Source organism: Juglans microcarpa x Juglans regia, chromosome 5D (genome assembly GCF_004785595.1).
Source record: "Juglans microcarpa x Juglans regia isolate MS1-56 chromosome 5D, Jm3101_v1.0, whole genome shotgun sequence".
NCBI lineage: Eukaryota > Viridiplantae > Streptophyta > Magnoliopsida > Fagales > Juglandaceae > Juglans > Juglans microcarpa x Juglans regia.
In genome coordinates this window covers 9,991,745-10,133,898 of record NC_054602.1, presented here as the reverse complement: position 1 = coordinate 10,133,898, position 142,154 = coordinate 9,991,745, and the positions used below count along the sequence as shown (strand labels likewise).

General features: G+C 36.8%; 13 protein-coding genes, 2 long non-coding RNA genes and 1 pseudogene across 26 annotated transcripts in view; 8 read left to right on the top strand and 8 right to left on the bottom strand.

Moving 5' to 3' along the window:
- Positions 1 to 10,050, top strand: part of LOC121264164 (nudix hydrolase 2-like) — a 12,187-nt gene extending 2,137 nt beyond the window's left edge. Inside the window, exons 2-8 of the mRNA XM_041167240.1 lie at positions 3,819 to 3,884; positions 4,081 to 4,218; positions 8,749 to 8,826; positions 8,926 to 8,976; positions 9,119 to 9,153; positions 9,330 to 9,438; positions 9,686 to 10,050. Coding sequence (XP_041023174.1) covers positions 3,819 to 3,884; positions 4,081 to 4,218; positions 8,749 to 8,826; positions 8,926 to 8,976; positions 9,119 to 9,153; positions 9,330 to 9,438; positions 9,686 to 9,868 — 660 coding nt within the window. The 3' untranslated portion in view covers positions 9,869 to 10,050. The remainder of the gene's footprint in view (positions 1 to 3,818; positions 3,885 to 4,080; positions 4,219 to 8,748; positions 8,827 to 8,925; positions 8,977 to 9,118; positions 9,154 to 9,329; positions 9,439 to 9,685) is intronic.
- A 9,382-nt stretch (positions 10,051 to 19,432) lies between these two features.
- LOC121265565 lies at positions 19,433 to 34,874 on the top strand. Its single transcript, XR_005940694.1, has 2 exons — positions 19,433 to 19,554; positions 34,684 to 34,874. It is a non-coding gene; the product is annotated as an uncharacterized LOC121265565 (long non-coding RNA).
- Positions 32,332 to 34,874, top strand: LOC121265563. Its single transcript, XM_041169230.1, has 2 exons — positions 32,332 to 32,650; positions 34,324 to 34,874. Exons 1-2 carry the CDS (start codon positions 32,410 to 32,412, stop codon positions 34,662 to 34,664), a joined length of 582 nt encoding a protein of 193 aa, XP_041025164.1. The 5' UTR covers positions 32,332 to 32,409; the 3' UTR covers positions 34,665 to 34,874.
- Positions 34,854 to 36,765, bottom strand: LOC121265564 (acyl carrier protein 3, mitochondrial). Of its 3 annotated transcripts, XM_041169231.1 has the most exons (4): positions 36,637 to 36,730; positions 36,146 to 36,436; positions 35,454 to 35,662; positions 34,854 to 35,221 (listed from the first exon to the last, which is right to left on the bottom strand). In XM_041169231.1, exons 2-4 carry the CDS (start codon positions 36,159 to 36,161, stop codon positions 35,030 to 35,032), a joined length of 417 nt encoding a protein of 138 aa, XP_041025165.1. In that variant the 5' UTR covers positions 36,162 to 36,436; positions 36,637 to 36,730; the 3' UTR covers positions 34,854 to 35,029. The 3 variants fall into 3 exon arrangements, with proteins under 3 accessions (XP_041025165.1, XP_041025166.1, XP_041025167.1); XM_041169232.1 differs by lacking the exon at positions 36,146 to 36,436 and having other exon boundaries at positions 36,637 to 36,765; XM_041169233.1 differs by having other exon boundaries at positions 36,206 to 36,724.
- A 6,857-nt stretch (positions 36,766 to 43,622) lies between these two features.
- On the top strand, positions 43,623 to 46,718 carry LOC121266169 (SNF1-related protein kinase regulatory subunit beta-2-like). 2 transcript variants are annotated; one of them, XM_041169918.1, is made up of 5 exons: positions 43,623 to 44,169; positions 44,247 to 44,422; positions 45,473 to 45,651; positions 45,754 to 45,916; positions 46,231 to 46,718. In XM_041169918.1, the coding sequence occupies exons 2-5, from the start codon at positions 44,360 to 44,362 to the stop codon at positions 46,585 to 46,587; spliced, it is 762 nt and encodes a 253-aa protein (XP_041025852.1). In that variant the 5' UTR covers positions 43,623 to 44,169; positions 44,247 to 44,359; the 3' UTR covers positions 46,588 to 46,718. The 2 variants fall into 2 exon arrangements, with proteins under 2 accessions (XP_041025852.1, XP_041025851.1); XM_041169917.1 differs by having other exon boundaries at positions 43,623 to 44,422.
- Positions 46,719 to 48,275: 1,557 nt separating this feature from the next.
- On the bottom strand, positions 48,276 to 52,812 carry LOC121264580 (oligopeptide transporter 3). Its single transcript, XM_041167843.1, has 6 exons — positions 52,097 to 52,812; positions 51,617 to 51,714; positions 50,325 to 50,894; positions 49,655 to 49,910; positions 49,321 to 49,503; positions 48,276 to 49,232 (listed from the first exon to the last, which is right to left on the bottom strand). Exons 1-6 carry the CDS (start codon positions 52,598 to 52,600, stop codon positions 48,615 to 48,617), a joined length of 2,229 nt encoding a protein of 742 aa, XP_041023777.1. The 5' UTR covers positions 52,601 to 52,812; the 3' UTR covers positions 48,276 to 48,614.
- A 15,865-nt stretch (positions 52,813 to 68,677) lies between these two features.
- On the bottom strand, positions 68,678 to 73,643 carry LOC121266113 (heavy metal-associated isoprenylated plant protein 7-like). Its single transcript, XM_041169841.1, has 5 exons — positions 73,422 to 73,643; positions 73,085 to 73,235; positions 72,552 to 72,745; positions 70,862 to 70,952; positions 68,678 to 69,234 (listed from the first exon to the last, which is right to left on the bottom strand). The coding sequence occupies exons 1-5, from the start codon at positions 73,428 to 73,430 to the stop codon at positions 68,897 to 68,899; spliced, it is 783 nt and encodes a 260-aa protein (XP_041025775.1). The 5' UTR covers positions 73,431 to 73,643; the 3' UTR covers positions 68,678 to 68,896.
- A 4,146-nt stretch (positions 73,644 to 77,789) lies between these two features.
- LOC121263998 lies at positions 77,790 to 81,884 on the bottom strand (annotated as a pseudogene).
- Positions 81,885 to 88,687: 6,803 nt separating this feature from the next.
- Positions 88,688 to 90,456, top strand: LOC121265260 (pollen-specific leucine-rich repeat extensin-like protein 2). 6 transcript variants are annotated; one of them, XM_041168825.1, is made up of 5 exons: positions 88,688 to 89,077; positions 89,343 to 89,427; positions 89,615 to 89,753; positions 89,829 to 89,857; positions 89,930 to 90,456. In XM_041168825.1, the coding sequence occupies exons 1-5, from the start codon at positions 89,066 to 89,068 to the stop codon at positions 90,295 to 90,297; spliced, it is 633 nt and encodes a 210-aa protein (XP_041024759.1). In that variant the 5' UTR covers positions 88,688 to 89,065; the 3' UTR covers positions 90,298 to 90,456. The 6 variants fall into 6 exon arrangements, with proteins under 6 accessions (XP_041024759.1, XP_041024757.1, XP_041024755.1 ...); XM_041168823.1 differs by having other exon boundaries at positions 89,829 to 90,456; XM_041168821.1 differs by having other exon boundaries at positions 89,615 to 89,857.
- Positions 90,457 to 94,008: 3,552 nt separating this feature from the next.
- On the bottom strand, positions 94,009 to 116,460 carry LOC121265257 (protein FAR1-RELATED SEQUENCE 9). Of its 4 annotated transcripts, XM_041168818.1 has the most exons (5): positions 103,127 to 103,254; positions 100,504 to 100,775; positions 99,064 to 99,447; positions 96,447 to 97,930; positions 94,009 to 94,504 (listed from the first exon to the last, which is right to left on the bottom strand). In XM_041168818.1, the coding sequence occupies exons 4-5, from the start codon at positions 97,926 to 97,928 to the stop codon at positions 94,337 to 94,339; spliced, it is 1,650 nt and encodes a 549-aa protein (XP_041024752.1). In that variant the 5' UTR covers positions 97,929 to 97,930; positions 99,064 to 99,447; positions 100,504 to 100,775; positions 103,127 to 103,254; the 3' UTR covers positions 94,009 to 94,336. The 4 variants fall into 4 exon arrangements, with proteins under 4 accessions (XP_041024752.1, XP_041024751.1, XP_041024753.1 ...); XM_041168817.1 differs by lacking the exons at positions 99,064 to 99,447; positions 100,504 to 100,775 and adding an exon at positions 116,445 to 116,460 and having other exon boundaries at positions 103,127 to 103,234; XM_041168819.1 differs by lacking the exon at positions 99,064 to 99,447.
- LOC121265261 lies at positions 98,480 to 122,962 on the top strand. The gene is made up of 3 exons (XR_005940642.1): positions 98,480 to 98,604; positions 102,259 to 102,261; positions 122,911 to 122,962. It is a non-coding gene; the product is annotated as an uncharacterized LOC121265261 (long non-coding RNA).
- Positions 110,899 to 113,302, top strand: LOC121265255 (pentatricopeptide repeat-containing protein At4g16390, chloroplastic). Its single transcript, XM_041168814.1, has one exon. The coding sequence runs from the start codon at positions 110,978 to 110,980 to the stop codon at positions 113,093 to 113,095; it is 2,118 nt and encodes a 705-aa protein (XP_041024748.1). The 5' UTR covers positions 110,899 to 110,977; the 3' UTR covers positions 113,096 to 113,302.
- On the bottom strand, positions 115,830 to 120,348 carry LOC121265256 (microtubule-associated protein 70-5-like). Its single transcript, XM_041168815.1, has 11 exons — positions 119,944 to 120,348; positions 119,603 to 119,688; positions 119,370 to 119,435; positions 119,099 to 119,269; positions 118,824 to 118,994; positions 118,584 to 118,739; positions 118,358 to 118,504; positions 117,171 to 117,242; positions 116,480 to 117,076; positions 116,260 to 116,408; positions 115,830 to 116,107 (listed from the first exon to the last, which is right to left on the bottom strand). Exons 1-11 carry the CDS (start codon positions 120,041 to 120,043, stop codon positions 116,092 to 116,094), a joined length of 1,731 nt encoding a protein of 576 aa, XP_041024749.1. The 5' UTR covers positions 120,044 to 120,348; the 3' UTR covers positions 115,830 to 116,091.
- A 3,126-nt stretch (positions 122,963 to 126,088) lies between the features above and the next one.
- LOC121265259 (two-pore potassium channel 1-like) lies at positions 126,089 to 127,682 on the bottom strand. Its single transcript, XM_041168820.1, has 2 exons — positions 126,746 to 127,682; positions 126,089 to 126,611 (listed from the first exon to the last, which is right to left on the bottom strand). The coding sequence occupies exons 1-2, from the start codon at positions 127,639 to 127,641 to the stop codon at positions 126,461 to 126,463; spliced, it is 1,047 nt and encodes a 348-aa protein (XP_041024754.1). The 5' UTR covers positions 127,642 to 127,682; the 3' UTR covers positions 126,089 to 126,460.
- A 2,774-nt stretch (positions 127,683 to 130,456) lies between these two features.
- Positions 130,457 to 133,604, top strand: LOC121266039 (putative protein FAR1-RELATED SEQUENCE 10). Its single transcript, XM_041169732.1, has 4 exons — positions 130,457 to 130,614; positions 130,871 to 131,952; positions 132,039 to 132,482; positions 132,582 to 133,604. The coding sequence occupies exons 2-4, from the start codon at positions 130,933 to 130,935 to the stop codon at positions 133,191 to 133,193; spliced, it is 2,076 nt and encodes a 691-aa protein (XP_041025666.1). The 5' UTR covers positions 130,457 to 130,614; positions 130,871 to 130,932; the 3' UTR covers positions 133,194 to 133,604.
- Positions 133,605 to 135,901: 2,297 nt separating this feature from the next.
- LOC121264045 lies at positions 135,902 to 137,030 on the bottom strand. The gene is made up of 2 exons (XM_041167086.1): positions 136,877 to 137,030; positions 135,902 to 136,832 (listed from the first exon to the last, which is right to left on the bottom strand). The coding sequence occupies exon 2, from the start codon at positions 136,826 to 136,828 to the stop codon at positions 136,127 to 136,129; it is 702 nt and encodes a 233-aa protein (XP_041023020.1). The 5' UTR covers positions 136,829 to 136,832; positions 136,877 to 137,030; the 3' UTR covers positions 135,902 to 136,126.
- Between the last annotated feature and the right edge of the window lie 5,124 nt (positions 137,031 to 142,154).

Sequence of the window (142,154 nt, the reverse complement as noted above, 5' to 3'; positions counted from 1 at the left end):
CGCCCTTTGAAACTCCCACGCCTCTACTGACTTCGTCTCCATCAATTGTTTTTGTGCCTTTTGACGCTCCCTTGGATCTTCCTCGATTGGAGGGGCGAAGAGGGTAGTGCTCAAGAGTTAGTTGTGGCACTTAGTTCCCCCTTACCTCAATGACTTCAGGTGGGGTTACTTCATATTTGCCATTTATTTTTCTAGCCCTCTCCCTCACCAGTGGCAGCAGGGTTTCAATTCTTTCGCCGTCTTTTAGTGTATCTCCTCGAGAAAGCGACGAAGCCTCTTTGAAAACTCCTGAGGAGGGTCTCGAGATCGATGAGGCTGTACCCCGCCAAGATGAAATTGGTGAGATAGGGAAGGCCAAAAACTACATGATTCCTCCTATTGAACCATCTGTTTGCCGCCCTTTGTTTGCCGTTACTGAAGCCACCTTTCCACAGGGGGACTTTGCTAATGTCTCCTCGCTAGCTGTCAACCCGAGAGGCTCTTCTAGCTCCCATCCTATGGCTTCCCCAGCCTCCCAACCTACTCGCCAAGAAGAGGTTATCAATGCCTTTGTTCAACAGTTTGGTAGTGTTTTTGTGCCCGTAATGTTACATTCTCCTTAATGCCTTGGTCAATAATTTCGAAGAATATATTTTTAATCCTTCTCTCTCTCTCTCTCTCTCTCTCTCTCTCTTTCTCTTTCTCTCTCTCTCGGGGGTTGATCAACTTGCTGCTGACTTGGTGGATGATTGGATGCATTTGGAGGGCGAGAAGAATCAATTGGCTAACGAGTTGGCTCTTATTGAGGCTCACTCCCATTATTTTGATGATGACTTGGCTGCTCTTCACGCCCAAGTTGCTTCACTCCAGAAAGAGCTGGCAACTTCCTTTACAGATGCAGACCACTACTGTTAGGAGGTGGTATCAATTGGGAAGGAACGTGATCACCTTGCTACTTGCCTGAATGAAGCAGAGGGAGTTATTCGAGAGAGGGACAACTTAGTTGCCCCAGTAGAAGCCTTTAAGAAAGAACGCGATGGGTTGGTTGCTCAGGTGGAGCGTGTTTTGAAGGAACGTGATAGCTTCACGGCTAGCCTTGATCGTGCGAACTCAGAAATCGAATGATTGGCTAAGTCCAAATCCGAATATGCTTCTCGCTTGGCCTCTCTTGGTGAAGAAAAAAGGGAGTTGCTTATAAAGCTGGGGGTGGCTGAAGGGATGAAAGCTGAAGCCGAGAAGCACTTGGCCGAGGTGAAGGGCCTTTTCAAAGATAGCGACCGTCAATACCTCTAGCTTGACTAAGTTGTTAAATCTGCCAAGAAAACTATTTTTATCTTGGAGCGCAAGTTGGCTGAGATGGGATCCGCTTTCGAGAGCTCTCAGAATGACCCTAATCGAGTCTTCCCTCAGTTGGCTGCTGCCCCCAAGATTCGAACACGAGCCTAGGGTATAGGCTTCAAGTTGGGGGTAAAACAACTTTGTGAGCTTCTTCTTTGGGAACTCGCCACAAACCTGCATACTTTGGGCTAGGAGTCTATTTGGGCTAGTGAGGTTGCCCTTCATTTCTGTGACTCCATTGGTCGAGCTGAGATGTCTGACTCTTTCTGCCGCCTATCTTAATGCCTGCTCAATTTGAAGTTTTCTCATTCCCCTCGGGATTTGCTTTTGATTTTTGTTTTTTTATCATTGTAAATGACTGAACTTTTAAAGTCGTTTTTTAGGCCTTTGAACTCTGTTCGTTTGACTGTGAAGTTCATTATGATATCAACTCATGCTATTCATACCTTGTGTATTATCCTTTATGTTGTTCTTGTTTATGAGTGGTGTGTCACCCACCAAGAGGAGTTTCTCTTGACCACATCGCTTGTGGGCGAGAAGGTGCTAATGGCAGAGTCATTCGACCATTTTAACCTTTTAAGTTTTTATGCTTTTGGGAGAGTTCATCAACCATGTCGCCTCTTGGCACGAAGGTATTTAAAGGGAGAGTTCCTCGACCGTTTCATCCTTTTAAGTTTGTAGGCTCGTGGGAGAGTTCCTCGACCGCGTCGCCTTTTGGCGCGAAGGTATTTAACAGGAGAGTTTCTCGACTATTTTATCCTTTTAAGTTTTTAGGTTCATGGGAGAGTTCCTCAACCACAACGCCTTTTGGTGTGAAGGTGTTTAACTGGAGAGTTCTTCAACCGTTTTTACCTTTTCAGTTTTTAGACTCGTGGGAGAGTTTCTTGACCACAGATGACGCCAACTATTTTGGACGTGTTTCATCGCCACCACCTCACGATTACCTACAACTAAAGTGTAGAAGTACGTGGGTCCAAGGGAATGCATCCGATGCCTAAATCAGTCATTTGTGGATAATAATGATAATAACAATAATTCCATCCTCTTGCTTACCTGAGATTTTCCTTTATATAAAGTTTCGTGATCTCTCTTTGTTCCCGCGTAGACAATAATTATCCTTTATTCAAATTCAAATTTAGAGATGAAGATCTATTTCTTAGCAAATTCGAATAATAACCTCTTTTATATTTTACCATTGACTGGATAGCTATCACATCGGTAGCTAGCTTATCCAATCGTTATTGGTCTTGGGCTGGTTTCATAGGTACTGGGCTGGGCTCCTCATTTATGATTTGGGCTTTAGACATTACTAAGGGCCCAGCTCATCTTAAGGCTAATTGGTTGAGATATCCTCTCCAATTGTTATAACTCATGCTGATGGGTTTTCAGCTGTTTTCGGAAGGTGAATACATACTTATATATATATATGTGTGTATATATGTATATAGAATATATAGAATAATGCTTAGTCCACTAATGGATTTTTTTTATATTATTATTTTTTATTTAATAATTAAAGAAGTATTTTTTAATAAAATTATTATTTTTTAAATGTTAAAGGATATAAAAAAATGTATAAAAAAAAAAGAAAAAGAAAAAGAGAGAGCATTTGGCCTTATCGATAGCATAGGGATGGATTCATGTAGCATCACTCTGATAAATATATATATATATATATATATATATTTATTTATTTTACTTCCTTTTACGTGCGTGCGCACATGGTTAGAAATCTTCTTAATCAGTGTAGTAGTAATGATGCTTGCTTAGGATATTTAATATAAATTAATGAAATGAAATATTATAGAATTAATCACCCTACGTGCGTTTATCTTCAAAACTAAAAAAGAGATAAACTTAATTATTAATTGATTTATAATATGTTGGGTTTTGCTCCTTTGTGTGAATCTCACATCGGTGAGAGAAAAATAAGGAAGAGGTCTCATGGCCTATAAAAAAGAGGCTTAGCCTTTTAGTTAATTATACCAAGTCATAAGCTTAATTAGTAACTTGTGACTCTAAGAAAATTTTTCTATTAGTCTTTTTTTGTAAAAAGAAAAGAGGTGAGAGTTAAAGTTTTACTAGTATGGAAGCTTTGTGAATGTCATTTGAGGTGAGAAGAAAAATTGTATGATTGTAATAATTTTTTATATAGTGTATTTTCTTCTCTAAATTTAGTGATTTTTTTCTTTTTTTGAAATTTTCACGTAAATTCTTGTGTTGTTATTATTTTTCTATTTTTCTTCATATTTAACCAAAAAATAAATCCTGAAAATAAATTTAGGAGGTTTAAATTCCTAGCATAATATTATTGTATATCATGACATTCTATTTCTTGGTGTCTGTATTTTTTTTTTCCCCAGCCGGTGCTTTCTGATTATCTCCTCGTCTTCATATTTGGGTTATTTGCAAAGCCAACTTCATCACGCGCGTGTATTAAGAAACATTCCTCATTCTTGTTGTGTAAATTAATTTATTGTTTTTTTTTTTGTTAAATGTAGGGGAAGAAGGGAGTTTGGTTGAAATTACCCATTGAGCTAGTCAATCTAGTCGAACCTGCTGTTAAGGTGATTTCCAAACCCCCGCTCGCCGGGTGAAAAGTTTTTTTTTTTTTTTCATTAAAGTTTGGAGTACTTTTGATACCTCAGAGCTGACCGCCGGGAAGAAAGGGTTGAGGTGTACGTGACCGATTATTCATGCTGATATTTTGTCCATTGATTACCTTAATTACATCGGTCATTATACTCTTGTACGTACGTGCAGGTAGGATTCTGGTACCACCACGCGGAGCCGACATACTTGATGCTCGCATATTGGATTCCAGGTGGAGTACATACTCTTCCTGCGAATGCCAGCCACCGAGTGAGTATTGGTGCATTTATTATGAACGACAAAAAAGAGGTATATAATTCGGAATATGATAAGGTTATTATTTTTTTACTATTTTTTTTATTATTTTTTTTGTATTTGATTAATTTTTTATTTTATTTAATATTTAAAAAAAGTGAATATTAATAAAATTATATATTTTTTTAAATTTTTTCTTAATATTTAAAGATGTTAAAAAAATATTTAAAAATAATAATAAAAATAAATATATTATAAATAATAAATAATAAAAAAATAATAATCCTACCACTACCCATATAATTCACCATAAATTTTACATCGCCATCGATATTTAATGCTTTATAGCTATCGTACTGTTGATGCGTTACTAATATCGAATTCCAAACCACCTGCATGAATGCATTGTAGATCTTTGCATGTTCAGGACGTAAGTGTCCTCACGATAGGAGAAAGAATCAAATCATTTTCGAGTGTACGGAGATGGTCAAGTCTCGATAACATAGCTTGAAGCCCACCGAGATGGTACGGAATGGCGGTATTCATACGTTTATCTATAACAAAGAATAAAAAATAAATATAAAACATATAAATAAAGATAAAGATAAATATTTACATAATTTGGCACAAGACTTAGTTTATAGGTTATTTGGAGGCAAATTTATTATAATTGGAGTATTTTACAGTCATTCATTATCTCTTGTAACTCACAATACAAATAGAGTCTGAACTTCTTTAACCCAGAGAAGTTACAGATAAGGTTTCTCGTCTGGAGGACGAAGTAGCTCTCTCTCTCTCTCTTAGTGGGGTCGCCATTCTTTTAGTCGACTTGATCGAGACCTTGTCAGTGGTAGGTAAAGAATCGACTTTATGTCACTTCAAGTCACTTGTCCCTATTTTCTGTTGAGCTTCCTTCATGGACTAGATCTGGAGTATTATATGGGGCTTGGGATATTTATCCCCTTTAGTGTGCTTGCAATTCTTAAGGTCGACTTGCTCAATAAGAAGACCTTGAGCATCTGCAAGTCAAGTCTTGATAGAGATAATCCTGCAGAATCCTGTAGAAAAATAAAATATGGGGGTTGGTCTTTGGCTTCCTATTTGTTTGCGCAAAGTAATGGAGATCTCCGAGTGCGGAGTTTTGGCTTGGAGAATTGAGCGGGAGACGACTTGACCGTGTAAGGTGCGAGTACGTAACTCAGCTTGGAGAACTAGGCAGGAGATAACTCAACTACATAAGGTGTGAGTGCAGAGCTTGACTTGAAAAATTAGGCGGGAGATGACTCGACCGCACAAGGTGCGAGCACAAAGCTCTGCTTAGGTGCCAACTTTTTTTCTAATAATCGAATGCTTAGATGGTTGCGCATGACCGTTTGTAAGCAAAGAGTGTGTATTCTAGAAAAGGTCGGAGCATCTGCGGGTGGTCAACAGTTGCTTCACCGGCCCATTGAATTGTACATGCATAGTAGGTAAAACCATATGTGCGCCGTGTGGCTCCGTGCATAGCCGCACACGTTGCATGTGTGGCTGGGCTACAAGGCCGGGCAATTGTGGCCATGTGAGGTTCATGGTGGGCAAAAGGATGCTCATCGTGAATCATGGCAGGCGTTGTGCTCGCCATGTGTGGTAGTTGAGTGGAAGGTGATGTGCATCCTTGGCCCTTCGCTTGCGCTGCCTAGGGCAAGGGAATTCATGTTGTTGAGGGATGCCCCTTGGTGGCTGAGGACTTGTGGTCAGGCAACTAGTGGTGAGGAATGAACTGTGGCTTGGTGACTCTTACAGATGAGCAGCTTGTGATTGAGGGGCTCTTTGGCGAGGAGGCACACTGGTAGCAAGCTCACATTGGCAAGGAAGCCTATGGTGGCAAGATTAAGAAACTTCTATGGTGAGGAGTTACACCGGCTGCGTGCATGGTGGGATAGCTGCCAACCTAGGTGTTGGTGAGATCCTTTAAGCGGGCAAGGTAGCTTGCCCGCCGAGCATGTGGTGGCGAGATGGTTGCCTGCCCTTGTGCATGGCGGTAAGATGGTCGAGTAGACCGCTGAGGTCGAGGAAATTGTTGTTGCCCGCCATAGGATTGGGTGAGGACTTGCTGTCAGTGGGGAGGACTCTGTGGGCAAAAAGCTGGTTACTAGGGAAGTTGTGGTTAAGAAGCTTGTGGCTAAGGAACTCACTATGCGAGCTTGGGTGACAGTGGTGGAGAGTGTGCCCAAGGGACACCTCGATGGTGCAAAAATCGCAAGCGGTCTTGGCGGGGGCTGGTGGTGGCCTTGCTAGCTCACATGCGCCATTAGAAGAGGCCCCCTTTGGACGCACGTTGACGTGCATTTGTTGCATGTACTGTGCATGGCCTTCATGATTAGGAACTACTTTAGTGGCGATAGAAGATGCCAGTGATCCGAGCTGCCGCTTGTACCTTACTAGGCTCACGGTGGTGGGAGTTGGTCTTTGTGGGCCTTAAGACACTGCACAATGTGTTTTTAGGCCAGATGGTCTACATAGGTATTGTCCGTCCTCTCGGAGTGGTGGCTGGACGACATATGGAGCCGTTAGTGATGATGGTGGTGAACTCTCATTGTCGTGGGGTTCCTGGGTGCACGATGACGTGCACCCATTGTGTGTTGTGCATGGCATTGTGCATGCCATGCACTGTCGGACTATGGTCTATCTGTACTGTGCTCTTTGAGTGCACAATGCACGTCTGGTGTTGGGTTCTCGCCTTTCTTGTTTTTCCAACAGCAATATTAATAAAAATAAGAGATGGAAAGTAGAGAACACTTACTTGAGAGGAATTTTATTTGCTCGTTTGGGGAAGATTTCGTATGTCGAAAAATCATCAGTCTCCCACTTCTAGTACAGAGAATAATTGAATCCTATAGACGTCGTCAACTGTTAAGGACTTAAATCTCCCCACAGGTGGGAATGGGAGAAAGAGTCATTCACAAGTGCACAGAGATGCTCTAGGTCTCGATAAAGTGGTCTAAAACCCAGGGAGGTGGTTCGGAAGGTAGTATGATGTCCGTACGTACATTTATAACAATGAATAGAAAATAAATGCAGGAAATGTAAATAGAAAGGGAAACACACATATTTATGTGGTTCGGCACATGACTTACATCCACAGGTCTTTTTGGGGCAAATCTACTATAATGGGAGTATTTACAGTCATCCACATTCTTTTGTAACTCATGGTGCAAATGGTGTTTGAACCCCTTTAATCCAAAGAAGTTAAATATGGAGTTTCTTGTCTAGAGGTTGAAAAAGCCCCCCCCCCCCCCCCCCCCCCCCCCCCCCCCCCCCCCCCCCTCTTCTCCTTTCGTTGGGTTGCCCCATTCTTTCAGTTGACCTGATCCCTTTTATTGATTCCTATCAGTGGTAGGTGAAGAATCGACTTCATGTCACTTCAAGTCGCCCATCCCCCTTTCTGTCTGGCTTCCCTGACTGATCTTTTTCCCTCTAACACTTTGCTTTTTCTTTCTTTACTTGTCTCATTCTTGTCTCTTCCTTGTCACTTTTTACTTCCAATGATGATCGCTCCCTCATGGACTGAGCCTAGAGTATTATATTGGGCTTGAGATATTTATCCCCTTCATTGCATTTAATACTTTCAATCCTAGTACACATCTTAATTTCTATGCTCTTTTCTCCCGAAGCTTCATCAATTCTTCCCATTCAATGCGTTTGATCAGTTGCTTCTCATTTTTCTAATCACCTTGTTTAGAGAATCGAATTCGATTTGATTATTCGGCCGACCTGCATCATAGTGCATCTAGCTTTGCCGAATGGATCTTCTCTAGTAAATATATTCAAGATCTCTATTGTACAATGATAAATGAAAGATTATGAGATACTGTAATAAGCATATTGTAATGGATTTCTCCTTCTCAAATGTCGTGGATGTAGGCATTATATCTCTATTTACTTTCTCTACGCTTATTTTCCTTTCACTGCTATAAATGTATGTACTGACACCGTACAGCCGTATCAGACCACTGTTAAGGGCACTAGACTACGCCGATCGATGTCTGAATCATTACAACGAATCGAAAATGACTCTTTCTCTCATTCCGACCAATTATGCGATTTTTCATATACATTAACAGATCTGATTATTCGGCCGGCCTGCATCACAGTCCATCTAGTTCCGGCTGTTAACTTTTGACTTTTCATTTCGATTAATGTTATGGCTATGCCACGAATGATCAAAGGCAACGCGCCTGGCCTCTCATCCATAAATTCTAACTTTTCAGATCTAGCAAGTCGTTTTTCCCACTTAAAAAATTGTTATCTTTGGTTCCAACTCCAATCATCTTTCATTGGATCTCATTATTTGAAGTCATAAACACTAGTTTCTATGTCTCTCTCTCTCTCTGGCACTTTCGCGCATTCTCGATCCTCGTTTCCGTCCATTCTTTAGTACAGTTTTCACTTTTCAGATTTTGGCAACCACCTATAGATGGCTTCTCAGCAGATTTGAGACCCCTGTATACTTTATACCTGCTTTACGTACTTCATTACAGAAAATTACATAGTTAGCGAGTCTGGTGTCTCAAATTTCTGGTTTTCAACTGGTACGGCCTGTAGGTGCTAGTGGTCCAAGAAAAGAATGGGGCTTTCCCGGGGACAGAAGTCTGGAAGTTCCCCAAAGGAGCTGTCGATGAGGTGAGTACTCAGGCATCAGGCTAAGCTCTCCCTCTTACATGTAAATTGTAAGCTATGCATTGTGTATAGTCTCCTTATTCAACTTTATCATTGCCGAAGGGGGAAGATATCTTTGCAACCGCAGTGAGAGAAGTTAAAGAAGAGACTGGAGTAAGTGATCATGAATTTGTTGTGGGCTTGTATATTTTGATTAAATTTGAGTTATTACCAATGCCTGTTGTTTTAGCCATTTATTTTATTGATGTGATTTTATTTCCAAAATTTGTGGGACTTCTACTCTCGACTTCATCAGGTCGACTCAGAATTTGTTGAAGTACTAGCATTCAGGTATCATATTTGCTTCAGATCAGATAATTTGAAAAAATTCGTGTTGCTACCATGTATATGATTTTTGTTCTTTTTTTTTTTTAATCTCTAAAGCTTAATTATAATTGTATGCTTCTAGTAGCTTTCTGGAATTAACTAGAATACTGAGTAGTACTTTTCCTTGAAAAAATTTACAGACAAAGCCACAAGTTCTTCTTTGAGAAGTCGGATTTATTCTTTATTTGCATGATGAGACCCCTTTCCTTTGACATCCAGAAACAGGAATCAGAGATACATGCAGCTGAGGTAATTATTTTTTTGAGCATCAGAAAGATATTGATCTATTTTTCAGTACTTGACCTGCATGTGGATGTATCTTTTCTTATACGTAAGGAAATGCTTCAGCTAATGTTGTTTAAACAGATTGTATCGTTGTGTATATTTAACAAATAAAAGAGTGAAAATATATAATGAGACCCATGCAGTTGCATCGTCTGCTGTAACCAACAAATTAAATTAATTTGCCTCACACATTAATCATAATTGCCTGCAGTGGATGCCATTCGAGGAATATGCAGCACAGCCATTCGTCCAAAGAGAAGAGCTTATGAAGTATATAAACAGTATATTTTTGGAAAAGATTGATAGCACGTATTCTGGGTTTTCTCCGGTGCCAATAACATCAAGTTTTTCTGATGAAAAGAGCTATTTGTATTTTAATACATCGAGGCCTTAATAGGGAGTACTAATGCATGTGTCCATCAGCCTGCCGCCCTTGGAATTACAGTACTTTTACTCGCGTATTGATTTTTACAATTTTATAGATATAAGCATTTTTTATCATAATTTTGAAGATTAATGCTACTGTAAAGAATACCACCAGCTAAACAAGTAGTAAACCTGCTGTTTATGATAGTCTTTCTTTCTGGAATAAGATCAGAAAGCTGAAATGTTTGTTGTTTTATACTAACGTATAAACGAAAAAAGATTTCTCAAACAGATTCTGTCCAATTCGAGAAGCTTTAATTCATGTTTTGTTAACTTCTTTATGTTCGATGAGTAAGCTAGCCATGAAATTTATGTACCATTTGGATCTCTTTAGATAGGCAAATGGGCTCGACACGAATGATCATGAGTGTGAGCAAACAAACAATGATAAGACTCTGATATCATAATATCAGAGCATCCAATTATCCAAAATGTATGCTAGGAGCTGTTGGTAGAGACCAGAAAATCATGCAAACATGCATGTTTCATCATGACCAAGCGTGCATATTGTATCCATCCATTTAAGCATGGCAGCCAATTTCGCATCATATCAATATATTTACAGTGAAAACTCCGCTGCATGCACATCATGTATAAGAGATAGATAAGCAGCTTGTCAATTGATAGTATATCCCGTGATTCACAACCACGTACAAGTCGTATCATGCTCGCTTCTACCGATAGGCCGAGAGTGGGAATTTCCCCCTTTTTCTCTCCTAACCCGATATTCGAAGGATTTTACAAAAATGGTCAAAGCTAATTAAGGTAGCCTTTTGGACCACTAATTAATGTTGTTCTTCTGTATTATTTAACTCGATTGTTCAAATTCCACAGCCACTGGAATATATACTGCTCGGCCGGCAGGAGAAAGCTAGCTCTTCTTACACACCGGCCTTACGGGTGCCTTGACGACTATGTGCATGCAGCAGTAAATGAATAGACATCATACGCTGAACATTAATTAACTATTAACTTGGGTTACGCCTTGATTCTTGGAGAAAAAGGCTACGACTCTATAGCCAACATAATTGGAGCATTGACAGCAATGCTCTTCTTTTCTGTATGTATTAATCATTATACTGATTACGAATTGACCTAAACATGATCAGGATGATTAGAAGATGAAGGTCATATATATATATATATATACATACATAATTAAGCTATTTCAGGCCTTTCGTCAGCCACTTAGAAACAGTTGATGACTAAAGAAATTTTGAAGGGGAAACACTAGGAACTGCTGAATTGGACGTGTTGAAAATGTTCAATTTACACCCTCCAATAAACACGTGACACGTCCAGTTTCTAGCAATTCTAGCAAATGATGAATAGAAATGCTTGTAGGCAATTCACTTGTATACCTCTTCTCCCTATCTATGTTTCTCCCCTCTCTCTCTCCCCCCATGTCGATCTCCCATTCTCTCTCTCTCCCTCTTTCTCTGGACTGTTCATCTGGGCCGAGTTTTTTCCCGGCCCTGTCCAGAACCCAGATAACTGGATTCCAGTTATGGGTTCTGGCCTGCATAAGAACATCCAAGTATATCGGATTCGGGTAACGAGTTTAAACTCAGGTTCCGGGTTTGTACCCGGGCTTTATAAGGAAAAACATTTTCCTACGTAGGTCGCGACCTCTCCTCTCCTTTTTGCTCTCTCTCTCTCTCTGCCGAACCAACAAAACCTTAAGTGACCTCTCTTCTGCTCTCTTTCTTTGCTGAACCAACAAAACCCTAGGTGACCTCTATTCTCCTCTTTACTCTCTCTCTTGTCGAACCAACAAAAACCTAGGTTCAAGTTCTCCAGCCGTCTCTCTCTCTCTCACCAGAGTCACCATCGACCTTTTGATCTATCTGCTATGCTCTCTCTCTCTCTCTCTCTCTTTCTCTTGTCTTGAAACCCTAGCCTCCCAGCCATTCTTCCTTTGCCGACGAAGCTTTGTTGGCTCTGTCTCCATGACTATGTCACTCCGCCAGTCGACGGCCTCTCCGTCATCGACATTAAGAAACCAAGGTTAGGTTCTCTCTCTCTCTCTCTCTTTCTCTGTTGATTTGGGTCTGTGTTCTTTTGCAGGTTTAGCCAAGCAAGGACTAGCTTCACCATTAGCCTAGTTATATACTTTCGATGACTCCAAGATGGTTCATTTTCCACTTGCTCTGTGTTATAAGATCTACAACTTTGAGATAATGAGAAAAGGCTTGCCTTTTGTCAATTTTATTTTGTGTTTGTGTGTATTTGTTTAAACTTAATATGAATGAAGTAGAGCTTCTGTCTAATATATGACATGAAAAAGGCTATGAGACCCAGATCCAGATTTTGCATTCCTTTGGTTTTACGAATGATGAATCATGATTCAGATCCAGATATGAGTTTACTCATATTTTGGGTTTGATTCTCAAATTTTTTAATGCATTTTTCTTGTGTTAGATTCATGTTTTGAAATATGGTTACCACAAATTAATTGATACATTTTTTCAGAAATGGAGAGTTGGGGAAAAGATACGAGAAAGAGATACTGTTGTGTTATAGACGCATAATAAAACAAATATTACATGTATAGAGAAGGATATAAAGCAACAATACAGCCTATGGATCTGATGGAGTCTACCATTTTACAAGTATTACTTGATGTATTCTATGACTAGTTTTAACTTGGTTGGAACTGAACCTATCAATGTGATTTCTTAGAGTTTTTCTCCATTGTTCTTGATTATTTGTGCTATATCTCGATTAATGGTACATTACAAAGTAATATTATTTTGCTACTTAGGTTGTCAAAAGAATGCTTAGAATTTGAGCTCTGAGTACTTTAGGTAGGTTTCTGATTCACACAGAAGTCATCCTTCAAGGAAGAACATCTTGTTTTGGGTTGTTCATGTGACATGTAGATATTCTTAGATATATAAGATAGAGAGATTTATTGCCAAATGAATGAAATTCATTCAATTCATTTTCAGTGACTGGAATATTTGTGGTTTGATGCACTATTTGATATTGCAGTTACACAATAAAATAGTTACATGTTTTCCACATCATGTCACTATTTGATATTGTAGTTTTATTTTAAGGGACATATTAGGAAGTTGATTACGCATCTTGTCTGGTATTAATCTTGAATGAAATACCTAAAGTAGTTTTATTTTTTGAGGCCATCTTGTCTGGTATTAATCTTGAATGAAATACCTAAAGTAGTTTTATTTTTTGAGGCCCTCTTATCTCGTTTTTTCTTCTTGTTAAACCCACTTATAAACTGCAAGTTTTAAAAACTGGTAAATACGTTTGGGTGGACTTTCAGTTTTTTAATTGCTTTCATATCTGGCAACTTGGTTCATGTTAGCTACATGCTTTTGGTAATTAGTCTTCTATATACTTGCCATATCTGCAATTATATTGGCATTCTTTATGGAATACTATATATTCATTCCCCTCTCTTTTAACTAGTTTGGATTTTAATAAATCTTTCCTGCATTTTCTTTTCATATTCACAATTGGAATCCTTTGGAGCATTGTTGAACATGGTGGCAACAAAAAATAGAGAGAGAGTGAACTTCAACAAGATTATAAAATTTTATCTCATCTTAACATTAATGTATGGCTGCATAAACAGTAGAGAGAGAACGAGTCTAGCTCGCCCCTCTCAACTACTCCTAATTCGAACATCAGCCTCGTCGATGTTCTGTTGAATAGTTGAGAATTATTTTTGCACCACAAGCAGTGTGAGTTTAATTTACACCAAATCAAGAAAATGAATAATATCAAAAATCATCAAGTAGATGTTGGGGTGTATGTGGAGACTGGTTTTAGAGTTGAAAAATGTGTTTGCTGAAAGTTGGCTCGACATACCGCTCGAGCGAACCTCAAGTCCAAGATTTTGCTCGAGTTCTGCTCGACACTCCGCTCAAGCTAGACGCAAACCCTAGTGTTCGCTCGAGTCCCGCTCGATACACTGCTAGAGCCAATGTTGATTTGATTGTTTGCTCGAGGCGCGCTCGACACGCCACTCAAGTGAAGTACACAATTTTGCCAAATTAGGGTTTCCATGCTGTGTGCCATATATGTGTCATACTTTGACATGTCTTGTACGTCAACATATTTTGAGAGAGAACAATTGTCTAGTGAGTGCATATTGTGTGAAAGAGTAAAAAACCCTAAAGAGTGTGAGTTGAGATTGAGTGATTGTAATCTCATTTGGTTAATAAGATTTCTGCAGCTCTGTGGACGTAGGCAATTTGTCGAACTACATATATTGTGCGTCGTGCTTGATTGTGTTGCTTTTACTTTATTTGTCATCGTTGGTGTGTCTGTTTTGCACAACATTTCACAACAATTGATATCAAGAGCCAAGGTCGGATTTGAAGGAGAATGATGGATGGAGATAAAGTGATTGCATCCGAGATCGAGAAGTTCGACGACATTAATTTTGGGTACTGGAAGATGTAGATCGAGGATTATCTCTATGGAAAGAGGCTCCATCTTCCATTGTTAGGAAAGAAGCTAGAAAGCATGGATGATACTGAGTGGACCCTGTTAAATTGACAAGTTCTAGGGTCTGTTTGGCTGATCTTGTCCAGAACAGTGGCACACAATGTTAGTAAGGAGAGAACCACGGTGGATCTCATGGCGACTTTATCAGGTATGTATGAAAAGTCGTCTGCAAATAATAAGGTGCACTTGATGAAAAAATTGTTCAATCTAAAGATGTCAGAAGGTATGTCTGTAGCCCAACACTTGAATGAATTTAATACGATCACAGATCAACTATCTTTTGTAGAGATTGAGTTTGATGATGAGATTAGAGCGTTGATTCTGTTGGCATCATTGCCAAATAGTTGAGAGGCCATAAGGATGGGTATGAGTAGTTCAGTTGGCAAGATGAAACCAAACTACGATGAAATACATGACATGGTCCCTGCTAAAGAGGTACGTATGAGAGACTCGGATGAGTCCTCGAGTTCAGGATTTGTCCTGAATGTTGACAATAGGGGCAGAGGACATGGCAGGTCAAACTCCAAGAGTAGGGGGAAGAGCAAGATGAGATCTGGGCAGCATATCACATGCTGGAGTTGTGGCAAGCCAGTCCACATCAAGAGAAATTACAGGAATTAAGAAAGTTCTGAGGATGATGCTGTGAACATAGTGGCAGAAAAAATTCATGATGCCTTACTTCTTGTAGTGCACAAATCGATTGATGATTGGGTGTTGGATTCAGGGTCTTTATTCCATAGTACCTCACATCGAGAAATCATGTAGAATTATGTTGCTGGTGATTTTGGGAAGATGTATACGGCTGATGGAGAGGCATTGGATGTAGTGAGAGTGGGTGATGTGCACATCACACTTCTAAACAGGAGCGTGTGGACTTTACAGCAAGTCTGACATGTTCCAAATATGAAGAAAAATCTTATCTTTGTGGGACAACATGATGACAACAGTTTTGCAGTAACATTCTCTGGAGGAGTTTGGAAGATCATTAAGGGTGCGTTAGTCTTAGCGCATGGTAAGAAATCTAACTCTTTGTATTTAATATCAAGGTCCAATGATGTGCAGGAAAATACAAGAGTGCAAAAAGGCAGGCTTGATTGCGCGAAACATGTGAGGAAGCCAAAGGGAATTAGCTTTGCTGTTCCTTATGAAAGCCTGAGAAAGTTGGTTAAGGTTGCCAAGATCGGTTCGAGACCGGATACTTCTAGTGCAATGGGAGTTGTAAATTACCCTGTGGATATGCTGACTAAGGGTGATATATGTGGAAAACTAAAGTCGGGCTTGACTTCAGTGTGTCTTTTGACTTGAAGACTGGAGCTATGAGCTGCAGAGATGATAGAGTTTGGTTGGAAATAGTGGCTGGCATGTAGTCTCCAAGTGAGAGATTGTTGGGGTGTATGTGGAGACTAGTTTTGGAGTTGAAAAAAGTGTTTGCTGAAAGTTAGGTCGAGCCAAAGTTTGCTCGACACACCACTTGAGTGAAGCTCAAGTCCGAGAGTTCAATTAAGTCCCGCTTGACACTCCGCTCGAGCGAGATGCAAACCTTAGTGTTTGCTCGAGTCCCGCTCGACACCCCGCTCGAAGCAATGCTGATTTGGTTGTTTGCTTGAGGCGCACTCGACAAGCCGCTAAAACGAAGTATGCAGTTTTGCCAGATTAGGGTTTCCACGCCTTATGCTATATATATGTCATACTTTGACATGTCTTGTACGGTCTCAAGCATATTTTGAGAGAGAAAAATTGTTTAGTGAGTGCATATTGTGTGAGAGAGCAAAACACTCTAGAAAATGTGAGTTGAGATTGAGTGATTGTAATCTCCTCTGGTTAATACGATTTCCATAGCTCTGTGGACATATGCAATTTGTCGAACCACGTATATTGTGAGTCGTGTTCTTGATTATGTTGCTTTTACTTTATTTGTCATCGTTGGTATGTGTGTTTTGCACAACATTTCACAACAACAGAAGGGTTACTATAAAACAAAATCAAAGGCACAGTTACCTCATCCTCGTCGGAGTTAATCACCTTACCTCCTTGGGGTTGGGTCTCCTTCGGTACACTCTTTGGAGGTACCACTAATACCGTTGTAGCACGACCTTTTTCTTCGGTACAGAATCTGCGAGACTGCATGTAATACCTCGTATTTTAGTGTATTTTTATTTTAGGATTATTTTTATTAATTCAAAAATTTATTCTCTTATTTTAAAATTGTCGGATTTTTAGTGGGTTTATTTTTATGATTTTTAAATTGTCAAAATTAAATTTGATATGTTTCCTTAATATTAATTATTGTTATGCATTTAAATTGTTCTTCATTTTAAATTAATTGATTGTTGGATTTAATTATTTTATTTTCATTGTATCATTACGTTTAAATTATTTTAATTGAGATGCTGTTTTGAAATTTTTTTCTTTGGATCATTTTTGTGACACAAGATGTGAGGATTGGACCTCATTTCTTTCCCTCCATTTTTCCTTTTTCCTTTTTCTTTTTTTTTTTCCTTCCATTTTTCTTTCCTCTTCTTTTTTCTTTTTTTTTTCTTCCCTCTCTCTCTCCTCTCTCCCGCCCACGTTGGCCGTTTCCCCCTATCTCCCCGTGCATTTCGTCGCCTCACCCAGCCCACCGCCACCGCACCGCCGTGATCGGCACCGCCCAGCCCATCTTCTTCCTCTCCCTCCGGTGACCACCTCCCTCCATTTTCAGCCTCCTTCGCACCGCCGTTAGCGTCCACGAGCTCCTCAAAACCGCGGTACCCTTTGAGCTCCAGCGCCGCTGTCGCGCCACCTCCGGCCACCATCTCTTCACCACTTCATCCTCGACCTCCTAGCAACCTAACCCACCCATCCCCAGCTCCGATCCGTCACCGGTGAAGCTCCACTATCCACATCTCCGTTTTGGGCATTTTTGACCTAAAACCGCCTCCTACGCCGCCGCCCATGGCAAACCACCACCACCACTAGTTTTATCGACTTCTCTAAGTCCTACCCTATCAATTTCGGATCTTGGTTTATCCCCGTTCAAAAGTGAGTTTTTGAGACCCATGGCCACTGCATTTTGCACTGTTCTGTTGATGTGCTGCCACTTCTAGCACCTCCATGATTTTTTAAAAATTATATTATAACATTGTAAGTATTTTCTCAAAAAACTTTTGAGATTTAAATGTATTTTGCGCTAACTCATATTTACTTTAAATTGGTTGGTTGTGCCGGACTGAGTCTGAGGAGTAAGGGGGTCGGTTGGATTGGATTATGCAGTTGTTTGTGTGATTGGTTTATGATGTGAGATTTATTGGCAGTTTCGGGTTTAAATATTGGTATTTTGAGTTTGACGTTGGTTACGGTGGATATTGATGAATTTAGAAAGTAGTATTATATTTTGGAATTATGAGGGTTTTAAGTTTTGAGGAATTAAAATAGGTTATTTTAGAAGTTTAGACTTAAATATCGAAATATGTGATTGATTGGAAACTTACGGAAATTACGTGATTATTTTTATAGGTGACGATTTATAGTCGACTCGATATTTTTGAGGAAAATTCTGGAAAAGCTAAGAATTACAGGTAAGCGGGGTTCCTATGCTAGGCTTTATACGAGTTATTTAGACTGAGGTTGACTTTCTGAAAATTTTGCATATTTTGTGATGAAATGTGAACTTGGGAAAACAAAACCAACCTCGGTCGTTTATTTGCATACTCATGAAATCTGTGTGGAAAATGAAAAATATTTTCTGACATGCATTATGTAGACATGAGTTAAATTTTGTCATGTTGCCTCTGAAATCTGAAAAAGAGCGATATTGAGAATCTGAAAAATTGTGTATTTATTTAAAAAGATGCTCCGACTTTTATTTTCAGTATGTGAGAATGATCTGATTATGTTTTGGTACTCTGTTTTATTTTGATATGGCATCTGAAAACCTTTGGCATGGTGTATTGATTTTGTATCTGACTCTGTCTTTGCTCTGCTCTGTTATGCTCTGCTCTGTTTGGGTTGGTACCAACTTCTCTGTCTCTGAGTGCACCCACTTTGGAAATAAAGTGGTTTTATTGTGGTCTTTTCTGTGTGCACACTCGGGGCTCCGAGAAGAATAAGAGAAATATTTCACCTTTATCTCTGCTCGGTTTGGCCACCGGGGATAGCACAACCCTACCACGGGGGTGAAATATGGTCTATGCTCTGTAAGATGCTCTGTTTCGATATGACGAAGATGCTCAGGTTATGTTATGCCAAAGTGTTTTTGAATATGAAATGGATCTTTAAATATGAACATTTGACTCTTTTGGAGTATGAAAAGATTGAAAAGTCGCTCTGATTTTCTGATAACATGATTCTGAGATCTGCATATAAAAATATAATGTTTTGTTTCTGCATACTGAACTTTCTGAAAAGGCTCATGCTTGCACGCTAGTATATGTTCTCTGCTTACTAAGTTGTTGATAACTCACCCCCTCTTATCTCCAATATTTTCAGATGATTTGAATATTCCAGTTGAGGATCAAGAATATGGAACATAGGTAAGAGGAGTTAAGAATAATGGTTTAAGTATAGGAGGTTTACATGAGTATTGAGGATTTTGTTATTCAGTAAGTTTGTTGCATTCTGATGATATGAATTGTTAGGAGGTTGATGTTTTTATTAAGACTTTGTATTGTCTTGGATTAATTATATTGGAGTATTTGATGTGAATTAATGAGTAGTTTGTGAGATAGAGAAAAATTTGATTATGTACTATGTGGATGGAAAATGATTTTTAGCGACATGAATTAACTCTCCGGACCCTCGGCGACAGGGCGTTACACTGCACCTCAAGAATTAGCAAAACCAAAATCGTTCAAAAGAGATTAGTTTTGAGATACCACCCTATTTTATCTTGCTGCTTGTGCATGAGCCAGTTTTTTGCGAGGCAAGAATATTGTTAGACGAGCAGGTGACACTACCACAAAGAGAGAGCTTGGAAAAAACATGTTTAAGTAAAGTATTTAAATTATCAAAGAACTCACCCTAAGATCAGCTTCTGTCAGGAAACAAAAAATAATAATGCTACCATCCATTAGGAACAACATCCGTTCCTACAGTGCAGGAAGCATTAGGTTCCTGCATTTGACTTCTAGACCACTGCAAGCATGCATGAAGGGGAGGGAGTGGTCACAAAGAGATGTTATGGTAGGCATTTAGTTGGTAAGTAGAGAAGTAAATAAGAGAATTATATAAGGATAGAGAGATTGACCTCACAAAAATTTGCACCCAACTAACGTCAAGAAACCACAGAAGACAAATCCTTGAGTAGAAAACTTGAAGGGACGATAAAATTGAAAACCAAATTAGGAATTCTCCATAGCTTTTTGCTCAACTTCAGAAACTATGTACTTTGCAACATTAGCACAACAAGTAAGCTTATATGCTTTCTCATCAAGGATCTCAATGGAGAATTCTTGCTCAAAAGCCATAGCAAGCTTTACCCTGTGAAGCTGTACAGGCTTAAAGTCTTTTTGAAAATCATTATGTATCAGTAACCTATTAAAGTATTTGAGTGGAAAAAACATTAATTTTCTTTGATCATGGGCTAAGTTTTGTGAAAACATTTGTCTCAAGATAGAACATTATCCAACAAGCAGGATTGTTCAATATACAAAAGACAATAGCATTACAGTAGAATTTGTGATTTGTTGTTTCCGCAAAAGTTTAGGAGGGAAACATAACACAGTCTACAATAACTTTGGAAGACAACTATCAATTACCTTAGAGGCATCGATTTTATCAAATTTCTTAACCAGTTCAAGCACTCGGTCCATTATTTGATCAGGGCTGGTTGTAGTTTATGAGCACATCTTGCGACTCAATTGCTTCAGCACAATACCAATTATCAGCTAATAACCAACTTTCAACAGATACCATCTGCCCTCACATGCCTCAAGATGGAATATCTTATACTTTGCATTTTCAGAAGAGCTGAGAAAGTAAGAAAATTAAATAATACAACTTTGTTCCAATATGAAGCACACATTATACGATAGAAAGGATATGGGTAACTGAACAACAACTAATTAATAACAAGATTGGAGTGAAGAAAGAAACTCATAAGTTTGGACCAGTTAAGAAGGTTCTCAACATCTAAAATGCTCATTTTATTATTTATAAGTACATCTACAATACTCATATTATGCTAGTAAATGATGTTTATAGTTGTGACAAACTTGACTTAGCTCGAACTTATACAAACTGCAACACTTTGGCCCAGAGATTCAACTTCACCTAAATATGTAGCCTACACTCATATGTGGCAAGTAAGGTTTAGCATGTGAAAACTACTTGTAACACCCCGTTCCCAAAAAGATATTTTAGAATTTTCGAGGAGCCAGTGTGCTACTACTAAACTTGAACTTAAAACTTTTTCTTTTTAACAATGCATCAGATGCAAAAAATTTCCATAAAATAACAAATTTCAATAAATACTGAAAATCCAAAATAAGGTCTGCGGAAGCACTTATGAAAAATAAGGAAGTCTCATGTGCTTATCAAAATAATTTATTTAAAACTTAGAACCATAAAAATAATCATAACATAATCTGTCTAGGCCTCTGTCTCGCCTCCCTGGGTCAAGTTCTGTCTTGCAGTCTCGTCTTCATAAATGTCATCACCTGGGGTGGTTTAAAAATATAAAAACCAACTAAAATGAGTCGAATACTCAATAAGCAACACATCATACAGTAAACATAATAAACATAAGGTTTCTTAAAAAGCGTGCATATTCATAAATACATTCATAAATAACATGACATAAACATTAACTTATCTTTCACTTGTCATAGGCCGTTACCCACTGTTGACCCCCGTGAGTTAGGGTTAGCGAATCTAAATAGATTCCGATTCCGCCCGTGGCCGCGGGTTGTGGAATCCATACATAAGGAAGACAATACTGGGTGCACTACCAGCATGCACGACCTGGCAATGCAATATGCCCATAACATAGGTACCGTTTTCATATCATAACATAGGCCGTTACATATTTTATCAAATCATACTTGCATACTTGACATTTCATAGATTTCAAAAGAAATCACATACATATCATATCATAGATTTCAAAAGAAATCACATACATACTTGTCATATCGTATCCTAGATTTCAAACGAAATCGCATTCTTTCATAAACGTCATGATACATGTTTCATCGCATAAAATCATGATTTTTCATAAATATTTTACGAAATAACTCTCTCATAAAATCATGTATTTCCTAAATAATTTTATGAATAATCTTTCACATAAAATCATGCATTTCATAAATAATTTCATGAATAGTCTTTCACATAACATCATGACTTCTTCATAATTTTATCATATTTTGGGTACGTAAAAAGGGGCTTCCAATAAAGGGCATACATGCATAATATCTTTTATAAAAAGACAAACAGCTCACTGTACATACGCGTAAGGATATGATCATGCTACTTACCTTGTAGCGCTAATCCAATATTTCCGGGCGCGACTGATTTCCTATAAGATAAACACGTAGCTTACGTAAATTTCTACTTAAAGACATACCTCTTAATTAAACTAGAAATTCCAACTTAATCTATATTTTTCATTAACTTTGGTCTTTCAAACTCTAAAATCACATTGACTCTATAATATTGACATCAATTCTGTATATCTAGAGTTTATATGTCCCACTTAAAATACAACTCTATTACCATGATACAAATCTAATTAACCTCAAGCCCAGCCCACAGCTAAGTCAAATCCAATTTAAAAATACAAGTCCATTTAAACATTATTATAATCTGCAATAGTTGCAAATTCTAGCCCATAAAGATATTACCACATGAGCCCAAACAAAAGAATAAGCCCATCCCACCCTTATACGGGCCTAAGGCCCACGGCCCAACAGGAACTAAGGTTCTTTCTAGAACCCGAAATCATGGCACATCCGAAAACAAGAAAAAAAAACAACAGCGTTTGAGAGAGAGAGAGAGAGATGGGTCTGCGATGGAGGAGCTCACTGAGGGAGGAGCTGCACGGCACGACGGCTGGAACCAAAGCGGCGCAACTGGGTTCCTTTGGGCTGGTTAGTGCGACGCCGAGAGAGAGGATGAGTGAGAGAGAACGGAGAGAGATTTTTCACACTGGGGGCTTCGGGTGGTGGCGTTGGGCGTCACTGGGAGGTGGAGGCTAGACCTCCGGCGATATCTGTTTCTGCTGACGGTGGCGTCGCGGCCCACCAGTGGCAGAACATGGCTCTCGGTTTGGGGAAGGATGCTCTGTTTCGATGGGCTAAAACAGAGGAGCTTCAGCTTCCGCTTTCCACGGAAGATGATGATGGTGGCTACTGAGTTTGGGCTGCTTTCGAGGGTGGAGAGGAAGAGCTATGGTTGCTGCGTGATTGTAGTTGTGCGGTGGTCTCGTTTTTGCTCTACAGTGAGTGTTGGTTGTGTTTGGAGGGTGAACGCTAAGTGGTGAACCGGGGGGTCGCCGTGCTGCGGGATTGAACGTGGGGTTGGTTTCGGTTCTGAAAACCCTAGGATATATCAAAGGCAGTGTGTGTAAGGCTGTGTGTGAGTGTATAAATAAACACAGTGTTGTGCAAGCGGAGGAAACAGATGGAGACGTGCATGCATTTTATTGATACGTGATTGGAAGACTCACGGTGGAGGGCATTGCGGCTTGCATTCTTTGGTGAGTGAAACGTGTATATGTATATATGTTTGAGAACCTAAAGAAAACCCTAGATAAAAATAAAGAAAGAGACGTGCATGTGCATGTGCATGTGCATGTGGGTGGATTAGGTTTGGTGCGTGTTTCAAATTCAAAGAAGAAAAAATCCGGTAGAGAGGAGTTGTATTATGAAGAGGATTCATGGGTTTGGAGGGAAAATAATGGAGATTTAACTCTAGGTTTATAAAAAAATCATCTGATAATTTGCTTTAACCCATAAAAAATTTTATCCGTAATTTTATTTCTAAATAAAAGATCAGGCCGTTACACTACTTGATTCATTACAAAATACAAAAGTCTTTACCAAAAGAGAAAAATACCAAGAACCTACAGAAGAATATTAACCTCTAGTAGTTTTTAAGCATTGCTTGCCTGTTAGTGATTGGGACCACAAGAAGTATCATATGACACCAAGGAACATAGGATCATGTCTTTTGTTTAGCACGTTGTTGCTGTCATTGTTGCCATTATGGGGACCAAAGTGGGTAAACAGGACATGATGGGTAAGATGCAGTTTAGATAATCAAATGACCAAGTTAAAGATAATGATTGTATGTTTGTAGATGAAAGCGGCATTAGATTAGGGTACCTTTGGGTCTAAAATGTTGTCTTTTATGTTCCTTGTTTATACTCTAATTTTGGTGAACTGCAAGTTTGCATGGCAAGTTTAATACCAAATAATGGTAAAACATGCCTGGGTTTTGCTTGCTGGTTACAGAATGTGCAGGCTAATTGCGGTGGCGGCTGCTGTGGACGGGATGGCTTCTATGGACATGATAGTATAGGTAGAAGTGTCAAATGCAGAATAGCTTGTGGCTAAATGAATCTCTAAGAATATCATTTCTTTCATACTGTAGATAATCAAGTGGGCTGGGCTAAATAAACCTCGGCAAAACTCTGCTTTTTATTATAAACCATTTTATCTGTAAAATAGTCTAAAGCCAAGCATGGAGCCCAGAACCTGTCACAAGACTATGTTGCCTAAAACAAATACCTCGTATAAGCACCACTTGAAGCAAATTAAGTGGCACGATTAGCATGAATCCAGAGGTCTATATATATTATCATCGTACGTACAGCTCTTTTGTATCAACCCCAACTTCGACCACACTCAAAAATAATGTTAGTGGCTAGAGATCATCATACACATAAATAATAAGTATGCTACTTCTCATCACAATAATATTTTATGGTAGGTTTGGATTGTGAATTAATATGCGATGAGTTAATATAAAAATTGCAAATTGAATAAAGACATGCTAAAGTCTTTATTAACAAAAAGGATTTCCCAACGTCTTTCAGTTGAATAACTTCATAATAGTAAGTACAGACATGAAAAAGTCCCACAAATAAAGAAGGGATACACTGAGTTGCACTCATGCATAAACTAATTTTAGATTCAATTTTAAAATATACAAATTTTACGTATTTTCTTTTAAAAAATAGTGAAAACTCATCTACATGTATCCACTTTTTTCAAGAAAAATATGGTGGACATATATGCCTTAAATATGTGCAAATTATCCTACCTGCAGAAGATAATGTCGGACTTATTTCGCTCCTCGTGGATTGTAAAAGCTAGCACTCCCTACAATTTAGTTGTTTGTCAAAAGCTACCGATTTTTATTTTTTATATTTATTTTTTTAACTTAATTATTAAGAAAATATTTTTAAATAAATTTATGATTTTAAAAAAATATGTTTAAAAATATTTAAAAAATATTTGAAAAATAAAACATAAAATAAAAAATTACATTTTACACTTCTCGATAGAAATTCTTACATTAGGAGGCACTCTTGGTGGCCCTAGCAAGACCTATACATTTTTATTTTTTTTAAATGGGAAACGCTAGGAGCTAGATGTGTTGAAAATGCTCGATTTACACCCTTTAATAAACGCGTGACACATCCATTTTCTAATAAATGATAAATAGAAGTGCTAGTAGGCAATTCATGTTTCTGCCCTCTCCCCACCTACCCAATCGATCTCTCCTTCTCCTCTCTGTCGCCCTCCCTCCCTAACTTTTTATCTTCTATCTATAACTTCTTATCTCTTTCTGCTTGTAGGTTCTAAGAAGGTGGTCTACTTAAATGCGCACAGCTCTGAGAATGCTTCATCATCCCCTGCTTTTAATGTCATAGTGAAGTTGGTATCCACACCCGCTAAAACCCTTTTAAGAGCCCCTAGAATACGATAAATAAATGTTTTGAAACTCCTCCAATCACCCAAAACTACTCATTTCTCCCCCACTCATCAATACCAACTCCATTCCATATCATTTCCGGTATACTCTTTCCAAAGATACAAATGAATTTTGGAATGCCAAGACCAAAAAGTACATTCAAATCCCAAAGTTACAGTCCAACCATCTAAGTACATTAAAACCCCAAGATTATAAAGTATTCATGGTTGGCTAAGTATACTATCTTTACTACCTACTCCAGCATGTATGCCTTTCATGTGCAGATCACAAAAAAAAAAAAAAAAATTGTTAGTGGAGTGTTAAAAGCTTGGATATGACAATGTATAAAATATTTGTAGTCGTACAATTTTACAATACTTCATCTATCTTGTTTCTTTTTTTTACTTTTTCTTTTGTGTTTTAGAATTGTCTCCACTGTAGAGACTCGCTATTTGGATAGAGGCCTACCTTTACTTTTAATACCAGCAGGACTGCGAACCCTGTGATTTTGTTGCTTTGTTTCACTTGGACCATCTTAACACATAACATACTCACTCTTTGTATTATTTTGACTCAACTCTTCATCCTTAAACTTGCGCATACGATTTTTTCACTTTATGTAGGTCCCATGATCCTTTGAAGCAAGTAAAGCTATTTTATAATGATCGTTACACAAATCATTAAACATTTGTGCAATTTGATTATCGCTGAGGTCATTATAATTACTTTGTATCATCACGTACTTTCTTTTCAAATCATTTCTCCAACGATCAAAAACATACTTGGATGGCAACTGCACAACTTTCTTCTACGTCATAAGGACAATGCGCATGTCTACATAAAATTCCTCTGAACTCGAATAGTCTACAGGTGCACATCACTTCACATTCATCGTCATTGAAATATACTCAGTATTTCACCTCTTTTACAATATCATCATAAATGTTCAAGTAGTCAACAACTTCATAAGTCAATATTGCACCTTCATTTTTTTAAGGAAAGACAAGTAATTCATAATCCCATTAAGCTTTATTTGTACCTTTTTTAACTTGGCATTAATGTATACCTCTTGTAATTGCTTCTCAATTGCATGGATCATAATTTGAGGGATCTTTCGTTGGAATGAACCAAAATCAATTATTTTTTCATTCTTGACCATCCTGGCCAAAGCATTATCATAGTCTCCAACAAACTTATTTAATGGTGTGGTAATATTTACATAGCCATCAAATTACCTCACTACTATTCACTCCTTTTTCACTATAGGACATAAAGCTTGAAGATAAGACATAAAGTAAAGGGAATAGACTTTGAGGTTAGTGAGGTGATATGAGATCATCTCAAACTACCTCACTATTTTTTTACTATTATTCATTACTTTTTAACTACTTTTTCATTACTCTTCACACATCATCTGAGATCAGCTCAACATCCAAACGTAACCTTAAAGAGGGAGAAGAGGCAATAGAGTATTAGAGAGTGGGATCTACTTCCTTTGAGGTTTGGAGGGATTGTTGGATAGAAAGGGAGAACTAGAGAATTTCAAGTTTACTTTTTGAGAGCTGAGTGATTGTAGATAGCTTAATGAAAATTGAGAGCTTGTATTCAATTATGTTTATAACTATTTTTACACCAAAATGTTGGGTAAAAAAAACACACACACCAACGATGGCAAACTAAAGTAATAGCAAGCACGACACATAATATATATGGTTCAGCAAATTGCTTACGTCCACAGAGCAGCAGAAATCTTATTAACTAGAGGATATTACAATCACACAATATGCACTCACTTAACAATTGTTCTTTTTCAAAATATACTAAAAGTTGTACAAAATAAGTCAAATATAACATATTTATAGTAAATGGAGCTAGAAACCCTAATTTGGTAAAAACTACGTTCTTAGCTCAAGTGGCGTGTCAAGCACGCCTCGAGTGAATAACTAATGAACATTGGCTTGAGCGGGGTGTCGAGCGTGGATTGAGTGAACACTAGGGTTTGTGTCTCGCTCGAGCCTACTGTCGAGCGCATGTCGAACGAACTCATGGGTTGAGCTTTGTTCGAGCCCATTGTCGAGCGCATGTCAGCGAACTCACTGTTCCTCAATTTTCTACTCATAGACCAATCTCCACATGCAACTCAACAATCTCCCACTTAGAGACTGGGTCTCCACATGCCAGCCACTGTTTCCAGCCAAGCCCTATCATCTCTACAGCTCACAACTCTTGTCTTCAAGCTAGAAGATGCACTAAAGTCAAGCCCGTTTTCGGTCTTCCACGTACATCACCTTTAGTTAGCACATCCACTAGGTAACTCACAACTCCCACTGCACTAGGAGTATCCGGTCTCGAACCAATCTTGGTATCCTCAACCAATTTTCCCAGGCTTACATGAGGAACAACAAAGTTGACTCCATTTGGCTTCCTCGTATGTTTCGCGCGATCAAGCCTACATTTTTGCACTCTTATATTCCCCTGCACATCACTAGACCCTGATGTTAAATACAAAGAGTTAGATCTCTTACAATGTGCTAAGACTAGCGCACCCTTAGTGATCTTCCAAGCTCCACCAGAGAACGCTATTGCATAACTGCTTTCATCAAAATATCCCACAGAGATTAGGTTTTTCTTTAGATCTGGAACGAGTCTGACTTGCTGTAAAGTTCACATGTGCCTGTTTGGAAGTGTGATGTGCACATCACCCACTCCGATTACATCCAGTGCCTCTCCATCAGCAGCATACATCTTTCCAAAATTACCAGCAATATAATTCTGCATGATCTCTCAATGTGAGGTGCCATGAAACGAAACTCTTGAATCCAACACTCAATCATCAATCAGACTGTGCACTACAAGAAGTAAAACATCATGAATTTCTCCTGCCACTACATTCACCGCATCATCCTCAACATTTTCTTGATTTCTGCAGTTTTTCTTAATGTGGCTCGGCTTGCCACAACTCCAGCACGTGATCTGCTGTCCAAATCTCATCTTGCTCTTCCCGTTGCTCTTGGAGCTTGACCTGTCATGTCCTTGGCCTCGATTGTCAATATTCAGGGCCAATCCTGAACCCGAGAACTCACCCAAGCCTCTTCTACATACCTCTTCAGCAAGGATGATGTCATGTACATCGTCGTAGTTCAGTTTCATCTTGTCGACTGAACTACTCACAAACATTCTCATGGCCTCCCAACTATTTGGCAGCGATGCCAACAGAATCAATGCTCTGATCTCATCATCAAACTCAATCTCTACAGAAGACAGTTGATTTGTGTTCGTATTGAATTCATTCAAGTGTTGGGCTATAGACATACCTTCTGACATCTTCAGATTGAATAATTTCTTCATCAAATGCACTTTATTATTCACCAACGGCTTTTCATACATACCTGGCAAAGTCGCCATGAGATCCGCTGTGGTTCTCTCCTTACTGATATTGTGTGCCACTGTTCTAGACAAGGTCAACCGAACAAGCCCCAAAATCTGTCGATCTAAGAGGGTCCACTCAACATCATCAATGCTCTTTGGCTTCTTTCCCAACAGTGGAAGGTGGAGCCTCTTCCCATAGAGATAATCCTCGATCTGCATCTTCCAGTACCCAAAATTAATGTTGTCGAACTTCTCGATCCTGGGTGCTTTCACTTTATCTCCAGCCATCATTCTCCTTCAGATCTAACATTGGCTCTTGATAGCAGTTGTTGGGCAAAAAACACACACACACCAACAATGACAAACTAAAGTAAAAGTAAGCATAATGAAGCACACGACACATAATATATATGTTAGACAAATTGTCTATGTCCACAGAGCTGAAGACATCTTATTAACTAGAGGAGATTATAATCACTCAATCTCAACTCACACTCTCTAAGGCCTTTTTGCTCTCTCACACAATATGCATTTACTTGACAATTGTTATCTCTCAAAATATGTTGAAAGTCGTACAAAACAAGTAAAATATAACATATTTATAGTAAATGGCACTAGAAACCCTAATCTGGCAAAAACTACGTTCTTAGCTTGAGCGGTGTGTCGAGCACACATCGAGCGAATAACGAATGAACATTGGCTTAAGAGAGGTGTTGAGCGTGACTCGAGCAAACACTAAGATTTGTGTCTCGCTCGAGCCCACTATCGAGCGCATCCCGAGCAAACTCATGGGTAGAGCTTCGCTTGAGCCCACAGTCGAGCACATGTTGAGCGAACTTATGGATTGATCTTCGCTCGAGCTCACTGTCGAGTGCATGTCAGCGAACTCACTATTCCTCAATTTTTTGCTTGCAAATCAGTCTCTGCATGCAACCCAACAAAAAAATCCTTGGACATAGGTCTTAGTACCAAACTTCATAAATATTCGTCTTCTTTATTTTCAATCATATATCATTAAACAAACTATGAGTGAACACTCCAAGTACACCACCATCAAGAACCACGATGTGAGATAAGAGTCATCCGACCATACTATTGAGGCCAAAAAATACATCAACAACTCTTAACCGGCCCCTAGTCTCAATCTTACCACCTCAATTTGATATTAGGATATTTGTACTGATACCTTTAAGCTACCATCCTTTCTGCCATGAGACATCCAAACCATCGGGTTGTAGTACTAACATTCAGTACATCTCATTTTAGTCTAATGGCATAAATAAGAAAAATGCCATATTTTATACCTTGAAATGATTGAAGCAAAATGATCTAATTAAGAAATGGCATGTGAGAGTCACCTTACCTACTAATTTTCATCTATGTTAGCGTCAAAATTTGACAACATGAAAGGATAGAATGGGAGTACTAAACATTTGAGTTGATATTTAAAATATATTATTGTGCAATTGACGATTGATTGGTAGGGAAATTAAGCGCAACTTTTTTCTATTCTTCCGCAAATTTTTCATACTCAAAAGATTAAGTACGATCCACTATAAGGTGGTTTCCATTCTTATATTACATTTAATGCTGATTCTTGCCTTAATGATGATGATCATGCCTGTAAGGTCCCATCAAAATTAAGGTGTGATTTAGGCATAAAACGACTAGGCACCATGTCCATGTCCAACCATTAGTGCTAAAATATAGCTATTAACTTCTTATAATCAAGCCATTATGGTGCCAGATACTATTCTGTCCAAATCCAAGTGTTTGTTTAACCATCCCAAGGCAATTTTGTACATTAATAATGCATGATCTGGTCCAGCTTACTTGTCACCATTTTAATTAGGTGTGTTGCTTGATCTCTGCAATTTTTTATCCCTAGAATGGTGAATAATCAGTTAATTCTAATGCTTTGATATTTCTTTAGAAACAAATTGATCTGGTTTTCGTTTCAGGAAATGAAGATGCCCCAGAAAAGCAATTTGATATGAAATTTCCGAAATTAATTTCGAGTTAATTCTTAGAAAAAGGACACCATTTTCAAGAATTTTAATATTGTTTTCTACCTTCACTATATATGCATTAAAAAGAACTTGAAATTGTTGAGCTCTTGAAATTGAAAATCTACATAATGAAATTTCGAAAACCATATTTCAAGTGGAATTTTAATTTCACTCTCAGCAGTCAGTTCCATTAAGACAAAGTTCATGAAATTCTTTATTTAGGTGCTACCTTGCATATTTGCATAATCTAAAAACCACTGAATTTTAAGGGAAAAAAGGCACAAGTGTTCTTGCATATTTTCATAAATTATTTTCACAACTTCATGATCTCTCTCTCTCTCTCTCTCTCTCTCTCTCTCTAAGATATAAAATAAAATTCTACATATTTTTATTAGATTAAATTTTTAAGACAAGTGATGATTTTACACGGTATCAGAGTAGAGATCCTGACGAATCATAACTCTACACTCTAGCTATTTAATTAAATATTTCACGTGTTGAGCCCACACGTGAGGAGGAGTCTGGCCCACACGTGAAGGAAAATGTTAATATATAAAAATAAAAATCTACATATTCTTTTTAGTTTAAGTTTTTAGTACAAGTGATAATTTCACATCTCTGCCATAGTTTAATCGACAAGATTTTATATCAACTTGCTTACTTACGACTCCTTTTAATAAGTTTTCCAATTGGTAGAGATGCCACTATATATGGTCACTGATAGGTAAAGGTTTCCAAACTCTGTTTTGCCCCCCTTACCAATTTTTGTCGAAAAAGAGAAAAAAAAAAGTACCAATGAGATTTTAAATGGATGTAACTTGCAAAGCTTAGCCACCCAAAGAAATTAGAAAGAAAAAAAAAAACCCCATGAATCAACCCAAGTTTGCAGAAGAGTTTTAGGAGGTAAAGGGAGTATGCAGATGGGGATAGTTGGGGCAGGCTTGAAAATGCAGATCGAGAGACAACAAACTTGTTCTTCTCCGCCAAGGCGGCTACAAGACGTGTCTGTGTGTTTAAAGCTTTGGTAAACGAATTGTAGTTGCCCATTAGAAGGACTTCCATCTATATAAAAAAAATAATAATAAATAAAAAAAAAAAAGAAAAAAAAAGAAAGATAGATAAAGAGTACGTACGTACGTAGGCAATTAAGAGTAGGCTACCAACCTTTACATTCTAACTTCCCTTTTGCCAACTTCCAAACTTAATTTGTCTTCCAAAATTCTGGACCAGGTGAATATAAAATAACAATTAGCCCCTGTTTCTCATTTTAATTTCGAAATTGCAAGCTATCATCATTTCATAACAAAACTACTCATGATGATCTTTCTGTGTGTGTTTTGAAATCGATAAAGACTGGAGTTCTGTAAAGGACAGATTACTTAACATCGAGCGTAATTACATGAAGTGGATTAAGAGAACAAGGTATATGATCCATTGCAAGTACCTTATAAGCCTAAATACAGAAAGGAATTTAAAAATGTCAACATTAATTCTAAAATGGGTTGTTCTTATAAACTGATTAAAGAGCTACTAGCTATATAGCGTAAATAATATTTGACCATCCATCTAAGTTATATATACGTAAAAGAGGGTTAAGGTTGTAATATATGGCCCTCACAAGGGCATGATAATAACAAAAAACCTTATAAATAGATAGGTAGGGAGGCTCGTCCATTGCTGATCCATATCCGGCCAACGTGCGTGAGAGAAAAGACAGAGAGTAGTCTTATAAGATTTCAAAAACAGAAAGAAGATCATGGGCAACTTTTGCGGCTTCCACAATCTGGGGATGTTCATTTTGTTCATCTTCTTCAGTACCCCTGCAAGGTCAGTAGCCACCCGAGAAAACCCATTATTCGAACTGTCCAGCCGAGAAGAGTTGGTGCAAATAGCTGGATATGGAGAGGAGAGGCTCTCCACCGTGCTAGTCACCGGCTCCATTCTCTGTGAGGCATGCGTGCATGGTGATCCTCATATTCGTGTTTGGCCAATATCAGGTAATTTGTAACTGCATATTGTTCATGATGATCGCTATTGCCTCGTACGTACTGTCTTTATCTAGCAAATTAAGACCATGTTGTAACCATGTCTGGGTTATGATATTAGGCTCGAACGCTCGACCACCATTTTTTTTTTCTTCTTACTCGTTTTCTTCTTATAATATTTTCCCTGTGAAATAATATGGTTAGTTGGGGGACTGGCCTGGGATTGTAAAGTCCTGTGTTTTGAATTCATCCTCTCAAGTTTCCTCCACTAGTTCATTAGATTCATGGCTGGCTGTGATTCTTATAAACTAAAGTATAATCCTCGATCTATCAGAATAAAAGAGTGTGATTGCTTTTGAGTTTTCTAATGATGAAAACATCTTGATCATGTCCAGTCTTTAGACTGCCTAGCTATGCGAGGGACTCCATTGAGAGAATAGTACATGATGAATGAATAAGGCATGCTTTAGTCCTCAACCACTATGCTAGGCCTAGGAGTACTCGTATTGGCGGGAAGTCGGAAAGTCATAAGTTGAAGCAGATCAATAGAACAGAAGTTACAGAACGCTAGCTCCTGGCCAGATAATTAATTGCTTATAAATTTCATGACTTTAAGGGGTTCTTAATAAGCTCACATGACTTAGCTTATCAGCAAACTAGTTTCTTATATTTTAAGGGTACTGCAGAAGTACTGAATAGGAAAAGTCTTCTCTACCTAAGTAAATTGCTTCGATCGCTTGGTTGATTTTGTGTTAACAAGTAGAAAATTATTCTTTAAAGCTACCCTTCTTCACTTATATATTTACACGACTATAATATGTTTGTTTCTTCTGATTTGGCAAAGTCTCCTTTTGATTCGTACGAAAAGATTAATGATCCATCCTCTTCATTTTCAAAAGATAAAAAACCTCTTTCCTTCCAAAAAAGGGAAAATTAAAAATGGAGATGCCAGATCACAGCATCTTCTCACAATATGTACTGACAAGTAAAGAATATTTATGATTCTTTTCCTTTTTTTTTCCAAAAAAAAAAAAAAGAAAAGAAAAATAAACTGTTTTGTAGTTGTATTTTTTGTAATGGAGGTAGTGATGCTGAAAAAATCATTATATAAAGAAGAAAATCCACTTAAATTCTTGTTTGAATCTCTCAAGTGGGAGAGAGAGAGAGAGAGAGAGTAATTAGAAACAACTGTGAATCAACATCATTTGCATTAAAAATTAATTATCTTGCCATGAGTATAATTATGCTGAAACATCCATTTAGTTTGTAAGAGTTGAAAAGGATATATTAACCTAAATGCAAATTAAGCAGAAACAAAGCAATTTTATAAAAATGATCATGAAAGAACCATTTAGTTTGCAAGAGTTGAAAAGGATGTGAATTTCAAGCAAGATAATCGTAGAATTGAAGTTGAAGATATATGCTAGGTCCCAATCGTGCCCATGAAAGAGATTTATATGCAAGAGTCCCAACATTTAATTTTGCCTCGGAGCTATGTTTGTATATATATACATGGGTGCATATTCAATTCTAGGCTTTGAATCATTTTCGTATTGGGTGGTACATCATGATCAGAGAATTTTCAATCATTTGAAAATTAAATGGTAAGACAATGGTTAAATTCCTATTATCATCATATGTCGTCATAATCACAACCACCATCTGGTTTATTTCAAAATCTGCAGGTGCTATGGTGGCCGTCAATTGCCATAAACACGGCCGGAAGTGCAGATCGGGATTGGCACAAGGTGTCACCGATGAATTTGGAGATTTCATTATTGATCTTCCTTCCCACCTTCATTCAATTCCCAACTTGGAAAAAACATGTTCAATTAAAGTACTTAGAATACCAAAGAACTCGCCCTGCAGACCAACTTCTGTCAGGAAACAAAAGGGAATAATACTATCATCAGTTGGGAACAGCATCCGTTCTTACAGTGCAGGAAGCATTAGGTTCCTGCATTTGACTTCTAGACCACTGCAAGCATGCGTGAAGGGGGGTGGTCACAAAGAGATGTTATGGTAGACATTTAGTTAGTATGCAGGTAAGTAAATATGGAGCGCCATGGCTCATTCGGATGATGCTTCAGTCACAGCATTGAACTATGGCTTCCAAACCTCTCCATCCATAAGTTGTGAGAGATGCATTTGTAAAAAGGAGAATGATGGCATACACAGTATGTATGTAAGTAATGGTGTGTTCAATAGTTATAAATACCTAAATGAGATTTCTTCCACAGAAGAAATTGGAATTATCGAATTGCAGTTTCAATATGAGAATTACAAAAAGAACAGAGAGATTGACGCCACAGAAATTTTGCACCCAACTAACTAATGTCAAGAAACCATAGAAGACGAATCCTTGAAGGGACGATAAAATTGAAAACCAAATCAGGAATTCTCCACAACTTTTTGCTCAACTCCAGAAACTATGTACTTTGCAACATCAGCACAGCAAGTAAGCTTGTCTGCATTCTCATCAGGGATCTCAATGGAGAATTCTTGCTCAAAAGCCATAACAAGCTCTACCCTGTCCAAGCTGTCCAGGCTCAAATCTTTTTGAAAATCAGCTGTATCGGTAACCTATTGAAGTGTTTTAAGTGGAAAAAAAAAAAACATTAATTTTCTTTGATCATGGGCTAAATTTTGTGAAAACATACATCTCAAGATAGAGCATTATCCAACAGGCAGGATTGTTCAACATGCAAAAGATAATAGCATATACAGTATAATCTGTGATTTGTTGTTTCCGTAAAAATTTAAGAGGGACACATAACACAGTCTATAATAACTTTGGAGGATAACTATCAATTACCTTAGAGGCATCGATTTTATCAAATTTCTTAACCAGTTCAAGCACTCGGTCCATTATTTGATCAGGGCTGGTTGCTGTTGATGAGCAAATCTTGCGGCTCAATTGCTTGAGCACATTCCAATTGTCAGCTAATAACCACCTTTCAGCTGATACCCCCACCCGCACATGCCTCAAGATGGAATCTCTTATACTTTGCATTTTCAGAAGAACTGAGAAAGCAGAAAAAAATTAATTATAGAAAGGATATGGGTATCTAAACAGCAACTAGTTAATAATAACAAGAGTAGAATGAAGAAAAGAACTCAGAAGTTTGAACCAGTTAGGAAGGTTCTCAACATCTAAAACGCTCATTTTACTCTTTTATAAGTACATCTACAATACTCATATTACGCAATTGATTCAACTCCACCTAAAGATGTAGCCTACACTCATATGTGGCAAATAAGGTCTAGCATGTGAAAACTACTTGATCCATCACAAAATACAAGAGGTTTTACCAGAAGTGAAAAATACCAAGAACCTACGGAAGAATATGAACTTCTAGTAGTTTTTAAGCATTGCATGCCTGTTGCTGTTGGTGATTCGGACCACAAAAAGTATCTTTTGATACCACGGAAACTTCCAGGAAGCTGCTTGGTAAAAAGTGAATGCAAAACAAGCAATTGAAATTTGCAAACTATAATAATACATACTGCTAATCAATAACATGCATGACGTGGAAAAACTATTTGGAATCAGTAACGGAAACTTCCCAGTTAATCATACAGCTTTTGTATGCTCTCTTCAATAGCAGATCCTGGAAGTTCGATCAAGTTGCTTTTCTATCCGGAACTTTCAGCTAAAGTGGCTTTGCTCCTCTTCTAATTATCACTAAAAAAATGAAGGGGACTGTGGGAACTATGAGACTTACAGGCCGGCGAGGCAGAGACGGACGATGTGTCGGACGGCAGCGGCAAAAGAATTTCTACGGAGAGAGGGAACGACTGAGAAATGGAGAGACCGAAGAGGGGGAGAGAGAGACGAACGGAACCGGAGTAATTACCGGCGTGGAGATCGGGGTCGGACGACGGTGGCGTGTCACGGAAACGAAAATAGAGACAAGTGAGAGTGAAGAGAGAGAGAGAGAGAGAAGCAGAGAGGAGGGAAACGAACAGAGAGAGAGAAACAGAAGGAGAGGACTTACTGTGGAAGTTGAGAACGGCGGCAGTGAGACGGCGACGAGAAAGACAACGGTGGGGGATGGACGCTGCGGTCGTTTTGAGGGGGGATGTTAGAGACGAGTAGAAAAAAACTGAAAAATAAAACAAAATAGGGTTTTGATGGACTTGGGCCTGGGCCCAATGGACCAAGTCATTATATTATGGTCTAGTTTGTATTCGCAAGTTATCTCAACTCATCTCATTACTATTTATTATTATTCATCAATTTTAACTCATAAATCTCATTATTATTCATAATTTATCTTATTATTATTCACAATTTATCTTAACTCATCTTCGAATCCAAAAGATACTTATGTGTCTTTTATTGCTTCAAAGAAGATATAGCTAACACAACTGGCTTCTCTTTGCACCGTCCAAGTCCATGGAGGTGAACACTGAACAACGCAGAACCAAGTGCGCCTACGGCCCATGTAGTAAACGAAAGTGTCCTGTCACCTCTAGTCTGCTTAATATCATTTTTTTTTTTTTTTTTTTTGGGAAGGTAATCTGCTTAATATCATTAATGTTATGATTGTCATTACTTCAAAAAAAAAATGTATTAATTGTCACATTAATTTTAAAACAATATTATCTGTCGATCATAAATAAAAATTATAACTGTAAATCCATATTTTCAAATACCAAAACACACTAATAACTTGAAAGATATAAAGCATATGCCACGTTGGTTAATAACTAATAAATAGATTTTTGACTTCTTTACAATTAAAAAATATCCCATAATATGAGATGTATCGGTACACCAAACTTACAATTAGCATAACACTTAACAAGCCTAAATTTATTTACTATGTTACAAGCGTTTTGTAAAATAGTACTAGATTTATTTTGCAAAGTTCAATTTCCATCAAAATTGGTGTTTATAAATTACAATCAGAAACGTGCACAATATTCATGAATCATGACATTTCTAATCTATTGATATCATATATCTAGCAAAATGGTAGTGGAATGATTTTCTTTTGAGAAAAATTGTGGTCAAGTTCTCGGCCGGTTAAAGCAGTCTTCCTCTACCTAGTTACTCGGGAAGTGGAGGACAATTCCACAAAAGAGTTTCGAAACAGCATTATTGAGGAACTCAAAACAAGGAATAATAGAGTAGATAGAAACAATCTATTAGGGACTAAATTGATTGGGTCCATCCCTCTTAAAGCCTATCACTAATAATAAAAAAATAGATAAAGTCAAGAGATAAGGTTGAGAAAAGATAAGGCAAATAAGAGATAAGATAAGGAAGTTGGCTCAAACTCTTATAAGGAAAAAGCTTCACAAGGCAAATTGAACTCTATAACTCCAAAGAAGAAAACAAATCTCTATAAAAAGAGGAGATCTCTACAGATGAAAATGAGGACTCTCGATAGATTGGCCACAGCTTCTCTACGCCTAAACTAAGTTCCTCCAATGTATTGAGTGACATATGAGGCCATGAGAAATTGTAAAATCACAAATCATAATAGATTTTACCTCCAAACAACCCGTGGATGTAGGCTTTTATATCATGTAAATCTTTGTGTCTCTCTTTAATTATTTTTATTTACTTATTTATTATTTATTATATGGATGAACGCAAACAACAGTGTATCGAAGCCCGAATCACCAACATTGGTCAAGAATCATTCTTTCCTCATTTCTCGTCTGTTGTGCAAATTAAGGCATTAATAGTTGGCGCCGTCTGTATGATCTACGATATCTTCTATATCGGAATTGGGAGAAGAATATTCTCCGACTTATGAGATTGTCTTCGAAAAACTAGATAAGATATCCTTAACTTTTCTATTTATTTCTTCTCTTAACATTTCAGGGAATTAAAAAAAAAAAATAGAAGAAGAACCACGAAGCAAATTGCATGACACCATGCACTATACATGTACAACACGCAATGCACATGTGTCGTGCACAACATATGTAAGGGGTGCACGGTGTGAACCCAGATGCTTCGTCGAGTAGAACCTGCAATCATCGGTGACTCACAAGTAATACAACAATGGTAGAGATACAACGACGACAAAGACTTCTGCCTCCAGCTTGCCGAATCGCTGCGCACAATGCGGGAATCAAGAAGCACTAGGAACCCACGTGGAAGCATACAGGAACCACCCAGCTGCCCAGGGACTATTACGATTATTACGATCGCTAATGGCCATGATTGGGTTTGCCGGCATTGTCTGTCACCAGGGAGGCGCTTCTCGCACAATGGCATGCCCAGATTCGATGAGTAGAGGCGAGCAACACACTGCAGGCAGCGTCACCCCACTCGCTAGTCAGCAACCACATGGCTCGCCGACGGGCTCTATCGCAAATATAGTGGTCCTCTACCACCAATAGCCACCACCTGCACCGTCAGAGCTCCTTGTCGCTAGCGAGGTGGTCCTCAACCACTGAAGTAGCTCACACTGGGCACAGTGCATGCGGAGGACAAACGCTGTTGAAGATTCATAAAAACTTGGTGTTTGTGGGCCTGAAAGACTGCAGCCAGCCACCGCCCGAGCTCCCAAAGATTCCTATTGCCAACAAGGAGGTCACCGCCCACATGATGCTGCTTGTCAAGGCCCCTTGTCGTTCTCATTAGTGCGCACCATGGCCAGCTTACTCAACTGTAGCTCACTACGAAGGTCCTGTCGCCAACCACCGTCTAACTCGTTGTGATCTTCTGTCACTGGAGTGGTGGTTCTTGACCACAACAATGTTCCTGGCCACCGTCCTTCGCCTCCATCGCCATTCACAAGCCATGCAGGTCACAATAATGGATGAGGTGCAACCCTTACGTCTCCACCACATGACCACCTCCCTTAGCCACGGTCAAGGACAAATTGCCATGATTACGCCGCCGTGAAGTTGCCATTGCGAGGCCACAACCCTCAGCACAGTTCCAAAGTGATCCACGACAATCCCTTGTTTTATGATACCAAAAGCAGAGCACTCCATAGCGACAACATGGCCTTCGCCACATCCAATCCTCCTAGGCTCTGCCGAGCAACTAACTCGGACTCCCATTCACGATTGTACCATTGCACTATATAAGTTGCTCCTTTGCGTTGCCCTGAACAAGTTAGTCACCCACTAAGTTTGCCTGACACGGAGTTTGCCAGTGTGTTTCCTCGCCAACAGTACTTGCCACCAAAACCCCACTGAAGCTCTTCGCTAATGGTTCTCGTCGCTACGAGCTGTTGCCAATCATATGGTTCCTTGCCACTTTGAGTTTCCTCGCCACAGTGACTTTAGTCCCAAATGGTTCGCTTGACCAACACGAGTTTTCAAAAGTAGTGCTCAGTAGTTTCTGTCCTATAAAGTGTTATCGTAAGACTGCTCACCACACGGAGTGTTCCTTGCTTACCACACGAAGTGCCCCTCGCCAGTTGCTCTCCCACAGGGTGTTGCTCACCAATTGCCTCCCACATGGTGTTGTTCGCTAGTCCCTCTCCCACAGGGTGCTGCTCACCAATTGTTCGCCCACCGAGTGTTGCTCGCCAGTTGCTCACCACACGAAGTATTCCTCGCTAGTTGCTCACCACGCAGAGCGTCCCTCACCATACATAGTATTTTCTGTAGCTGTACACATGAATTTTGCTCAGCGATACAGTTAGACAAATATATATATATATATATAAATAAATAAGATTCGAGCTACTTGACTCGTAATTGAACTTGCCTCGCCTCTAAGAGATCAGTGAATGGACAAAAATCATCCAAAGATAGAATAAATTTCATGAGCACTCAAGGATGAACAACTTCCCCATACAAAAATTATTCAGCAGCAAACGATCTCAGTAGGAGAGGAATTGAAAGCATCAACTAAATTACTCTGGGAATCACCTACGTGGCATGAAACACCGGCTGTGAAGCCTCTTTCCAGCATCACTTGCCATCTTAATTTGTTGTCATCATAATAGAATGTTCAATATTGCGGGCATCCCGTGTCCTCATCTTTGCCAAAGCATGGTTGCTAATGGGCATTGTTCATGTGTCACCAGCTTTCACCACACTCAAGCGAGATTGCCCAGGTTTGGAAACCTCAAACTTGTGATTTAGATTATTTAATCTAACTTGTTTGGTTTTTATTTTGGTACAAGGCGAGCTCTAGCTCTCGCCACAGAGTGCCGTTGCATTTTGTCTCCCACTACAACGAAGCAGTTGAGCTCAACTTCAAAGCCAGTGCGGTTGAGGCATCCTCTTGCCATGCTTTCATCTCCAGAGTTACGCAGTCGAGCAACTCTCCTACTACATTCCATTCGCCAAGGTTACGTGGCCGAGCAACTCTCCCGCTACACATTGTCACCAAGGCTAACAGTTGAGGAACCCTCTTGTTATGCTACTCGCCAGAGTTATGCGGTCGAACAACTCTCTCGCTACACTCCACTCGTCAAGACTATATGGTCGAACAACTCTCCTGCTACACCTTCTCGCCAAGGCCACACGGTCGAGAAACTCTCCCGTTACGCCACTCGCCAGAGTTACACGGTCGAGCAACTCTCCCACTATACTCCACTCGCCAAGGTTACGCGGTCAAACAACTCTTTCACTACATCTTCTTGCTATGGCTACACGGTTGATGAACCCTCCCAGTGCACTAGTTGCCAGAATTACATGGTCGAGGCATCCTTCCGCTACACCCATCGCTAGATTTACGCGGTCGAGTATCCTCCTACTACACTCCAATCGCCGAGGTTATGCGGTCGAGACATCCTTTCACTATACCCATCGCCAGAGTTACACAGTCGAGACATCCTCCCACTACACTCTTATTGCCAGCGTTACGCGGTCGAGGCACCCTCCCATCAAACGTAAGTTGAGTGTCTCCACTTGCCACAACCGCTACCAGCGGGTTGCCTTCGAGAACGAGCTTCTGAGCTCTACAACCACTTCATGCGGGTGTCATTCAGGAACTAGTTGACGGGCTTAGCAACCGTCTAAGATGGATCCAGGGGGTCGACAGGCTCCCTGACTACTTAAGAATCGCAGGCATCTGTTAGGGACTAAATTGATTGGGTCTAGCCCTTTAACCTATCACTAATAATAAGGGAAGAGATAAAACCAAGAGATAAGACTGAGAAGAAATAAGACAATGAAGGTAGTTCAAACTCTTAAAAGTAAAATGTTTCACAAGGCAAGTCAGACTTTATCACTCCAAGGAAGAAAACAAATCTCTAGAAAAGGAGGAGATCTCTACACATGAAGGGGGGACTCTTGACAGACTAGCCACAACTTCTCTATGCCTAAATTAAATTCCTCCATTATATTAAGCGATATGTGAGGTCATGAGATTATAAAATCATAAATTATAGTGAATTTTTGGCTCCAAATAACTACCGTAGATATAAGTTTTTATGCCGAATAACGTAAATATTTGTGTATCTTTTTATTGATTTTTATTAGCTTATTTATTCCTTATTATATAGATGAATGCGAAGAGTATCGTATCGAAACCCGAATCACTAACGTGTGTCGAGAATCATTATTTCCTCATTTTCGATCTCTTGTACAAATTAAGGCATTAACCCAATTCACGCGGCCATATTCGAAACAAAATTTAAAAGAAAGCAAACGAATCGACACTAGCAATATCGGAGTATCATTTGAGATATGGGTGCTAGACTCTGGAACAACAAAGAAACAAATACAAGGAAGCCAGCAGGGAGTCACGGAAAACTCACGAGATTGGCGCTGTGTTTGGCTCTTTGATTCGGTGGAATGGAATTGTCTGCTATGTTATTTATGTGTTTGTTTTATTGCCTCCAAGATGATATAAATAACACCTGGCATCTCTTTGCGCCGTCTAAGCCCGTGGAAGTGAACAATTGCACAACCAAGTGCGCATACGGCCTATGTAGCTAACGGAAGTGTCCTGCCACCGGTAGTCTGGTTAATATCATTAATGATGTAATTGTCACATTGTCATTAATTTAAAACTAATATTATCCGTCAATCTTAAGTGAACTTTAATGTGAAAGATATAAGGCATGACACGTCAATTTATAAATAAGTTTTAATTTTTTTAAAAAATTAAAAGAAGTCTCATAAGTAGTATATCAGCACACCAAACTTACAAGTAGTATGAGACTTTCAATTAGGTACAAAAAAATAATTTTCTTAAACTAAAATAAAAGATACCTTTACTAAAAATTAAAAAAAAAAAAAAAACTATATAAGTAGCCGTCAACATCAAAAGGATCTTAAAAATTTTGTAATGAACAAGTGTTTTGAAGGACAGAGGTTCTTGTTCTTTGTTAACAATGTCAACAAAATAAACAGTAGGAGTCTAGTTCCATGTCCTGTCTTCTATTAAATCCGTAAAAGTGGTGTCATGAAACGGGTGAAAGTTGTTTGAAAATGAATATGAGGATTGAAAATGTGGACGGCAGATAAAACTCCATTTTTTTTTTTTCACTCGAGATCTTTCCCATTTTACTACCACCGGACAGGTAAGAAAATTAATGAAAAGTAACAGTAATAATGACTCTAGTACATAGATTTGGATTCTCTGATGTTTTATGTCTAAATTCATCGGCCGAGGTAGGAGAGAAATGATCTGTAAAATCTCATGATATTTACTGTTGTCTATCAGTACGATTAAAATTTAATACTGAATATTATAATACGAGAAATGATTGTTGTAGTTTAATGTATAAATATTATATAATTATTTTTTAAAAAATAATAAATATAAAATTTATATAAAAAATTAATTTTTTAATTATAAATTATATTATTTTTTAAAATAATTGCATGACACTTGTTGTAACTTGTAACATTTATATAGTTTTTATGAATGTTAATTAATTGATAAGTTTTTTAATTAATTATTTTAAGTTCGCGGTTTTTATGGCGAATGTTTATGTCGTGATTGATGTGATATTACTGCATTGGCTGCCCTGTGAATTTGTAGAGTAATGAAGTAAAAGTTTTTAGACTTTGCCCACCATAGATTAAAAAAAAAAAAGAGGGTGGTGTCTCATCCCCTACAACCAGCAAAGAAAAAGTAAATGATTTCTTGGGTTTCTTGGGTTTTTTATGCTCGTCTGGGTGAACCAAAATACTGGTTCCGCTACACAGAAAAATTTGGAAAAAAAAATTACGAGAGAATAATCAAGACTTCGAGAAGAAAAGCAAGGAAAGAACTTTGTCAAAATGATGACGTGAATGTCCATCCCCACTACCTAAAACATCATATTCACTGGGCCACCATTGGAAATTTGGATCTTCCAAACTCGTCGGAGGTTATCTTAACTTAATATTTACTTAACCTTTCCTCTGCTTTTACTTTTCCTTTGTGCTTCCTAGTGCTTGTCAAAAGCCTTCTTATTCAATGTTTCTTACTATTATTTTTTGTTGTTGGTATTATTAAGTTTTTGTTTTGGGGGCAAAGTTCTCCAAAATGGGGCGTGTAGAAGGGATTCTCTTTGCTGGGATGCTCTTGGTTTTCCTTAATTCATAGTGGATGCAAGTATAATAGTGTTTTCAACTTATTGTGAGGACACTTGTATGAGGTTCTGCAGGTGGTTTTCTTTTCTTTTCTTTTGTTTTTGCTTTTTTGTTGGCGATAATTAAATGGGTAATGTGAATGCAAGAGAAGATGGGCGTAGTAGCCCATCTGGCGCTGAGGAAGGTGGTTGTAGTGATAGTTTGGAGCAAGGTATTTCAGCACCAGTAGAAGCTCATAGTGTCTCTGTTTCTCCTTCTGACTTGATGGGTCAGACCCCTCCTCATAGCCCAAGCGCCACCCAATCACCCCTGATGTTCACTCCTGAAGTGAGTTCGTTTTCTCTTTCTCTCGGTATCCGTATTGGTTTCCTGTTGCCTGTGCTAATTTGATGTAAAATTTGGGAAGGAGACTTGAGGTTTGATATCAGTTATTGACAACTGCAGTTTTTTTTTTATGAGCCAAGTTGAGTTTTTTACACATGGGGTTTTATGACTCGGTGATTAATGTTAGTGCTGAGCAAAAGGGTATTTGATCAATTGGTTAAAATGGTGCTGTAAAGGTTTCGTGGGTGGTGATAGATTATTATTTAGCATAATTGAAGTGAAAGTTGTTCGTTTGAGATCTTTGGAGTTACCTTCAATTAACTTTTGCCTCCTCAATATTGCCTCCCTTGCTTCCGTGGGCACACGTTACTTTAGGTCGATGAAAGTCCAACTAGAATACTGGTGTTTAAAAGGCCCTTAATTATATATTTTCCCCATGTTAGCTCCTCCATTTAACGGAAGAAAACTTAAGTGTTTTTACCTCTTGCAAAGTGCTTCTATGTTAGTTTCTGCATTTAGAGTATGGTTTATGTGATGCACCTGTACTTTAGATGTCTGAAAGCAGCAACGAATGTCAGTATATTATTACTTCTAAGGAGGCATACAGCCTTGGATGTAAAAAATAGCACCTGAGTGGTGAATTTCGATTTTTCTCTATGTAGGAATTGAAGCAAGATGACCTTATTTTTATTAGAACTTTGACAAAAGCATAGCATTCCATTTTCGTTTTGCTGGGTTTTGTTCTGGCCTCTGGGGAGCGTTGCCGTGGAGGCAGTGCTTGCAGGGACATCATAGCATAAAAACTTCTGAATTCTGTCATACTTTATTGGGCTTTTATACTTCAGTTTTATCTGAGGTCCCTTATTTATTGATAAAAGAAAATTATCTGAGGTCCTTAGAAGCATTTTAAATAGCATTGAATCAATATAAGTAAATTCATTCCTGTTGTATATCTAACATGCTTGAGCAGAAAATATGTTGCTATTAACTGCATATGCATGTGCCTCTTGTTCATCATGACTTCCCCTTTTTCTTTTTTTGTTCTGCTTCCAGGCCCCTGTGGTTCCATTACAAAGACCTGATGACATGTATGGTTCGAGCCATTCATGGATGCAAACTGCTTCAGGGTATGAAGACATGTGCAGTGAGCAAGGAATTCCAACAATGATTACATGGAGCTATGATGGCAAGGAAGTAGCTGTGGAGGGGTCATGGGATAATTGGAGGACAAGGTCCCAGAAACTCGATGCCTTCTTCTTTCTTTCTCTAAATCATGCACATGCTTCATAAACTTCTATGTAAACATCTAACATCCCTTTTACTTTGTTTATCAGAATACACCTGCAGAGATCAGGAAAAGACTTCATTATAATGAAAGTTCTACCATCTGGTGTTTACCAGTACAGGTTTGTTGTTGATGGACAGTGGAGGTATGCCCCTGACTTGCCCTGGGCCCAAGATGAAGCAGGCAATGCTTACAACGTTTTGGACTTGCAGGTTAATATCTTCTCCGTTTTTCTGGTTTATGCCTACATACGACATGAATGTAACAGTTGTTTAGGGAACATGCATTAGTGGTTTATCTACGGGGACTTTGTTTCAGCAACTAGGATTTGCATATGCTGACTATGTTTTGGGTCGTTTAAACATGCTGACTATGTCTTCATAGGAGTTGCATACGCTGACCATCTACGGGGACTTTGGAAATTAATGTTGGCTATACATGTACCTAAAGGCAGCGACTTTCTACTTTAGACTGAAGTGTATGTTTGTTAATGTAACTTATCTAGCTATTTTGATTTGATGTACAGGAGTATGTTCCTGAAAACATTGAAAGCATTTCCAGTTTTGAACCTCCTCAATCCCCAGAATCAAGTTATAACAGTTTGCCACTCGGATCTGAAGATTTTGCGAAGGAGCCGCCATTGGTGCCTCCACACGTACAGATGACTCTGCTCAACGTTCCTGCATCGAACATGGAGATTCCACCTCCTTTGTCAAGACCTCAACATGTTGTGCTTAATCATCTTTACATGCAAAAAGGTAAGAGTGGGCCGTCTGTTGTAGCACTTGGGACAACTAATAGGTTTCTAGCCAAATATGTGACTGTGGTTCTCTATAAGTCTTGCAGTGGTAAACATACATTACATCTATGTCAACATCTGTAATCCTAAACCCTTTTCACGTATTTAACGTATATTAAGAAGCTTCTTAGTTCTTAATATACGTTATGCCATCAGATAAAATCAAACTATTGCACTTCACTTAATATGCAATTGCTTGATGACCATTGATCCAATAATTTATTGCTTGTTCTTGTTCTCGTGATTCTCTCTCTTTCCCCTTATGGCAATGCCAACTGATATTTGTCTGTTACATCCTGTTTTAAATTTGAGTATTCTACTGAAAGATTTGAAACTTACCGCTCATATGGCTCTCGGCACCAACACGTAGTGCCACATGGTTTATTAAAAACATAAAAAAAAAAAAAAAAAATATTCAAACCAAATGGGCGTCTGAAAATACAAAAAGATGAAGACTGAAAATATAGATTCCTTTTATCCATTTTGTGTTTGTGTTTTTAATAGAGCCATTTAAGGGTAACTTTCAAATGACCAAGTGGCATTATTCTTTAAATTTAGAGAACTGTTACGGCTACACAAACTTTTTATAAAAGGTAAGTCACATGCTGACTTGACAACGGTAATATTAGTCTTGGCTTAGAGAGAGAGAAAAAAAAACTCAATTAAAAGGTAAGTCAATAGGTAACATAAGATGAGACAAGATAAATTGAATTGAGATGGTTTATCAATCCAAACGGGATAACTGTTTTGAGCTCCTCATCTCTTATGGTCAATGCCACAAAAAAAAAAAAAGGAAAAATTAGGAGTATTTGAACTAAACAATATTTAGGAATAACTAAACAATATCATCATCGACGATTGGACGGCGACTCTCATTGTCATCCTCGCAATCCAGCACAAGCTCCCGCCCTCCGTCCGAGATATCCACTCCTTGTTTCTTTAGTCAATCTCTCAAAGTCGTGTAGTGCCAATTTTGTCAGGACGAAATTGCGCAACGGGTCATTTCCGTCAACTTCATACCGAGTATTCTCACATACTTTTCTTCTTTATGAAAAAGAATTTCAAAGATTGTGCAAATGTAATATCTTTTATTTAGATAACAGCTACATCACACACAAATCAAGTAAATCTTCAGCTTTTCATTGATGAGAGAGACATGATCCTTACAAGTTGTTTGCATTTAAGGATTGAAATCATAGACATCAAGAGCATAACTCAAAGATCAAGACCCTTAATACTCAGAGTCAATGGTTAATCATTCCCACACGTTCCATACCATAAATCTGTTCGAACACCCATTTCCACCCATGAACATTGCGTGTGTAACAATTCCATTGGCTAAGATCATGTTAGGCCTATTCTTATCTTCTATATGCTCTTTCATGCACACCCATACGACTCCTGAACATACAAACATCAGTTTTTAAAGACGATGTTGAATTTAGATATATAAAAAATGAAAAAAAAAATGGATATGCTGGGATGAGTATTGGATTTTATTATATTTACTATCCCACTAGCTTTTGGTGTGAATACCATATATACTTTTCAAAGTAGCCTTTTTATTCATTTAATGCGTTAAATAATCATAAATTCAAACATTTAATTTAAAATCATTTGAAAGGCCATTCCAATATATATTATGAAATTTCAAGCTTTAGAAGTTTTAGGCTTCTCTTTCTAAATTTCTAATAAGAAACCCCAGCAAACAAAGCAGATACTAGATTCCAGCATAAAGAGTGATCAGAAGAGAAAGTAGAGAGATTACCCCATTTACTTTAATTGTTTTTAATTGCTTTTATTCTTATCGAAGATCGAACTTCTGATATTATCGAAATACAGCAAATGCACACATCTTACTTAATATTATCGAAGATCGAACTTCTATGCGAATATCAACTTCCTACTGTCAGGTGTAAAGAGGAAGACCCACTCCTTATTTGCTTTCAGGGAGAGTAGACAAGCATGTACAAAATGGCAAAGCAATTGGTTATTCAATTCTCTAAATCTTGCTCCAATATATGTAATATCTCTTCCTCTGAAACTGCACCTCTTCCACGTATGTCTTGTCTTGTAATCTTCAAACACCCTTTACTGCTTAGAATCTGTGACTATTTAAAAACTGGGCATCCTTCAACCACAATACCTGGTGCAGTTGGGCATGTCGCCAAAGGGCAGTGGTCCAAAGCAGTCCCCCACCACTTCAAATCTCGTTTCTCATTTTGCAAAGCAAAGAACAAGAGAACACCCATGAAAGCAGTTCCAGCATCCAGTGCCGCAGATAGAACATAGTTATATTTCTGCCACCAGCGTTTATGGTATCTGAACACAAAGTAGTTAAAGATGGTTCCAGTGATAAGCCAACTAGCAATATTGGTGGGAGTTGCCGGTGGCATTCCAGCAAAACCATATGATATAACTGGAATATTTATCAAGGGGATCCATTTCTTCTCAGGAAAAATTTTGCTCAATACCCAAACAGGAACAGGCAAGACAGCTCCAATGAGGAACAACCATACCAAATTCCGGTACAGCCCTCCAGGTCCAAACAGCCGCCTCGGTCCAATCAGGCCCCATATGACAGAAGCATCAAAGGTCACTCGGTATTTAGGGCAAGTCCAGGGGCTGTCAGGATGCTGTGCTTCAACATCGCAGATGTTCTCAATGTTCTCCAACATCCACCATGCAACTGCAAGGTTCACTGTACCCGCAACAAACGTTCCCACCAGCTGGAAAAATAAAAGAGCTAGTCAGCAACTTGCATTCTCAGAAAAAAATTCAGATTTCATCAAATGCGTAAGTTTCAGCTGTGGATACCTGAGCTGTGTACATACACCGTGGTGGAATTTTCATGTAGTGCCCAAGTTTGAGGTCAGATAAGAAAGAGAGAGCATGGACAGTGCTAATTCTTCCGTAAATCTTGAAAAGCAAGTTTGCAATGGGTTTTCCGGGTAGGACATAACCAATTATGAATTGTGCTATTATGTCATATCCAGGTTGCTGCATAGTAGTCACAAAAACATTGAGATGTTAAAATCATAAAATCTACAAGTTCTTCCACCTTCCTGCTCTATGTTGAAAATTGGTTTCTTGTCTTTTAAAAGGATAAAGGCAAGAAGAAACACAGTAGCTCAGAAAGTTGATTCATTACCTGGTTGGTAGTTGCTTGAATAACTCCAATTGGGAGGGTAACAATCCAAGCCAAGGCAAAGGCAAATAACATTCCCCACCAAGGGAGCTGAACATCTTTTTTCCACACAAAGGACATTACTAAGGACAGGATTATGCTCCCCGCTAACAAAATGAGGTACCACCATTGAGGCACTTGTTTGTAACTTTTCATCAATTTAGCATGGATGTCCAATTTGGCATTCTTCATTGCGGATCTGCTCTGCTTCCAAATATCACTAGGCAAAGGATCCCAATTAATCAAGGTAGTCATACCAAATATCACTTGGAATTAAGGCATATAATAAAGTATCAAAAGATAATCAAGGTAGTCATACCCAATTCTTTTCTACATAAACTACTACTTCATGCGAAATAATTACGAAGAAAAAGAAGTCATTTTCCAGAATTGTTAGAAAATGAGGAACCCAAAGCATCATTTATCCTGTGCTCCAAACATGACAGTGGTCATAGCATTGTGTCTATCTTTTAAATCTTTCATTCTTAGGAAGTAAATCAGAAATGAAAGATTGCAAGATGTGTTAATGTTGAAAATTACGGGTCACCATCTGATGTGATTTTCAATTGGGCATCAGTATACAAGGCATGAAACTGTAAGTACTTTACATGACTCAAAGTTAAAAGCAGCCCACCTGCCATGAAATAGTGCCACATGAGTCAGTGTTGCTGTAAATCTTGCAAATCCTGATCCAATAGATAGGGCAAACAGGGGACTAAGATAAAGCTTCCCATAATTATCATAAGCAGCAACATTAAGATCAAACTGTGGCGTCAAGATCTTAGTGGTATCATATTTGTGCCCAGTGCGAGTAAATAGCTGATTAGAAAATATGGGAAATTTCCGAGCATCAAAGGTGTCAAACTTCCAATAACACAATGGGACAATTATGTAGACAAACATGATAAATCCAATCCCAACATTGAGAATAGAAGACCAGGGTGTCACAAGTGGGCTGCCATGATAAGCACATATCCCTGCCCAATCAAGAGTGAAGGCACCAACCCCAAGTCCATGGTAACCAGACCCAACTTGTTGAGCTGTGATACTACGGGGCCATGCCCAGCAGACCCATGAGAAGAATGTCAAAATTGGAAACAGATAGCCAGGGAGTGCATAATAGGCGAAGCTCGCAACCATGGCAATGAGGAAAAATTGCATCCTGGTAAAGCCTTTTGTTTTCAACTCCCTTTCGTGTAGTGCTCTGTAACAACATAGTAATCGAGTGAATCAATATAAATTCTAATGGAAAATAGTAACAGTTGATCAAATAGATTCAGATCGTCTCCTTTCTCCTGATTTGAGTTATTTTAGCATCAATTACTTTTAACTTTATCCATATGCTAATTCTCCATTACTACAAAGTATAAATTAAGTAGTTCATAGTCAACTTTACCATATTTTTGAAAGTGGTATGCTGTATCTAATTGAAGAGAATATAACACCAACGGGGCAAGATAGCCCATCAAACAAATCCTCAACCAGTAAACACTTTCTGTATATGACGTGGGAACAGGAAATAGGAACAGGATAAACTTTCTGCCCAACGATCTAAAAAAGCAATAGTAAGATAGTTGCAACAAATCTATGTTGTATTCCATGTGAAATATGATGTAACTTATAAATTCAAAGCGCTATAATTACTCAAGCGGAGAGCACACGATATAACAAGCCAATTCTCGGCCAACAATGCAATTGTAGTGCTTCATTTGCTATTTTCTTATGTTACATTTTGCTTGAACTTACCAGTAATAGAAGTGGCGCCTCCAATAATTCAAGTTATAAAATTATGGCCAGTTTTAGTGGAGATCTCTGTTTCCATCAACCAAATTATTGACAGATATAATCCCCTATCAAAAAAAGCCCCCACCCCCACCCAAGAAAAGCCTGCATTTTCGGGATAAAATAGAGAAGAGGAAAACCGACCTAAACAGAGAGACCTGAGCAAGGTTTGAAGGCCACCACATCTCAACAGGATCGACAAGGTATCTCCTAAGCATTCCAGCCCATCCATACCCCAAAATCTGCAGGTCGAAAAATAAATTACTTAATCAGCCAAAAACATATAGAAAAAACCTAAAAGAGGGGTGGAAGTGATAAATTCAAGCTTTCTGAACTGAAAAATAGTTGAGAAGAATAAAAAAAGAATTATCTTCAGGAGTTTTGAGTCTTGACAAGTTGCCTCTACTAACCCGTCAGTTCTTTCAAAACCTTCCCCAAAGAAAAAATAACAATAATTTAAAAGGAGTAAGATGCACTGTATTACTTAAATTTTGCATCGATCTTCAACCCTTCATTGATGAGGATAGCAACAAAGAAATGACAGTATAATAATAGAAATGTAAACGGCTTTTAATCCCACTAGCACAAATTCACGAATCCCAGAAATTAATTTAAAAATGAAACCTGAGTAGTCAATACGATGAGGAGGGCACAAAGGAAACTCAAATTCTGCTTATAATAGCCTTTCATGACGGTGATAGCACCAATAGAGTAGGCATCACCCCCACCATAAGAAATACCACAATTGGCGAAGATGGTGATGATCACATGCTCCTTGATGTTGAAGGGCCCGGGGTTCAAGCTGAACCTCCACCCCAACAAGCTGTACTCCCTCCTGGGCAGCGTCGACGCCATAAACCTGCCAATGGGTAGGACCGCGATTTGCATTAGGATGGCCGAGATGATCAGAGGCTGCGTGCGGTACGTGAAGAAGGTGTTGAGGAAGATGAGGAGGGTGCATGTGGTCAGCCCAAGAAACCACGCCCGAAAAGTCATCACCGGGAGTGATGGGTCATCGGTCTCCGGCACCACGAGGGCCACCTCCTCCACCGAACATCTATCCTCTGAATGCTCATCAGCGCCGCCGTTTGCCTTCTCTGGAACGTCCGTGTGGTTCTTGGACGCCATTGATGGAGTTCAAAGCTAGCTCTGTAGAAAACAAAGAGACGCACACAGAGACCCAAAGACAGGCTTGGCAGGTCAATCAATGTCTCTTTCTGTCACTCTTATCTATGGCGAGGATTGTACATAGGAAACTGAGAATAATATCTGAAGAAAAATTCGGTATTCGCTTGAAAATGTGTCAAGGACAGGGGTTGGTTATATATAGAAGAAATGCTTGTTGCATTTGTATACTGTCTCCATGACAATAATGCCATTCACTATATATGGTTTTTACATGATGTGTAAGACTTCATAATTCATATTCTGCTGTCTAATCTAAAGACTCTTCAACGGAAGTCTTTGCCTTTTTCCTTTTTGCGCAGAATCTGTTTGCATACAAAATAATATCAATAATGTAATAATTATTGAACCCAATGACTTAAATACCCTCGTATACAAATCACCCGGGAGTATGGATTTAGGCCCGTTTGGCTACACTGTTGATCTCATCTTATCTAACATTCAAATATTATTTAAAGATAAATACTTTTCAATTTTTCTTTCATATTTTTTCATCTAATCATTATTATTTTTTTAAATTTATATATAAAACACAAAAAAAAAAAAAAAATCAAAAATTTTCAAATATCAAAATAAAAAATAATATTAAAATATTATATTTTAACAATATATTAATTTTATAATATTCTTATTCAATTTTTTTTTCTATTTTCTCAAAACCTAATAAAAATCTTAACTTAAACTATTTTATTACTATTCACAAAATTAGTCTAATAAAGATATTAAGTACTATTACACATTAATTCAAGTCATAATTAAGAGTAATATTAGATATAATTTAAATGTGTGTAAGCTCTCCCTACTTCATTGGAAGAAAAATAAAGTCCACCATTTAAAAGTGAGTTTTTTTATATAGATTTCGCATCTAGTCAATTTTTTAAAGAAATTGCGGAAACTTACCCACTTAATTAATAACTGTACAAATTATTTCGCTTAGTCTTTTACATGTGAGAAAGGAAAGTTCATCAACCATAACATGAGACGTGTGTATAGATTCCCTAGTACTGTGCATTATCTAATTATAAGAAGCATATGATTAGGGGTCGTTCTTAGTTTATCCTTAGAGTAGATTCATTTTTTCCTTTTTAACTTTGATGGAAATACGTGGAATGTAACTTAATCCAATATAACCTAACACACTGTTGATGTAAAAGTATTTCAGATCTCGTGCTCTGCCATGAGAGCTTGGAGTCCGTATCATGGCGCGGTAAAGCCAAAAGTAGGGCTGTGATTTTTGCTAAAAAAAAAAAACCAGACGGAACGCGTTTGATTTACGAATAATGTCAGTATATCTCCTTATTTTCTCTCTTCATTTTTATTGTTTATGTATTTAATTGTTTTTTCTTAATAATTAAGAAAGTAATTATTAATGAATCGGTATTTTCTTTTTATTTTTGTTAAATATTTAAATATGTTTAAAAAATATTTGAAATAAAAAGTGAAAGAAAAGAAATATACAATTTGTATTAGGGGCACACCAAGTGGGCAAATTGAGGGAGCATAGTAGTACTACCCTTGAGTTATTGGCTCGTTCAACCCAATTGCATTCAAGATATATTTTAAGAGTATTGATATCCACACAATACATTTTGACATATTTTAGAACACATATTATAAAATAAGGGTATTTTTATAAAATGATGTTAATTTTATAAGATAATTTATGAAAATACTTCTCATTTTAAAACATTATCGTATAAAGTGGTATCATTTTTCATATTTTTAGATAATGGGGAGAACTGCGAGTTTTTTCAGAAAAGACTTGCTACTCCACCATTCGAACCCCGCGAGTGGCTAAGTGAGAGACAAGCCAATGAATATAAAAAATATTAGTGTTCTAAATTTTTTATAATTGTATCGAGCCTCAAAATAATTAGTGTGCCTATACACCAGTTTTTAATTAAGTAAGCTCTTGTAAAAAAAGCTTACAATTGATATTTGGATTATTAAGTGTAAATTAAGTAAATATGTGATATATTAAATATGAGGTTTTGTGGATCATAAATTATTTTTCGGTGTTGATAAATTGGTAAATTAAATTTAGGCTTGCGAGAAAGAAAGTTGGAAAGAAGTGAGAAGGAGGAAGAGAACAAGAAGATGGAGAGTATGAGGAGTGTTTCAACCGGAGCTAAGGTAGGGTTTAGAGGAGAGAGAGAGAGAGAGAGAGAGAGAGAGAGGCAAAAAAGAAGAAGAAAGTTGAGCAATGAGAGCTAGAGTTGCGACGCAAGAGAGAATGAGTGGTGTGAGCTAGGGTTTAGATGAGAGAGAGAGTCAAATCGATTTTTGGAGGTTGTTTATCATGTTTTGCGTTTTTCTTTAAAATGGAAACCAAGTACCGACTTTAAACCCGGTACTTAGGTTTCATAACCATACCCGAACCAGGTAGGCACAATAGGTCGATCCGAGTTCAAAACTGAATTGAAAAAAAACTCAGTCGGAATAAACAGTCTTAATTAAATTACTTACAAAAATACTAGTCAAGCAATCTCAATAACATTCATGTATGTGCAAGAATAGGCAAGTCATTCAAATGGCATGCAAATGAGAGGAAACAAAATTCAATTGTACCTATATTCTTATGATCTACATATCAGGTAATAATATAACAATTGAAGTATTATCTTATTTGAGTTCTTAACGTATACGCACCTTATATATGGGGAATGTGAAGAATGGTTATTTTATTTATTTATTTAATATATATAAGACAAACATTGTCCATCTAATCATGGATTCACTATGATTCTGTCTGCAAGTATGAAACCTCCATCCTAAAACTTATTAAGCTAGCTTACGACAATATGACATGTCGATGACATAACAATATGATCATATTGCATGCTGCAGCCACGTGTGTGTATTAAAATGCATGTCCTGCTAATTAAGTACTAGGTTGTCTCTTACAAACCATATTAATTAAGACACGAACTTTTTCGTAATTTCATGGGTGATTAGTAAGTCCATTCGTTATTATCCACGAAAGTCCAGTGTGAAGAAAACCATAATTTAAGCCAATTTCCATGTGCATTTTGGTAATGGAGAAATTTATGGCCAAGTGATCATTAATGAGGTAATGAGCCATTGGACGCCCGTGAATCTCACGTGCTACGAGGCGTTTGCCACACTTTCGTCTCGTTGTGAGCAGAAGTTACGTCGTATTTACCTGTGGTTTCCCGTGCGGGACCCGCAAAAGTCTCCACGTCGGACTGGTTACCTTTACCGGGACTCACGGAGTAGGTCAACGCCGTCGTTGAAACACATGGACTTCGAGGTGACTTACGGTTTACTTACCTGCCGTTGCCGTTAAATTTCGGACACTTCGTACCCACGTAGGACGGGAACCTCGTGTGCTACTCGTGTTCACCGCATATAAAGACAAAGGTTATGCGATCCACGTGGCGCAGAATTTACGCTCGCTGGTCTTTGACCTGTAAAAGTAGTGATCTGTATATAATATAAAAATACCCAAAAATAAAGTGTTCCAGAATCCAGACAACCACCTATTACCGTTCAATGAACTATAACTTACGTATACATCTTAACTTTGGAACATGCTCAGAGCTTTGGAGTTTTGATGGATCTCATTCTCTCAAGTTGTACGTTTTAGACCACAGTGTTTGCACTCAACTATTATATATATGTCCATGACTTTACAGCTTTTTATATATGGACATTATCTAAAGTAGATTCAGACTTTATTGATCATCATGATCAACTAATATATGTGCAGATATAAATATATATATATATATGTATGTATGTATGTATAGTACTTATGCCCTATATATGGGTGGAATGAAGATATGAATATATATGATGTCAAACCAAAAAGAATAGAAAAAATCGAAACCTGCAGGGGCTTATACATATATATATATATATATGTATCCTAATTACATCACATTGAACCATATGCGTCGATGTTTTTTTTAAATTTTTATGTTGTAATATGTAAACCCTAGCAGAGCAAAAGTCGAGACTGAGAGAAGCTTATGGAGGAAAAAGAATAAAAGGTTTAAAAAATGAATTGTTTTACATCCATGTACAGTGACAGGTATTTATAGTGGTATATGAGGAAATAAAAATACATGTGACTAACATGTGATACAAAGATGAATAAAATAATTAAGAAATAACTTTAATTCGTAATACCCATTCAAGATTAAGAGTATATAGAATGGACTCCCATATTGAAAACTAAGTGATGAAATTGTAGAAAACCAAGAGGTTTGGTTAACACATCATCAAGTTGATGACTAGAAACTAAGTGAAAAGTCTTGATAACTCCAACTTGAATTTTTTGTTGAATAAATGACAATCTAACTCAATGTACTTTGTTCTTTCATAGAAGATTGGATTGACAGCAATGTGTAAGGCAACTTGACTATCACAAAAAATTTGAGCACTATGAGTATGAGAAATACCAAAATCAGATAAGAGTGTGAGAAACCAAATGATATCACAAGTGGTAGAAGTCATGTATCTATACTCAGCTTTAGCAAAAGATCTAGAAACAATGGTTTGTTTCTTTGTCTTCCAAAAAACCAAAGAATCCCTAAGAAAAACACAATAGCCACTTATAGATCTTCTACTATCAGGAAAAGAGGCCCCAATCAGAATCAGCAAAAGCTTTGAGAGATAATGTATTAGTAGCAGGGAAGAAAAGACCATGACCAGGAGCGCCTTTGATATATTATAAAATTATGTAGACTGCTTGTAAATGGGGCTGTCTAGGCTAAGCCATGTATTGGCCAAGCCTATTGATTGAATAACATAAATCTGGCCGAGTTAATGTGAGGTAAAGAAGTCGACCTACAAGTCTTCTATAAACGGTAGGGTCAGGCAACAAGTCTCTCAAATCCTTACTCAACTTAATATTTTGTTCCATAGGGAAAACAACAGGTTTAGAAGCAAGTAAACTAGCATCTTGAAGAATCTCCAAAAAAAATTTTCTTTGACACAGAGAAATACCAGCAGAAGACCAAGCCACTTCCAAACCAAGGAAATATTTAAGATCCTTAAGCTTAAACTTCTCATCAAGCAAGGACTTTGAAAGCTCAACAGATTTCATATCATTACTAGCAATGAGAATATCATCAACATAGACAAGAAGGGCAATAAAAAATGAACCCTCAATCTTAGTAAAGAGAGAATAATTAGCTTTAGACTGCTGAAAACTCATACTGAGTATAAAAGTTGAAAACTTGGAGAACCACTGCTGTGAGGGCTGTTTCAAACCATAGAGTGATTTATTCAACTTGCAAACTTGGGACCCCCTTTAACATGAAAGCCAGAAGGTAAAACTATGTACACTTCTTCATATAAGTCCCCATGTAAAAAAAATATTATTTACATCAAGCTGTGTAAGATGCCAGTCTTTCACAACAGCAATAGCAAAAAAAGTTCTAACAATAGCCATTTTAGCAATGGGTGAAAATGTTTCAGAATAATCCAATCATTCAGTTTGGGTATAACTCTTAGTAACCAACCTTGCTTTATATCTTTCAATTGAACCATCAGCACGATTCTTAATCTTATAACCCCATTTGCAGCCTATAGGCTTTTTACTAGGAGGTAAAGAAATAACAGTCCATGTATTATTAATTTCTAAGGCTAGCTGCAATCTCAGCTGATATGGCATCTCTCCAATGAGAGTGCTTGACAGTTTAATGATAGAATTCAAGTTCAATATCGATAGAAATGGACATGACAAAAGATTTATGTGAAGGAGAAATATTAGCGTAAGATAGAAAATTGAAAATATCGTACTTATGAGATGAAGACAAAAGGAAAAAGAATCTGATGAATCAGAAATTGTTGAAGGATCTGATGTGGAGTGCAGTGTTTTAAATTTCGTACCGTACCGGCCGGTACGGCCGAAATTTTTCGTTTCAGCCGTCTTGCCGGTACAGGTACTATATTTGTTCCGTACCGGCCAAAATACAGGCCGGTACCTCAATTTCGACCTGTACCGGCCTATATTTCGGCCGGTACCGGCCGATATTTCGGCTTGTGTGTTTTTTTTTTTTCGTTTTTTCAAACTACAAGCTTATTTTTTAACCCCCAATTCAGACTAGACTATTTATAATTTATATATATATATATGTATTTGTATATAATTTATTTATATATAGACTATTCTTTTGGAATATAATTTTTATATATATTTCTATATATAATTTATTTATAGATCGACTATTCCGAAACGTTATCCCGAAACGGTACCGGTACCGAAATATTTCGTTCCAGTGCCTTGACCGGTACGGCGTCCGGTACGGTATTCAAAACATTGGTGGAGTGTGCAAAAAAGGAATTGCAATGAAAATTCTACAAATAACCAAGTACCTTTCTGATTCTAGAAGATCTTCTAAGAAGATCAGAAGGTAATGATACAGTGACAGAAATTGGGAAAGACTAAGACTGAATAGAGGAATCATTTGAATAGGAAGGTGAAGAGGAGTTAAGAGATGACTCAGCATAAGGTGTTGTTGAAGGCACAGTTAAAGATTCTAAAATTGAACATTCAACGGGAAAAATAGAAGGTATAATAGAAGAAAAATCAGTAGTGTTTTGAAAAGTAAAAGAAAAAAATATGTTCATGAAAAACAACATTTCTTGAAATAAAAGATTGATTAGTTTTTAGATCAAGAAATTTGTAATCTTTTATGCCAAAAGAAAAATACAAGTTCGATCTTTAGGATCAAATTTGGTTCGAGATTTTTGTAAAGTTAAAGCAAAATAAAGACAACCAAAGATTCTTAAATGAGTATAAGAGGGCGAAGTTTTGAACAAAAGCTCAAAGAGAGATTTATGTTTTAAAAGAGGAGTAAGAAGCCTAGTAATGAGATAAGTTGTTGTTAAAACAGCATCACCCAAAAATGAATAGGCAGATCATGAGACTGAATCATCTTTGTTCTAGCTATATTAAGAACGTGCTGATGTGTTCTCTCTACAAAAACATGTTGTTGAAGATGTTCAACACAACTATGCTGATGTATGATGCCTTTAGAATGCAAACGAAGCGAGCAAATGAAAATTTAGTGCCATGATTAGTGCGAAGTGATTTTATTTTTAAATGAAACTGTGTTTTAACCATTATATAAAAAATTCTAAAAATATGTGAAACTTTAGATTTGTGCTTAAGAAGATAAAGCCATGTAGCACGAGTTAAATCATCAACAATAATAAAAAAATATTTATAACCTTCAACAGTAGATACATAATATGGACCTCAAACATCACAATGAATAAGATCAAAAGGAGCAGGAGACAAATGAATATTATTAGAAAAGTGTAATTTTCTTTGTTTAGTTAAAGGAGAAATCATGTGAGGATTGCATGGAATAGTCAATTTAGGAACAAAATTATTCACAAACAGCATCCTGGAATTAGAAGGAGAACCAAGTCTATTATGTCAAAGCTTATAATTAGAGCATTTGGATGAAATGGAGCAAACATGTGAGGATATTGTTTCAAGTAAACAAGCAGCACATGTACTAGAAAAACAAAATAGGTTTAGAAATAAAAAGGTCTAACTGTTGCAGTATATAAAGGCCGCTCTACAATCTATCCACTCCAATCAACTTACAACGAATCAGGTCCTGTATTAGACAAATGTCAGAAGAAAATAGAAAGTATCAAGTTAATGATTGTGTTAACTTGCTAATGGAAATCAGTTTGAATTTAAAAGTTGGAACATATAGAACATCATGTAAAACAAGATGTTCATAAATAGAAACATATCCAATATGTGTAACAAACACAAATTGACCATTAGGAAGTTTCACAAAAGTATTAACAGAACTGGTAATAGAAATAAAACAATCAATAGAAGGAATCATATGGTCAGTGACTCTAGTACCAAGAATCCAGGAAGTGGAATTGAATGTAGCAGATTGGGCAACAGAAAAACAAGTGAGTATTATTACGAGGAAAAATAATATCAGAAAAATTATTTGAAACGACTGCATTGACAACAAAATGAATGTCATCAACAGATTTAGAAGGATGAAGCAGATTTAGAAGCTGCTTATACTGAGCCTCAGTCAAAGAAAAAGGAGAAACAGTCGAGGAATTGCTATAACTGAGGACAACATTATTAGCCATAAACTATTGCCTCTATTTCGGTTTGTATCTGCGGGAAAGCCATGAAACTTGTAACATTTTTCAATCACATGACCAGTAATTCCACAGTATTTACATACTAGTCTATCCTTATTAGAAAATGATTTTAACTGATCTGTTTTCATCATTTTAAGAAATAAAAACGTGTGAATCAATAGGGACAGAGAAACAGAAGAGATTTCTCATTCCTATTCCTCTTGTAAACAAGAGAAAAAACTTTATTAAGAGGAGGCAGAGGCTCCATAATTAGAATTTATGCACGAGCAGGTGCAAATGATTTATTCAATCCCATAAAAAATTGTAAAACACGTTCCTATTGAACATAGGAGTTCAATGTTCATACAGCTCCACAAGAACAAGCAGGAACATGCTTGTAATTAGTAAGTTCATCCCAAAGGTCCTTAAGACGAGTAAAATAATTACTCATTGAAAGAGAATCCTGAGAAAGAGAGGAAATCGATTTCTGCAACTGAAAAATGTAAGGGCCATTTTTTTGAGAAAATCATTCCTTAAGATCTTACCAAATCTCATAAGCAGTTGTAATATACAAGATACTATAAAAAATTTCAGGAGAAACAGAGTTTAAAATCCAACATATCACCATATTATTGCATCAAAGCCATGGAGAAATGATAGAATTCGTTGGATTCGAAGGTATAGGAATAGATCTATCAACGAATCCAAGCTTGTTCTTTATCGAGAGGGCCATGGATATCAAATCGGACTAAGTATGGTAGTTCTCACCGAGAAGAGGCTGAGTGACTAAAAAGACACCAGGACTATGATCACTATGATGAAGAAAGTAAGGAGAAATGGCATCCTCGGAAATGGATTTGTGAGATGGCACCATGGAAGCAATAAAAAAAGAATGTTTGATACCATGTAAAATGTAAACCCTAGCAAAATAAAAAGGGGCAAAAAACACATCACAAGAAGGGGTGAAAGTAGAGCAAAAGTTGAAACTGAGAGAAGCTTTTTGAGGAAAAAGAATAAAACGTTTAAAAAATGAATTGTTTTACATCCGTGTACGGTGACCGGTATTTGTAGTGGTACATGAGGAAATAAAAATACATGTGACTAATATGTAATACAAAGATGAATAAAAGAATTAAAAAATAACTTTAATTCGAGATATATGTAGACGTGGCATTTTTCTTTAAAGAAAGGGATCTAGTACTTGTACCAAAGTCAAAGACTAGTACTGGTCGTGTTTCCGGTACGTACGTGTGACATTTTGAGAGATCAAACGCGTAATCATATAGCAAACTGAATTTGGATTTCGAATTGCATTTGCCGAACCCTCCTCGATCGACATTCGACGACAGTGAGTTCTCACATACTTTAAGAGCACACTTCAACTACTGCAATTAAAGTCATGCTTTTTTCCCTTGAAATAAAGATCAGAAAAGGCCGGATGCATGATTTGCTGAGTACGTCCATAGCTACATGGATCATATGCTATCATGCATCGAATGCAAGGAGTTGGAGACTGATATGTGTCTGTGTTTTGTTTTTTTCTCTTTTTCCACATTGTGTAGGGTCATGGAAAGACTTGTGCAGAGTCGCTGGTGGTGGAGGTGGGCGCGCAGCCGGCGATAAATTAGCGGATGGAGCCAGCCCTGGGTGGGGTACTTACTAGCTGTAGAAAGCCGATCATTTAATTCAATAGTGGAGCGAGGGTCCTATGAATGGACCCGAACATTCAGAGCAAGGGTTGACCCCAGTCATTTACACAGGAATACACACTGCAAAAAATCTGCATGTCTTCCAGTGCTTTCTGTGAGTTCAGTACCGTACGGTTTGGGTGCAAAGCGAGAGTCCTAGAGCCCCCACCAATATTGGACATCTTACGCTAGAAATAAGTTCTAATTTGCTATCCATGCATTGGGTTCCATGCGCTCATGAGGTGTCAACGAAGCAGGATGAGTACTATATATAGAGCATGAAGTTACTGCAGGCATCTCCATTTTTGGACACATATCTAGCCCCATCCCGCTTGGCCATGGAATGAGCGCATGCAATAGCATGACTTTAATTTGGTTTCCATGGACAGATATACGATCAACAGGAAATTAAAAAGCATTCAGAGGAGAGAGCTTGAAAAGGTTAGAATTAGAAAGACGCGGTACATGATGTGGAACATGCATGATATCGTCATCTCAAGGTCGAAGAAACAGATTTTTTTTTTTTTTTTTTTCCTTTCTCTGGTTAAATGTGCATGCGTTTAGGTTGAATTTAATGATTTTTGAAGTTTTTTGGGAGCCGAAGCCCCCAAGCCCTTACCTGGGCCTGCCCCTTCATGTCACCTTGTGCATAAGCAAAGCAGTCATGGTTATATTATATTTTTGGAGAAAAATGATGTTGAATGAGGAGTCCAGGCCAGTACTGTCCGGCCAATTACCTACGCTAATTATTAAATGACCCAGTTGATTAATTAATTAACTTAAGAATATTGGTGTGTGTTATTAAAATCCACAAGTACGGCAGCTGCTTAGGACACAGATCGAGAAAACGTGATTAATTAATTAGGTTATATATCCCTTCATTTTTAAAAGGCAGTATTAATTATATATAGAGCTCATGAGATAGCTAAATGAATCTAACTGACATAGACGCTGCCAATGGAAATTACATCAAATGATGACTGTCATCCAAGAGATCAGATCAGTTCATGCTTTCATGTGTTCTTTATTTGTAATTGAAATTGCATACGTGATCCGATCGATACATGCAATGTGTTCACAAAAGGAATGTCATGCGCTTGGTAGTCATATGGTGGCACCCTAGCTAGCTATATGTTTGCTCGCGTCCCACGAAATTAACAATATTAATATCTATTGTTAATTCCAAAAGTATCCTAGATTACTTAAACGTGCTTAATTACTTGCTTGACTTGCATAAACTAAATAAAAGAAAAGTACTCATAAAGAAAATTTCTACTCGGAGTATAAGGTCTCTTCGAGAACACAATTGTTTTAAGATATTCTCATACTACTCTACTACAATTTATAGATGATCTACAATAATCATATCATCCAAACGGAACTAAATGTAACACCGAACGCATTGTTGATGTGTTAAAAATGTAATTAAGATCACATTAATATCTTTTTAGAATTGATGTGATAGACATATCAATATCTACATGCAACTAATATTCTGCACGCTGATATTATAATTCAAGTACTCTTACGAGTAACAAGACTGTTACGAAAAAATATGTAATAGTACTTTTATTAAAACTCAATGTCCCACGTACTCTTATTTCATAATTCAGAAAGGTAGCAATGTTCCCTGTTCTCGTAATTCATCCGTAGTCCAACTTTATTGGGCGAACGAGTTCACACACAGGCAAATATCATGGCAATGAGGACAAAGAACCTTATTTACGTCGCAGCCCCACATGATGGGCGATCGATATTCGACATTGCATCTACCGCATCAAACAAATGAAAGAAGTGGGGCTCTCCGGTCGCTGCCTCACGGGTCGCCTTCTGACCCCTTTGCTTGGTGAGGATCGAATATCTTACGTCGACGATTACGTACATGATAATCGAGATATCCTTGCACGTATATATGTTGAGCCAAACAAATTTCCCATTGATATGAGCAACCACTTACATGCTGCAGGCATTGTCATCCAAACGATCGAAATAGTGGCAAGAGATCAAGTACTGGCCTATTTCCTACTTTTTTTTCCCGCCCCAGCAATGAGATCGATGCATGCTATTTTATTCTTTAGCTTTTTTTTTTTTTTTTGAATAAATATTTTATTCTTTAGCTAATGATTACTATATGTATAATGTATATGTTGCGTGATTGGACATATATATTTGTGTTAATTAACCCTTGCTGAAATACTTTAATAATTAGTTTTCTCTTAGCTCTAGTCATGTCAAACCACCTAATTTCCCAAATAATTACTAAAAGGCCAGTGAAGAGATAACAAAATTATTCAGGTCCCATAAATATATAAATATATATATATATATATATATATATATACTTTTTTAAACTATTCCTTTCTGTGGATGGTGGAGTGATTATAAAGTCAATGTCAATATCGAGCCCGTCAAGAACTTCAAAATTGAATCACATTTTTGTTTTGGTGTCTATCTTATATATATGTAAGCGAATCTAAACTAGTGGACCGAAAATGGTGGGTTTCTTTCTTAATTTTCTGTGACCCTAATGAGTAGTTTTTGATTGTCATCATATGCTGAGACAGAAATCTATTGGACAGAAGTAGTTAGGTTTCGCACTATGCGCAGCACTAAGCTTAGTACTTGTCCACATTATATATATGCTAGGAGGTGGGTACTGCACATAGCAGCGTTTTGAAAGCATTTTGCATGAGATTGAATTTAATCCTGAGCAGAAACGTACGTCAAGGTGTACTAAATTCGAAATGATCCAAAACTTAAATCATTTTTCACACCGTCCATTAATGTTGAGTTATTCACATTGTGATAAATAAGGCCATTCAACGACAATGTAGTATTAGCGTACTGTAGTACAATACTACAATGTTAAAGTTATGCAATCTCATGGGAGATCAGTTTGGTACTGAGACTTGACAGATATTACGTATATACGTACTGCACGTCCCTGTAACTTTGAATATATAGCATAATGTTTCATTGGAACGACTTCTAGGCTAGGGCTTAATTACTTTGTCATTATCATGCAGGAGATCAGGAGATAGATATGGCACTCAAATAAAAGGGCCAACTTAGCACGGACCATATCGATTTCATCGTCAATACTGCTCTTTAATGAGTAACCACTGAGCACATACACATGTTGCTTTAGTTCTGCAAATCTTGCAAAAACAATGATAACGCTGCTAGATCATCATCATGATCATGAGTTCCTAGTCATTTCTATGTTTGACTCAGGCCACTTGGCCGAGAGGCACCAATATTTCATTGACTCGTGCTATTTCGTTTGGCTGTGTGATCGATGTACCTGCGCGCACTCGTTTGAAAATCAAAAGGGAAATTAAGCAGTTCAAAAAGAAGATACCGAAGGGTCCAAATTCATTATTATGTGTGGCAGGGAAAAATGCACCTTTTCAGTTGATCTAGCTACCAAGACATCATTTTAAACGTTAGTTGCATCATGTTCTAAGTTTGTTCACACAACAAAATGTCAACTAAGCTCTGAATGTGATATCTTAAATTGAGCCGTATTATATATAGGAAAATACTATAGACAAAAAAAGAATCACGCACACTGATATGATACACTATTAGTGCCCCCATGATGGTTGAGGACCACCTCAAGGTGGGCAAAAGCAAGTGGCACCACCGACGGGGACATGGGAGCTCACGGCAATGCCGTAAGCTTGTCGTGCACGTTTTGTATACTATGTCGTAGTCCATTGTGTTGTGGCCGGGGTGGTCGCAGCTTGCGTGGCTGATGGCCGCCGTCCATTGGCTGAGGTGGTTGGGGGGTAGACATCGTTGGTGAGGGAAAGAGAAAGGGAAAGGGGAGTAAGAGACATGGAGAGAGGGGGAGCTAGGAAAAAAAAAAAAAGAGAGATGTGGCACACTGGTAGTGAGCCACATTAGTGTGTAGAATCCATTTGTAAAATTCATTTGTGTCTCTAACAGTCTTCTTATGTATATAGGCCAGTGAGAAGATTGACGGTTGTGCTGTCATTAGATAACTCCTAAGATCCCACAATTGTTATTTATAAGGTGAAATACTGAGTCTATTAATACTTTTTAAGATGCTCTAATCATAATTTTTGCTATTTATTTTGAAATATAGTTGTCAGACCATTAAAAATTAATAAGTATTAGTACTAAAGACACACTCAAATATTTTTATAATATTTGATATTCTTACATTTCTGTTTTTAAAACAATAGGAGGTAAAAGTATGGTAAAACTAAAAGTATTGTAAATGTAAATATATCTAATTAACATATATATATATATATATATATAACTACCACTGTCCTTAGTCATAAGTACACACCCATTTAAAACCACAAAGTCTAACCCAACTTGATTAAATTACAGGACGGCCTCCTTGATATTGAAAGGGGATAAGGAATCTTGGAAGGCTCTCCATTTCAAAGCATGCATGCCACTTCACTATATAGGAAAGAGAAATGACATGAGATATAAATGAAGCATATAAGTCTTACTCTCTCACTACTTTTAATCGCTTTTAGCCGTGGTACCACCCCACCAAGCTCGCAGTGGATGTGACCTAACCGATCTACTTCATCGATCTTTTGTCGTCTTGAGGTCTGAGCATAACCTATATACGTCTTTCGGCTAAAAAGTGTAGTCCATAAACCACCTTGTGGTCCAACGTAGTGATCTACTGCTTGCAGGCCGGACCCGTGAGGGAAAGCCATATATGAATTTGACCATCTGAAGTATCCTTCATGATCAACAGACCGGCCACATGCACGCTGCAGTTCGCTTTTGTTCTGCTTAATTTCTGCATATTCTTCAAACAGGACATGCATGCTATGCACACACGGTCCGCGTACTGGTCAAGTGTCGCTACTGGGGTGGTTGAGATCATTCAAGGAGTGTGTTCGAAACAATCGAGAGCATAAAAGACTCCAAAAAGGAAAGCCCAAAATCACTAGCAATATACGAGAGAATGATATTGGTATCTATATAGACTGACTAGATGGAACTGATCGAATTCTGTAGGTAGGCTCCAGTTTTATTTTATGGGTTCCCAACAGCCCCAGGAGTGATGCTAGCTAGAACGCAGAAAGCGAGAATGCTTGAGATCGATGACAGCATCATTTTCTTTTAGACGTTGCATTCTTTGAGTGGCGTTGGAATCTCATCAACATCGACCTACATCAACATCGACCATTTTTTTTTATTTTTTGGTGCTCATTTGATCTTGGCAACAGTGATATGGGTCAAAAGAATCTAGGATGAGTGGTTCATAGCTGAGGAGTGTCCCATTGTGGAATAGTAAAGGAATTCAGAATTCTTCCCTGAGCCATATCAACCACACGTGTTAAACCTAGCTTCCAAATTCTGTCAAATTTGTTTTGAGTGGCTGCAGTACTATGAGCACCATCGATCGTTGGAAATTATGCTGGCACAGAAATTATGCCCTCCTTTCCTATCAAATGTCCACAACTTCGGATTGATTTTAGTCTTTAGAATCACTGACTTGGGCTCATTTTGTCGAAGCCCATCTGGGTTTCATCCTGTTTCAAACTCTTGGCAGACATTATAACAAAAATCATAATATATATATATATATATATACACAAATTTATTTATTGATGCATTCAATTTATTGTTGACTTGACTCTATCACATCAATAAATTTTAAAAATTATTAAAAACTAACATTTTTTTATAACTATAATGAATCTCCTAGTAGGTGGTGAATGTTATACACCAATTACTTGTACATACTTTACATTGGTTACACTGTAACAAGTTGAAAAGACTTTTAGGCCGTGTCTGGAATTTGGAGTGAACTGAGATCAGCTCAGTTCGATCTAATTTTAAATTGAGTCTAGCATCTAAATACTAAATTTTTAAATCACTAAATTCATTTCAACTCAAAACCTCTTTACACGTAAGACTCACAACATTTTTCAACTCAAAACTTCTTTACACGCGGAACCTATAACTTTTTTCAACTTCGCATAAATACATCTAAACTCATATTAGGTGGATTCTTCAAAACTCACTACACCATTTCAATTCACTACCATTCATAAAGAACTTAACTTATCTCACCTTAACTCAACATCTCAACAACAAACCTTAGCATTATACGTACGTACATAGTGAATCGTCATGGGTTGGAGTTTTTTCTTTGTTTCTTGCCAAAAGTAATTTTGAATGCAATATCAGGCACAACTTTCTCTGCTAAATTAGTTGATACAAAAACTTAGGCCAAAGAAGAAGCTCATGATTACTGTCCAGATACATAGGTACATACTTGAAAGACGGGACATAATTTATATGGCGAGAGCCATTGCATGATTTTCCGTTCTGCAGGCTTATTATCGTATCCTTCAAAGCATGTAGAGAAGACTATTGCATAGGGCACAGCTGGGGTAAGGGTAACTACAAGTAGTAGTAGTAGTAGTAGTACTGCATGGGGTTTTCACATAACCGAACAAGCATTGGGGTTTTCATCGCTGAAAATCTGTGGTGGGTATGCATACTCCGAGAAGTACTTGGATGGCCAATATTCACTTTTCTTGATGTCACTCTTCTTGTCGTCCTCTGATCCCTTGCCTTCTTCCTCATCTTTCTTTTCTCCTTCTTTGTCTTCCTTCTTTTCTTCTACTTTCTTTTCTTCCTCTTTCTTTTCTTCATCTTTCACTATTGAAGCTTGCTTCTTTGTTCTCTTGTACACATAGTCAACCAGCATCGTTGGTTCGACAACTCCTTTTACTACTACTTGGTCATTGGCTAGGTCAGTTTCTACCGATTCAACGCCTGCGCGCATGCAATACAGTCCAACAGCAGTTAACATCTCATATTACATCCACAAGATAAAACTTCAAGGAGTATGATGAACAATATGACGTTTTTACAACTATTTTATAATTATTTTACAATTCTATATGGAATAGTGGTTAGTTTTATAAAATTAAAACTTATTTTTAATAAAGTGACATGTTTATATCGATTATAAGATAAGTTATATAAAATAATTATAAATGAATTTTGGGTACCATTATCCGGCTGGGATATTCAAATCCGGCCATTCAAATCGGGTTGTCTCAGGCCTAGGCTGCGCGCAGGAATTTTATTCAAATGATGATCATGACACCACTGATATTTGATTTGAGGTGCACGAATATTTACTGTACATAAGACTATTAAGGGTGGCCATTGATTCTACAAATTCCATGGCCAATGAAAACAAAAAATAAAAGTAAAAAGACTTGGATCGATTAGCGTTTGGATTCACATGAGTTGAGATGATTTGTGAATGATAGAATAAAATATTGTTAAAATATTATTTTTTAATATCATTATTATTTTGAGATTTGAAAATGTTGAATTGTTTATTATATTTTGTGTGAGAATTTAAAAAAATTGTAATGATGAGTTGTGGTAAGTTTCCGATCCAAACCGGGGCTAAGGCTAATTTAGATAATGAGCTGAGATGATATGATTTTAGATAAAAATTAAATAAAATATCGTTAGAATATTAGTTTTTATTATTATTATTATTGTTTTGAAATTTGAAAAAATAATTGATTTATTTATTATATTTTATGTAAAAATTTGAGAAAGTTATACTGATGAAATAAGATGATACAATACACTATCTTAATCCAAACGAGCCCTTAAGCCGACATGATTGGAATAAATTGATCAAGGAGTTTTCTTTCAGCGCACAAAAAAAGTAGTCAAAGTGACCCCAATACTCTGTTTAATTAGTCTAGTCAGGGATCTAATGGGCTATCATGATTATGGAATAATTAGTGGGATGAACACCTTTGCAGGTGATAAGCATGTGTTCCCCGTTTGGATGTTTGTGTCCAATTAGCAACTACAATTTGGCTCTTTCGCACTCGACCTAAACAATGACAAAAAGAAGTCATGTGTAGTAGCTCTTTCATGGGCTTCTACCACAAATTTCCCACGTTTAATTGACATTCACGTGTTACACATGAACTTCTTAGGTAGGTTTAAGGCCAGCAAATTCAACCCCCGGCCGTCTAATTAGCTACTTACAAGATCCTAAAATTGCAAAATATACTTTGGGTCAGATCGATGGATGCACTATATAAAACATTTTTATTGTGATCAACATGATAAACCCGATTTTTGTGCCCATGCATCTAACCTGATCTTTCATTGATTTTGTCTGTCTCTATTTTCGCATACGTACTGTACTGGACATATAATTAGGCATCTAAGCCATGCAAATGACATGATTCTTTGCTCAACTAGTAGTAATTCCATGCATATGACATTCACTCTTCTGTTAATACAATTGTTTTCCCCCCATTATTTTCAACTTTAATGATAAGACGTGACACTATATATATATATATATATGTAGCAACTCATATTATCAGCAAACGATAATGACAATTTACGTACGTACCTTGTATCTTTCGGATTCGCTTCTGTAAAACTTGAGCGCATGCTTCGCAATGCATTCGGACTTTCAGAACTACCGTTACAACAGCAGGAGGCTGGCAAGAGATCCACAATTATTTATCAGATACATTAAAACTATTAGTGCGGGTGTGTAAATGAATAGTGACGGATATAAAGCATTCATCTTAAAAAATAATGCCTGTTAGATATCAGATTCTTTATACTTGTTTGCTGATCAGAACTAGATGATCCTTTGAAGCTCTAGCTGTGTCTGTTTGATTAAAAAAAAAATTGAATGAGCAGATCTAGAATCTGATCACTCAATTCTCAATCAAAATGCGTTAACAACTTTAGTTACAGGAACAAGCTAGATACACTTTTTTCTTCTTCTTTTGGTACTTAGGTGGGTGAGTAGGTTAGGGTAGCTACGGTTAGACAAACAAAGTGAAAAATGTTGGTCCACCTCGGATTCCTGTCACGTTTATTTGCAGTTGGGTTCAGTTAAAGGGTTCACTGCAAGTGGGCTGACTCAAGATCCCAACAGACCCGGCACCCAAGAAGAGTGGACAGTAACAAAAGGCACAACGAGCAGCTTTGAAGATAGTTAGATAGATAAACACATGCAACGCATTGATGTTTTAAAAAATGGCTCTATACCTGAGGACCAGCAAGCATGTGAATGGCCCTTAAATTTCTCACTCCCTCAGTGTAGTTTTTCATTTTTCCATGTAGTACTAAACCGTAAACTAGGGCTAGCTAGAGACTGAACCCGTGACCGCATTTGTTGCAGAGCAGGACATCGACATTTGCCCTAGTGGGGGCAGCCGTGGGGTCAAAACCACTGGCTAGTCTTACAATCACTTCTCCTCTGCCTTGTAAAATGTGCCTCTACTTTCTTTGCCGACTTTGTTTGGTTACTTTCATGTCAGCATGAAAACAGCAGCTAACAGTCTTCCCTGTGCATGTAAGAGTGGGTGCGGGTGGAGATTCTAAACAAACAAGACTAGATTCAGTTCATTCAGGTTATAAGTAGTACTAGAGCTAACTTTCTGCCAAAACCAAATCTAATTCTTTTAACACATTACTGATGATATAAAATAATGTCTATGTTTTAATTAAGTTTTTAATGCTTTATTAGCAAGTCACAATTTAAGAGTACTGTTAGAGACTTGTGGGCAGGTACCAAGCCAATTGTTGGATCTTAAGAGCATTCATATTTGAATTTCCTCCTAAACATTAGGCATTCAGAGCACGGAAAATTTTTCACCTGATTATTTATTGTTTTCTGTATATCACAACCAAGCATTTATGAGAAAATTTGTCTGCAAAAGTTATGGTGCTTTCCTAATTTGAGGAAGTACTATAGCTTATATGCTGTTTGGGACATAGGAAAGTTGATATGGGGGGGATTTTTTTATACATTTTATCTAAACCTTAAAGAAATTATATAAGGATTAATGTGGGAGAAATCTAAAAAGAGAGTGGGGGAAAAGTGTTTCCCCTGCAACACTTATCCATTCAAAAAATAGTTAAAACAAATGTTTGTGGATCTTCTTTTACACTGATCAGCTTTAAAAACATCTTTACCTTCTCTCTCCATCTCTTTTTGCTTTTCATTCCTTAACCAAACATAATCTTAGTCAAGAGTAATTGATTGTGTGGTTAAAAAGTAGGTAAAATTTGTGGACTCTTACCTCTTCTTTTTTCTCTTCCTTGGGTTCTTTGTTTTCTTCTTTGTTTTCTTCGGCTGGTTTTGGCAAAGGAGAAATTATCTCTACCTTTCTGCCACTTTTCTTTTGTAGCCTTTCGCACACCTTTATGGGGTCTGCTGCCTTTCCTTTCACCACCACTTTGCTGGCCTTGCTATCTGTGGTTACATCCTCCACTCCTGAGGAAATCAGTTTTGTTTTTTTAAGAAAAAAACTGCAGTACTTATTTTATATTTCAGTTGAGAATATACAGGGCTCTCTCTTTTTTTTTTTTTTTTTTTTTCTTGTATTTGATTTATAATATGTGAATAAACTTTGGTTTCATGCATCATGTGTGAAGTGTTTTTCAAATATCTCTTGAAACTCATGAGAAAAATCCTAGATAGGGCTATTATTCTGAGAAAAATGAACCTCAGATTCAATGCTCTCGTTCTTCAATATAAGCACATTTCTAAAACTAGATATGTGAGAATTCAAGCAGAGACTTAGAACAGAACAAGTACAGAGAAAGTAATGACCTTCAAATCCTTTCAAGGCTCTTGCCACTTTCCTAGCACAGGCCTCGCAATGCATATCAACCTTGAGTACAATCTCTTGTGGTTCTTCTTCTTTTTTCTCTTCTGCGTTTTCTTCTTTCTTTTCCTCTTTCTTTCCCTGTTCCTTGTTTTCCTTAGCAAGATAAAGCATTGGGATATTTTGTCAGAAATGTGAGCTAAGAATCGAACTCTCGCTCCACCCAAAACCAAGTTGTAAAAACATATAACAGAGCACAAAGTAAACGGAATAACTAATGAGTATGGGAGAAAAAAAATATATTAAACTAATTTCGGTTAAAAACAAAAAATAAAAACTTACTTCACCCATTTCTGTGATGATGATTGCTTGGCAAAGTTTTCTACTTCAGATGATATATTGGCAAAGGCGAGTTGTTGTGCAAGCAATGGAGAGTCGAGACTTCTCTGGGTAGCGCTTCACCCTCTGTGTCTTTCACTCTGTATGTGAAAATGTGTGGGGAAGGGAGGAGGAAGGACATTTAAGGAACATGGGGATTCTGCACATCTGACGTGGAGTGTTTAATGCATGCTAGACAAAGGTTCTCTGCTGACTCATCATACTATAAAATGCCCCTCATTTCCTTTTAAGTGACTTGTATGCTGTACCAAAATACATTCTGTATTAAAAGAACGTGACAAAATGGTCAAATATTTCTATCAGCAACTCTTGACCCATGTCTTTACATCGAGTACTTTGGTCTTACCTTACATGATTATATTGGTTCTGATTTTTGTACAATTTTACATCACAAAAACTATTAATAATTAGCTAATGTTCTTGCATAATTATTCAAGTTATGTAGTGATTTTTGAATCTTCTACGCAGTGAACTTGGATTATTAAGGCCAGTCACCTTTAATTCATCTTTTTTGGTTCTCTCTCCAATAATTTCATTTGAAAGATTCTTTTTATTAATTACTATTCATTACTTTACACATCACATCTTATAAAAAATACTCACATATTTTATAAAAAATACCTTCGTACCTTATAAAAAAAACTATAAATATAAAGTGTAGAAATGAATAATAACTGATGTATAATATTCTTCATTTTAGTTTAAAACTTTTATATCATGTATTCATAGAATATTCTCTGTAAAAGGATGTAACCCCGAGATTAGGATGCCATGACTATAAATTCTAATTTGCAGCAAAAGGTAGGTGATTACATAGTTTTTCAATTTCAATCAAGATTAGTTTGCTCGGTTTTTAGCTTTAGGTGCATACTTTAGGAGCTGATTGAGGTGTTCACCTGCAAAGCTGAACAAAAGTCCAAAAAGATCTTGATAAGGATACCCCTTTTTCATGATTAGTGTTTAACAAAGACAAATGATGCAATCCTGCCCATTCCAAATGTAACGTGCTCTCTTTCTGCATAATATATATATATTTAAGATAAGAGTAATTTTGCATATAATTATAGTATGTAAATATTAAGTAATTATTTTAAAAAAATTAAGGGTTATTATTAAAAAAATTAAAATTTTCATATAAATTTTATATTTTATTTTATTTTTAAATGATTATGAGATAATTTTATAATTTATAATTATAAATATATTTTTTCTGACATATTATGTAGCCCAATGAGATTAATCAAATCATAAACAACAATAAATGCTTTTTTTTTTTTTTTTTTTGGGCTCCCAATTCAAGATGTACTATGTAGTACATGTCCCAAACCCATTGTATTTTTTTTATATTAAGAAGTGAAAGAAATAAAAATGTGGGAGTTATTTTATAAAAGAAAGATGTGGATGTCAGAATACCAAATGTAAAAGTTCAAAATTATGGAGGATGGAGCCCACAGTTTTGGATTCCAAGCCCAAAGTGATGGTGAAGCAGCCGGATACCCAACGAATGGTCTGCCTGGGAATGCTATCAGTATCAGTATCTGTGGAAAAAATAAAAATAAAAGGTCGAATCGGATTGGGACCCAGATAGGAAATTAAGCCCACTCTTTCAAAGCCACGTGTCATGATAAGCATTATCGTCCGTTGAGTCTCAAAGTGGTACACGAAAAAGAGAGGGAAAGCAAGAGCCAAGAGGTGACAATTGTTTCCTGTAGGATGTCTTTACGCAGGCAAGTTGAAGGCCACCTAACCCTAAAGATAATATATATATATATGAAAAATGCCATGCCTCCGGCTCCCTCCCAACTCCCGCTGGAGCTACCGCTTGCAATAGTATGTATATTTTTGTGTTTTTTTTTTTAATTTTTTTTTTATATAAACTTTTTTAACAATTTTAAGAAAGTATTTTTTAATAATTTTTTTTTTACTTTATGATTAAGGAAGTATTTTTTAATAATATTCTAAATTTATTTTCATTTTTTTAAATATTTAAAAGTATTAAAAAAATTTTCTATAAAAAATAATTGAAAAAAAAACACATAAAAAAACACATGCTAGAGCCAGTGGTAGCTTCCAGCAGGAGCCACCAGAGGTGGCTCTAGCAGTACTCTATATATATATGCTTCTACTGAATTATCTCTTAATTTGACTGATTATATATCTTATTTTATTTTTTAATATTTTTTATTAAATAATTAAAGAAGTCACTATTAGTGTATTGATTTTTTTTTTATAAATGTTTAAACATGTTTAAAAAATATTTGAAATAAAAAGCAAAAAAAAAAAAGTGCAATTTGCATAATTGGATTAGAAATAATCTAAAATCATCTTATCTTATCTTATCTTATAACTATCCAAACAAGAAATAAGAGAACAAACTTGGATGGCATAATAGCACTACAAAAGAAAGGCCAAATATTATATCCATTTTAATTTCTTCCACTCACTATTTCTATGGCTAATAAAGACAGTCCCTCCAATTGGAAAAAAAAAAAAAAAAAAATTATGATAATTTTTCACACAGAATTAAAGCCATAATTGTTTTTTTTTACTCTGATAAATACAATATAGGGTCCATTTAGAATCCTTTCATTTTGTGTACATTGCACAAAAAAAATAGTCCTTTTATTTGCAGTTATATTAGTTTTGTTTTTATTTTGTCTTTTAACTTTTTATTTGAATCACGATCGAAATATCATGTATATATACATCATGAGTACTACTTGAATTAATACATAGAGACTCGTATTTTTGAATAATAAATGAAAATTTCCTTCCATAACTTGTAAACGTGAATATTTTTTTAAAAAATTTTTTTTCTTATCAGTCACTATTCATTACTCTATATTTTATAAAAAAGTATTTTCACTCTCTATAAAAAAAATTATAGGTATAAAATGTAAGAATAGATAATAATTTTTTTAGGATACGTAGGAAGAATACAGAAAAAGAGGCTGTTTTTGTAAGATATAAAGGGGGCTTGTATAATTGCATAAAAAGAAACGAAGATGAATAAAAGACACTGAACTTTCTTTGAGATAAAGAAAAGCTGATGCCGATATCGTGAAAGCTAGCTAGCAAGTTCAGCCATATATATTCACAAACTGAAGATTCCATTATCTCAATTATGATATTGGTTGCCCGAAGGAGGGGATCATTGATCATTCTTCTAAGAAGGTGATATATATATATATATATATATACACGACTACTACAAGCAGCATGCAACACCAGCTAGGCCATCTCAATATTATTCATGTTCAGACGGTTTGTTGCATGGTTGCTTGCTTTTCGAGTTAGGATGTTGGATTTGTCTAAGAAATTATTTATATTTTATACGATGATATATACACTATAAGAAACTTGTTTATTTGGTATGAGTTAATTTTTTGTTAAAATGACTTTTCATTGATTATAAATCTAAATGGAGAGAGAGAAGATTCCAGAAGGGGAAAAAATGTAGAAAAAGAAGTAAAATAAAATGGATGTTTGGTTGGTTGGTTGGTTGGTGTGGGCCGTCCAGTACCGTACCCAAGCCTACCTGGGCTCAGTCCAAGTACTGCTTTGTTGGCATGTCATCGATCTACTATTATTATCACAGTTCGTCTACGACTTATTGCCTACTTAATTTGAGCACGTTATTATCTGAAACTGTTACAAGCCTGCTTCCACCTGACCTCTCTATATATCACGCAGGTACAATTGAACTAAATTGATTAATTAGTCTAATTTCTTTAAATCTTTACTCATTGAGTTGCCAATGAAAAAATACTTAAAAAAGACACGACCATTCTTATGAAATTTGATTCTGTAGATGTTCTAGCACTACAACAAGCTTTCGATATTTTAGGCTTAATCTTAAAAACAAATAAATATTTGTGTGGAAGATGACTATTGAAGTTGCAATACGTGCAGTTCTTTCTATTTGATTTCCAATTTTTTTGGGTAAGGCTGTTCCTTACAGTTTAGTTTACATTGCCTTTCCTGCATGGAACATGCATTTTGTCTCTCCATGTGTGTTTTGATAAATTAATTCCTTCCAAGTGCTAGTTACTTTGACCCAAAACCTTGTGCAAACTGCCACAAGTACAGAAACACATGCAGCTAGGTTCGGGTTTGGGGGCTTCACATGACTTCAACATACGAAAATGCTATCTAGGTGGAATTAAATAGATAAAACCCATTTTATGAAATTTAAGTCTCCGTTCCGAGCTTTATTTGGGGCTGGCTACGCAAATTTCAATTTGACCATTAAAGCTGACTGTGATCTAACATCTAATTTGTCGACATACATACATACATTCTAAGGATTCTAAACTGCACGGTGAAAATATAAGTTACAATCCGCCACATCCCCCCTCACCCACCTGAAGCCATGCCCTTCCCAAGCTCAATTCAAAGGAGAAAAAAAAAAAAAAAAAAAAACCAACTAGTACATGAAAATATACACTAACACGCGAATATTTCCTTCATGTAGCCTTCACTCTTTCAAACTAAGCCTCGCATTTTGAACCTTCACTGATAGCTTTAACTTCTGTTCTTCCATATCTCAGGACAGCTAACAGGTTTGCTCGATACACTTCACATCGTCGATTAATGTTCTCCAAATCTGCAGTCAATTCGCGAACTTTCTTTTCCTTCTCGTCCTGAGCAACAAATTAATGAATTATATCGTAATAGAAAATGCAATCACCATCACAAGGATATGTTTTGAGTTTCTGATATGCATTACAGAGAATCTGTAACACTGTTTGCATTTCTTTTTAATTGCATTACAACGTATTTATATTTATTTGAAGCAATAACATGTGTGACACCAAACAACTTTTTCTTTCCTCCTTTCTTGCTGGTAAACCACACGGCACACGGCACATGGCACACGCACCAATTGCCTCTTCAATTCACAATCTCACCATCCAACACATTATTGCAAGGGAAAATGCCATTGGAGCTAGACCTCAAAGGCTAGACAATATACCATACAATTAAACAAGGATGTTTTGCAGGCCGAGACGGAACAATTATCTTCTGATTTCTATAATGTAATCTATGATTACACTTAATCATTCAATCCTTTCTAAAAAAATAAATTATGCAAAAAATAATATCCAAAGTTTCAAGATTCTCAATACATAAAACAATCGTGTTTCATTTCTTCAAAACTTGAACCACATTTTATGTTGGGTTATGTGAGCCTGGTTGTGAGCTGAGAATACGTCAAGCCAAGAGTTTGCTAGACATGACATTCGAGCGAAGCTCGGTTAAAGAGTTCGCTCGAATAACACTCGACATTAGGCTTGAGTGAAGCTCAACCCAAGAGTTCGCTTGAGGCACGCTCAACACTCTACTCGAGCGAATAACCCAAAAAGTTGCCGCCTTAGGGTTTTTCCACTGTTTACTATATATATATGTATGTTATTTTGTTTGAAAAGATGAGATGAACAAGAGAGAGTGAGGAACGGTGATTTTTTAGCTCTAGAGAGAGAGAGGCCCTAGAGAGAGAGAGAGTTGAGATTGTGAGTAGAAGGGAGCTCCTATAACTCATTGTCTAGTGGAAATCTCCTTTCAATAAAAATCCCTGCAACTTTGTGGATGTAGACACGTTGTCGAATCACATAAATCTTATGTTGTGTGATTGATTCTTATGTTTCTGCGTTTATATTTTCACTGTCTTCTCGCTATCATTGTTTGTGGTTGTGTTATTTCCCCAACAACTGGGTGTTGAAAGAGAACGATGCCTGGAGAAGAAGTGAAAGTTGGAATTAAGAAGTTTGATGGCACAGGTTTCGGATACTAGAGGATACAGTTCGTGGATTATCTTCACAGGAAGAAGTTTCATCTTCCTCTGTTGGGAAAGAAGCTAGATACTATGGATTATGCTAATTGGAACATGTTAAATCGACTGGTCCTGGGGGTTATATGACTCACCCTGTCGAGATTAGTAGCGCATAACATTATTAAAAAGAGAATCAAAGTGGATCTCAATGCGGCTTTGTCTAGTATGTATGAAAAATCGTCGATGAGTAACAAGATGCACCTAATGAAGAAACTATTCAGTCTAAGAATGACAGAAAGTACATCTGTGAGTAGAGAGAGAGAGAGTTGAGATTGAGTAAAAGGAAGTTCCTGTAACTCATTGTGTCTTGTAAATCTCTGCTGAATAAAATCTTATGCAGCTCCATGAACGTAGACACGTTGTCGAATCACGTAAATCTTGTATCTAGTGATTGATTCCTATGTTTCTACATTTCTATTTTACTGTCTTCTAGCTATCGTTGTTTGTGGGTTGTGTTTTTTTCCCAACAATTTAGCCACTCATTCTAAACAGGTACAAAATCCTTATTTAGGACAACTTTGTGCATGCCTCTGCGTGTGTGTGTGTGAGAGTGAGAAGAGAGAGAAAAGGTGGCCGGGGGGGGGGGGGGAATGTTTGGTAGTATAAATTATGAAAGAAAAAAAAACATAAAAATGAGGTTCCTTTATATAAATAAGCTTGTTGGGAGGGAGAAACTAACCTCAGACTGATATGTTGCCACTTCACTTCCTTGATTTGCATGCAACTCATGCCCAACATCGTTTCTCAAAGTACCAACCTGGGTAGGTGCTGAACCTTGATTCTTCACAATAACAACTTTCTTAGCAGCCTCTTTTAAAGCATCAAATGCCACGTAATAAATGTGGATAGATTTTGCCCCTTCTTCTACATATTTGATTGCTTCTTGATGTAGATTGTCATACTACACTATTAAAGATTCTTGAGAACTGTTTGGCAACTCTAAAGCATGTTCATCCGACACAGCTCCACTCTTGGCATTCTTGTCCATCGTTTCAATATACATTGAGCTGGAAGAGTAAGAACATTTTTTGCTCTAAAAACTACTAATATATGCCAATAAATAATTTATAAATACTCAAACATTTGGCAACTGTAGTTAGCTTTCATCTCAAAAGCCGTCGGCAATAATAAGATGTACCTAATGAAGAAACTGTTCAATCTGAGAATGCCAGAAGGTACGTTTGTGAGTAGAGAGAAAGGCCCTAGAGAGAGAGAGTTGAGATAGAGTCGAGGGGAGGGGAGCTCTAGCAACTCGTTGTGCATTGTAAACCTCCTCTGAATAAAATCCCCTATAGCTCCGTGAATGTAGATACGTTGCCAAACCATGTAAATCTTGTGTCGTGTGATTGATTCTTGTGTTTTTGCATTTATATTTTCATTGTCTTCTCGCTATCGGAGTTTGTGGGTTGTGTTAATTTAGCCACTCAATCTAAACAGATACAAAATCCTTATTTAGGACAATTTGGTGCATGCCTATGCGTGCGCGCGCGTGTGTGTGTGAGAGAGAGAGAGAGAGAGAAGGTGGGGGGAGAGAGGGGAGAGGATGTCTTCAAAGGAAGAAACTGTTCGGCAATATAAATTATGAAAGAAAAAAGAAAACATAAAAATGAAGGTCCTTTATATAGATAAGCTTGTTAAGTGGGAGAAACTAACCGTAGATTGATATGTTACCATTTGACTTCCTTGATTTGCTTGTAACTCATTCCCAACACCATTTACCAGAGTACCGACCTGGGTAGGTGCTGGACCTTGATTCTTCACAGCAACAACCTTCTTAGCTGGCTCTTTCAAAGCATCCAATGCCACGTTATAAATGTGGATAGATTTTGCCCCTTCTTCTACATATTTGATTGCGTCTAGATGTAGATTGTTATACCGCACTGTTAAAGATTCTTGAGAACTGTTTGGCAACTCTGAAGCATGTTCATTCGACACAGCTCCACTCTTGACATTCCTTGTCCATAGTTTCAATATATACTGAGATGGAAGAGTAAGAACATTTTTTGCTCTAAAAACTGCTAATATATGCCTACAAATAATTCCTGAATACTCAAACGTTTGGCAGCTACAATTAGCTTTCATCTCAAAGGAATTGAAAGTCACAGCATGTGCTTTGTGATCTTCCCAAAATTTGGCCACCCGGTATGTGGCGACAGTTCTTGAGTCATCAATTTTGGTTGCAGGATTAGCAAGGGTCTCAACCAGTTCCTCTTGGAATTTCATGAATATTCTCCTTGTATAAAGATTTGCAGCTTGTTTTTCCATAGGAGAAGGTGTCTTCAGAACTGGGCTGGTGTTAGTAGTTTCATAATCTGCCTTCAATTCCATGTCAAGCCAACTTGCTATAGCTTTCTCGTATTGCTTCATCAACATTTGTATGGTGGTTGATACATTCACATAACCATCGAAGAACAAATTTAAAGGTTTACTTCCATCACCTTTAGATAACTCTCTAAAGAAAGTGTCTCGCATGCAAACTGGTAGCCACTATTGTCTTGCATTTTACATTGACTGAAGCCATTCACTATCCATAATATAGTATCTCTCTAGCAGTGATTGCCAGCATGAATCAAACTCATCAATTGTCTTTGTCTCAGTAATGCACTTCTTAAATTCTATTTCAAAAGTAGGATGTGACAGATACTAATGAACCAGTTTCTCCCATGTTTCTCTGAATATGGCAGAGAAACATAAACAATGGCGGGTTTCAGGAAGAACTTGTGTAACAACAGCTTGTAAGAATGGGTTTGGGTCGCTTGTTATAGAAGCAGGGCATTGTCCAGACATTGCATGAAGCCAGGTTTGAAATAGCCAAATGTAGGACTCAGACTCGTCGAGAATTAATGCGCAACCAAACAACACTGGCTGCCCATGATGATTATACCTTGTGAACGAGGAAAATGGCACCCTATACCCATTCATCTTATTTGTTGTGTCAAATATGACGGTATCCCCTAAGTAAAAATAGTTCATTATGGACGTTGCATCTACCCAGAATATATTTCCACTAGTGTGATCATTATCAACCTGAACTGCATAGAAGAAAGTGGGATTTTTTGCATTCATCCGCTTCAAGTGGTCCAATATTTGTCTCTAATCAAGTAAGAGAGCTGATATGGGCACATCAGACAATCCTTTTTTGGGACTCCTTTGTCCAACACACGTGCACACATGTGTTTTGTTGAATTGACTAAACTGCCCCGAGTGCCAAAACTAAACCCAAAAATCAAAATTATTGAAAATCGAAGGCTGAAATTTGTTTCCCTCTTTGTGCCCATGGACGACGTCCTCCACCATTGATGACGTCCTCCACCATCAACAAAGTCACATACTCCATTACTCTTTGACAACCTACTCTACCATCGACGGAGTCACAACAAACTGTCCATCGCCGACTTTCTCCGCTATAACAACCAATTAAGGTTTAAGGATAATCAACTTGATTGTTGTTTTTTTATTGAATGGTTTAAGCATAATCAACAATACCCTCGAAACCATCAAGATCCTTGATAAATTATTGTTATGTGTTCATTCTATTGTATCTCAATGACATGTAAAATTAATCCCACGTCTGCTTATTCGATTCAGAGAGCAAGAGATGACAAGATAAACTAGAAAAAAAAAATCAATATAAACTTAAAGCAGCGTAAATTAAGCTCATAAGCTATAGCAGATGAAATTACCCAATTACCCCTATATTGTAATGCAACAAAAATATCTATCAATTGACTTAATAAATTGGTTAGTCGTTAATTATGCAATTATTTAATAATTAAGCAATAGTAAAGTAAATAAATTACGTAATACCAAGATTGGTTTCGAAGGGAAACCCTTTAAAGAACTCTTTAAAGGTAAAAACCCTACGAGGCAGCCAAATCCAGAAAAGTTAATTTTATTATTTAAAAATCAATTACAAGTAAAGCTCAATTATAAAATCTTTGTCAATTGACACTTTTACTTGACCTAACAATGACCCATTTGTCTTCTATCGCAGTAGTAGTCAGAACCTCTAAAGATTTTCAAACATTAGCTTTTCTCCTGAAACTCCAGTGACTGAAACTCAACCAATCAACTCTCTAACATGGAGCACGATCACACTCTTTAAAATAAATAATATGAAAATTCTCTAAGGAATTTTCTCACCAAAATATGTACTGGGAAGTGCTTTAGAAAATATCCAGATTTGAATCTCTACAGATCCTAACCAATAGGATCCTTTAAATAAATAATCTGAAAGAAGTTTTAGTTTCAGTAGGACTCTGCTGAAGGATCAAATCTATCGCGAATACGTCTCCTAACGGAATGCTGACATTTTGCGATTAATCTTCGCTACCGTAACAGATTTTAATTCAATCTCTTCTCTGGATAAGTGCAGATTCTTTGGGACTCGATTTTCACACTTATGACTTATCTAAACAACCTATAATATCTCATAGATAAATTTAATATTGTTATAGATAAAGTAAAAAAATAATTTACGTTCATCCAAAATTACAAACTTAATGATAGGATAAACTTTACCATTTCAGTCATCTAATCCTATCCTAACTTATCAACTTAGTCACCTAGTCCTAACCAAACTTTTACATCTACAGTAGACAACTCGTACCATAAAACAAGAATTGATGCTCTTATTGAAAGCTCATGGCAGGAATCGTTTTACCTTGTTAAGGGTGAACCAACTGATGAAGGGTGGACTCCAGTTGGCGAAGGTGATTGCGACGACTAAGGAAACGGAAGGGGACGAGCGACTAAGGAAGGGGAAGGAGATGCACGATGGTTCTGAGGATGGGGAGGGGACGATGTTTCTGAGAGGGCAAGCTCATACCATAAAACAAGAATTGATGCTCTTATTGAAAGCTTATAGCAAGAATCATTTTACCTTGTTGAGGGCGAACTCCAGCTGACGAAAGGCAGACTCCAACTAAAAAAGGTGACAACAATGACTGAGGAAGAGAAGGGAACGAACGATTGAGGAAAGGGAAGGAGATGGATGACGGTTCTGAGGAGTGGGAAGGGACGACGGTTCTGAGGAGTGGGAAGGGACAACGGTTCTGAGAGGGCAAGCGCTTATCATAAAACAAGAATTGATGCTCTTATTGAAAGCTCATAGCAAGAATCATTTTACCTTGTTGAGGGCGAACTCCACCAAAAGAAGGGCGAACTCCAGCTAACGAAGGTGACGACGACGACTGAGGAAGGAGAAGGGGACAAACGACTAAGGAAGGGAAATGAGAGGGATGACAGTTCTAAAGAGGGGGAGGAGTGGCCGTTTTGAGAGGACAACGAAGGCTGATTCAGAGGCGATTGCTTTGGGGCTTAGGGCTTAGAGAATAAAGTTTTTTCCTTCCTTCCCCACGCACGAGTTTAGACAAATTTCGACGAAGAGTTGTTTTCACTTAAACAAAACGATTCGTTTCATTTAAGTGAGGTTTGCATACGCAGTTCCTATTTAGAGACTACAAATAGAATTTTTCAATAAGTAATTATTAGATATGGTATATTTTTGGGCCTGATATGATTTTACAAACTTTTTAAACCATTTAACATGACATATTATTTCATCTCAATATCTAAATATCATTTAAACACACAAATGTTTTTTAATTTTAATTTGTCAACTTTTCAACTTTTTTATCTAATCATTACAACTTTCTCAAACTTCTAAACAAAATCCAAAAAATAATTCAATTTTTTCAAATTTTAAAACAAAAAAAATATTAAAAATTATTTTCTAACCATCTTTTAACTTCATAATTTTTTTATATAATTTTTTCTTTCTCCTTTTCCAAAACCCATGAAACATCTTAACTCAAATAATTTCATTATTATTCACAAATTATCTCATTACTATTTACAAATTTCTCATCTTATCTCATTTTATCTGTGTAACCAAACGAGACCTTAATATATCATATTATTAAATATTAATAATTATAAAACAATTTTAACATTGTTATATATCGTGATCTATTAAGACTATATATCATATAATTTGTATTCCAAAACTGCATAATAATTTTTTATTAAATATTAGATTAGTAATAATTAGTTTTAGATGTGAGAATTTGTTCAATTGAACAGGGTTGTTCAATTGATACATATTGTAAAAATGAGTTCATTGGCAACGGATCTTAAATTGTACAGATCATCTGGCTTGCATTCTCTAGATTTATTGTATGAAATGCATATGGGCATGACAGTTGAGATTGAGAAACAATTACCTGGGTTGGTTTCTGAGATCTAGTTATAATCATATATAATACCTTTCAATGTATTCGAAAAAAGCATAAAAATCATGACCAGGGTAATTTTTGCGATCTGGTAAATCCTCCAACCAGTTTTTACATTAGTTTCAAGCCGCTATTGAGAAATTTTTCACCACAAATACCCACGATCTTTTGATTTTGAAAAGCTTCCCAAATGGCATTTGCTGCGGGTTCACCCCTTCCTGCATGCACTACTACGAATTTCAGCGTAACCAAATTTAGTGCAATTGGAAAATGACGAGTATTTGGGTTTTGATTGACAAAATCTGAAATTTCCTTTTGCGGTAACCCAAACTCTCTGTATGTCCACAATGGCGACGTTCCAATATTTGGCAGTAATTGCTCTTCAAACCAATTTGGGATTGACCATGGTTGCTGCAAGATATGTCGGCAGCAACATCTTCAGCAATCTTGGTGCCCCAAAAGTCGCTGAAATTTGCAATTGCGGTGACCCAAAAATTGGCCGAAAATGACCATGATTTCCGGCGATGTCCCAGCCAAAATTGCCCTTCAAACCCTATTTTCCATCGACTTTTGCTGCGAGAAAGATCAACGGCAAAATCTGGAGGAACAGCGGTCAACTTCACTTTTCACCGAAATTGCTCTGACCAGATGTATTACTCCCGGCCGATTTGCGGTGAGTGGAAATCGCAGCTCATGAAATTTTGCTGCAAGAAAATAAGGGAATTGCGGTGAGCTCGCACCCTGCAAAAGATGAAATTCCTTGCAGTGTGAGTTATAGGTTGAATTAACATCATGTCTTGATGCATGTTGCTAAGTTATTGAACGGTGACGGAAGAGTGTGGCTACCAAAGAGAGAAGCATGCAAGATTTTATGATAATAAAGATATCTTTAGGATTTAATCAAATTTAATAGCTTTCAAGCTTTTCGATTAATAGTTAAGCTTGTAATGAGGTATGGTGATTTTTTTTTCTCCGAATGACTTATCTATTATATCCATTCACATATTGTATAGTGTTTATGCATGTATGTATCATAAATCTTGTTATTCTCAATCACACTTTCTAATATGATTAATAAATTTTAAGTAATTTTACATATCAACTGTTTATAATGTACCACAACGACAGATAACTAGAATAATAAAATCTGAAATGAATAAATATTATTTCTTTTATTCTTACCCCTCACGATCAATTCCCAAACTTTATAAGCCTAAGAAATCTAAAAGAAAAAAATTGAAGGGGAAAAAAGAGAGCAAGTACATTTTGAGATACAACTTCGAAAATGGTTGTCCATTTGGTTTATATGGGGCCAAATTAAAATGAACTGATTCATGAAGATTTTGTTGCATTTTTTATGGTGCGCAATTGGATGGGCTGGTTGGGGTTGTACATGGCCGGAATTAACCATCTCTCAGCAACCCTAAAAGCCCAGCTCAGCTCAGCCCAGGACTCAGTCTCAGGCCTAGACAGTAAGCTAGTACGATACACTGAAAAAGAACATCAGATAACAAAAATGACAGTTAATAATATTGTTTTCCATAATGACTTTTAAGAACAAGTCCATGCACGCACTTTATCTTAGATTATTAATTATGCGTGTTATGGTTATCAGTTTTCCAAGGATTATGAACATGAAAAGGCCGTAAGAAAATTAGAAAGGAGGAAAAGACAAGTAGCTTGGACTGATTACATTGCAGATTCATCCAGTACTGCATATGCATTTACAAATTGGAGAAAAATTAGGTAAATGCAATGAGTGGCCGGGGGGTCGAAATTTAGTTGCATTTATGTTGGATGGTTGGATGGGTTTGTCGGGTTTGGACAACCCTGTCTCAGCACTCAAAACTGGGGCCTCCTCCTATGAGACTTGGTGCATGCTGACCTCCGAAGCCCTGTCAAGGATCGAAATAGATGGTATAGCTATCACTACATAGTTTTACCCATGCATACATAAAAATATCATGTATGGTTTAAGACATAATAAATGCAGGAGTGTACATTACATATATCATGTGCATCAAGTGCATGTATTAAAACTGCCTTGTATGATAATTGTACGTATGATTATGGGTCAAGTGCCCCATTTTATTGATGAAACCGCCTTATATATCGACTATGCATGATGTGCCGAATACAATATTTATGTATGTATATATATATACTCATTCATGATGCCAGGATCATGATCATCTGCCTCCCAAAAGTTTAAACTTATTTAGTATATATATATATATATATATTCAGGCATTCTATATATCTTCCACCGGCCCATAGAATATTGGTGATAAATAGTACCAACAAATAAAGGCATATCAAGATCCGTAACCCACTTTATATCTCGCATTTAAAATTGACAGCCCGAAAAAAGAAAAGTACCCCACAAGTGTAAAGTTTGGTATTAGGTAGCATCACGTACGGCCTCTAAAGAAAAGCCCTCTCGCATGCACGAACGCTAATTTGTTGAGTTTCAATGTTGCGTTGAATAGGGTTCTTTCCGAATAATATTAAGTTGAGTAGATGAAGTGAGTTATGTAGGATTTATTAAAAATGAATTTATATATATGTATTTAAATTTTAAGATGAATTTAGTAATATTTATGAAAAATTAAAAAATATTATAAGTCATTTGTATAAAGATGTATTGAGTTGAAAATTAAAAGTTATAAATTCTACATGTAAAGAGATTTTGAATTAAAATAAATTTAATAATTTAAGAATTGAATATTTAAATATTAAAATTAACTTAAAATTATATTGAATCGAATGGATAATCTCGCAACCAATGCGGAAACTAATATATATCCAGAACCCACGAATATATATTTAAGACGATTCTGTGGGCGCTGATTGCTAGCTTGGGAGTCGAAGCCTTGCAAGATGGCACGTAGCAATTGGGTCGATCGGTGCGTAATCAGAGCCTGTAATATTTAAATTAAATACTGGTGGCCATGTGGACTTAACGGCCGGGAAAGTCGACCCAAACTTCAGCCACACTCAAAGATGGTTGAAACTTGGTCTAGGGACACGTGTACGGTTCCCATGCTGGGGTGCATGCACAATAATTGAATCTGAACAAACTTTGTAACTTAGCGTATAGTTTTTGATTTGATTAAATAATGGATGGTAAGGTAGGTCAATCAAAACCACCACATGCGCGTAAATGCGAGCGAGATTGGAGAGTCAGCAATCAAAGCCAGCCACCACCGGCCCTCACCTTATAATAGAGGCAATCTTGTAGTAGTGATGCCATGAGATTCAACATGGGAAACTTACGTGTCTACATCCCATTGGCTCTAAGTGTGGAAAATATGACATTTTTTTTTTTCTCGACGTACGAAATAGGATGCTTCTTAAGATGCCTTTTGGGCTAACTCCTGATGTCTTGATCTCTCGCTCTGTGGCCGCTTCTGTGTCAGTCTGTTCCACACTTTCACTTTAGTTGCTCGATAAAAAGAAGTCTTCTTCGTATTTCTGTTTGTTTGAGGTTGAGATCTGAACAGACAGACAGCCAGCCAGCCATGGTGGAAAAGGTTCGTAAATTTTGTAACTTCCCACTCTCTGCCTCTCAATACCCATTTGATATTATGATCCAATTTTTTGTGGTTGTCCTTTAAAATGTTACTTTGATTTTGGCTTCCAGATAGATCTTCGTTATTTTCACATGCCCATCTTTTGTGTCCGAACCTTCTTTGATTCTGTCGTACGCAGATCGACAGATTGCTTTTTGCTTTTCAGAGATTTTGTTTTCTTGTTTTCTTGGATGAGTACGAAGTTAGAATTTGCATACTCTTACAGGCTACTACAATAATGGTGCTCGAGGTTGACCTTCAGTGCCATCGCTGCTACAAGAAGGTGAAGAAGGTTCTATGCAAAATCCCTCGTGAGTCACTCTCTCTCTCTCTCTCTCTGCTATTCTTTCTCTAGTACTATATTATGTGGATGATTGTACGGCGCGAGTGCTTAAGTTTAAGTTGTTATCTAGCGTGGTTCCAAATTGAGCAGTAAAACCAAAAAGAAAAAGACTGAGTTATTATATATGTGGTGTTGAATTTTGTGAACAAGATCAGAAATACAAGACCAGGTGTATGACGAGAAGAAAAACTTGGTGATGATCAAAGTTGTATGCTGCTCTCCCGAAAAGATTAAGCAAAAGATTATCTGCAAGGGTGGTGATTCCATTAAGAGCATTGAGATCAAACAGCCCCCGAAGCCAGATGAAAAGAAGCCAGCTGAGAAGCCGACAGAACCGGAGAAACCAAAGGATCCTCCGAAGCCAGCTGAGAAGCCGAAAGAACCGGAGAAACCAAAGGCGAAAGCAAAGGATCCTCCCAAGCCAGCTGAGAAGCCGAAAGAATCCGAGAAGCCTAAGGAAAAACCTGCGAATCCTCCCAAGCCAGCCGAGAAGCCGAAAGAGCCCGAGAAGCCAAAGGAGAAAGCTGCGGATCCTCCCAAGCCAGCTGAAAAGCCTAAAGAACCGGCACCGGCACCGGCACCTAAGCCTCCCGTCGTCGTGCCTTGTTATCCAGTACTACCGGCCGGTAATCCAATTGGGACGTGTTGTTCATCATGTTATGAGGGTCGTGGCGGGGGGCCATGTTTTCACGGTCATGGCGGGCCACCTCCAAGTTATGAGGGCTATGGAAGGCCAGTGTATGATAGTTATGGTGGAGGTTATTACAGGCCAGCCTGCTACGTAAGCCGTTGTGACTATTTCAATGAAGAAAACACATCAGGATGCACAATCATGTAAATGGGATTGAATGCATGCATCATACATGGTCATGATCAGATCAATTAGCCTTCTTTTTGCATCTCATGTCATGGCTGCGCGCATTTGTTTTGTTTTTTTTGCTTGTTCAGAAGGACAGAAAAAAGATAAAGAGTACGTAATAAGACTAATGGTGGGATGATCGAGATAGTCGATGGCCATCATGCGGCAAATTTCAAAGGAATGAATGATGCATGGGTTGATATATAGATCGACATGATCGATGTTCCACGTAATTGATCTTTGAGCCCATTCGTTGGAGCTAGCTAGCTAAGCTGGTTGGACACTAAGCATCCAGATCGATCGTTATCTTTATATGTCCCTTAAAAGCAAGAGTTGCTTTCAGTAGTACTAGTGGTACTATACCCTTTTTATTGTGCGTCAATCAATTTTGCTTGATCTTTTTTGTTTGTTTTCAAGGACAAAAAATTTGGTGGTGTTGCATAATTGATAATAATTCCTCATGATCCCATTAATCCTGGTCTAGTTCATGATTTTCTCTTTATGTGCACTACAAGAAAATTGCTTATTTATGACCAGTTAATTTCAACGAAATAATTATTTACAGTCAAAATGAGTCTGTTTTGATTACAAATAGTCTTTTCGCCATAATTAAATAACCACAAAAATCCATTTTTCTTGTAATAGTGATACTGATAAATCCATGCATGTAATGTAATCAATAGGTAACATATGGATCGATCAGAACTTATTAATTAAGGTAAAGCTTAGTATACTTCGAGTCGAACAAAAACAGATCACTATATGAAGCCTATTGCGAATTAGAGTTATATATTATGAAACATTACATTGGAGATTGCGAACTTGATCAGTTTCTCGTGAGTTAATTAGAAGTTGGGAAATATGTTCGTCTCTTTCCATCACATTCTAATGTTTTTTTTTTTTTTAAAATATAAAAAAATCAAGGACTGAATTGAATTTAAATTCAAGACTTCAAGAGTACTACCATACGCGGTAAGAGATGAGAGAACCTAGCTAACATAAACTCCATTACAATAGAAGCGGGACAATCATAAGACATAAAAATGATTAAAAAAAAAAAAAAAAGCATGCAAAAAAGACCCAACATGTTAGATCTAGGCTCATGTTCAACCTAGGAGGTGGATTAAGATACCTAACTCTAAACAACAGTACTTTTGTGGTCCAATTGGTGAAGTACTTACTATTCAAATGCGGTTTTAAATACGCCATCGAGAAATGAAGGAGCTAGCACTAGATTAATATATATACTATTCTAGTTGTTGATGGAGATCATTTCAATATTATTTTCCTATAAACTGATCTTAGTTAGGAAAAGTCATAATTAATTAACACAGTCGAATTGATCATAGAATCAAACAACTCACGAGATCGATAGGTGGTGCTGGGGCATGCACAACTCATAAGGTTTTGTCATGACGGAGGTGTGGCGGCGAGGGTCAGATCTGGAAGTGATCAGGAACTCTGTTGTGCCATCCATATAGCGTGCAGGTATCAAAATTATGCAACAGTGGTCAATGAGCATGCATGTAGGTATTAGAATACTAGATCGTTCATTTTCTAATTAAAAATGCTAGGGAGCCCGCTCCCGTTTGTTTTGCCCGTTTTCTTTTTTTTATTTTTTGACTTAGTGATTAAGAAAATATTGAATCTTTAAATTTCTTTTTTCACATCATTTTTTTTAACATTTTAAAATATTTTTTAAAAAAGAAAAAAATTCACAATATTATTAAACAATATTTTCTTAATTACTAAGTAAAAAAAAAAAAAACAATTGGGCAAAATAAAGGGGATCCCAAAATGGGCTCCCTAGCATTTCTCCTTTCTAATTTCCCAGTGGAGAAAGAAGAAAATGCCAAAAAAAAAAAAAAAAAAAAAGGGTATATATAGCAAGCCTGTGGGGGAGAAGGGAGGATAAAGAGTAGGGATGAGCCCTCCCTCGGTGGAGAAACAAAATGGGAGGATTTGTTTTAGTTTTCTAAAGAGAAGGGGAGAGAAATTTTTAGAGAGATGCCTCCATAACAATAACAAGATAGTAACTTGAGATGAAAAATCTGTAAATACTAATGTTATAGTTTGTGAATAGTAGTGAAATGATTTAAGTTAAGATGCTTTATTAGATTTTGAAAAATGAGTGAGAAAAAATTAAATAAAAATTTGTAAAGTCAAAATACTATTAGAATATAATTTTTTATTATTATTTTGGAATATGAAAATGTTGAATTGGTTTTCGTGTTTTGTTCGAAAGTTTGAAAAAATTGTAATAATTAGGTAAGAATTAGATGAAAAAGTTAAAAAATTTAAAATTAAAAAGTGTTTGTGTTTAATTGATGTTTGAAAAAGAAATGAGATAAGATGAGATGTATTAAGATAGTTGTCAACATGAGGCTTGTGTTCATTCACTTTCTAGTGAGTTAGAAGGAAAATAAGTTGCCTCTTTCAATCTTTCGTAAAAGAAAAAAGGTGATCAAAAAAAAAAATCTCATAAAAAAGTAAGAGAAAAATGCGTGAAACATCAAAATACTTTTCAAAAAGAAATGCTTTAACCACAAAGAAATTTCATAAAAATAAACTCCCATACTGACGAGACTTTATGTATTATGACACATCAAATTATATAAGTTATTTTTATTATAAAGTAGATATAATGTATCACATGAAAGCATATAAATTTGTGAGTATATTTATATAAAATATCTTTGTTGTTCTATCACACTTCTCATTTTAAAAAATGAAAAGAAAACTAAAGGAACACAGTATCAATATTGAAAACAACGAGTATAAGTTATTATATATGTATCCAAAGTGCGAAGCTTCTGTTGTCAAAAGAAATAAGTACCCACCATCTACTTTCATGCTCATCGGTAAATGTGGTCCTCCAAAAGCATGAAAATAGTGCTATAAATGTCTCCAAAATGGTGTCTCACATGCAACTCCAAGTGTGGGACTCCCCTCCTACTTCTTCCTCTCAAATTTCATCTCTCTTCTATTCCTTCTTTCTCTTGTATGGAGAGCAAGAGATGAGTTGAGAGCCTGTACGTATCATATTACCTTTAACTTTTTCCCTTTCATTTTAATATTTTAATTTTATCAGATTACAGATCATGTACATATCTAGTGTCAGCATCATCTATGACTCCTTTGATTAAACTATTGGCCACCAACATTAAAAAATGGCATCAACACAAATAATATTACCGATATATATTTATCATGGTTATAATAAAACGTATATATCAGTATATCTTTGATCTGTTATGGTAATGTAAGACTATAAATTGCAAATAAGATTTTTCCATCTTTAACAGAAAAAAGCTACCATGTTTAGCGTTAATAAAAGAGAAATGTTAAAAGAAAATTCAAGTGTATGGGAAACAAATAAGCAGAAACTAAAGGGAAATTAGAAGAGAAATAAGAAAGACTTACAGAGAGTATTGAAAAATCACACATCAAGTTTATACTTTATATATATACTAGTAATGGCACAACGTGCAATTCACGTGTGCCTAGTTGCAAAAATATGATAAATATTATTAAAAATCAAATCTTCTTGTAAAAACAAATAATAAGAAAAAAACAGATTAATAAATATAATTATGATATGCAATTGGTGCTAGTATCGGACAAATTTACAGATATGATCGTAAATTAGATCTTACTTGGCTACCTGCCACTCCACAGTGAACAAGAAAATGAGAATTTAAATCCATACAAATTTGAAACAAGTTATAGATTTATACGAGTTAAATTAAACATAATACAAACTTAAGACAAGTCATAGAACTATACAAGTTTAGTGGATAAGCAAATTATAGGAATTTAAGTAACAGTTTTCTCAACCAACAGTACTTGTCATGTCAGTACTTAAACTGCACGGTGAAAATATAAGTTACAATCCGCCACATCCCCCCTCACCCACCAGAAGCCATGCCTTTGCCAAGCTCAATTCAAAAAAAAAAAAAGCAAACTACTAGTACATGAAAATATACATTAACACGCAAATATTTCCTTCATGTAGCCTTCACTCTTTCAAACTAAGCCTCGCATTTTGAACCTTCACTGATAGCTTTAACTTCTGTTCTTCCATATCTCTCAGGACAGCTAACAGGTTTGCTCGATACACTTCACATCGTCGATTAATGTTCTCCAAATCTGCAGTCAATTCGCGAACTTTCTTTTCCTTCTCGTCCTGAGCAACAAATTAATGAATTATATCGTAATTGAAAATGCAATCACCATCACAAGGATATATTTTGAGTTTCTGATATGCATTGCAGAGAATCTGTAACGCTGTTTGCATTTCTTTTTAATTGCATTACAACGTATTCATATTTATTTGAAGCAAAAACATGTGTGACACCAAACAACTTTTTCTTTCCTCCTTTCTTGCTGGTAAACCACAAGGCACACGCACCAATTGCAATTCACAATCTCACCATCCAACACATTATTGTAAGGGAAAATGCCATTGGAGCTAGACCTCAAAGGCTAAACAATATACCATACAATTAAACAAGGATGTTTTGCAGGCCGAGACAGGGAACAATTATCTTCTAATTTCTGTAATGTAATCGATGATTACACTTAATCATTCAATCTTTTCTGAAAAAATAAATTATCCAAAAAATAATATCCAAAGTTTCAAGATTCTCAATACATAAAACAACCGTGTTTCATTTCTTGAAAACTTGAACCACATTTATGTTGGGTTATGTGAGCCTGGTTGTGAGCTGAGAATATGACAAGCCGAGAGTTTGTTAGACATGGTGTTCGAGAGAAGCTCGGTTAAAGAGTTTGCTCGAGTAGCACTCGACATTTGGCTTGAGTGAAGCTCAATCCGAGAGTTCGCTTGAGGCACGCTCGATACTTTACTAGAGCGAATAACCCAAAAAGTTGCCGCCTTAGGGTTTTTCCACTGTTGTTTTTCCAGTGTTTACTATATATATGTATGTTATTTTGTTTGAAAAGATGAGATGAACAAGAGAGAGTGAGGAACGGCGATTTTGGAGCTCTAGAGAGAGAGGCCTAGAGAGAGAGAGAGAGAGAGTTGAGATTGTGAGTAGAGGGGAGCTCCTGTAACTCATTGTCTAGTGGAAATCTCTTTTGAATAAAATCCCCTGCAACTCCGTGAATGTAGACACGTTGCTGAACCACGTAAATTTTATGTCGTGTGATTGATTCCTATGTTTTTGCATTTATATTTTCACTATCTTCTCGCTATCGTTGTTTGTGGTTGTGTTATTTCCCCAACAACTGGTATTAGAGTTCCAAGGTTTGGGGTTCGTGGCTGAAAGAGAACGATGGCTAGAGAAGAAGTGAAGGTTGGAATCAAGAAGTTCGATGGCACAGGTTTTGGATCCTAAAGGATGCAGTTCGTGGATTATCTTTACGGGAAGAAGCTCCATCTTTCTCTGTTGGGAAAGAAGCTGGACAACATGGATGATGTTGATTGAAACATGTTAGATCGACATGTCCTGGAGGTTATACGGCTTCACCCTATCAAGATCGGTGGCGCATGACTTTATTAAAGAGAACCACAACGGATCTCATTGCGGCTTTGTCTGGTATGTATGAAAAGCCGTTGGCAAATAATAAGATGCACCTAATGAAGAAACTGTTCAATCTGAGAATGACAGAAGGTATGTCTGTGAGTAGAGAGAGAGGCCCTAGAGAGAGAGTTGAGATTGAGTCGAGGGGAGGGGAGGGGGGGGGGGGGGGGAGGGGGGCTCTAGTAACTCGTTGTGTACTGTAATCCTCCTCTGAATAAAATCCCCTGTAGCTCCATAATGTAGACAAGTTGCCGAACCACGTAAATCTTGTGTCGTGTGATTGATTCCTGTGTTTCCGCATTTATATTTTCATTGTCTTCTCGCTATCGTTGTTTGTGGGTTGTGTTAATATAGCCACTCAATCTAAACAAATATAAAATCCTTATTTAGGACAATTTTGTGCATGCCTATGCGTGTGTGTGGGTGAGAGAGAGAGAGCGAGAGAGAGAAGGTGGAGGGAGAGAGGGGGAGGATGTCTTCGAAGGAAGAAACTGTTCGGCAATATAAATTATGAAATAAAAAAGAAAACATAAAAATGAAGGTCCTTTATATAGATAAGCTTGTAAAGTGGGAGAAACTAACCGTAGATTGATATGTTGCCATTTGACTTCCTTGATTTGCCTGTAACTCATGCCCAACACCGTTTACTAGAGTACCGACCTGGGTAGGTGCTGGACCTTGATTCTTCACAGCAGCAACCTTCTTAGCTGCCTCTTTCAAAGCATCCAATGCCACGTTATAAATGTGGATAGATTTTGCCCCTTCTTCTACATATTTGATTGCATCTAGACGTAGATTGTTATACCGCACTGTTAAAGATTCTTGAGAACTGTTTGGCAACTCTGAAGCATGTTCATCCGACACAGCTCCACTCTTGGCATTCCTTGTCCATCGTTTCAATATATACTGAGATGGAAGAGTAAGAACATTTTTTGCTCTAAAAACTGCTAATATATGCCTACAAATAATTCCTGAATACTCAAACATTTGGCAGCTGCAATTAGCTTTCATCTCAAAAGAATTGAAAGTCACAGCATGTGCTTTGTGGTCTTCCCCAAATTTGGCCACCCTGTATGTGGCGACAGTTCCTGAGTCATCAATTTTGGTTGCAGGATTAGCTAGGGTCTCAACCAGTTCCTTTTGGAATTTCATGAATATTCTCCTTGTATAAAGATTTGCAGCTTGTTTTTCCATAGGAGAAGGTGTCTTCAGAACTGGGCTGGTGTTAGTAGTTTCATAATCTGCCTTCAATTCCATGTCATGCCAACTTGCTATAGCTTTCTCATATTGCTTCATCAACATTTGTATGGTGGTGGATTCATTCACATAACCATCAAAGAACAAATTTAAAGGTTCACTTCCATCACCTCTAGATATCTCTCCAAAGAAAGTGTCTCGCATGCAAACTGGTAGCCATTGTTGTCTTGCATTGTACATTGACTGAAGCCATTCACTATCCATAATATAGTATCTCTCCAGCAGTGATTGCCAGCATGAATCAAACTCATCAATTGTCTCTGTCTCAGTAATGCACTTCTTAAATTCTGTTTCAAAAGTAGGATGTGACTGATATAGATGAGCCAGTTTCTCTCGTGTTTCTCTGAACATGGCAGACAAACATAAACGGTGGCGGGTTTCAGGAAGAACTTGTGTAACAGCAACTTGTAAGAGTGGGTTTGGGTCGCTTGTTATAGAAACAGGGCAGCGTCCAGACATTGCATGAAGCCAAGTTTGAAATAGCCAGATGTAGGAGGACTCAGACTCGTCGAGAATTAACGCGCAACCAAACAACACTGGCTGCCCATGATGATTATACCCTGTGAATGAGGAAAATGGCACCCTATACTCATTCATCTTGTACGTTGTGTCAAATATGACGGCATCCCCAAAGTACGAATAGTTCATTCTGGATGTTGCATCTGCCCAGAATATATTTCCACCAGTGTGATCATTATCACCCTGAACTGCATAGAAGAAAGCTGTATTCTCTGCATTCATCCGCTTCAGGTGGTCCAATATCTGTTGACCCCCACCCCCAAGGGTCCTTTGCCTGCCGCCGCTCATGGCTTGAGATATCAACAGTGGAATGAATTAAAAAGAAAAAAAAAAGAGTTTAGAGAAAACGAGCGAAAAGGGAGATATGTATATTACCAATACAATCAAAGTGTCTAAGACCAACAAAAAAAAAAAAAAAAAACACTTGCATGTCTTCAAGCTCAGCTAGGGGTGAAGCATTCCTACATTGTGATAAGCAATGCACTTTATTGAGAGGCACATGCCATGAATCATGATTTTGGGTCAATTTAGCCAATTCCTATTGCAAGCTAATTTGGTGCATTAAAATCACCATAAAACAACAAACTGCATGAAGGGCAAGGTGCAACAACCTGCTTTCAAAATTTCACTGCCTAATGCTAGGGAGCAAGAAGTGGCCTCGTATGCATGCTGTGAAACATAACATCGATTATATCAAAAATATGCAGCACAACTTCACCCATCATTCTAGTTATGGCAATTTAATATACTACAGCCTATTTCTATCCAACAAACATTTTAGGAATCAAATGTGAGAACAAATCTGGTGCAATATCAAGTTGGAAGAATTCCAAGAGTCCATTAGGCTTTCTCTACTGTCCTTGAAAACTTTACATTGATATTTAGTGGTTGAAGTTGAAGGGTTTGTTATGCAGTAGTGGGGTGGCTTGATTGAGTCAACCCCCTATGCGGTCCGAAAACTCTTGTACGATATAAGCTTCTCCTTTCTCAATAGAACCATATTAATTTGATTAAAAAAAAAAAATTATCTTCTCAGTTTTTATCATTTGCAGAGTTCTTACAAGTATGGGCATGAGAGTGAGACATAAAAGAGGAAAAGCTTTGTTAATAAAACTTTTTCATTAGAACAATGAAACACTCTCATCTTGATCAGACGATTGGGGATTTTACGTATTTTATCATAAGAACCAATTAAGATTGATCTATATCCCTTTGAAGAACCAATTTCCTCCACGAAAAAAAGAAAAGTAATCCTCAGACCAGCGGTGGGCAAAATTCCCAATGAAGAATCCATTTCCTTTCCCAATAATTTCTATATTATGAAAAGAGACCCGAAGCATGAATCACATACATCTGTGGAAGACTATTATTATGACTAGGATAAAAGTGCAGCAATTTCTACATAGACAAGGAAGCCGCTTACCTTTCGGTTTAACGTTGAGCAACAACCTGAGCAAAATTTGAGGCAAAGAGCAAAAAGCTTTCTACTTGTGCTCAATCATGACTCATATGCACCATCTGGCTCTTCATCAATGGAAGCGACTGATGCAGACTTCACTTTTGCCGGGTTTAGTTGGTTTGTTGTTCAAAGAAGAGGGGCAAACAGAAGCCCCTAAACCCTAGATTCTTCCATCGCATTGCTCGACTCGTTCTCAAAAATGGCAATTTTCTACGCTGATTTTCGAATCCCCTTCCCTGTTGGTTGAAATTACACTGATCGAGTTCTAGGCTCCATCGAATCTCGATGACGTGCATGTGCCTGGAGTTTGGGCTTAAGGTGCTATGATCCTTTTAATTTCTTCAAAGCCTGCAGGCCCAAGGTTTTATCATCCCGACGATTAGGGACAAATAAGTAATTATTAGATATTGTATATTTTTAGGCATGATTAGGTTTTACAAACTTTTTAAACCATTTCATCGTATCTCATCTCATCTCATCTCATCTCATCTCAGCATTTAAATATCATTTAAATACAAATATTTTTTAATTTCAAATTGTCAACTTTTCAACTTTTTTATCTAATCATTATCTAATCATTAAACTTTCCCAAACTTCCAAACAAAACACAAAAAATAATTCGACTTTTTTAAATCTCAAAACAAAAATTATATTAAAAATTATATTCTAACTCTCTTTTAACTTTATAATTTTTTTTCTCTCCTTCCCAAAACCCATGAAACATTTTAACTCAAACAATTTCATTATTATTCACAAATTATCTCACTATTATTTACTGATTTCTCATCTCATCTTATTTCATATAATATTATTATATATCATGATTAATTTAACTATCATATAAATTATATTTCGAAACTGCATAATAATTTTTTTATTAAATATTAGATTAGTAATAATTAGTTTTAGATGCGAGAATTTGTCATGGGTTATAGGTTGAATTAACATGTCTTGATGCATGTTGCCAAGTTATTGAACGGTGACAGAAGAGTGTGGCTACCAAAGAGAGAAGCATGCAAGATTTTATGATAATAAAGAGTAAGGATTTAATCAAATTTAATAGCTTTCAAGCTTTTGGATTAATAGTTAAGCTTGTAATGAGGTATGGTGATTTTTTCTCCGAATGACTTATCTATTATATCCATGCACATATTGTATAGTGTTTACACATGCATGTATTATAAATCTTATTATTTTCAATCACACTTGCTAACACGATTAATAAATTTGCAGTAACTTTACATGTCAACTGTTTATAATGTACCACAATGGCTAGAATAATAAAATCTGAAATGAATAATATTATTTCTTTTAATTCTTACACCTCACTATCAATTCCCAAAGTTGATAAGCCTAAGAAATCAAATAGAAAAAAATTAAAGGGGAAGAAAAGAGTTAAAGTACCTAGCAAGATATGACATTATAGATCCCATTCCATACATTTTGAGATACAACTTCGTAAACGGTTGTTCATAATTGGTTTATATGCGGCCAAAAATGAACTGATTCATGAAGATTTTGTTGCATTTTATGGTGGACAATTGGATGGGCCGGTTGGGGTTGTAAATGGCTGAAACCATCTCTCAGCACCTAAAGGCGGGGCCTGCAGCTTGGTACTGATTTTTATAGCCCAGCTCAGCCCAGCCCAGGAAAAGATGGTAAGCTAGTACAATACACTGAAAAAGATCATCAGATAACAAAAATGAAAAATAATATTGTTTTCCATAATGACAATTTTTTTAATATTTTTTAAGAATAAGTCCATGCACGCACTTTATCTTGGATTGTTATGCGTGTTATGGTTATCAGCTTTCCAAGGATTATGAACATGAAGAGGTAAGAAAATTAGAAAGGAGGAAAAGACAGTAATTAAGTATGCACGAGTAGCTTGGAAATGATCAGGCCAGACATTGAAGATTCATCCAGTACTGCATTTACAAATTGGAGAAAAATTAGGTAAATGCAATGAGTGGCCGGGGGGGGCCGGGGGTGGGGTGGGGGGGGGGGGGGGGGGGGGGGGGAATCAAAATTTAGTTGCATTTATGTTGGATGGGTTTGTCGGGGTTGGACAACCCTGTCTCAGCACTCAAGATCAGCATGCACCAAGTCGCAGGAGGCCCCAGTTTGGGAAAGTTGTAATAATTAAATAATGATTAGATAAAAAAGTTGAAAAGTTGACAATTTGAAATTAAAAAATATTTCTATTTAAATGATATTTAGATGTTGAAATGAGATGGGATGCGATGAAATGGTTTAAAAAGTTTGTAAAACCTAATCATGCCTAAAAATATACAGTATCTAATAATTACTTATTTGTCCCTAATCTTCAGGATGATAAAACCTTGGGCATGCGGGCTTTGAAGAAATTAAAAGGATCATGGCACCTTAAGCCCTAACTCTAGGCACATGCACGTCATCGAGATTCGATGGAGCCTAGAACTCGATCAACGTAATTTCAACCAACTGGGAAGGGATTCAAAAATCAGCTTAGAAAATCGCCATTTTTTAGAACAAGTCAAGCAATGCGATGTAAGAATCTAGGGTTTAGGGGCATCTATTTGCCCCTCTTCTTTGAACAACAAACCAACCAAACCCGGCAAAAGTGAAGTCTACATCAGCCGCTTCCATTGAAGAAGAGTCAGATGGTGGGTATGAGTCATGACTGAGCACAAGTAGAAAGCTTTTTGCTCTTTACTTTAAATTTTGCTCAGGCTGCTGCTTAGCGTTAAACCGGAAGGTAAGCGGCTTCCTTGTCTATATAGAAATTGCTGCACTTCTATCCTAATCATAATAATCCTCTTCCACAGATGTATGTGATTCATGCTTCATGTCTCTTTTCATAATATAGAAATTATTGGGAAAGGAAATGGATTCTTCATAGGGATATAGATCAATCTCAATTGATTCTTATGATAAAATACATAAAATCCCCTGAACGTCTGATCAAGATGAGAAGTGTTTCATTGTTCTGATGTAAAAGTTTTATTAACAAAGCATTTCCTCCTTTATGTCTCACTCTCATGCCCACACTTGTAAGAACTCTGCAAATGATAAAAACTGCAAAGATAAAAGTTTTTTTTTTTTTTTTTTTATCAAATTAATATGGTTCTATTGAGAAAGGAGAAGTTTATATGCTACAAGAGTTTTCAGACCACATAGGGGGTTGACTCAATCAAGCCACCCCACTATAGCATAACAAACCCTTCAATGTCAACCACTAAATATCAACTTGAAATTTCTCTTGAAAATGGAGTGTCACTTTTGATGCAAAAAATAGGGTATTTTTGTAAAGGAAAAATGCAAAATTAATTCTTGAGTTTTGCACGATTATCTTTTCATGCAAAGCCTAAGTTTCAAGCTATTGAAAAGTGCAAAAAACAAAAAATAATCAGTTTTAATAGTTTAAAGTACGAAATGTAAAATGTAATTGAGGCAGATGAAATTAACACATCAAAGCTCCAAGAAAACTTACAGCAAACAGATCCAGGTAATTGCATACACAACAAGCAATACCATGAAATACTAGCCATCCAAGACTCAATCCAACTAAGCAGAGGATATAATCAACAACAAGAAGACTGAATCCATCGAGTCACTGAGTCACTGTAGCAGTAACATTTTGTCTATTAAACAACCCAGAAGCTGCTTTAGACCACAAACTACACAAACCACCAGATGAACATATGGCATATAGCAATCAAACTACACTTAATTAACACTAACTCCCATATAAACCAGCAGCAATAATAATAAAGATTAATCATAGAAATCCATCTGAAATTTGGGAATCACTTGTGACATTCACTCAATGCAAAAATGTCAAAATAATAGGCACGCTCAGATCATGATGAGGTGAATAAACTCAACCATAAAGACCCATAAACTGAATCAAACGATACATGGTAAAAGTTCAATGTCACAAAGACCCTAAAGACCCAGAAGCGATACATGGTAAAAGCTCAACATCTCCATGAGCTATAAAAGCTCAACAGTGTCAACGCAGAGAGAGAGACGGAGAAAAACTAACTTCGATCGGTGCACGAGGATGAAGATGATGGAGCGTGATGAAGACGACGGCGCGACGGAGCGGAACTTCGATCGGCAGAGGAGGCTAGGGTTCGGCGTGAGAGAGAGACAGCGAGCCTAGAGGGAGAGATCGATCTGAGAGCGATAGTAAGAAGAGTACAAAAACGGCGCCGTTTCTTTAACCAAAACGGCGTCGTTTTGATACGGGTGGTCTGTTTTTAAAAAACCCGGGTACCGGGCTTAAACCGTTACCTGACCCGTATGAACAGTCCTGCGAAATACGATGATTCGAAGCATGCCTTATGGGCTAACCCTTGATGTCTTGATCTCTCGCTCTCTGGCCGCTTCTGTGCAGTCTGTTCCACACTTTCACTTTAGTTGCTCTAAAAAGTAGTCTTCTTCGTATTTCTGTTTGTCTGAGGTTGAGATCTGAACAGTCTGCCAGCCAGCCAGCCATGGGAAAAAGGTTCGTAAATTTTGTAACTTCCCACTCTCTGCCTCTCAATACCCATTTGATATTATGATCCAATCTTCAATTTTTTGTGGTTGTCCTTTAAAATGTTACTTTGATTTTGGCTTCCAGATAGATCTTCGTTATTTTCACATACCCATCTTTTGTGTCAGAATCTGCTTTGATTCTGTCGTAGGCTGATCGACAGATTGCTATTTGAGAGATTTTGTTTTCTTGGATGCCATCGCTGCTACAAGAAGGTGAAGAAGGTTCTATGCAAAATCCCTCGTGTATACTTTCACACACCACATACTTGTTATGGGAAATAGAAAAATAAAATAAAAGAAGTTGTGTGTGTGGAATGCTAAGTATAATTATTCATGAATAATTATGTGTTCACCATATTGTAAACATAGGATAACTTTCTATGTATGGGACACAGAATTGCATCTCATTGAGCTACCTGTTAATTCAGAATCAATAAGAAAATTCAAAGAAATTGCTAAACGTACAGGAACATCAAACCCAATATGAGTAGGCATTTATCCAAATTCCCTAAAATGAAGACCAATGCATAGATGGATAAAATGCAGAACGTACAGGAACCTTGTGTGGCTTAATATCCCTATGCACAATCCCAGTCCAGTGAAGTCCATCCAATGCAAATAAGAGTTGTCTCGTGATTGTTTGTATGATTCTATTCTCCCTTTCAGTAGCCTTACACATGTCCTGGACCTCTCCAAGAATCGTAGTTTCTACCTGACATATTTATGTAACCATCACAAACACGGGATTTGGAAAGCTAAAATGGTCAAACTTAAATTGTTCTGGTAAATTCTTGATGAGGAACGGTTAGTTCCAATCTTTTGCTATGTTATGATATCTATATATAAGTTCCAGATTTTTATATTTTATACTTTACTTCTTTCATTGTTTTTAGGCTTTCCTCGTTGAATAAGCCACAATATCATTCTGATTGTAGATAAACAAGGAAACGTCAGATTTGGACTGATGGAAAGCACAATTGTAGCAGGTGACCACTCAGTGCAGTGTACCAGGCTCGGCTGTTTGAGCCCATATAAAGACTTTTGCAGCTTATAGACATGATTGGGCTTGTCAGGTCCACAACTTTTTAGGAATATTCAAACCATATAAGTTAGGGTCTAATTAGGAATATTTTGATTTTCACTTTGAAAATATGTTTTGCAGAGCGTTTACATTGGTCTTCCACGTGCAAAATGGAACTCACTAAAGCCTCAGCAATAGAATTTTCCTTGTGAGTTCGAGTCTCTTGAAGATTTAAGGGTTTACAAGTGATAGAATTTGATAAATAGCCCAACATTTGGGTTTGTCTGATGAGAAAGTAAATTCTCGAACTTAGCACAGTGGGTGTAATATAGAGGCATCATATACCATATGAAATGGCTGATGAGAGAAAGTACCAACATTTAGTCTTTACTTTGCATCAAATCTGAAAGTGTGGCTTTCCCTTCAAATCGCCATATAAGCCAATACTCACTTCCTTTTCTTTGAAGAAGTCTAGAACAATTTCATGACAAGAGTAATAACATGATTAAATAAAAACAGCTTCTGCAGTATTGAGGTTCGAAAGTATATCTTTTATTTTCTAAAGATAATGATACCCTTGATTCATATGGTGGTAGTAGTAGTCATAATAGAGCAACACCTCAAGAAAGCCGTATACAAAATCAGCACGGCTATTTGCGCAAGCTCTTCGAACATGGTCATTCATCCAAATTTCCACTGCTCCATATGTGCTTGCCATTGTGTTTATAATAATAAAAAAAAAAAAAACACACAATGGCAAGCACATATGGAGCAGATGGATAGGCGGTTTATGAAGTTGCTAAAGAATTTCCATTTTAACCCTATATAAAGGATTATTTTGCCTGCTACTGAGGCAGCTACCACATCGAATGCTAATGTATCTGGCTCTCAAACAACCAGAAAATTAAGGTAAAGTTCTAAGATTTTCATTGTTTCTACCTGGATTGAGTTTTAGGCTCTTGACAATGAGAATTGGATTATTTTGGAGTTGGGGGAAGGCCGTTATTCTAATGTTTGAGATGAGTGTTGGTAAGAAATGTTTAAGTTGTGAATATCGCGTCGAGACTCTGTTTGGTTAGATATGGATGGTTCAAAATTTGATGTTGAAACTGTATAACTATATTTCAGTAACGACCCGGCCTAATAATTCTAAGGTTGAGATATTAATAATTTTTATTAAGTCTAAATTATATTTAATGGCTCATATTGGATAAGTCTACTAGCAATAAATTTTTGAGATTGATTTATTAGCGATAAATTATTAAGATTGATTAGGAGTTTTAATTAGACTTAATAACTAGGTTAAATCTCATTTATTATTTATTGAATGAGTTAGACTCTTTTTAGAATTTAAAGATCGGTCATTATAAATTTATTTCAATTTAAAATCATTATTGATTGAAATTTCCTACACAATCTTAGTCACTGCCAATTTTGTATTAAATGAATTACTATATCATGTTTTTAAATTCAAGCTCTCTTCTTGAATAATCGTGATCAGATCTAACTCAAAATTGAACTTGTCAGCATCCTATTCCAACAGGAATACAACTGTACAAGTCATATTCACGTTAAAACTCTTTAACCGAATCCAACTCAAACTGGTCGTCACTCACTCCCAAATTTTCTCTATAAATTTCTCAATTTCTCGTGTTATTTGGAAAAAAAATCATAAATCTCCCAGTCCAGTATCGTTATCAATTTTGTGTCGAAAATTTTAGGAAGCAACACTATAAGATATGTAGCTTGATTATGAATTATGATTAACATATGTTAACTAGTTATCTTAAGACACGTAAGCTATCTTAAGTTTAAGTGCAAGATAATATTAGATCAGTTAATCAAATTGTCATTCAGATGCATGGTATCAATGCAGTTTCAGGGTAGGCGTGCAAGTCATGGACTCAAGTGTAGTCCATTGTAGTACCCCAGAGTACTACACAGTCGGCTTTCATTTGCTACAATAGGGAAAGTTAGTGCACAACCTTGTACACATGGTTAAGTGTATTGGCTAACCGGATAAGTCAAATAAATCATATCAGTCAATTAATTCAGATAAATCAGTCATATAACATAAACATCAATATGATTAGTTATGATTTTAAGTTTTCAGTATGAAATATTTTATGAAAAATCTTATGTTAAATATGTTTACTTTATAATAGGTTTCTTACTAAGTCATCAACTCATTTCAATTTGTTTTTATGTTTTTAAACTACCACAGATTATGATAATTATGACAATAGAGTTGCAGGACGAGACTTAGTCCAAGAAAGCGTGATATAGCTTAGATCATGTACAGAAATTTTAAGTTATGATTTTTTATGGTACGGGCTTTGAGAACTTTTAATAAATGTTTATGTGCATTCTCATTTATGATTGCAATATTTTAATATAAAACAACTTTATTTAATTATAAAGAATATTTTTTCTTGGCGTTTCCTTTAGAATAAAAGAAAATATTTTTAAGTCAAGATTCAGTAGTAGCACTCTCGCTCTCGAGAATTTTTAAAAGTGAGTTCATTCTTAACCTTGGGCAGCGGGGTGTTACAGTTGGTATTAGAGCCCAGGTCGAAGATTCTGTAGATTTTTTTTTTAAAAAAAAAAAAAAACTTTTACAAGGATAAAGAAATTTTGAAAGTAAAGTGAAACAAAATATAGGCTAAAGTCTCCTCAAGGCATGTCCTGTTCCATAGTAAGTATTTTTAATTTTTACTATTTTATTGTTTTAATGAAAATTATGAATGAAATGTTTTTGGATACATGCATGTCAAAGTGCACTTACAACATGAAAATGGTTTTTCGCATAAGGTGGGGAAGTTTATAAATATGAGACTAGGAACCTTTGGTTTTAAAATTAATGAAGCATCTTGTTCATGAGAAAATAGTCTTATATTTTGTGGAGTTTAATACAAGGAAATTAGGAATGAATTTAGTGAATTTTAGAGTTATGATATAGATCTATATATGGTATTTTATGATAATTGGTGGAAAATATCTTATGTATAGGTAACACGATTCTATCTCCAAGAACGAGGTGTAAGACTTAGGATCCACACTTTGGAGAGTTTTAGTTTATGATTTATTAAGATTATTATTTTAGGTGGAGAATTTTATTATTATTTCATGTGGAGAGTTTTATTTATGTGCATATCGTTAGTTACTATTGTATGTGGCATTAATATAATTGTTGGGTGAATTTATTATTAGGCTTTTAATCGATCACATCGTTAAGGCAAATGCTTGTTTACCTTTGAGTTGAATTAGGAGTATATAATGATTGCCACACAGAATGCCAACGTGTATGCTTAAAGGTTTAGTAAAGCATCAGACCAAAATATGGGACAATTATAACTGTTGGAATATTAAGTTCGACTAAACTATTGAGGAGTAAAAGAGACATAGAAAGAATGTAGGTTGTTGGAGATATAGCAAATTCCGAGGATGGAATTTTTGTAAGGAAGAGAGTTTGTAACGACCTGACCTAATAATTCTAAGGTTGAGATATTCATAATTTTTATTGGATCAAAATTATATTTAATGAGCTATATTAGATAAGTCCACTAGAAATAAATTATTGAAGTTGATTAGCAGTTTTAATTAAACTCAATAACTAGGTTAAATCTCATTTATTGTTTATTGAACGAGTTAGACTCTTTTTAGAATTTAAAGATTGGTCATTATAAATTTATTTCAATTTAAAATCATCACTGATTGAAGTCACTTACACAGTCTCAGTTATTGTCAATCCTGCATTAAAAAATGAACTACTAGATCATGTTTTTAAATTCAAACTCTCTTCCTGAATGATCGTGACTGAGTCCAACTCGAACTCGAACTTGTCAGCATCCTAATCTGACTACAACTCTACAAGTCATCTTCACGTTAAAACTTTTTAACTGAGTTTAACTCAAACTGATCGTCACCCTCTCACAAGTCTCTCTATAAATATCTCCATTCTGTGTGTTATTTGAAAAAAAATCATAAACCTCCCAGTCCAACACCGTGATCGATTTTATGTCGAGAATTTTAAAAAGCAACACTACAAAGTAAGTAGCTTAACCATGAATTAAGATTAGCATACATTAGCTAGTTATATATATTATTATTAAAGCCAATTCTTTTAAAGCTAGTGTTTACGTACAACGCATGTCATGATATTTGCAAGCACGTCATTCATCATGTTTTATTCTGCATATTTTAGTTATGCATGTATTATACATATCATGCATCTTACATTGCATTAAGACACGTAAGTTATTTTAAGTTCGAGTGCAAGATTAGATCAGATCAATTAATCAGATGATCATTTAGAAGCATGATACCAATACAATTTTAGGATGGGCATGCAAGCTACGAACTCAAGCGTGGTTCACCGTAGTACACCATAGTACTGCGTAGTCGGCTTCCTTTGCTGCTGAAGTTAGTGCACAACCTTGCATAGATAGTTAAGTGTGTTGGCTAGCCAAATAAACCAGATAAATCAGATTAGTCAGTTAATTCAGATAAATCAGTCATGCATAGCATAAACATCAGTATGATCAGTCATGTATTTAAGTTCTCAACATGAAATATTTTATAAAAAATCTTATGTTAAGTATATTTACGTTATAATGAGTTTCTTATTGAGTTATCGACTCATTTTAATTTGTTTTTATGTTTTTAAAGCACTCTAGGTTATGATAATTATGACGAAGGAGTTGCAAGACGAGACTTAGTCTAAGGAGGCGTGACAGTGACCTAGATCATGTATATAAATTTTAAGTTATGATTTTTATGGCACGAGTTTTGAGAAGTTTTAATAAATGCTTTTGCACACTCACTCTCATTTATGATTTCATTGTTTTAATGCAAAACGACTTTATTTAATTATAAAAAATATTTGTACTTGATGCTTCCTTTAGAATAAAAGAAAATATTTTTAAGTCAAAGTTCAATAGTAGAACTCCAGCTCCAGAGAATTTTTAAAAATGACTTTATTATTAACCGTAGGGAGCAGGGTGTTACAATATCCAATTCATGATGACAATAATAACAGGTTAATTCTGTTCAGCTATTAATGGTGATTTTGATATCTATAGTGAGATATTCAGCTGTTGTTGAACGTATTAATATCTTAGATATATTTTGAAGTCGTCAAGCATGTATTAGTGTCATGTGTGGTCTTGCATAATACAATATTTGGTCGAAATATACAATAGTGTCATGTGTTCTAAAATAATTAATCAATAGCACAATTGGAGTCTCTTGGAATTATTATAAAGAGTAATAGCTTATTATTTTCAAGCAATATAAGATCCATCAACCACCTATACTCACCTAATGAGCGGTATCACCGAACAAGCTTTTGGCATGGGTAAAATTTTCAAACAAAACTAAAGGTGAAGTTCGAAGAATGGTTTTGATTAAAAAAGTGTATTATTTTTGTTGTAATTTCATAATTTTACCTATTTTATGCTGTTGACCCCTCTGCATTTGAGTGCGAAAATGATAGATAATGCAGATCTATTTTCTTTAGAAAAGGAACTCCTGGATTCTCTATGTCAAGTCATGGATACCCCAAGCTCAGGCCAATTTTGGGATGTTTTTGTTATAAGATTTCTTGTGTTTCATGGAAAGTTGGCGGGGTAGTCTCGGGTCTTTTTTATAATATAAAAAAAATTCTTCTCATCAGTCACCATCCACTACTCCACATCTTATGAAAAAAAATTATAGACGTGAGATGTGAGAGTAAATAGTGGCTGATGCATAAAATTCCTCGTAAAACAATGGTATATGTTTTACTGATTTGAAATTATATATTTTTTTAGTGACTGACCACTTAAGTGGATAATATATAAAATTAAATCATAATAGACATACAATCATTTACATAATATTTAATACAATCATATTTTAAAATGAGGCATTTTAATAAAATAATTCATTTTTATAATTATTTTATAAAATACTTTTAATTGAAAATATGGTTGTATAAACGGTTGTGGGTTTATTAATTTAATTTTATAAAGCATATCATATTAATAGTTATAATCAGAGATTAGAGAATATAAGGTAGAGAACAATATTTTTATATAAGAATATCTATTAATCTATTTGCTTACAAAAAGATTAATTAGCTTAATCTGTTTCCCTTTAAGGACAAGGTTACATGAGGGAGAGGATAATAGCTATTGTCATAACCCTAATTTCTGGATAGATATTTCCACCATAAACTGAAGGTCAATATTGGAAATCTAACTCGATGAGGCCTGCTTCCGCTCACTCTCAAACCCGAAAAGCAAATCAAGCGTTTTGAAGACGCACACCATTGCAAATACTTGAGCGAGGGAAATGGCTTATCATCTCTGCTCCTCACCCTCCTCTCTCTTCCATGACCGCCAATCTTTCGGCAACTCTCTGTCCTCATCACGAAAACCCATTCTCAGAAGCTTAACGTTTTTTTTCAAGCCGAGTCCTCTCCAACCTCAGCCTAAAACCTTGTTCCAAATAAGACATGTTTCTTCTATACAAGACCCAATCCCACAAGAAACCCAAAAGGCAAGTCCCTCGGAAGACTCAAATACTAAATACCCAGATGGAAAATCTGGGTCCTCATCCAGAAGCTACATCTGGGTCAATCCCAGAAGTCCCAAAGCATCACGGCTTCGGCAACATTCCTACGATGCAAGGTACGCTTCTCTTGCGAAAGTGGCTGAGTCTTTGAATTCATGTAATCCAAATGAGGAAGATGTTGCTGAAGTTCTGGCGGCTTTGGGAGATAGAATTTTGGAACAAGATGCTGTGATTGTTCTTAATAACGCGATGAACCCTGACACCGCATTGCTTGCACTGAGGTACTTTCAGCAGAGGTTGAAACCAAATAGGGAAGTAGTTCTTTATAATGTGACTATTAAGGTGTTTAGAAAGTGTAGGGATTTGGTTGGAGCAGAGAAGCTGTTTGATGAAATGCTTGAGAGAGGGTTAAAACCTGATAATGTCACGTTCTCGACTCTGATTACCTGTGCTAGGATGTGTTCTTTGCCAAATAAGGCTGTGGAGTGGTTTGAGAAGATGCCTACTTTTGGGTGTGATCCCGATGATGTTACCTATTCTGCTATGATAGATGCCTATGGACGGGCTGGTAATGTTGATATGGCTTTGAGTTTGTATGACCGAGCTAGAACTGGAAAGTGGCGCATTGACCCAGTGACATTCTCGACATTGATTAAAGTGTATGGGGTGTCAGGAAATTTTGACGGGTGCTTGAATGTTTTTGAAGAGATGAAGGCTCTTGGTGCAAAGCCTAACCTGGTTATATATAATACTTTGCTGGATGCTATGGGAAGAGCTAAAAGGCCTTGGCAGGCGAAAACCATTTACAAGGAAATGATCAGCAATGGATTTTCCCCGAGTTGGGCAACATATGCATCTCTCTTACGGGCCTATGGTAGAGCTCGATATGGTGAAGATGCGCTTAGTGTGTACAAGGAGATGAAGGAGAAGGGGATGGAGTTGAATGTAGTTCTCTACAATACACTTTTGGCCATGTGTGCTGATGTTGGCTATGTTGATGAAGCTGTCAAGATTTTTGAAGATATGAAGAATTCTGGGACTTGCAAGCCTGACAGTTGGTCATTTTCCTCCTTGATTACGATACATTCCTGCAGTGGAAAAGTCTCAGAGGCAGAGGCAATGTTGAATGAAATGTTGGAGGGGGGTTTTGAGCCAAATATTTTTGTCTTGACATCACTAATTCAATGCTATGGGAAAGCCCAACGTACCGATGATGTTGTTAGGACATTCCATCGGCTCTTGGAGTTGGGAATTACTCCAGATGAACGCTTCTGTGGTTGTCTTCTGAATGTGATGACCCAAACACCTAAGGAAGAACTTAATAAGCTTACTGATTGTGTCAAGAAGGCTAATTCAAAGCTCGGCCATGTGGTAAAGCTCTTGTTAGAGGAGCAAGATAGTGATGGAGAGTTTAAAAAGCAAGCTTCAGAACTCTTCGATTCGGTTAGTCTGGATGTAAGGAAGGCTTACTGCAATTGCTTAATTGATCTCAGTGTAAACCTAAATCTGTTGGAGAGAGCATGTGAGCTACTAGAGCTGGGGCTTACACTTGAGATATACACAGATATACAGTCCAGGTCCCCAACCCAGTGGTCTCTACATCTAAAGGGTCTCTCTCTTGGGGCAGCTCTCACTGCATTACATGTTTGGATAAATGATTTGTCCAAGGCCGTGAAATGTGGGGAGGAGCTTCCTCCATTGCTTGGAATCAATACTGGACATGGGAAACACAAGTACTCAGATAAGGGTTTAGCGACTGTGTTTGAGACACATTTGAAGGAACTCAATGCTCCGTTCCATGAGGCTCCTGATAAGGTTGGCTGGTTTTTGACTACAAAGGTCGCAGCCCAGTCATGGTTGGAGTCTAGAAGTTCGCCTGAATTAGTTGCTCCATAGGTGTCTTGCTCATAATGGTCTGGCATTATGGGAACTGCTCTTCTCATTGACATGTAATGCCTAGAAATGGTATTTCCTGCTTCAAAATGCCTCTTTTATTTGTTCATTTTATCACTCTCTAGTAAGAGAACAATTTTTTTTATATTAGACAATGAAATCTATTTATACTTTGATGTCTTATGGAAGCACAGAAGTTTTTAAGAATTATTGTTTGCTTTCAATGGCTAAATTACCCAATCCTTAGGGGTTGGCTCAAGTTGTAAAGGCCTTGGGTTTGGGGGTATGCTCCCCTCAGGTCTAAGGTTCAAATCTCCTTGGGTGCAAACAATCTCTAGGAGCCATCGGATTGGGGGATTTTTCCTTTAAATTACCCGAGATGTATTTGCAGAAAACTCCTTGTTGAGGGCCTCTGCACTCCTGAGATTAGTTGGGATTCTGTTTCTGGACATTCAGTGTCAATAAAAAAAAGAGGCTAAATTACCCATCCTCTTATTAATATATTTTGATTAGTTCCAATTCAAAATTCTTGAGATGTATCCATTCAACAAAAAGAAAAAAAAAAAAAAAAAAAAAAAAAGACAGGAAGAAGCTGTTGTTTCAAGTAATGAAAACAAGATGAAGTTATTGTTGATTAAGAACTGAAGCAACAATTGAAAAGCCCAGATTCTGACTCGGTCCATTGTTTTTAGAAGCGTCAATCTTTGGCCATTCTCTCTTCAGTCATTCGATAGAATAGATTGAATAGTGAGGAGAAAGTAGCCAAAAAGCAAAACGTTGTGATGCTAGAGCTAAACTATTGGCAAGAAGATTAAACAAGTCAGCAATCACTTGGATTGAAGATTATTATAAAGCCACGGGAGGTGCATCGGCACTAGTTCTTGGAGCTAAGCATACTAGAACAACATCGGTTCATTCTGCATTTGAATGTTGAGCTGAGCTTAGCTGAGTTTTTTTTATAAATAGTAATGAGTTAAGTAGTAGAGGGAGTTATGTGGAGCCCATCTAAACTGAGTTTAAAGTGTGTTTGGATGTTAAGATGAGTTTAATACTTTTTATAAAAACTTGAAAAAAGTTGTGGGTCTCATATATAAAGATGTTTTAAGTTGAGAAAGATTGTGAGTCCCACATGTAAGAAAGTTTTGAGTTGTGATGAGTTTAATAATTTAAAAATTGAGTGTTTGGATGTTAGACCCAGCTTAAAGTTAGACTCATCTGAGTTTGGAAATCAAATATAGCATTCTGCTTACAAGTTGACTTCTAAATTCTTGTCCCAAAAAAAAAAAAAAAAAAAATTTGACTTCTAAATTCCGCTTAAAAAATTAAGTTCTCCTTTAACACCTGAATTACTGGTCGGCCATGCCTATAGAAAAAGCTCCACAGTCCACACCATTGATTTAGCCTATAGAAAAAGCTTATAAAAAAAAAAAAGCATGATGGCTTGCACGTCGAACTACCACCAATTTTGTCGGTCATGCCAATCCATAAATTGATGATCCAAAATCCTTTGATCGACAGCACCATCATGGGAAACTGCATATATGTTTTGATCCATCGGCCAAAAGAGAAGATTAGAGTTCTTATGTCTGATGGAGGAGAGGAGTTCAATGCCTGGGCACTGGCTGAAAAAATCACCCGTGGCCCTTACAATGGCCTTAAGCTGGTACACCATGCTGAGCCTCATTCACCATTGCCACCCAACACCAGGCTAGAACCTGGGGAGGTTTATTATCTCTTACCACTCCAGGCACAGCCTCATTGCCCTCCGATTCCTTCAAGAACGGCCAACCCCAAAACTGGCAAGAGAAGGAAAGTGAAGATTGTGGTGACTAAGGAACAGTTGGAGTTGCTGTTAAGAACCACGCAGAAGTTCAAGTCTAAGGGTATTGCTCTCCAATGCTTAAAGAATCTTCGGGTAGAAGGGAGTCAGAAATGGCAGCCATCTTTAGCCACGATTCCTGAGGCGTATAGCTTTAGAGTGACAGGATAGCTAGCTGCTGCTATATTTTTTTTCTACCAGTTGCTCAGCTACCAATTCACCATGGAAATTGTATATCTCTCGGATAATCGTGGAGATAACAGGTGCTTGGAATTCTCAAACTTAATAGTATTTCTCATTCTGGTTGCTGCAATATATAGGGCAAAGTTTCAGTGCTAGATGCATGTAGAATATGGTTACGGCAGTCTCTTATTCGCAATTCATTACGGTTGCTTCCCGATGTGACACTTGTATATAACAGTTCTCCAGCCAAGCCAATTACAAAAGTCGTCTTTTCGTATTGGAGTAACAAATGATGGTCATTTTCTACGCAAGTCCTATATTGCTTGATAACGAACGGTCTCAGACTCCGGATAAGAAAAAACCAAATCCATTGTGTATTCAGCATAAAAGGTTACACAAGGAGTATGTATTTTGTTATAAGGAATCGGTTTCCCATGCTATTTTGCAGAAGAGTAGTTTTAGCACTACTTCAGAGTCAGGGGCCGCTCCAATTCTGGCTTTGTTAAGCCTTTCTTCTTAATTTGTTAAGTAAATTCAAATTTATTAACATTAAAAGGCTTGCAAACAAAGCCATTCTACCTCTGTTAAGCCTTGTTTGGTGGCAATAGTTACAGATTTAAGGTGAAGAGGCATGTGCCTCCCGGGTAAGTTTAGTGCCATGGCAGCCATTTAACGAGTTCAACTTTAGCTCCATTTCGGTCTTCATGAAAAAGGCAGAAAAAATACTCACTTATATTTCCTGAATCGGACTACATTTTATTCACCAGTATGAAAACCATGAAACCTTTACATAATCTCAAGCAGAGGAAAACGCATACCAACACCATCACAGGATGCTACAAAGTCAACTCTCTTTTCAAATCAGACCTTTATTTCTTCGGCGTATCATCAGTTATAAACCTCGTCTGCGTATGTACAGTGAGAAGTCACACAATACGGCTGACAAATTAACTGATTTCCTAGTCATTTCATCTTTCTCCAATGCGACGAAACTTAACTATGCTTTTGTTGCCCTGCAGCAAATTGCAAACCACTACAAGCTTAAGGAATGAAAGCAAAGTTAATGAGAAGTCACATTATATCATATAGGATTATCAATGCATGAGATTAAGGTTATTGACCATGAATGCCGAGCACAAAGGAAAAAATGGACACAAAATTGTACCTTATAGATGAGTTTGCATGTCTATTCTTTTTATTATTATCCACTTTCATTGATGAAGCTTCCTTTTCTCTAGTTGCTGCTTCTCTCTTCATCTTTTTAGACTCTACTTCAATGGATTTCGTCAGTGCATCAACCTTCTTCATGAGCATCTGCAAGGGAATTTACCTCAGGCAAGCAGTACTTGGGAGAGAGAGAGAGAGAGGAGATGTCTATAGTTTACCTTTATTTCTTCATCTTTCACATTTAACGTATTGTCTCTTACGTCACAAAGCTTCCTTAAGTTGATAACCTCCTTTTGAAGTCTATCATACAGAAATCCCGAGACAATATCTTCATCGCTTCCTTTGTTTTGTTGATCTTTATTGCTGCCACTTTTGGTCGTTATTTCTGGTGAGGCTGTTGTATCATCGCTGTTGTCCTTACTGAAATTCATATCCATATCTGCCCTTATTTCTGCGTTCTCCTTTTCACCGCTATCAACAACTTTACTTCTGGAGACCCATATACCTTTTCTCAGCACATTTTCTCCAGAAGAGTGTTTCTTTTTTAAGCTATTGGCTTGTTTTAGCTCTCCACCAACATTGTCTGTTTCATTTTCCAAATTGTGCTGTTGCAAGAGTGAGCTTCTACCGTCAGTAGAAGCTCTTGGCTGCGACGTAGACCTCTTTCTTAGTCCACCGTTGCTGGTAAGAAAGCCAAATATGTTACTGGACTTCTCTGTTTTCGGGGACCCACAAAACCTATTAGGATTGACCGAAAAACTTGTGACATCCTTCAAACCTTCTTCAATTATCTTAAGTCTGAGCTTTAATTTATCCTGAAGAAAATTTACATCAGTAGAGAAGATTTACTTGGTTAAAAAGATCAACAGCAAAAGGTTTAGACTGGAAGACTCGAGGTCACATGTTCACCTTAAGTTGAGCTTCTGCCTTGGCCGTTCTCTCTGATATGGTTAGTTTGTCTCTCAAGCGCTGCATCTCTGCCTACATTTGCGAGGTATGATTAATCATACAGAAAATGGAAATAAATGTTTTCATCTGTATGTTACTTAAGTTTGTTGGTGCAAAGAGGCTGCAAAACAGAAAATAGTAAGAAAAAAATTTGCTTCAAGGCACCTTACGAATGTCGCTTTCTTTAAGACAATATTCGCCCTCACCAATAACGGTATGCACACGGGTTACAAGCGAATTTGCTTCTAAGATACAATGAAGCCTAGAACAAGTCTGTTTGTCTAACTGTGTTATGCACACACGAAATTAAACCCCGAATACCCTTAGATTTTTCTATTCAACCAAGAGATTAGAAATCTGTTCTTTGCAGAATGAACAGATTCTAATAACAAGTTTTGAAGAAATGAAAACTTTTGGGAGAGAGAATTTTGAAATGGCCTTCACTTAATTCTATCATTATCTTTTTCATACTAAAATTCGTAGGCCAATGGATCTATTTATAAAGAGTCAAAAGATGTGATTTTTCTGAAATCTGATCCGAGCAAGTATATATATTATGCATGTTACCAAGTGACATGGTTGTTGGACCTAGTCCAACGGTCACGTTGTTTCCCACCAGCCGGTTTGTCCAGGTTTGAGGTTCGAGTTTTGCACACCCATGATCTGGGTGTTGCTCTCCATAAATCAATTAATAAAAACCCCACTTGGTCATGAGGTTGATTCGAACCACAATCCTTTGAATTAACCAAATCCATCAATACCACTAAGCTAGCGAATGACTTGTTATATACATATAAACCCAAAATTTTATAACCATAAGTATTGCTTATAAACTTTCCTTAATCTCTCTCCAAAATCTACATAAATCAATCAATAAAAAACCCCACTTGGTCATGAGGGTGATTCGAACCCCAGTCCTTTGAATTAACCAAATCCCTCAATACCACTAAGCTAGTGAATGACTTGTATAGATCCAAAATTTTATAACCATAAGTATTGCTTATAAACTTTACTTAATCTCTCTCCAAAATAATTCATAATTTTCAAAAATAAATTCCAACATATTATTAATAATAAATATAATATATATTATTTTAAAAATATTTCCGACAAAGTTCTGACATTAGATGTCCAGGGAACGAAAATACCTGCAGCAGTCTTCTCTCTTCCATCCATTTCCTGACGGGCATAACTTTGTCATTTTCATCTTTCCACTCATTAGCCACCACAGTTGCTACTCTGTTTGCTAAAACTTTTACTCTTGCTAGTTCTCTCTCCAGAGTCCTCTTTTCCTCCTGAGAGGTAGACTAAACGCTGGTTAGAAATTTGGAGGAGTATAAAATACTGATATCTCCATATATTACCATGACATACATTCAATTCATCTATCTGCCGTTTGTAGTCACGAATTGAATTTGCGGCAGCCCCACCGGCTAAGATGGCCTCCTCAAGCTCTTGAATGGTTTGGCTAAGCTTTTCAACCTCTAAAACCTTTTGGCGATTGGTTTTCTCGAGGATTCTGTTCTCCTCCTGTGTTTGGTGTGGATGAAAATTTGGTTAATAGCTCAAAAGTTCATAATCTTCATCAACAAAACAAGATTTCATGAAGCGTACCAGGCAAATCTCAATCTGTCTCTTCAATTCATAGTTATTATTTTGAACCTCCTCTACTATTAAAGCCCTTTCTAAAGCACTTCTCAAGATCTTCTCTGCTTCAAGTAGAGCTGATTCTTTTGACTTGGTGAGACGTTCCATAGCCTTCTTATCCTCCTGTAATGCTGCAATCTAAAACGGCCAAGAGTGGTGGAAAAGTGCATGCAGTGTGAGCAACAATGTCCATATACTGCATTGGCTGAAAACAAGATATTTTTAAAACTTCCATCCCGTACCTCATTCTTATACATTTTGATTTCAGATTCAAGCGGAGCAATAAATGACTCGATAGGAAGAGAGTCATCGTCCTTTTGATTTGCATACACCCTTCTAAGGGTTGCTTCAGCAGCATATTGTGCAGCCAATGCATCTTTCTTCTCACTTGTTACTTTCTTGATTTCAATGTTCTGCATTTCATCAGTTTTGACACAATTGGAGTATCTTAGCCTCACGAGTTTAGCACATTTTTCTGTAGCTCCTAGAGACCTCAGTAAAGTCTGAACTTACCTTATGTTCAAGAAGATTTTCAGTGACTCGGAGTTTCTCTTCCGTTTTCTGAACTTCAGTCCTGAGCTGTAAAAATAACAAAAGAAGTGCAAACACAGATTTAGTGGTAACCTTTATAGAAAACTAATATCTTCCCTCAAAACAAAGGACTTCCACTGCACTTAGTGCCACATAATGTTCATAGTTGTATGAAGACTTTTGAGTGACAATGTTTGCATATGAATATCGATTACCTCTTCTACAGCCTTCTCCTTCAAAGCTTCAGTCGCTCTTAAAGCCTTGATTTCACCCTGAGCAACTCCTAGCTCCCTATCCTTCTCTGAAATACATCACAAAATTATTGTCATAAAATGCCGAAGGCAGATATATATATATATATATTGTTTCTTAATTTTGCTGCCAAGTTGAGAACAAAAAATAATCATGGACCTAGTTGAAAGTTAATTTGAGAAAAAAGAACCTCAAAGAATAACTAAAATATCACAAATCGCCAGTCAATTATATGGAGCACATTGAACACATTAACAGCTTGAGTATTATGTAGAACAGACATAAATAAGAAGACAGCAGAAACCTCTGAGTAAGTTCTGCAGACGATTGAGCTCCAACACAAAAGGGTCAGGGTGGACAAGAGAGAGCTCTTCACATCCGAGTTGTTCCTCATAGCTCCCCATCTTCTTTTAGTTTTTCTTTGGCTCTTGGAAATACTACAAGGGAAGACACGAAAGTCCAACAAGAAGAGCAACCTAGACCTGGGTTCTAATGTGTGATGAATGTCAAAGGATAAATGCTGTATTTATTTGAGGAAGAGTCCTATGTTTCAAGGAATTAACCGCGAAGAGTGGGATTGCCTTCCCTTGCTGTGAAGCAAAAATTTGGAAGGCATTTATCATAAGCCGGCCTGGCCGGCTGGTTTAGCTCCTCTCTTCCTTCCTCTTGACAGTAACGGTTACTTCCGCTTTATCATCATCTTTGCTTTGAACATCAACATCTCAAACTACTTGAGATAATCCTAAAAGTATTATCTGTTCCACAAAATATAGTGTAATATTTTTATTTTTTATTTTTTTAAAAAAAAGCTAATGCTTTCTCAACGGTACTATTTGATGACGACTCTTTCTTATCATATACTTGGTTTTGAATTAAAAACAATTGGGATAAACATAACTACCTAATCTCTGGACAATCACATTTGGAGCATTCAGAGGATGGACATGATGTTTATAAACATTATTGAAGTGAAGGATCAAAGGCACGTTTTGTGCCATTTCCTGCTACTTGCAAACTAATACGTGATTGTATATCTTAAACCAAAACCCAATAAGAGATAGATTAAAATAAGATCCCTTTAAAAGGTTTTAAGTGGGAGATAAATAAACACATAAAGTGAATCATGCAATATTTACTGAGTGTTTAATATTACCCAAAAAAAAATTGATATGAAGGCTTAAATATATACTTTCAAATTTAGTTCATATGTTTATCTCTATTCTACTTTACTGGTAAATTAGGACAAAAAACTTGAGAAATTCTTCTCTCAAATAAAGAGATGTAGACCATTATAATACCAAATCTCTCTCCTAAAAAAGGATTATCTTATCTATCTGGTTTTTTTTCCTTATCTCGATGAAAGTTGGTGATGATTGTTCTAGTTCTATTATTATTATTATTATTATTATTCATCTCTACTGTTCTTTTTTATTAATTTTTGCTAGATTTTTGTTAAAAGATATCGTATTTATTCGCTGAAGTCCTATGCAAAATATAAAGGGAAAGGAGACTATTATGTCTGGTCAGTATCTGACTAAATTGATGGAAAGCTCTTGTTTCGGAGTGATTCAATTGCTTAAGCGTTAAATCCGTCCTTAAAACAACCACGCTTTTTCTACTTGGTGGAAGTCACTCAAAAAGATTTTGAATCAAAACTAAGGAAATGAGGTATTGATGACTCTGTATAGAAAGGGACCAACTAAAAGTGGCTTGGAAGAATCACATATTCACACTCTAATGCAGACGGAGCCATTCATCTTTGCTTAAAAGCATGATTGGATATAAGAAAAACTATACAAAGCTACAGCTGTGTTTTTGGACATCAGCCATTTGGCCAGTTTTTTGTTGTACTTCAGGGTATTTGGCTAGGCGACAAAGGAACTACTTCACCACAACCCCCACCAACACCCAATACCTCTTTGAAATAGTGAAAGATCAATGGCCAAACCCAAATAGAACCAAAACACTAAAAGGGGTTCTTGATTAAAATAACATCTGGGGTTTGAAGTGGGTATTTCTCTAGTTTGTGTTCCTTATTGGGTTGAGTAGGTGGATCATCTTTTTTTAAAGGTGGGTTTTTAATAAGCTTTAGAGTAGTTTCAATGATGTCATATTTGGAATATCTACGGAGTCTTCAAAAGGGTGTCTCATTCAATTATAAAATTTATGGAATGAAGTCATGGGAAATCACCACTTATCTCAAAAGTTTAAACTAATGAGAAGAGATAGATTTTATTATTTATATTATATTCTTAACACTCTCCCTCACGTGTGGGTTAATTTCTTTCTCAATGAGTAAGTCCAACACGTGAAATATTTAATTAAATGGGTAGAGTGCAGAGTTAGGTATCTCTATAGGCCAATGATCAATAATTTACTTGTATTAGCTATTCAAAGGACCTAGGACTTTTGCTGATCTCTCAGATGAATGGACTTGTTAATTGTTTTAAGGTGACGTGTCAACATCTCTCATACTAAGATTATGAACAAAAAAGAACAGAAAAAAGAAAAAAAGTTTAGTTTATTCAGCAATCTCGGCTAGTCGGCAGGTGAACTTGAACCTGAACAAACGATGAAACTATCACAGACAACCTGGACCTGATCTTTTGGTGTTGAAGTCTAATTTGGCCAGCTAAAGCAACTTAACAACTGTATTATTCAGGTCTTTGCTCAAGTGTTTAGACCTTAAGATTTTGGTTTTGGAACCTTTTCATTGATTCATTTATATACTTTACCCAATTTTCCCTTTTTTATTGGTCAGTGCAGGTTGGAACGTCTCCATTTCAAACAGTACTGAGCGATTCTGGCCTGGCTATGCCCGAAGCCCAAATTATATTCACCTCCCGCCCAACTCTTATGGGCTTGCTCACTCTAATGACCTGCAAGATTGGGCTGTGCTAATTGCATGACCTATACTCCTTACATAGTTCCATTGAACGGTTGTGGTGGGCTTTTGTTGTCCACTTTCTAATCAAGCACAACTGGAAATCCATGCCAGTTGCCAGCTTCCCATTACCCATCCACAAAAAAGTTCTAGTAACGAGTAAGATACGTTTTGACCCAAAAGAATAGTAACACATGCTTTAAACTAATAATAAATAAATACACTCTGTACTCTTAAACTATTACAATCTAAATTACTAAATCTAACATATTACATCATCAAATTACTAAGGACTAATTTAAATAGTAAAATAAGAAGAGATGGTTTTAAATAAGTTGAATAAAATATTTTTAAAATATTATTTTGTAACATTATTATTATTTTGAGATTTGAAAAAGTTGAATTGTTTATTATATTTTGTATACGAGTTTTAAAAAATTATAATGATGAAATGAGATGAAATTATTTCTGTATCCAAAAGGAGCCCTAAAGATTAACAGTTTGCACTCCATTAAGGTCCGACTATCAAGAATTAAGATTGTATCATGTCACCTAATTTTCACCTTAATTAACTGTTAGAATCGATAAAAATGCAAAGCGTAGGTTTTTGGTAGTTAGGGGGCATGATTTCTCAGTTTTGATAATTTAGGTGGAAAATGCAAAACTTTGTTTAAAAAAAAAAAAAAAAAAAAAAAAAAAAAAAAAAACCAGAAGAATCTCCATCGCTGCAAATATGAAGAAATGATTCCCTGCTTTAACCGACCTGAGTTATATACTCTATCCCATTTTATGTTACCAAAAAGTAAAATGGAAAATCTGATTCTTATTCTGTGGGAAACCATATCATGGAAGGTTTCTATTGTATTAGGCTTGGACTAGAATCCTTGAGTGTCATGTCAAAAGGAAAAGAGTCCTTTGCTTTCCATAACCCCTTAAAGAAAGTTATCCTTTTCATTAACAAAGCCCCAAAATAATAATTAAATCAGCCAGGAAACCACTCTTTTCTTCTTTGATGAACTCATCTTTTCCTGGATTCCATAAATACATTGGAAGAAAAGATTATTCCTTTCCTAAATTCTAATCCTCATCTCAATTGGAAATTGACCACTTGGTAAGTGACAATTTGGCAACCGATCAATAAAGTAATTTGATAGGGAATATGTGTCAAAACATTGCAGTGGATCCACTGCACTGACTAATCTACCCTCCCACCATTCTGAATTGCAAGTGCCCTCCAACGTGGATAAATTAATTGATAAAATGAAAAATTAGCAAGAGGGAAAGAAAGGAGTAACCAACAGTACGATCATAAAATGAAGAGAAATGCTTTAGCCACAAAAGAATTATACAAAAGTAAATTCATAAATTGACGTGACTTGATACAGTATGTCAGATTGTAAAGTTATTTTTAATGTAAAGTAGATCTAACACCATCACGTAAAGTCACGTCAGTTTGTAGATTTACTTTTGTATAATCTTTGTGTCTGTAACGGTTCTCTAAAATGAATATGTTCCCTTTTACATATTGGTCTAACCGATAATGATACTAATTTGACAACTTGGGGAAACCATGTCACTAACGAAATAGGAAGTAGATTGGCCAAGCAAACATTGAGAATTGTTGAGGCCAATCGTTTTCAACAGAGAATCTGAAGGGAAGGATATATATATAACCATACTCAGCAACAAGGAAACTCAAGAAGAGATATATATATAACCATATAAACCATACCTTCTTTCTCCCACCCTCTCCCTCTCTCTTGTTGTGTTGTAATTCTAATTCAAGTGGCAATGGATGTCCAAGAAAAGCTCATGCAGCACAGATCTAGTGTCTCTATGACATTTATTGTTTCAGTAGTAATCTCCTTGCTGTTGTATGCAGCCCCTCGGCTCATAAACATTCTGACTTACTTCTGGCCTCTATTTGCCTCTACGGCTGTCTTGTTGGTGGCAATAATAGGCTTTGGAGGCCTTTCCCAGTTGGCATCTGAAACTCATGGTCACAAAGCAGGCGAAGGAATCATAGATTATGTTCAACGCAGACCAGAACATACAGAAGTGTCTTAAAGGTTTGAGCAAACTTAGGAGGTTCAACTTTCAAGCTTCAATAAGTGGGTTCAGAATTATTCTGGTGCTCATTCATCAATTACTTCGTATTCTCTGTAACTATATGACTGCATAAAAAGAAGTGTCAATCTCCCTCTCTGTTTGTTCTAAATATGAAAACAACTTGGATGACATGGAAAATGTAAATCCTGGAAGTAATATTGCAAAGACGGCTTCTCTATTTTCATTTTTTTTTTTCTGTTTATTTCTTTGTCATTTCTGACATAGAGGATCATGCAACATATTGATCATACCGGCACGAAAATTTTTATTTGTAAGTCTACTTGTTGACACACCAAACATATTATTTCTATATAAAGCTATCACATCATCTAGTATAAAAAATGTGTATTTAATTTTTTATGGCTTATGTGGTCCCAGATCAGCATGTTCATACATCGACTTGTAAGTAGTACAACTCTATCAGCATATAGCCCGATATTTATCACTTGAGAATTTGACATCATTTCTTCTCTCTTTTGATATCTTAACTTTAGCTGGGTTGATTGAGTGGTTATGACAAAGTTCCTTGCTTCGGGAAGAAATCAAGGATAAAATGTTAGGAAGAATGATGTTGGGAAAAAATTAGTGATGTTAGTTATTAATGGATTTACCAGTTGTATTATTACAAATAGATATCATCACCAACCTTTTTCAAAGGTTACACTTGCCAAATATCATTTATGTTATGAGTGGACCTCACCTTTTGCGCTTTTATCGTTCTGAATTAAATTTAGAACCTCTTAGATTCATTTCATGATGACAAGTTTTAAGGATTTTCTTGAGGATTTTTGTTGGGAGGTAGCTTGAATCCTGTTGAAAAAATACCTCTATAAATTGTTCGCTCGAGCGGTGTCTCTGTCGCTTGAGCAAAGCCTCACCTAAAGAGTTGGCTCGATAGCTGCTCGACAGTGAGCTCAAGCTAGACACAATCAGAGAGTTCGCTCGACACTCAGTTAAGTGGGATGACATCCAGAGAGTTCGCTTATCAGTTGCTTGACACTCAGCTCGAGTAGTATGACGTCTAGAGAGTTTGCTAGACACCTGCTCGACACTTAGTTCGAGCGGGATGGAAACCCTAACGTTCGCTCGAGCGAAATGTTCGTAAATTAGGTTCCGAACTGCTATAGTATAAATATGAATGTTTCAACATTCATTTATGACTTTTGAACTGTTTTAAGGCTACCCTTTTTTGTGTTGAAAAGAGAGGTCCTCTTTGTGATATTCCCAAGAGTGTTTTGACACTTTGGAAAGAGGATTTTGTAATTAATCTCTTGTACTTCATCTTTGCTGATAGTGAATTCATTGAGATCGACCCCGCCAATGGACATAGGCTCACATTGAGCTGAATCACTTAAATCTTGGTGTATTGTGTGTGATTGTCGTTATTTCGTTTGTTTGCTTCTGCTATTATTTACTTCAACTCAGCCTTCGATAACGGGTCTATTCCCAACAATTGTAGATATAGTAAGGTCCTGTCATGCTCTGCATATTCTTTATTAGCTTGTATTTTCTTATTTTGCCCCCTTATTTCTTTCAGCAGTTCTTCTGTAACAATGAGCCTTGGGTAAAAGCTTGGAAGTGCTTTATGCCCTGGCATGCATTTGTACTCTTCACATCAAAATAAGACACAAATATACAGTGTTTTCCTGCCGAAGTTGAAATGTAATTGGTGGGCACATACTGTCATAAGCATACACAGGCTGCTAACTGATAACTAACAAAGACAACTATAGCCTTGCACATGCTATTAGTACTTTCTTAAGTTAATTATAGAAACTACAGGCTGAGTTATTAACTTTGCAAAAGATGGTGACCGTCAGATCTGAGATTAGGACGGTTGGGATTTCATGAGATCAGATTCAGTCAAAGTTCCAGATTGATCAGCATCACATCTCTTAAAGCTCTCCATCACAATTGAAACATCCTCTTGGTCAATCTTCCCCATTTCCTTCAGCTTATAAATGACAAATTCTGCAGCACTAAGAAAGGAAACCAAAGAAAGGCATGATAAATATGAGCATGTTAGGCAAAAGAAAGAACCTATAAAATTACTACTAGTCAATATGTCTCCATTTGGTTTTGATGTGCTCAACTCAACACAAATTACTCTTACCGGACAACTTTATCACCATCAAGATCTGCTGCCTCAAGATCTGAGAATGTCAATTCCCTTGAAAGAACCTGTTTCAACATTGCTCGTTGCCTTTCTCCGGTGTATAGTTCAGCAACGTAGAGAAAGAACTGAGCTAAGCAAATGGTACTGCTCAGTATCCAGAAAATAGCAAAAACACGACCTCCTCTGGTTGAAAAGCTCTCATCCCCATAGCCCAGAGTGGTAATGGTTGAGCAAACACAATAGAATGCATCCATCAGGTTTAATTCTTCGACTATAAATAAAAAGAGAGTTCCTACCATAATAAGCACCAGAAGAATGCCACCCACCATTATTAATTTATATTTAACTTTGTGGGTCTCGACCTCCTTAAGAATCTCATCTGGATCAGGTTTTTCACCCATGTAAATGGCTCTAACAACAAGGATTTGCTGCTTTTGTACTATGTAATCAGCTGCCTCACTAAGAACTATACCAGCCAGCGCCATGCCAGTGAAGACATAAATGCATGCAAATAGTTTTGCTAATATGCTATCTGGAACAAGGTCCCCATATCCAACAGTGGTCATTGTAACAACAGAAAAGTAAATGGCATCAAGAATCCCATTTGTTCTTTTGCCCTTGATCTGATGTCTTATGAAGAAGAAACAAAGGGTGCCTCCACCTAGGTAGACAGCCAACAACATAACCACATACTTGAAATTGAATCGGGGTTTCTCGAATATACATTCAGGAGCCAAAGGACATTTGACTCCATTTTGTTCAAGGGTATTGGTCTCTGCAGGAGAAGCAGTACCACTGCAAATATTTCTTCTCCGGATGTCCTTGTTTCCATTGACACGATAATGATCTCTCAGCTCTGAAAGCAATGATTCTTTAGCATCTTCACAGGCCATCAGAAAATCAAACTAAGGTGTGTCTGATTCAGGGAAAACCTGCAGAATTCAAATGACTAAGTGATCTGGATCTAACCTTATGCCACATTGTGTCAAAATCACATTAACAACTAGCTAAACATGAATGGAAAATCATTACTTGTAGAAAACGAATTGAATTAAAATATACAGACTTTCACTTCTCTAACAGCTCAGATACAATTCCACATAAACCATTCACAAAACCGACAATCAATTTTCAGATCATGTTGAATCCTATCATTTAGAACCAATCGACTTTCTATTGTTAGATGTGTAATCGAACAACATGGCTCTTAAGAAACTATAAATTTGGTTTCTATGTCAAAAACAAAAAAAGAGGAGAAATATAGAGGAGTAAAACAAGTAAAATGAACGGGAAATTAGTATGATTTTAAGAGATCATCATCATCCCGTATAAATAAGCTACAAATATGAAAAACGAAATGTTGAAAAAAGAAAAGAAAAAGAAAGCAGATGAAGAACTGTTGATGCCAGATTTGTTTTGCTCTATCCTCTGGGCTAGTGTTTATGGGAGAGAGAAATATAATCAATTTTATTACCTAAGAAAGCTGGTTATTGCAAATTCATTGCTCGATTTGAAAACAATGCTTGTACTGTTGCATGTTTCACAGCGAATCCATAATCAAGGGACTGGAAAGAACAGTCATATCCCATAGGACCAGCAACAGTTTCAAAGTGATTAAAACGAAGCTGCGAGATTCACTCTGCTTCTTCCAATTGGCCACTTTCTCACCGCTAATAACCAAGCGGGTCCTTGGGCAGTTTGGCCTCCAAGACTAACCCACGTTGACATGGTCAACATCACAAAGCAAAAACTAGGCTCTGATCTGCGTGATGTCCAATGCCCACAAAGCTCACCAACGTTATTCCAGTTCAGCCATCTACAAATGGCATGCAATCCCAAGTCCCCAAAAATCACGCAGGATCAAGTAAAGAAGATCAGTTGAAGATTAAGAAGAATTCAAAACCTGCATATATAACAACATCGGTCTCGGACTTTCGTTCCATATCTTTGTTCTATTGGCCATAATATCTTAGATCTTTCCGAATCTTTGTAATTCAAAACTCCATCATATGTGGGGTGGAGCTGCTCTGTAAACAGCTTATACATACAGCAATGTACGAACAGTCTGGTTTTGCTATCGAAAACCAAGCCAAACATTTAATCAGAAACAATCTTTTCTTTCAATTTCCGATCTTCATATTCAAACCAAAGTTGACGTGTTGCATGTCCTCGAACCTCCATGATGGCTCACTCTTACGCAGCTAAGCTCATTCAGTTTTATATTGCTGAATATTATTCATTCACACACACACACACAAAAAGGAAAAAAGAAAAAGAAAAAGAAAGAATGCAAACCTCAAAAGAAGAAACATACGCTTACAGACATACAAGAACTTGCCAATTGAAATGGTTTCAAGTATTCATGGAAGCTCGAGTTTCTCTCTTCTTATTACAACGGCAAATTTTGAAATGATTAGATTGATCCCCATTTTCTATTAACTTATAAGCTTTTGAGACTAACATGATAATTCTGCAACATCAATTACCATTTTATGTACAGAAATTAACTTACCATTATACCTATGTGCTTATGTCTTGGGTTTAACGGCCCGGACTTGTGCATGAGCTAGCCTTCTGTTCATGACCAACTTATCATTACCATTTTATCTAGGCATAGGTTAATAAAATAGAGTCCATTAAACCGGACTTTCGATGAATTACTTCATGTTGGTTGTCATCATGAGTTTAAATATTTTATAGAGAAAATATATTTGCAACCGTTAATTATACAACTGCCGCGTAATCGTTTTAAAAAAAGTGAATAAAATATGAGATCCACATGAAAAAAATTAATTTTTTAATAGTAGACCCCACTTTTTATATAAACGATTATGTAGTATTTATGTACTTCACAATTGTATGTAAAATTATTCATATATAAACCCTTGAATTACCAATAACAGTACCTTAAATCATCAATTTTGACGATCACCCCCAAACTACCAAAAACATCTCAATGCCCCTCCATATAAGGAAATGACATAAATACCAACTTTGAGAAAAATTCAAAAAATTTAAAATACACAAATTATAATATTTTTATTTTTTTTGGAAATTATTTTTATTTAAGATTTTAAATTTGCTAGGGTATTTTGTCTTATTTGAGAATATTGAGGAGCACTTTCATCTTTTCAATGAAAGAACTGATATGTTATAACGTCAATTAATGTTATTGTCTTATTTGTCAAAGGAAAATAGAATACCCTATAAATACTTAATTAATTAATTAGGTATTTAGAAATAAAAAATTCATTAATTTGTAGATTCATTTTGGATTATTTAATTTATCATATGTTTAATTTTTTTTTAATATAAGAGTGATTATCAAAATTGATAATATAGGAATTAATTATAAATTAAATAGTAATTCGAGAGAATTTGTATATCTTCACCTTGATAATTTGAATTTTGGACCCACAGAACTTACTAAGGCTCATTCATACAGAAACACTTTCAACCCATCTTATCTAATCTCATTATTACAATTTTCTTAAATTCTCATACAAAATATAATAAACAATTTAACTTTTTTAAATATCATAATAATAATAATAATATTAAAAAATAATATTTTATTTTATTTATTTAAAATTATTTCATATCATCTCATTTCACTATTTAAACTAGCCCTAAATCAGGTCTAATGAACCGAGCCGGGCCTCACAGAGTAGAGGGCCGACTTAAAAGCCGGGACTCGCACGGTAACCACTGCACAGTGACTTGGGCTTGTTTTAATTTGTGGGATTTCAATAGTAGAGGGAAAAACAGGATCTCCCGACTTGGGACCTGGGTTGGGACTTGGGAGGAGAAGAACAGCAACAGCAGCAACAAGGGTTTTAGCATTTCTCTCTCCTTCTCTCTCACTGGTACGATATTTTACACCAATTCTAAGCCTAAATTACTAAGTTTTCACACGTTTTCTTACTATTTTCCTTGTATAATTCTGCTCCAATTTTTCAATGACCTTGCAGCACAAAACCCGTCAATTCTCAAACCATTTGTAGGTCCTAGATATTAGCTTTACCGGTTTTTTCTGTGTTCTTTGCGTATCTTATCCTACCAAGAATAACCCTTTTTGTTCCTCTGTTAATTTTCTGCTTTGTGTTGCATTTGTTCTTCCAGCTAGTTTTTGAGGCTTCGAGTGACTTTAATTGAACTGCATGTATTCAACCCTAGTGTAAATAATGACATCAGTACCTTCAAAAAACATATGGATCCGGCGGCAACAATGCCCATGTGGGGATTGGAAATGTTATGTTGCGTATGAGAGTGATGCTGAAGAAACGTCCATTGCATCTCAATTGATAAAGAATGATACGTCGCCATCGGATGCAATGGTTTCTCCTTATGTTGGAATGATATTTAAGAGTGACGATGATGCATTTGAGTATTATGGAAATTTTGCTAGAAAAAATGGGTTTTCGATTAGGAAAGAGCGATCGAGGCTTAGCCCACAACTTGGTATCTATAAACGTGACTTTGTTTGTTACCGTTCTGGATTTGCACCCATGAAGAAAAAGCCTACTGGAGAGCACCACAGGGATAGGAAATCAGTGAGGTGTGGATGTGATGCAAAAATGTATTTGTCGAAGGAGATAGTTGAAGGGGTTTCTCAATGGTTTGTTGTACAGTTCAGTAATGTCCATAACCATGAACTTTTGGAAGATGACCAAGTGCGCCTCCTTCCAGCGTATCGTAAAATTCATGAGGCAGATCAAGAGCGCATATTGTTACTTTCTAAAGCAGGGTTTCCCATTCATCGTATTGTGAAGGTGCTGGAATTGGAAAAGGGGATTCAGGGTGGGCAATTGCCATTTTTGGAGAGGGATGTCAGAAATTTTGTTCAAAACCGTAAGAAGCTTGTTCAGGAAAATGACGCGTTGCTCACTGAAAAGAGAGAAACTGATACGATGGAACTTCTTGAGGCATGCAAGGCCACAAAAGAGACCGATGAAGACTTTGTTTATGATTTTACAGTGGATGAGAATGATAAAGTTGAAAATATTGCCTGGTCCTATGGTGACTCAGTTCATGCATACACCATGTTCGGGGATGTACTTTATTTCGACACTACTTATCGATCAATCACGTATGGAATGCTTTTTGGAGCATGGCTTGGGATTGACAACCATGGTAGAACCATCTTCTTTGGTTGTGTCCTGTTGCAAGATGAAACACCACGCTCCTTCTCTTGGGCTTTGCAGGTTTGCTGCTGATATCCTTTATTATAACGGTTTTAGTTACGCACTATTATATCCTCTTCTGCAATAATATTTTTCCTTGGATGCAGAGTTTTGTCCAATTCATGAGAGGTAGATGTCCACAAACAATTCTATCTGATCTTGACCCTGGGCTTAGAGACGCAATAAGAAGTGAATTGCCTGGCACTAAACACGTCACTTCTATATGGAATATTTTCTCCAAACTACCAAGTTGGTTCTCTCTCCCACTTGGATCTCGCTATGGAGAATTTAAATCTGAGTTCGATGACTTATATAATATGGACAGCGTGGATGGATTTGAACTTAGATGGAATCAAATGCTTTCAATGTTTGGACTTGGTTCAGACAAACACATTGCTTTACTCTTTTCTTTCAGGACATGTTGGGCACTGTCCTATATGAGAGGCTACTTTCTTGCTCAGATGGCAACACAGGCATATTCAAAGTCCGTAGATGCATTCTTGAAAGGGGTTTTTAGTGCACAAACATGTTTACGTAGCTTCTTTGAGCAGGTATATTAGTTAAAGGTTTCCTAAGCTCTTCTGCTTGCAATAATATATGCTCTGTAGTCCTCGCACTAATGTTTCTTCTTTCACTTGGAACTCTTTCAGGTTGGTATTTCTGCCAATTTTCAAAATCATGCACGTCTAGAGTTGCAATATATGCATCTTAAAACATGCGTACCCATTGAAGAGAATGCACGGAGTATTCTTACGCCTTTTGCCTTCAATGCTTTACAAAATGAATTGGTGCTGGCCATGCAGTATGCAACCTCTGAAATGGCTAATGGGTCCTATATAGTACGCCACTTCAAGAAGATGGATGTAGAGCGTCTTGTAATATGGATTCCAGAAGATGAACAGGTCCATTGCTCCTGTAAGGAATATGAATCTTCAGGAATTTTGTGCAGGCATGCTCTTAGGGTAGTTATAGTAAAAAACTACTTTCAGCTTCCTGACAAGTATTTTCCAAGTAGATGGCGACGAGAAATCTCTCCAGTTGTTTATGAAAATAACGCTACTCAAAATGGTGAGGATGATTGGTTTCGAGAATATCAATGCCTTAGTGAAACTGTATTCGCAGAATCATCTATTACAAAGGAGCGTTCTGATTATGTTCGTAGCGAACTGACCAAAGAACTTACAAGGCTTCTTAATGAGGTCAGAAATCTACCAGAGACTGATGTGGTTGCTATGGGTTTGACACTTTCACCGACTTGTTGATTTGAAGTGGTGGGTCTATGTATTCTAGCAAATGCAACCACTGGATGCTTCATCTTTTGGAGGCAACAGACATGTGGAAGAATGTATGAGTAAAAGCTGATGAAGGTGAAAAAGGGACAAAAACATAATGCATTCTCATTAATACTTCCAATCAAAAGAGGCAATATTCTGGGAATGGCTAATCAGAAGTGTACATTGTGGCTTCCTGTATGAATAACTTGGCTGAAAAGGATGCAGATGAGGTTAGTTAGATACACATAAGATGGTGTTCTTTGTAAAGTGTTCAGGTCGTTTTTAATAATGAAGCAAAGTATAGTCTCCATCTTTCAACGCTCTTATCTTTTCTCACCTTAACTTGGAACAGATTCTAGCTGCCTGATTTAATGAGGTTTAGAAAGTGATTTTTCTTCAGTACAGCCGCCATATTTTTATCTGCTTTTATAAGTTGCATTTTCCCTGAATATATTTTTAGATGCTGAATTTGGAGTAGGTTTCACCATCACGGCCAATTTGTTCGGCGAAAAGGCCGCGTTGATGGAAGTGGTGTGCACCTTTGTTTATATGATTTTACAACGGACAACATGAAGATTGAGGTGCCCAGTCAGTATTTTTTATGAAGTACATATCTCGATAGCTGATACTATGCCAAAATGTGCAGGAGACATGCTGTGTACTTGGGGCTATGCCTCCTTTTCCTAAAATAAAATTTCTTGATTACCAAAAAAAAAAAAAATGTGCAGGAGAGATTTCAATATATAGTCTTTACTCATATTTTTTATCCGAAGCTTTGTGTTGACACTTCTTAATACATCTTAAGTTGAGAATACCAATGAGATTCAAGAAGCATCTTTAACTAGAATTTTGTACCACTAATTCTGTTTTTGCTAAATACCTTGCTGGTTGCCAACGTATTTGTGAGTCGTTTGTTTACACTAGTGATATAATTGGCTTTTTATGTTGATTGAGATGTATAAACCTATTTGTGATGGACCATGTCTTAAAGGAGTGAAATCATCTTGATCTAAGTTCTTCTGCGGATAAAAAAAATAATCTTAAAATAGATGATAATAGCTATAAACTGAAGATTCCTTGTTAATTGGCTATACAAAGTAGAAATTGTCTCGATTACTCGTGTCCTGAGATGAACTCTAAATTACTGATTAGAGTATCATGCAGACTCAATGGACGCGTTTAAAACTGTATGACTAAAATGAAAAAAAAAAAAAAAAAAAAAAGGTATGATTGCAAAGGGCCCCTTGTATTGCAAATGGGGAATTAGCTTCTACAGTAACCGAGTTACTGAAGTGATCTCTTTGTTTTTCTGGATACACCAGTCCTTTTTGCTTACCTGATCATGGACCCGCATTCACGTGCCTCATTTAGATGACGACGGGAGGATACAAGTTGAACTCATCTTCATACAATCACAAGGCCTTGTTTCTTTCATACAAATCCATTTGTTGAACTGTACCATATCATCGACAGAATAATTGACAATTACTTGACACCCACATTCTTGTCACTACTTGTAGGCAGACTAGGGTGGATTTCTTCCATGCATGTTGCAGTGGCCCTCATCAATCTAGGGACCCTTCTAGATCTAGATCTTTCCCCCCACCATACCTGATTTTTAGTTACAGGTAAGAGTTTGATATTATTCATTCAATTTGAATCTGAACTTGAAAGAGGGTCCCCTTTGGGTCTCTAGAGAGACCCTGTCCATGATACGTGGCTCTAAAAATATTAATAACAAGAGAATGGAAATGATGATAGCTGCAAACTTGTAGCCACGTGTAAGAACCACATCGAAGGGTCGGTTTCTGTACTGTACAACATGGTACATGACTGAGAAGGACAAATATCAATTTGCCATATTGAGTGGATTACCCTCTTTATTTTCGAAGTAAAGATTGATCTCAAGACTTATTATTTGAGATCGATATACTTTATGCTTAAATCACTTGAGACAGACCTACATGTTCTCTTTGGAAGGATGGGATTTGAACTGGGGTTCATGTCTTCTTGTAGCTTTGAATCTCTATAGCTCTTAACGTGTCCATTTATGGTGCTCGCATTGGAGGTGTTTGGCTGCGAGGAAAAAAAGTGGCGCGTGGAAAGTTTTGAGTCGGGAGTGAGGAGCATTTTGGTGTCTTTTATACGTCTAATTAAAGTAGAGATGAGATGCTTAAAGGCCGGTTAAAGGCATTCGGTGTCTTTCATTTGTCTAATAAAGGGTGCATTAAAGAAGAGATTAGATGCTTGAAGGCCGGTCAAAGGCGTTATTTTCTTTCTTTTATCGGCTTCCACGCTGCTTAAAAAGCAGAAAGAAAAGGAAATGCAAGTCCTTACAGGTTCGATTGTGGCGACAACACGTCATAAAAGTTCGATATAGGTACTGCGTTCTAGTTTCTTGTTACTGTATTGCAGTACGGTGGTATCATATTCTTGGCACTAAATAGTAACTATTTCGTCCAAATTCTACACAGTACTACTGGACTTTACTTTTCTAGTATTTTCCACAAAACTCGCGAAAGATGAAGTTCCTAATATTTCATCTCATCAACTGCTATTCTCCCCTCTTTACTCTACACCATATAAAAAAAACATTGCTATAAAAATATCTCTATTTCTTATAAAAAAAAATTATAAAAATTAAATGTGAGAGTGAATAGTGATAAATGCATATTACGTAAATCCCTTAAATTTACTTTGAAGCTTAATTTGCTCAATTTGATGAAGTAAAAGAACAAGAAGAAAACATACAGTCACACAGCTAAAGATTAAAACAAAGAACTTAACGACAGAATTAAGCTAAGTTCTACATGCATGAATGCAAGATACATGATCAGAAAGAAAAAGAGCTTAGTCATTTTAAAAAGAGACCAAAGCATTTTGGAGCAAGATAATACATCTGATCAGGATATACGTCATGATTAGACGGCAATTAGTTGACGTTGGGCTTCAATCCTGATTTCTTCCTTCATCTTCCTAATGAATTCTTCGAACTTTTTGTTCAATTCATCATTTGCTTCCGGTGCTACTTCTTCTTCTTCTTCTTCTTCTTCTTCTTCTTCTCGCCCAGCTTCATCTTGATCTGCAATGAAAGCTTCAATTTCTCTTTGTTCATTTTCTGCACCAGAAGACGACCCATCTTCTTGTACTTGTAGTTTTCCAGCTTGATCTGCTAGATTTTCTCCTTCTTCTTCTCCTCCTTCAGCTACAAGAGCGACATTATCTACCGATCCAATACTTCCGACTTGGACTTCCTCAGCAACTGATGTCTTCGTTGCAAATACATCAGAAGCTGAAAAGTCGCCACCAATATCAGTCACAGATGGTGAAGAGCTGCTAGAAAATAAGCTCTTGGCTAGAATAGCAAGAATTGCATTGCAAATGAGAAATATGTATCTCCTTTGGAGGGTGTGGGTGAAGAGTGAAAAAAGGAATGCGGAGAAGTAGACAATGAAGGAATGGGGCCGAAAGAAGCAGAAGCCTGAGGAGTAGCAAAGAAACAAAGAAAATAATGAGACTGAGATAACGGACTGCAAAGTCCTTTTCAAGAACTTGTTGTACTTCTTCATGTTGAACTTGTCAACATTTTGCAGGAGCTTCTGGTCCCGATCATTTTGCTGCATCTTTGTTTGTAGTTTGTATTATGTATATGAACGAAATTAAGGTGTTTAAATGGGTTCTTGAAATGTTATGCTGGGTGACATGGAGTACCTCTTTATTTATAGTAGCCCTATAACAGAGTACTACTATGACTGAATTTACAAAAATGACCATAATAATTGCATAAAAAGGGGGCATGAATAGGAATTTTCCAAACAATCACAAGTCTATATGTATTACACAGTGCATATGAAGCCCAAAATATTCCAGCTACAAAAGCCCAGATCCAAGATGCTAAAGCCCACAGTCAAGCTGCAAGTTGCTTCCCTCTTACAGCAACTACAAGTTGCCCAGATAGATTGCAAATGAGTGGAAAATGATGAATTCACTTGTATTTAAAATTGTATTTGTGTCCTTACTTATTTTTCTTTTTAGTCTTGATAAATACATTTAGATAATGAGTTGTATTCTGTTTTAGGAAAAAACATTCTGTTAGATTGTTAGACCAAACATGTATATAAGGCACCCCCTGTACATTCACAGAGCATTCCAATGCACAATACTGAAATTCAGTCCTCTCAATGCGTCATGCTCTCTTCATCGTAGTGCTTCTTCCCTTCTTTTGGTTTCCTTACATGGTATCGAGAGCCTGAGAGCAATCATCCATGGAAGACCCACCTGAAAACTCTGTCGATTATGAATCCCACCATTCCAATTCTTCCTCAGTTCATACAACCATTAGCCCAAACACCTTTTGTGCCAACAATATGGCCCGTTATCTGAACCTCAGTGATCCCGGTAACCCATTTTTGCCTAGACAATGGCGACAACCTTGCCATCATTCTTGTCACTGACTTACTTACAACTGAGAACTATGCCACTGGTCGCAAGCCATGCGTCGTGCCCTTCGTGCCAAAAACAAAGTGGGTTTCATCACCGGTGACATCCCACGACCCACTGACCCAGCAGACCCCTTACTTGAACTTTGGGAGACTGCAACGACATGGTAGTTTCATGGATTCAAAATTCCATCAGTTCCTTCATTAAATCCAGTGATGTTTTCGTTGATGATGCATGGGATATCTGGCTCGATCTATATGATCACTTCTTTTAATAGAATGGGCCACGCATATTTCAACTAAAGAAGACCCTTTCCAGCCTTCTCCAAGAACACGACTTTGTAAGTGTTTACTATGGTAAACTTAAAACATTATGGTATGAGCTTTCCAATTATGATCCTATTCCCGTTTGAAATTGTGGTACTATGACAACTCTTTTGGATCATTATCAACGTGACTGTGTTTTTCAATTTTTAATGGGTTTGCATGATACTTACTCTAATGTCTATGATCAAATCATGCTTTTAGATCCTATACCTTTTGTTACCAAGGTTTTCTCATTGATATAACAACAAGAATGCCAGCATCAACTCATTCACCATGCCCCATCCCCTGACTCAATGGCCCTCACCATTAAGAAGCCTTTTTCCCTTTAAAAATTCCCATCCCAACCACGGCCTAACCAAAAGAAAGACAGACCTTATTGCATTCACTGTAGAATTATAAGCCATTCCCTTGATACTTGCTTTAAAGCAGGCAATGCCAAGACCCATGTATGTTCCCATTGCCATTTGACTGGACACATAGTAGAAAAATGCTACAAATTGCATAGCTATCCAGGGGCCACAAACTTTTCAACAAATCTCCCAACACTGCAGTTTTTGCTACCCATTCCAGCATATCCCCTCTCCCACCATATGAGGAAATCAGTGATGACAAAGTTGGTTTATCTAAGGCATAATTTTAACAACTAATGGCTTTACTTCAGCCAAAGGAGTCTTCTATCGCTGCTCAGCATTCGGCTAATCAGATTCAGTCCAAGTTACCTCATCCAAATTCTAATTTCTCTGGTATATCTCTTTACTTATCCACCCACAAACAAATTACATTGCAATCCAACACTTTCCCTTGGATAATAGACACGGGTGCAACAAACCACATGGTCTGCTGCCCCGCATTGTTCACATCAATCACAACACTTGTTTCCTATTCTGTAAAATTATCAAATGGAACTGAAGTTCTTGTCACTCATATTGGTAATGTTCAAATCACCAAATCCATTTGCCTCACTGAGGTTTTATGAGTTTCATCCTTCACCTTTAATCTCCTTTCAGCTAAGAAACTTGTCACTTCTCTCATTTGCTGCCTTGTTTTTTTCTCTAATTTTTGCTTTATTCAGGACCTTCTGTCTTGGACAACGATTGAGAAGGGTGAAGTGAGGGATGACCTCTACCACTTGCTACAAATTGAAGTCTCTCCTTCAAGTCTAGCCAGAACACTTTCACAGCTTTCAAACACTTCCTTTACTGTGTCAGCTTCTGTTTTGAACAATGTTGGTGTCACTAACCTTTGGCATTGTCGCTTAGGTTATCTATCTTTTCCTTGTCTTAGTTTGATCATTGTTCCCATTGTAATGAACAATAAATCTTCTCTTAATAGTAAGCCTTGTTACATTTGTCCAATGGCTAAATTGCATCGCCTTCCTTTTCCTAACAGTTAACATAAAACATCTTATTCCTACAGCTACATATGATGGGTCCAGATAATTTTTAACTATAGTCGATGATTTCACTAGAAGTACATGGCTATACCTTCTTCAAAATAAATCTGAAACCAAAAAATGTATGGAGTCTTTCTACAATCTAGCTGAGGCTCAATTTAATCTTAAAATTAACATTTTAAGAAGTGACAATGGGGGTGAATTTCAAATGACTATTTTTTTTAATAACAAAGGCATCATTCACCAGAAAAGTTGTGTTGCCTCCCCCAACAAAATGAGATTGTAGAAAGAAAACACCAATATTTATTGAATGTGGCTCGAGTATTGAAATTTCAAGCTGGTCTTCCACTTGAATATTGGAATGACTGTGTTTTAACAACAACCTATCTTATTAATAGGACACCAAGCCCACTTCTTCAAAATAAAACACCATATGAGCTTTTATTCACCAACCTATGCTCATATGAGAACATTTGGCTCATTGTATTTTGCTTCTACCCTTTCACATGGTAGGAAAAAGTTTGATCCCGAGGTTGCATATGCATTTTTCTTAGATATCCATTTGGTGTTAAAGGTTACAAACTTCTTGACCTTGAAACCAAAACTACCTTCATTTCTAGGGATGTTGTGTTTCATGAATCAATATTCCCTTTCCATTCAATGTCTTCCACTACTACTAACCATCACAATCTGGTTTTTACTAAACCACTACCTAACTTTCTTGATTTTCCAACTTCTACCTCTAACTTTGATCCTAAACCATCCACAAATTCTGCTGCTCCTTCATCAACCATCTTCCAATCTGATTCCCTCCTTCATCCCTCCCTTATCTTCATATTTCTCTCATTTCTAGTTTTACTCCTACACCTACTCTTCGCAGGTCCATTAGACTAAGAAGAGCACCTCAATATTTGTAAGATTTTCACTGCAAACAGGCCTCCCTCCATGAACCAGCTCAATCTTTGTCCGAGTTATGCATAGAAATAACTGGTACTTGCCATCCTCTCGATAAATATCTCTTATATCAAAAATTTCATCCTTCCTTTAGTGCTATTTCAACCACCATCTCTATTGTTTTTGAACCAAACACTTATAAGCAAGCAATAAAACATCATGGCTGGTGCCAAGCTATGGAAACTGAATTAAATGCCTTAGAATAAAACCAAACTTGGATGATCATCGATCTACCTCTTGTAAAAACAAGCTATTGACTGCAAGTATGTGTACAAGATTAAATTCAATTCTGATGGGTCCATTAAGAGGCTAAAAGCCAGGCTTGTTGTAAAAGGATTTACATAACAAGAAGGCATCGATTACACAGAAACTTTATCTCCCATTGCCAAATTGGTAACAGTTTGGGTCCTCCTTTCTGTTGCAGCAATACAAGGCTGGTCGCTACATCAATTTGATGTCCACAACGTCTTTCTCCATGGCGATTTAGAAGAGGAGATTTATATGAGAAAACCTCCGGGTTATACTAAAGGTGGACCTCATCAAGTGTGCAAAATGGTTAATAGCCTATATGGCCTTAAACAGGCCTCAAGGCAATGGTACTTCAAGTTTTCTTCATCTCTCATTGATTTTGGGTTTAAGCAATCGAAAGCTGACTATAGTCTCTTCACTAAAGTAAATGGTGCCTCTTTCACTGCTTTATTAGTGTATGTTGATGACATTATTGTGGCTGGTAATTGTCAAAAATCCATTGCATCTCTCAAATAGTTTTTGCACACTCACTTTAAGATAAAAGACTTTGGTTGCTTGCGTTACTTTCTTAGTTTAGAGGTTGCACGATCCTCTAAAGGAATACATCTATGTTAAAGAAAGTATGCCTTGGACATACTTTCAGACTCGGGTACTCTTGGTTGCAAGCCACTGAAATTGCCCCTTGAATAGAATTTTAAATGAGTAAGGATTCTGGGTAGCTTCTTTCAAATCCTAGTTCATATCGAAAGCTTGTTGGACATTTGTTGTATCTCACAATCACAAGACCTAACATATGTTATGTTGTCCAGCTTTTGAGCCAGTTTATGGATCAGCCTACAACCTCACATTTATCCACAATGCACAAGATTATTCGATATCTCAAAACAGCCCTTAGTCAAGGAATATTACTACCCTCCACATCTTAGTTACAACTTAGAGCCTAGTGTGATTCAGATTGGGCCTCATGCCCTGACACACGTCGATCCGTTACAAGTTATTGCATTTTTTCTTGAAAATTCTCTTGTTTCTTGGAAAACAAAGAAACAAACTGTGGTCTCTTACTCCTTAACTGAAGTTGAGTATTGCTTCACGGCATCCACATGTTCTGAGCTCACTTGGATCAGATATTTACTCACTGATTTGCAGGTCTCACATCCACAAGTTGCCTTGCTCTATTGTGATAATCAAGCGATTTTACACATCGATGCCAATCCAGTGTTTCACGAAAGAACAAAGCATATCGAATTGGATTGTCACCTCATTCGAGACAAGATTCAAGAAGGTAATATAATAACTTCTCATGTTCCCTCCCAAGCTCAATTGGCAAATATCTTCACAAAAGCATTACCTGCCCATCTTCTTAATCTGCATTTATCCAAGATTGCAAAGGAGTGGAAAATGATGAATTCACTTGTATTTAAAATTGTATTTGTGTCCTTACTTATTTTTCTTTTTTATTCTTGATAAGTACCTTTAGATAATGAGTTGTATTTTGTTTTAGGAAAAAGCATTCTATTAGGTTGTTAGACCAAACGTGTATATGAGGCACCCCGTGTACATTCACAGAGCATTCCAATACACAGTACT

Excerpts from the sequence above, each read along its gene's own strand:
- LOC121265255 (XM_041168814.1), top strand. The coding sequence starts at position 110,978 with ATGGCTTATCATCTCTGCTCCTCACCCTCCTCTCTCTTCCATGACCGC.
- LOC121266169 (XM_041169917.1), top strand. The coding sequence starts at position 44,222 with ATGGGTAATGTGAATGCAAGAGAAGATGGGCGTAGTAGCCCATCTGGC. Across the intron at positions 44,423-45,472 it reads CCCTGATGTTCACTCCTGAA|GCCCCTGTGGTTCCATTACA; the intron begins GTGAGTTCGTTT and ends TTCTGCTTCCAG. Across the intron at positions 45,917-46,230 it reads ACAACGTTTTGGACTTGCAG|GAGTATGTTCCTGAAAACAT; the intron begins GTTAATATCTTC and ends TTTGATGTACAG.
- LOC121266113 (XM_041169841.1), bottom strand. Across the intron at positions 72,746-73,084 it reads AGCCTTGAAAGGATTTGAAG|GAGTGGAGGATGTAACCACA; the intron begins GTCATTACTTTC and ends TGATTTCCTCAG. Across the intron at positions 70,953-72,551 it reads AGGAAGAGAAAAAAGAAGAG|CCTCCTGCTGTTGTAACGGT; the intron begins GTAAGAGTCCAC and ends ATCTCTTGCCAG.
- LOC121265564 (XM_041169231.1), bottom strand. Across the intron at positions 35,222-35,453 it reads ATAAAATCGATGCCTCTAAG|GTTACCGATACAGCTGATTT; the intron begins GTAATTGATAGT and ends ACACTTCAATAG.
- LOC121265259 (XM_041168820.1), bottom strand. The coding sequence starts at position 127,641 with ATGGCCTGTGAAGATGCTAAAGAATCATTGCTTTCAGAGCTGAGAGAT. Across the intron at positions 126,612-126,745 it reads GATGGTGATAAAGTTGTCCG|TGCTGCAGAATTTGTCATTT; the intron begins GTAAGAGTAATT and ends TTCCTTTCTTAG.
- LOC121264580 (XM_041167843.1), bottom strand. The coding sequence starts at position 52,600 with ATGGCGTCCAAGAACCACACGGACGTTCCAGAGAAGGCAAACGGCGGC. Across the intron at positions 49,911-50,324 it reads GTGGCACTATTTCATGGCAG|TGATATTTGGAAGCAGAGCA; the intron begins GTGGGCTGCTTT and ends TCCTTTGCCTAG. Across the intron at positions 49,233-49,320 it reads GGTGTATGTACACAGCTCAG|CTGGTGGGAACGTTTGTTGC; the intron begins GTATCCACAGCT and ends TTATTTTTCCAG.
- LOC121266039 (XM_041169732.1), top strand. The coding sequence starts at position 130,933 with ATGACATCAGTACCTTCAAAAAACATATGGATCCGGCGGCAACAATGC. Across the intron at positions 131,953-132,038 it reads CCTTCTCTTGGGCTTTGCAG|AGTTTTGTCCAATTCATGAG; the intron begins GTTTGCTGCTGA and ends CCTTGGATGCAG. Across the intron at positions 132,483-132,581 it reads TACGTAGCTTCTTTGAGCAG|GTTGGTATTTCTGCCAATTT; the intron begins GTATATTAGTTA and ends GAACTCTTTCAG.
- LOC121265256 (XM_041168815.1), bottom strand. The coding sequence starts at position 120,043 with ATGGGGAGCTATGAGGAACAACTCGGATGTGAAGAGCTCTCTCTTGTC. Across the intron at positions 118,505-118,583 it reads GGCAGATAGATGAATTGAAT|GAGGAAAAGAGGACTCTGGA; the intron begins GTATGTCATGGT and ends TCTACCTCTCAG. Across the intron at positions 117,243-118,357 it reads AAGAGAGAAGACTGCTGCAG|GCAGAGATGCAGCGCTTGAG; the intron begins GTATTTTCGTTC and ends TCGCAAATGTAG.
- LOC121265260 (XM_041168821.1), top strand. Across the intron at positions 89,428-89,614 it reads GGTTCTATGCAAAATCCCTC|AAATACAAGACCAGGTGTAT; the intron begins GTGAGTCACTCT and ends GAACAAGATCAG. Across the intron at positions 89,858-89,929 it reads AGAACCGGAGAAACCAAAGG|ATCCTCCCAAGCCAGCCGAG; the intron begins CGAAAGCAAAGG and ends AAAAACCTGCGA.
- LOC121264045 (XM_041167086.1), bottom strand. The coding sequence starts at position 136,828 with ATGCAGCAAAATGATCGGGACCAGAAGCTCCTGCAAAATGTTGACAAG.
- LOC121265563 (XM_041169230.1), top strand. The coding sequence starts at position 32,410 with ATGGGCAACTTTTGCGGCTTCCACAATCTGGGGATGTTCATTTTGTTC. Across the intron at positions 32,651-34,323 it reads TCGTGTTTGGCCAATATCAG|GTGCTATGGTGGCCGTCAAT; the intron begins GTAATTTGTAAC and ends CAAAATCTGCAG.
- LOC121265257 (XM_041168817.1), bottom strand. The coding sequence starts at position 97,928 with ATGAGCGGCGGCAGGCAAAGGACCCTTGGGGGTGGGGGTCAACAGATA. Across the intron at positions 94,505-96,446 it reads TGGCAACATATCAATCTACG|GACGAGAAGGAAAAGAAAGT; the intron begins GTTAGTTTCTCC and ends TTTGTTGCTCAG.